Source organism: Heloderma suspectum, chromosome 4 (assembly GCF_057233095.1).
Source record: "Heloderma suspectum isolate Gila_16-S chromosome 4, 16-S_ref, whole genome shotgun sequence".
NCBI lineage: Eukaryota > Metazoa > Chordata > Lepidosauria > Squamata > Helodermatidae > Heloderma > Heloderma suspectum.
This window is the reverse complement of record NC_139461.1, coordinates 121,561,989-121,706,167: the sequence shown is the minus strand read 5'-3', so window position 1 is coordinate 121,706,167 and position 144,179 is coordinate 121,561,989. Positions and strand designations below refer to the sequence as shown.

At 46.8% G+C, this 144,179-nt stretch overlaps 1 long non-coding RNA gene across 1 annotated transcript; it reads right to left on the bottom strand.

Moving 5' to 3' along the window:
* Positions 1-37,192: 37,192 nt before the first annotated feature.
* Positions 37,193-126,511, bottom strand: LOC146347375 (uncharacterized). Its single transcript, XR_014789867.1, has 3 exons — positions 125,872-126,511; positions 87,179-87,258; positions 37,193-38,914 (listed from the first exon to the last, which is right to left on the bottom strand). It is a non-coding gene; the product is annotated as an uncharacterized LOC146347375 (long non-coding RNA).
* Between the last annotated feature and the right edge of the window lie 17,668 nt (positions 126,512-144,179).

Below are 144,179 nucleotides of genomic sequence, written 5' to 3'. Positions count from 1 at the left end.
TACAGCGGCTGCCATTTGTGTCCCCTTTTTTGTCATTTTAGCCTACGTAAATGTAGGGATGTCAGAGAAGTCCGCCACGGATCTTGGGGAGGCCGAATGCCAGCGCATTCGGCCCCCCGAAATCTGTGGCAGAACGGCTTGCCCCCCCGCCCCCCCTGCGGATCGCCCCTGGATGAGACTTACCTGCAGTGGATCATCCAGGTGGCGGCAGCTCTGGTGGCGGCTCTGGCGGCAGTTCGGTGGCGGCAGCTGCGGCGGCTGGTCTTCCGACTGGCTGCTGCCACTGCCATTTCCCGTGTAAAAAAAAAAAAAAAAGACGTGATAGGCTACGTAAAGATTTACGTAGCCTATCACGGCTAGGTTAAAAAAAAACAAAAAACATGATAGGCTACGTATATCTTTACGCAGCCTATCACGTCTGACTTTAAAAAAAAACACGCGCGTACGCAAATGGTGGCAGCTACGGCCACTGCCATTTGCGTTCTTTATTTTTGCCCGTCTTAGTGTACGTAAATATTTACGTAGACTAAGATGGGCCAAAATAAGGGACGCAAATGGCGGCGGCTGTAGCTGCCGCCATTTGTGTACGCGCGTGTTTTTGTTTTTTTTTAAAGTCAGACGTGATAGGCTATGTAAAGATTTACATAGCCTATCATGGCTGACTACAGGGACGCAAATGTTGTGTTGTTTTTTATGTTGTTCTATTTATTTCATTTCTATATCACTCAATAGCCAAAGCTCTCTGGGTGGTTCACAAAAATTAAAACCACAGAGTGCAGCATTAAACAATATAAAATATGAAAGCTTAAAATCACAATATAACAGTACGATCAGAATGAAACCTAGCAGCAATGCAGAGATTTAAAATACAGATTTAAAACACCAAAGCTAAAAGACTAGGAATTTAAAATGCTAAAATACGGGGAGAATAAGAAGGTCTTCACCTGGTGCCTGAAGGAGTACCATGTAGGTGCCAGGCAAACCTCTCTAGGGAGCTCATTCCACAGCTGGGATGCCACAGCAGAAAAGGCCCTCCTGCTGGTTGCCACCCACCTTATTTCCTTTGGCAGGGGCTCCCAGAGAAGGACTCCTGAGGATGATCTTAGGGTCTGGGCAGGCATCTATGGGAGGAGGCGATCCTTTAGATAACCTGGCCCCAAGCCATTTTGGGCTTTGACTGTTAATACCAGCACTTTGAATGGGGCCCGGAAATGGATTGGCAGCCAGTGCAGCTGGAAAAGTACTGGTATAATGTCTACTGCACCTCCCAGAGGGCAAGGGCAGGTAAGTAATTGGAAGCAGTGGCAGGTATTCCTTGCAAATGCCACTTACTTTCCTGTTTTCAGAGGTGAAAGAGCAGCTGGGCGGGAGGGGGAGGAAGAGGTGTTGTTGTTACAGACAGAGCAAGTGGCACTGCCATCCTAGGATGCCCCACCTCACCCATGGGATGCTGTAACTGAGCAGCGACTGGTCACCAGTTGGCTCCAGAGGACCTTCCTGTGGTGTCTGGGCCTCAGCAGCTATCCCACAGTGCTGACCACTGATGCTGGCCTTGTGGTCTGTAAAGAATATGGTAGCAATAATCAGATTTCCTTATCTAAAATATGTTACTTTGTAAACAACAACAACATCATCAACAAAAAACAAAAACATTCCCATGGTTAAAAACTATCAAGGTTAATCATTAATAAATATGACTAAATAATACATTGCACTGATTGCCCTCACCTTCCTATAAATATTCATGTATGCCTTTTGTAAGCACTGCTTGATCTAATGGCCAAGCCATTCACAAATAATTATTATGCTCTAGAGTAAAAACAGCATTCAGCTGGAGCTGTTGACAAATATCTTCATTATAAATCTTCCAAGATCAAACTCCATGCTAATCTGAAAATCATGTTAAAGGGGTCATTTTTATAAAAAATGTTCATCCAAAGAACTTGAGATTTCTTATGTATATGTCAAACTCTTTATCTAGCAAAGTCTCCTAATATTTTTGTTGTTGTTGTTCTGTCGTTCAGTCGTGTCCAACTCTTCATGACCCCATGGACCATAGCACGCCAGGCCTTCCTGTCCTCCGCTCTCTCCCGGAGTGTGCTCAAGTTCATATTCATTGCATCGGTGATGCTATCTAGCCATCTCATCCTCTGCCGTCCCCTTCTCCTTTTGCCTTCAGTCTTACCCAGCTTCAGGGTCTATCTCCTTATATTTTAGATGGGGGCAATAGCCTTTTTTCTTACTAAAATCTTGGAACATTGTTGTATCTAACAGATTTATATCCACAGGCCTACACCAAGAATCTTGTTCATGTTATACATAGCTCCACTGTGCCAAGGTTTCAACTGGCCTCCATCTTCACATGCAAATGTTAGGCAGGTTAAGCTTCACTGTCAGAAACAACACAGGCTGATAGCTTCAGATCAAATGGCTGGAGAGACCAGCTCAAAAGTAGGCAAACCTAACACTAGCTGTTAATATTGTTATGGAAATCTTCTATTGATCTAGCCTATGGAAGCATCCTCTCTCTACTCAGTAGTAACAAATACTTGCATGATATGTTGTAATAATACACAAATACATTTTAGTATCTTGTAGTAAACTCTCCTTGAGTATTACACAAGTATTATACAAGTATGTCTTACTACTACAAGCCTAATATTTTCTAGAGGGGAAAAGAAATGAGATGGGGCAGTCTTTGTCTCTGTCTTTCCATGCCAGGAAACACTGCCCCTATTGTATTTCCGATTGTCATATAAGGCTGAAGGTATAAATAGTATTAAAGGGGGCAGTCTGAAAAGCTAGTATTGCTAACTATTTTAACTGCCTCCTGCTGGTCCTGTGCTCTTACGACTAGCCTGGCATACAGAACCTTAGGGCTCAATCCTATGGCTGCTAGATAGCAGCTAGATGGCCATAGGATTTTGCAGTTTATGGGAACTGACCTCAGAACCAGTGCTCTGAGTCAGTTCCCAGAAAACTGCCTCCCCACCCTTGCTGCCTCATGGGTGGCATGGTTTGTGCCAGGCTCTGTGCTCAGAAGACTAGTGTGGAGAGGGGAAAGGGGGCATTCCTGGGGGCTGGGAGGGAAAAGGACAATGGAAGCATCATTATGACACTTCCTATGTGCCATCCAGCTTCCCCCACCCCCCACTCCACCACATCCCAGCTAGACAGCCAAAATCAGCCATCTAGCTGGTAGTGAAAGACAGTTGGAGCATGGAGGAGAAGATCCCCTCTGTGCTCTGCCCACTCTGCATTAAATAGCCAGTCGCCTCTGAGCTTGGAGGCAGCCAACTATCCTCATAGGATTGTGCCCTGAGTCTTTTCTGGTATGGAGATAACCTGAAAGGAAAGCTTAGCTTTTTCATTTCCACTGGGCTCATGAGAAAGACATATGAGCATGGCCAGTAAAAAAGGCAAGCAAGTAAAGCAAAGATACAACAACCCATTCCCTGATCCTAGCCAGCATTTCTGAGTAGTTCTGAGTCGCTGCAAGCAAACGTACTCCTGGTTTTGTATAGGATTATTGAGGGAGAGTCTGAGACGAGTAATGTAGAACTGAGTGGTGTTAAATTCTCTGTTTACAATCTCAGTGCCTGTTATTTCTAGGAGTTTTGGTGCTTAGACACAACATTAGTCAGAGATAGAAGTGCCATCTCTACAGCAAGGGTAGGCAGAAGGTAGATCTGGATCTACTTTTAGATATCTGAGTGATTCTGAGTTGATCAGCAAGGATTTCTGACTCTCCATTATTTTAAAACAGCAGCAACAAGATGACTTTCCTCTGGCCCTAAATAGTACTGCAGAAATGAGGAGAGCTTGGAGTAAGCATAAATGTATTTTTGTGCAGAAGAACTGTGAGCTCTGTTGTGTTTTGTATCTCCAGACAAATTCCTGGGGTCAGAGTTCTTTAATTCTAAGTATGTCTTTTGCACCAAGCTCTGGTTGATGGATGTTGGGATTCTAGTAAAAACCAAAGTAGATCTCACAAGCCTAAAGTCTGCCCACCTCTGTTTTGGTTTCATTATGGAGGAGAACTGTTAATTGGCATGTGATAAAAGCAGCTGCATAGGGGAAAAGCAGGATTCCACCAGGGATGTACGAAAGTCACTTACCTTGAACAAAATTTTTAAAAATCTAGCCGTGATAGGCTACATAAATCTTTACGTAGCCTATCACTTTTTTTTTTTTTTTACTGGAAATGGCGGCAGCGGCAGCCGGTCAGAAGACCGGCCACCGCAGCCGCAGCCACCGCCACCGAACCGCTGCCAGAGCCGCCACCGCCGCCAGGAGGATTCGCCCAAGGTAAGTCCCGTCCTGGGAGGGCAGGGGAGGGGCAGACCGTTTTGCCACCAATTTCGGGGGGCCGAATGCGCTGGCATTCAGCCTCCCCATGATTCATGGTGAAATTCTCTGACATCCCTAGATTCCACAAAGTCTAGGTTGCAGTGTCTGCCTTTAGGGCTTTTGCCAATTTGAGAGGCCAAGATGACCACAACTCTAAGAAAACAGTCCAGAAGCTTCTCCATCACACTTCTGCACAGAAAAAGTATACTTCCAGATGGTGCATGTAGTATCCTTGTATGGGTCCCCTGTGCAATTACTCACATGATTGCACACCTTTCTGTGGACCATTCACCACAGCAGACATCTGGAGAACAAACGAACCATTTTATTAAACAGGTGAGAAATACAACTAGCCATGAGGCTCACGAACAGGACTGACTGAGGGGAGGAGAAGAACACAGAACATAAGTCTCACCTAGTGAGTTATGGGAGGAGGGGTGGCTACAACTAACCTCCTTTTAACCCCTGCACAGAACATACACCACATCCCCCTTTCTCAGCTAAAAGCATTTCTCTAAAATAAGCCAACATGAATTAATGGATGATTATGGAGTCAGAGGTTACAAGCACTCGACTCTCCGATTGGGTTATGTCTTCATCACCAACCCATTATGAAATCGTGGTCCTTTGCTGGCAGGCGCAGTCTGACCACTTTGAGTCTGTGTGGTCTTTTGCTGAAGTACCTCTTCGGGCTCTGATGGGGGTTCTACCTCCTGACAAGATAGTTCAGGGGGTTCAGCATTCTCCTGAAGACTCTCATGAGCTGTAATCAGTCTGTGGCATAGTTGAAGCATGGGATTTCCTGAGGTGCCTGCGGTTTCTTCAATAAGTGTTTCCTCCATTAGCCCTTACATCATAGGAACAAGCCTCGGCTCTCTTGTGTGTCACTGTTATGGGGACCCGTTCATCTCCTGACTGCATCCAGACCCTCTCTCCTTCTGATAAGGAAGGAAGAGGAGATGCACACATGTTACAGTGCTTTTTCTGGCCTGTTTGACAGGTCTTTAGCTTCTCATGGGCACCATTAGGAATTCATGGTGTGAGAACTGATGCTGTAGCCGGCAGCATGCTCTGCAGCAGCTGGCCCATCAACATTTGTGCTGGTGCAAATTGTGACCCAGTGACTGGCATGTTCCTTAGATGCAGTAATGCAAGGTAGGGATCAGAGGCTTCCAATGCAGATTTTTTGAAGAGGAGCTTGATAGTTTGGACAGTGCAGTCTCCTTGTCCATTGGCTTGTGGATAACATGGGCTGAAGCGGATCAACAAAACACCCCAGTCACCTGCAAACTGTAGCATGGGTGTGCTTGCGAAGGGTACATGATCACGCTCTATCTCCTTGGGTATGCCACAGCATGAAAAAATAGCCTTCTTCTTGTCTATTAGAGATGCAGCCGTCTTGCCCTGAAGATGCTAAACCTCTGGATATTTAGAGAAAGTATCCCCAGAGACGAGATATGAATGTCCACAAAACTCAAACATACCTGCTGCAACTTTAAGCCAAGGCAATTCTGGGATGGCATAAAAAATCACAGCCTCTCTACAATTGCTAGGCTGAAACTGTTGACACAGTTCACAGTCGCCAATCCATTGCTCAGTGTGGGAATTCATGTTGGGCCAATACAGCACCATGAGGGCATGCATCTTGGAACACTGAACCCACTGATGTGTAGCAATTTTAACACCTCCTATCTGACTCCACAAGGAACAATGATCCTGTGACCCACCAGGAGCAAGCCATCTTCAATTCTGATGTGATCTCTCAGTGGCCAATAAAGGTGCAGAGCAGGCTGTAACTGCTTCTTCCAGCATGGCCATCCAGTCTCATGCAAGGCTTTCAGCTTTTGTAGCTCTGGGTCTGCCTGTGTGTATTGCTGTAGGGGCTTAAGCAGGTGAGGATTCAAGGGTGCTGTGTCTGCCAGACTATATACCACTTTGTCTTCAGGTAGAGAGTCTTCTGGCTCAGGCAAAGGGAAGACAACTGCTCTGGATAATGTGTCAGCAACAAGTATGTTGTTACCTTTGGTGTATATAATGTGTAAATCATACTTCTACAACTATATGAGCTTTCCCTATGGGCTTTGAGAAGATGGCCTCCAGTGGCTTGTGGTCTGATTGAACTTTGACAGTATTGATCTTACTAGTATTGATCGGGTGATCTTACTAGAGGCAAAAACAATAGCCCAAAGTCCCTTCTCAATCTGTGCATAGTTCTGTTCAGATCTGGTCAGGGCCCTAGAAATGAAGGCAATTGGCTTGTTCTGCTGTAGTAGACATGCTCCTAAGCCATCGATAGATGGATCAGCCAGAATTTCTAACTGTTGAGTGGCAACTTAATAGTTTAGCACTGGAGCTGAAGTAGTGAATGGAGGCTTGGGTTCATATCCCACTTTGTACACATGTAGTATTCTTGTATGGGTCCTCTGTGCAATTACTCACATGATTGTATACCTCTCTGTTGACCATTCACCACAGCAGATTTCTGGAAAACAGTTGAACATCTTTATTAAGGGTAGGGATGTCAGAGAATTCCGCCACAGATCTTGGTGAGGCCAAATGCCAGTGCATTCGGCCCCCCGAACTCCGTGGCGGAACGGCCTGCCCCCCCGCCCCCCGCGGATCCCCCCTGGGATGAGACTTACCTGGGGTGGATCTTCCGGGCAGTGGTGGCTCTGGCGGCGGCTGCGGCGGCGGCAGCTGTGGCGGCTGGTCTTCCGACCGGCTGCCACCACTGCCATTTGCAGTCTTGTAAAAAAAAACAAAAAACGACGTGATAGGCTACGTAAAGATTTACGTAGCCTGTCATGGCTGGGTTTTAAAAACAACAACAACAACATGATAGGCTACGTAAAGATTTACATAGCCTATCATGGCTGGGTTTTAAAAAAAACCCCAAAAACCGTGTATGCAAATAGTCTTTGTCTATGTAAATATTTACGTAGACTTTGACAGTGAAAATAAAGGGGAACGCAAATAGCATAGCTGGTGCTATTTGCATCCCTTTTTGATTCGCCATTTTAGCCTACGTAAATATTTACGTAGGCTAAAACGGTGAATCAAAAAGGGACGCAAATAGCGCCTGCTACGCTATTTGCATTCCCCTTTATTTTCGCCGTCATAGTCTATGTAAATATTTACGTAGATTAAGACGGCCAAAAATAAGGAACGCAAATGGTGGCGGCCGTAGCCACCGCCATTTGCGTACACGGTTTTTTGTTTGTTTGTTTCCCCAGAGCCCTCCGTGGGGGGGAGGAGGAACGGATCACCTCCCCCCCACTATCAACATAATCTGCTGAAAGGTAAGTGACTTTTGTACATCCCTAATTAAGGGTAACAAATATACATGAGGCTCAAAAGCACAGGACTGACAGAGGGGAGAAGAAAAATATAGAAAATAAGTCCCACCCACTAAGTTATGGGAGAATCTCCTTTTAACCTTTCACAGACCAGGCAGAAAATAACAGTGTATGCAGAAAATATCTTGCATATGCATATCCTTTTGCTCTTTGTAGGAAGAGGGAAAATGGAAGAACCACACTGGGCTGTTTGCAAAAGGTGACTACTTGAGAAAGTTAAATGTGTATTATTTTCTAACTCTTAATATTTTCAAATTGATGCCTTGTCATTATGTCCCAACTAGGGCACTTATGGTGGCTTATAATAAAGTTCAGTTGAAAGGCAGAGAAAACTTAAACTTTATCTCTTGACATTTCGAAGTACTAATGGGAAAAAAAGAAATGGTTGAACAGTCAGATTGTGGTTATGGTAAGTGCAGTTTCAAAGCAACTCAACATGTAATGTAGTTCTGATCCACATTTTGGCCTAGCATGAAATGGTTCAGGTTGTTATATCTAGAAAGGCTGAAGAAATCATAAATTGGTGTGTTCAGTTTTGTAAGGTGTAAAGAAGCTATATGCTGTCTGAATATAGGTTAAGAGTTTAGGAAGTCGTTGTGATACACAGGCAGCTTATAGGATACTTGAGTTAATGGCACAATGCTCATGAAAATATAGCTCAGGTTTTATACACCAATGTGCAAACAGAACATATTTTGCAATTTTAAATGTGGAACTCTGAGAACTTGCTGTCAGGGCATTTTCTTTAAAAACCTAATGCAGACTATGGCTTATTTTTAGTACACTCTGTAGGTGTTCACAGTGCACCAACCTTCTCAGCTTCCCATTTAAGAATTGTTTTCATTGCTATAAATCTCTTTTTTTTTCCTGTCAGACATGTGCTTGAAATTAATTCCACGTCTTATACATTACTACTACTACTAACCATCCTACTATCCTACAACTAGGTACAGTATATTTATTTATTTATTTAAGTGTTTAAAAGGGGCTGAAAGCTAACAATTATGAAAACAGCACAGAAAAGAGGGGAAGAAATGGAAGAAGAGGCTACTATAGTCATAAATGCCAACAGAAAGAAATGGGTTTTAAGATGTCTCTTGAAGCCTGGGAGGAATAAGAACAAAAGAACATAAGAGGAGCCCTGCTGGATCAGACCAAGGGTCCATCCAGTCCAGCAATCCATTCACACAGTGGCCAATCAGCTGTTTTATTTATTATTAAATTTATTAATCGCCCATCTGGCTGGTCACCCAGCCACTCTGTTGACCAGGAACCCACAAGCAGGACATGAGCACAACACCCTCCCACTCATGCTCCCCAGCAACTGGTGTACACAGGCCCACTACCTCTGGTACTAGAGGTACTGGAATCAAATGGACTGAATTTCAGGAGACAAGGCAAGGCATTTCAGATATAGGGAAAATTAAAGGTAACACATGCCCTTTTCCTCCCATGCTACAGTATGGTTCAGGAGTGATTATAAGCTTCATATGCCTATATTGGTTTCTGCTAATAATACACAGGATGAGCAGGAGTAAATGTTAACACTTTTCATAACACATCTAGGGACACATCCTGTGTATCTTAAGATCCTCTTCAGACTCAGCCTATCTCTGGAGAGTTCATTATATCTGATCATTCCACTTAAGTAATCATAAATATTTATACACCAATTGATGTTCTAGATGTTCTCTTTCAGCGGCAAGGCCAAATACATGAGTAGTATAATGTAAAGCGAAAAGATTTGTAATCAGCAATTAAAAAGCCCAGCACAGAATACAGAATGTTAAAATAATAAGAGACTGATTATCAGCATAGGGGGGAGGGCTTCATGATCCATTTGAATAATTTGGTGATCATTGCTCAAGAGATGACCTAGCTTTCTCCCTGACTTGTCAGCACCTGTCAGCTTTCCACAAGGAGGAATACACTGACATAGGGATGTATTCATTGAAATAGTTCCCTCATGCACATTTTGAAGCGGTATAGTTCCACTAGGACTGTACCACATGCACTTTTGCACAGTTCAATAACCTCACAAGGAATCTAACTGCAGTTTTAAGTGAATGAGCTGCTTTACAAATGGACCACTACTCACCTTTGCTTAGGGATGTATGAACCCCCCAATGTCCGATCTGGGGCAGTCCGTTGCAGGGCAATTAGGTCCCCTTGGGGCCCTGCGGATTCCTCTGGAGTCCTGTCGCATCCTCCAGAGTTGGTGAAGCAGCTCTCCAGCTTTCTAAACCATGTGATATGCTGATGGCAGCTGCCATTAGCCTGCTGCTGGAAAATTACAGCTGCAAAGGGCATATTTTATGGCATTTGCCATAAACAGATGCAATTTAGGTCAAAGTCAGTGCTTTACAGCCACAAATGGTATACAATGCATCACTGATGGCTGTGATTTTCCTGCAATAAGCTAATGGCAGCTGCCATTAGCATTCTGTGATTTTTAGAAAGCTGGAGAGCTGCCCAGTGGGAACTCTTCTGGACACAGAGGTGAGTGCAGCTGGTCCGCCGCGGACTCTGGAGGTCTGATTCTTTGGAATACGGCCTCATTTGAGTCTGTGGCAGATTTCTCCAGCATCCCTACCTTTGCTCATACATTCAGTTTCATTAGCACTTCCAAGTAAATGTGCTTAGGATTGCTACCTCAAGAGCTGTTCCATCATTAAGGGCCTTTAATGTAACATGTTATGAAACTGACTGGTGATGGCGATTTTGAAAAATTGAGGAGACCTCAGTTCTAACTAGTTCACCAAAGGTTTGTTCTGTGTGCATGCTTGAGCAAACCACTTTTCTCATTCTCAGCATCCTCCTCTGGAAAGTGGTAATAACTGTCCATTCTCTCACAGGGATGTTGTGTGAATGAGACTAAGGTTGTACAACACTATTCGCTACCACACAGGATGTAGGGATGGCCACCAATCTGGATGTCTTTAAAAGGGGGTTAGACACATTCCTGGAGGAGAAGGCTATCAATGGCTACTAGTCCTAATGCCTCTTTGCCACCTCCAGGATCAGAGGCAGTGAGCCTATGTATACCAGTTGCTGGGGAACATGGGTGAGAGGGTGCTGTTGTGCTCATGCCCTGCTTGTGGGTTCCTGGTCGACAGCTGGTTGGCCAATGTGTGAACAGAATGCTGGACTAGATGGACCCTTGGTCTGATTCAGCATGGCTTTTATGTCCTTGTGTTTGAACATGATTTATGTCTACAAAATTATGCATGGTGTGATGAATGTGGATAGGGTGATATTTTTCTCCCTCTCTCAAAATACTAGAACCCGGGGTCATCCTATGAAACTAATTGGTGGGACATTCAGGACAGTTAAAAGGAAGTACTTCACACAGCACACAGTTAAACGATGGAATTTGCTACCACAAGATGTGGTGATGGCCTCCAATTTGGATGGCTTTAAAAGGGGGTTGGACAAACTTCTGGAGAAGATGGCTATCAATGGCTACTGGTCCTGTGAGGCAGTGAGCCTATGTACACCAGTTGCTGGGGAACATGGGTGGAGGGTGCTGTTGCTCTCATGCCCTACTTGTGGGTTCCTGGTCAACAGCTGGTTGGCCACTGTGTGAACAGAATGCTGGACTAGATGGACCTTGCTCTGATCCAGCATGGCTCTTCTTATGTTCTTATACAAGTAAAAACCAGATATATATGGTAAAATCTAAGCCACCAGTTTTGCTTTAGTATATTAAATCTCATGGGTTTTAAAAGTTGGGTAATAACTTGAAGAACTGTGGTGCTGGAGGAAAATTCTGAGAGTGCCTTGGACTGCAAGAAGATCAAACCAGTCCATACTCCAGGAAATAAAGCCAGACTGCTCACTTGAGGGAAGGTTATTAAAGGCAAAACTGAAGTACTTTGGCCACATAATGAGAAGACAGGATACCCTGGAGAAGATGCTGATGCTAGGGAAAGTGGAAGGCAAAAGGAAGAGGGGCCGACCAAGGGCAAGGTGGATGGATGACATTCTGGAGGTGACAGACTCGACCTTGGGGGAGCTAGGGGTGGCGACGGCCAACAGGAAGCTCTGGCGTGGGCTGGTCCATGAAGTCACGAAGAGTCGGAAGCGACTGAATGAATAAACAACAACAATAACTTGAAGTTCAGTATGAAACACTGCAGTGTTATTTTATTAAATTTATAGTCCCAGCCCATTGCATTCTAAAGGTTTGGGGTTGGTTGCAATACATTTATTGTCTCTACTAACAGAGGTTCACCAGTTGTTGTTGGACTTAGTAGCCAGAAGTCTAAGTTGACTACAATGCTGCAATAATAATTTCTGTACTAACTGGATATTATTATCAAGATTATGTTAATAAAAGAAAAACAATATTTTTCAAGGTAATTCAGCATCTTTCTGTAAGTATATTTCTCATAGACAGTCTAGGGTATTTTACCTGAAAAGGATAAAACTCTTTTATGTCCATGTGTATGCCTTGAAGACTCGTGCTGCAATGAAATGATTTACTACTTTTCCTGATTTTAAAGCTTTAAGGGGTGGTCCATTTTGCAAAACATTCACCTATTCTTTCAAACAGCCTGACTCCTGATGTGTTCTGAATCTATTGTTTACCAGGTTCAGATGGCTGAACCATTCTCCTTGTTTGTTTTGTTGAAACAGGGAAGAAAGCTACCATAGAAAACAATTTATACAAGGAAGGAGCATGGTCCTGATGAGTTACAGCATTTTCAAGAAGGTCCAGTAAATTTTGCTCCTGCATGAAAACTCTGAAGATAACAACAACAACAACAACAACAACACATTTATTTTAGTTAAAACATACAGATGTTTGTATATCTTCTGCAATATGTTTAAAATATATAGTTCTTCTTTTCCACTTTTCTGAAGAGCTTCTCTCAGGCCAAGAAATGCCCCAACCCCGGCGCCAGCTTGTCTGGCAAAAGGAGGGGGTGTTGCGGGCGGGTGGGGTGAGAGGAGGTGGCTCCTGACTATTGGGTGCCCCCCATGGCACCACCAGGCAGGGGAGGGGTTGGCGGAGCCCTTTTAAGCTCTGCGCCCCCTCCCAAACCAGCTATCTTGCTCTCGCGGCTCCCTCCCACACTCCCTTAAGCAGTGGGGGTTTATATTGGTTGCCCTTTTGAGAGCCATGTAGGAATTTTTGGCTCACAGTTCAATTGGCCTTTTACTGTTTGTCTTTTTGCCTACTTCACACTGTTATTGGGGGAGGTTGTGTCCGGTAGGTGAATTAGGTCCAATCTCTCATAGGTCACATTTCAGTTGGCGGCTAGGACGGGCAAAAGCAGAAGGAGATTAGGGATGGTGTGCATGCAGAGGCACCTTATGGTGACAGGTGATGCCTGAGGCCCCCCGAACGGGTTGTGTGGCTTGGTGCAGGGATAAGGGTTGCCTGGGAGACCAACCCTCCTAACTCACCCAGGTGTTTGGCGGCACTGGGAGGGGGTTACAGAGGAAGGTCTACCCCCCCCAGAAGGGGCAGTCCAGAGGGGTGGCGAGATCAATGCCACCCCTCAGGCTGGGTGTGTTTTCACCCAAGAAGTGCCAGCTAGTCGCTGACACAGTCAGGTGTCCTTTGCAGATATTTTCAATAAATGTGGCCCAATTTTCAACCCAAGCCTTGTTTGACCTTGTTTGAATATGAGCCAACAATGTGATGTGGCTGCAAAAAAGGCAAATGCTATTTTGGGCTGCATTCATAGAAGCATCGCTTCCAAATCCCGGGAAGTACTAGTTCCCCTCTACTCAGCACTGGTTAGGCCTCAGCTGGAGTACTGTGTCCAGTTCTGGGCACCACACTTTAAGAAGGATGCAGACAAGCTGGAGAGGGTTCAAAGGAGGGCAACAAAGATGATCAGGGGACTGGAAACAAAGCCCTATGAAGAGAGACTGAAAGAACTGGGCATGTTTAGCCTTGAGAAGAGAAGACTGAGGGGAGATATGATAGCGCTCTTCAAGTACTTGAAAGGTTGTCACAGAGAAGAAGGCCAGGATCTCTTCTTGATCATCCCAGAGTGCAGGACACGGAATAATGGGCTCAAGTTACAGGAAGCCAGATTCCGACTGAACATCAGGAAAAACTTCCTGAGTGTCAGAGCAATACGGCAATGGAACCAATTACCTGGGGAGGTGGTGGGCTCTCCCACACTGGAGGCCTTCAAGACGAGGCTGGACAGCCATTTGTCAGGGATGCTCTGACTTGGATTCCTGCATTGAGCAGGGGGTTGGACTCGATGGCCTTGTAGGCCCCTTCCAACCCTACTATTCTATGATTCTATGATTCTATGACTCTTCTTTGACCCATCTCCGCTCACGAAATGCACGTGTGTGTTTTAAGAAGATACCCTGTAAAAGTAATCCTAGAGAGATATTCAAAAACATAGTTCAAAGGAAGTGTGGCCTTCTTTTTCAATAAATTCAAAATCTGAAATCACATTTTTGGCCTTAGAGTGTCTTTACACGAGGCATTTATTGTGCACTCATGATTGTCCACTCACGGATGTTTGCAGGTCCTCTTCACAATATCACCAACCCTGAATGTGTCTCCCACTGTTTTGGGGCAGGAATCTGCCATTTTATAAAATCCTAAAAATGCTGTAGTAAGTCAAAACCATGCAATAAAACAGCACCATCTGTTGGCAGTATAAGTGAAAGACATGGGAACGAAACTGGCAAAAACAGTTTTTGGAGGGGAGCACGTGTATTGTGCCGGTTGTTAAACCTGTGAAGACTCTGAAATACAATGCCCTGGTAATGCTGCGGGAAGTTTGCTAAATGTGGAGAAGCCCTTAATTTCCTCATACGTTAGTTTGTCCAGTGCAATTTTTTCATTGAATCTGAAGTTGTTCTTGTATATCTCTATTATTGTTATTAGTAGTATAGTAGTAGTACACACTGACGTTTTTGTTCTGTGAAGAGAAGAGAAGGAACACATTTTCATGATACAGAAGGGTTTCAGAATAAGACAGTTTCAAAAACACACATACATAACAAAGAAGGACAAAGTTAACTCACTGAAAAGAGTTCTTAGGTTGATTGATGGGTGTGCGATAGGGATGTCAGAGAATTCCGCCATGGATCTCGGTGAGGCCGAATGCCAGTGCATTTGCCCCCCCCCTAAATCTGTGGTGTAACGAAGCCCCCGCCCCCCAACCCACAAAAGGCATGCGAAATGGAGCACTTCACTGCCGCCGTCCGTGCTGACTTGCGAATGGCGGCCGCCCTGGGCCGCCATTCACTTCTTCATCATAGCCATGATAGGCTACGTAAATACTTATGTAGCATAGCATGGCAAGCCAAAAAACAAACAAACCACCGTACGGAAATGGCAGCGGCTATGGCGGCTGCCATTTGCGTTCCCTTTTTTTTGATGTTTTAGCCTATGTAAATATTTACGTAAGCTATTACGGCAAAAAAACGGGAATGCAAATAGCGTAGTGGGTGCTATTTGCATTCCTTTTTTTCCTGCTGTAATAGCTTACATAAATATTTACGTAGGCTAAACAGGCGGGGGGGAAAAAGGAACACAAATGGCAGCCGATGTAGCTGCCGCAATTTGCGTATGCTTTTTTGTTTTGCTTTGTTTTTTTACCTGCAGGCTGCCCAGTGGCCGGATGTCTGGCTGCGGGTGGCCCCAGCTGGCTGCTCTGTGGAATCTCCGCGGAGCGAAGCAGGCCAGATTAGGATTTCAGGGGGAGGTGCGGAGTGCCTTCCCCCCACCATGAATCACCCTGTCAAAAAGGTAAGTGACTTTTGTACATCCCTAGTGTGCACATTTGACGTGGTTCATGGGTATTTGGAGAAGCTAAGGCAGGTAGGTAGGGTGTATGGGGTATCAAGTAGGGATGTATGAAAGTGACTTACCTGTTTGCGGATTCTGTTTGCAGTGGGGGGGGCGCTCCGTGATGGGGGGTGAGGCGATCCAGTCCTCCCCCCTGGAATCCTACCCAGCCGGCTCTGCTCCATGGCGGCTCCACGGAGCAGCCGGCCAGGGACGTCCGCAGCCGGATTTCCAGCCGTGGACTGGCTGGTGCGGACACAAATGGTGGCTGCCGTAGTGGCCGCCATTTGCGTCCAGCCAGGCAGCCATGATAGACTACATAAGTCTTTATGTAGCCTCTCCCGGCTGGGAAAAAACAAACAAACCAGCATATGCAAATGGCGGCGGCTACGGCGGCCGCCATTTGCGTTCCCTATTTTTCGCTGTTCTAGCCTACGTAAATATTTACGTTGGATAAAACGGCGAAAAAAAAGAACGCAAATAGCGTCCACTACACTAGACACTATTGTAGAACAGCGAAAGATAGGGAACGCAAATGGCGGCTGCTGTAGCCGCCGCCATTTGCGTACGCTGGTTTTGGGGGAGGGGTTAGCAGTGATAGGCTACGTAAATTCTTACATAGCCTATCACAGCTCGAAGGAAAGCAATGGGGGCCGCAGCAGCCCGGCCGCGGCCTGCCTGGAGACCAGCCGCCGCTGGAGCCGCTGCCACTGCCGCCACCAACTCTGCCGCATCCGCCGCATCCACCCCAGGTAAGTTCCATCCCGGGGGATTCCACAGGGGGGCAGGAGGCCATTATGCCATGGATTCCAGGGGGGGCAGATTCTGAAGAATCCAGCCTCATTGGAATCCGTGGCGGAATTCTCTGCCATCCCTAGTTAGGGATGTACGAAAGTTCCACAGCGGATCTCAGGGAGGCCGAATGCCAGCGCATTCGGCCCCCGAAATCGGTGGCGGAACAGCCCACCCCCCCACCCCCCGGGACGAGACTTACCTTGGGCGGATCTTCCTGGCGGCAGTGGCTGTGGCGGCCGGTCTTCCGACTGGCTGCCGCCGCCGCCATTTCCAGGTTAAAAAAACCACAAAAAACAAAAAAACGTGATAGGCTACGTAAAGATTTACTTAGCCTATCATGGTTTAGTTTTAAAAAAAACACCATGATAGGCTACGTAAATCTTTAAGTAGCCTATCATGGCTGACTTAAAAACAAAAAACAAAAAAAAACACGCGTACGCAAATGGCGGCACCCATGGGCGCCGCCATTTGCGTTCCTTATTTTGGCATGTCTTAGTCTACGTAAACATTTACGTAGACTAAGACGGCGAAAATAAGGGGAACGCAAATAGCGTAGACGCTACGCTATTTGCGTTCCCCTTATTTTCGTCGTCTTAGTCTACGTAAATGTTTACGTACACTAAGACGTGCCAAAATAAAGAACACAAATGGTGGCGGCCATGGCTGCCACCATTTGCGTACGCACGTGTTTTTTTTAAATCAGCCATGATAGGCTACGTAAACATTTACGTAGCCTATCATGGCTGACTGCAGGGACGCAAATGGCAGCGGCTACGGCCGCTGCCATTTTTGTCCCTGCTAGCCAGCAGCCAGATGTCCGGCTGCTGGCGGAGCCAGCCGGCGGCTCCGCAGAATTGCTGCGGAGCACAGCCAGCAAGCCAGGATTCCGGGGGGGGAGGTACGGAGCGCCTCCCCCCGGCCAGGATTCCGGGGGGAGGGACGGAACGCCTCCCCCCCATCAACATAATCCGCAGAAATATAAGTCACTTTTGTACATCTCTATTCTGTCTGCAGATGATACGTTGGTATTCCTAATGAAGTCTGAGACTTCAGTTCTAGAACTATTTTAAATTTTTGACGTATACAGTAGGGGTGGCGGAGAATTCCGCTATGGATCTCAGTGAGGCTGAATGCCCTGGCATTTAGCCCCCCAAAACCCATTGCAGAATGGCCTCCCACCCCCCGCCACCATGCAGAATCCTCCTGGGACGAAGCTTACCTGGGGCGGATGCGGGGGCGGATGCGGGGGCGGAGGCGGAGGCGGAGGTGGCGGCTCCAGCAGCGGCGGCTGGTCTCTCAGCTGGCTGCTGTGGTCGCGTACTTCTAGGCTGCCGTGATAGGCTACGTAAGTATTTGCGCCCCTGCTCTTTGCGCCCCGTTTGCACCCCTGCGCTTTGCCGTGATAGGCTACGTAAGTAAATCCTGGATCCAAAAGCTCACAAGCCCAAAAGCAAATTGTCACAGGTAGACTATTTATATATTTATTTATTTATTTATTTATTTATTTATTTATTACGTTCCTGTAACACCCCATAGCTGAAGTTCTCTGGGTGGTTTACAAAAGTCAGAACATTAAAATACAATATACAAAGTTTAAAATCCATTTACATAAAAGCACACAGACAATATACACCAACAACATATGACTAAAAACAACTTTGAACTGTCAGACATAATGAAAGACACATTCAGGACTGATTAAAACTCATCATGTGCTGCCAAATGCCTGGGAAAAGAGATAGGTCTTAACATGGTGCCAAAAATATAATAATATTGTTGCCAGATGGACCCATTGGGGAACTCATTCCACAGTTGGGTGGTCACCAGCAAGAAGGCCCTCTCCCTAGTTGCCACCTTCTAAGCTTCCATTGGAGGAGACACCCAGAGTAAGACTTTAGATGCAGAGCATAGTGGGCAGCCCCCAGCCTCCCTCTTTCATGCTCAGGCCATTGACAACTCAGAGAAGATTTCAAAGGGCCAATCACAGCTCAAATACTGCAGCTTCTCAAACCCTGTAAAGGAGACAGGACATTCCCACATGAACACAGCTAAAATAATTTGGTTCCAGTTAACTCAGTTTGACTCTGGCACTGAAGGCTGGAGCTATCTCAAGATAACACAACTCTCAAGCATAGGTGATTACATCACTATATGCTGTTCCAACTTAGCCAAATGGAGGAGTCACATAGCTAGCGCAGAAAGAGAAAAAGGAGCTCTTTACTTAAAACAATGACATTCTTGACAGAGGCAATCACGGAATCTATTAGAGGTGTATGAACCCCACTCACCATTCCAATTCAGGATGTCTGCGGGGGGGAAAGGCGATCCGTCCCTCCCCTCGGAATTCTCCCTGGCTGGCTCCGCTCTGCAGTGAGTCCACAGAGCCACCGGCCGGGCACATCCACAGCCGGACTTCTGTCCGCTGCCGGTCTGTGGCCGCAAATGGTAGACGCTATTTCTGTCCCTGCTTTAGCCATGATAGGCTACATAAATATTTACGTAGCCTATCACAAAAAGAGTAGTGACTAGGGATGTACAAAACTCACTTACCTTTCCGGGGAATCTTTCACGGTGGGGGGGGAGGTGTTCTGTCCCTCCCCCCAGAATCCTTGAGGGGGGGTAGGCGATCCGGTCCTCCCCCTGGGATCCTCGACAGCCGGCTCCACTCTGCAGCCAGGCCACAGAGCAGCCGGCAAGGGCTGTCAGCAGCCGGATTTCTGGCCGCGGACGGGCTGCTGCAGACACAAATGGCGGCTGCCATAGCAGCCGCCATTTGCATCCAGCCAGGCAGCTGTAATATGCTACATAAGAATTTACATAGCCTATCATGGCTAACCGCCCCCCAAAAAACAGCATACGCAAATGGCGGCTATGGCCGCCGCCATTTGCGTTCCCTATTTTTCGCCGTTTTATCTTACATAAATATTTACATGGGCAATTACGGCAAAAAAACAGGGAACCACAAATAGCGCCCAGTACGCTATTTGCGGTTCCATTTTTTTCGCTGTAATGGCCTACATAAATATTTACATAGGCTAGAACAGCGAAAAATAGAGAACGCAAATGGCAGCCGCCGTAGTCACCTCCATTTGGGTACTCTGTGGTTGTTGTTTTTTTTTAGGGGTTAGCCATGATAGGCTATGTAAATTCTTACGTAGCCTATCACAGCTCGAAGGACAGCAATGGTGGCTGCAGCAGACCGGCCGCGACTGGCCAGGAGACCAGCCACCGCTGCTGCCACCGCAGCCACTGCCGCTGCATCCGCCCCAGGTAAGTTCCATCCCGGGGGATTCCGTGGGGGGTGGGGGTGCAGGAGGCCGTTCCGCCATGGATTCCGGGGGGCTGGATTCTAGGGATGTATGAAACCCCCCTTACCTGGCTCCGCCGGGTTCCGCGGGGGGGAGGTGCTCCATCCCTTCCCCCGGAATCCTGGATGGCCGGCTCCACTCCGCGGGGATTCCGTGGAGCCACCGGCCAGCTCTGCCAGCAGCCGGACATCCGGCCGCTGGGTAGCAGGGACGCAAATGGTGGCGGCCATACCCGCCGCTGTTTGCATCCCTGTATTCAGCCGTGATAGGCTACGTAAAGACTTACATAGCCTATCACATCTGAGTTAAAAAAAATAAACGCATATGCAAATGGTGGCAACTTCAGCTGCCGCCATTTGCATTCCCTATTTTTGGTTGTCTTAGTCTATGTAAATATTTACATAGACTAAGTCGACGAAAATAAGGGGGAACACAAATAGCGTCTGCCGAAGCCGCCGCTGGAGCCACCACTGTCCAGAACATCTGCCCCAGGTAAGTCTCATCCTGGGGGGGATCCGTGGGGGTGGGGGGTGGCAGGCCGTTCTGCCATGGAGTTCGGGGGGCCGAATGCACTGGCATTCGGCCTCACCGAGATCCGTGGCGGAATTCTCTGACATTCCTACTGGATTTCAAAGAATCCAGCCTCACTGGAATCCGTGGTGGAATTCTCTGCCATCCCTAGTAGTGACACAAATGGCATAGCGGATGCCATTTGTGTCCCTGCCTTTTGCCATGATAGACTACGTAAATATTTACGTAGCCTATCACAGCTAAAGCAGGGACACAAATTGCATCCGCTACGCTGGATGCCATTTGTAGGGGTGGACAAAAGTCACTTACCTGTCCTCGAAGATTTCCCGCGGTGGGGGGAGGCGCTTCGCTGCTCTCCCTGCGAAGTTCAGGCCGGGGAGGAGGCGCCTCGCCTCACCCGGCCGTGAACTAAACAGTTAAAAAAAAAACCACGCCCCCGTGATAGGCTACGTGATGATTAACGTAGCCTATCACGGCTAGATCTGCAAAGTCAGTACGTAAATCGCCACGTAGCCTATCACAGGTGACTTAAAAAAAAGTGCGTACGCAAATGGCGGCCCCCATAGGGAGCCGCCATTCGCGTTCCTTATTTGGTCGCTGTATAAATGCAAATAGCGTTGCCCTTATTTTCGCCGTAGTCTACGTAAACATTTACATAGACTACAGCGACTAAATAAGGAACGGGAATGGCGGCTCCCTATGGGGGCCGCCATTATCCGTACGCGATTTTTTTTTTTTTAAAGTCACCCGTGATAGGCTAAGTGACGATTGACGTAGCCTATCACGGCTGACTTTGCAAATCTAGCAGTGATAGGCTACGTTAATCGTCACGTAGCGTATCATGGGGGCGTTGTTTTATTTTTTCTTTTATTGCAATGGCGGCGGCGGCAGCCGGTCGAAAGATCAGCTGCCGCCCCCACCCCTGACGAAGACCCAACGAACCGCCAGCCAGACCTGCCGCCGGGAGGGACATTCGCCAAAGGTAAGTTCCATCCCAGGGGGGGTGCGGGGGGCGGGGGGGTGCAGAGAATTTCTCCCCGAAACTTGTTCGGGGGGCCGAACACGTTGGCGCTCGGCCCCCCGAAGTTTCGGGGAGAAATTCTTCGCCATCCCTAGCCATTTGCGGCCGCAGACCGGGGCAGCGGATGGCAGCGGATGGGCCCGGACCAGTCCGCAGGAGGTAGGGTCCATCTGGGAAGAATTTTGCGGGGTGGTGGAGGGGAGTGGTCCGTTCTGCCACGGACTCCAGGGGACTCATTGGACTCCACAATTACGTGTGTTATGATCACCTTAAACCATTAAAATATCTGGGGGTATATATTAAATCTTCTGGAAAGGAGTTATTTTTAGCCAATTATGTCCCTCTTAATGAATAGCGTTACTCATTATTTTAGAAAGTGGTCAAACAAGTGCATTTCATAGATTAGAAAGTTAGTGATTCTGAAGAACCACATCTTGGTGTGTCTTAGATTTATATTTGAGAATGTGATGATTCCTATGGGGTGGGGTTTTTTGTTTTGTTTTGTATAAGTGGCTCAGAGCACTGATAGCTTTTACATAGAATAATACAAAACCTAGAGTAGAAAGAGTGACCCCACAGAAACCATCCATATCATAAAGGAGGCTTGAATTGTCCCAGTATCATTTTTAAGCATGTTGCAACTCATTTGAAAGTAATTGCCCATTTGTTAAATATGAACAAAACCAGTCTATAACTTGTCATAGAGCAGAATTGCGCTACTGTATCACTGAAATGTTTACCTTGGTACTATGGGGCAAATTATACCGAGAAAAGTTCTCAGTTAAAATCAAATTCAAACATAGCAGCTATTCTACAAGTATGGGATCAGTGACATTATGTGTTACCAGTTGGTTACCCATGAACAGAGTTCATGGATAAAAATCAAATATAACAAAAGGTTTACCTTAACTAACTCCAGTTATTGAAACAATCAAAGTGTTACATCATTTATCTTTACAAAACTTCCTTAAATACATCATTCTTGATGTAAACTCCAGGGCAGCCACTGTAACGTCCTTGTTTTGGTCCATCAACAACTTGAATCTTGACGTTTGCCAGTGAATGCATATGACTAATGGCAATGTAGATCGCTTCAAGATTTGTTTGCGTATGTTACTGGCATTTCATTGTACTTTGGCCTGCACCTGTTTTTATAAGGGTGTACAGAGACTTTTCATTTTGTTAAATTTAACAGCTAGACACTTCTTTTCTGAACAATAACTAGGGATATTGTGGGAATTTGAAAGGGGGGTAGAATCTGCTGGACTTCCCCTGACTTGGCCCCCTGGACCCTGTTCACCGAGCCACCACCACTTAGCAGGCCTGTTTGCTGGGCACTTGTGAGATCTGCTAATGGGCAGTCAGATGGCCCATTAGCAAGCCACCATTTTGCATAAAAATGGCAACTCAGTTTTCTCCATAAAAATAAAGTAGGGATGTATGAAAGTCCCTTACCTTTGACAAAAGTTGATTCACGGTGGGGGGGAGGTGCTCCGTCCCTCCCCCCAAAATTCTGGCCAGGGAGGAGGCATCCCGTCCCGCCTTCCCAAAATTCTGGCTGGGGGGGAGGCGTCCCGTCCCTCCCACCGCGAATCCTGTTCTGCAAGGACTGCAAATGGCGGCACCCATGGTCGCCACCATTTGCGTTCCCCTTATTTTCACTGTAGCCTACGTAAATGTTTACGTAGACTACACGTGCCAAAATAAGGAAAGCAAATGGCAGTGCCATGGCTGCCGTCATTTGCGTACGTGCGGGTTTTTTGTCTTTTTTTTCACTCAGTCTCGATAGGCTACGTAAACATTTACATAGCCTATCATGGTATTTTTTTAAAAAAATCTAGCCGTGATAGGCTACGTAAATGTTTGCGTAGCCTATCACGTTTTTTTGTTTTTTATGGGAAATGGCGGCAGCGGTAGCCGGTCGGAAGACCGGCCGCCGCTGCTGCCGCACCGCCACCACACCGCCGCCAAACCGCCGCTAAACTGCTGCCAAACCTCCACTGGAGCCGCCGCTGCCAGGGACATTCGCACAAGGTAAGTCCCGTCCCAGGGGGGCAGGGGGGCAGACCGTTTCGCCACCGATTTCGGGGGGCCGAATGCGCTGGCATTTGGCCTCCCTGAGATTCGTGGCAAAATTCTCTGACATCCCTAAAATAAAGTTGTATAAATGGTGGTCATAAAGGGACTATTTATACAACATTACAGGTATAAAAACACCGTTTATGCTGGTAATGTGGTATAAATGGCCCCTTTATGGCTGCCATTTACACAACATTACTTTTACACAGAAACCCGAGCCACCAATTTCATGCAAAATGGTGGCTTGCTAAGGGGATGGGCAGTGCTGTGGTGCTTGCTGAACCATCCAAGGGCTTGTGTGGAGAGCACCCTGTGACCAGGATGGAGGTGAGTCTGTCCATCCCTAGCAGTAACTAAACTTTTTCTGGGTTACTTTTAACTGTAGGTGTTTCTCCCTTCATGATTAGTTTACAAGCCCTTTGTTACTGGCATATAATTGTACTTTGGCCTGCATCTCGTAGATCTCATCGAATCATAGGGTTGGAAGGGCCTACAAGACCATCGAGTCCAACCCCCTTCTCAGTGCAGGAATCCTGATTGCAAGCGGAGATGGGTCAAAGAATACTCAGACAGCAACGTTTGGGTTGAAAATTGGGCCACATTTATTGAAAATATCTGCGAAGGGGTACCTAGGATGGGCACCTAACTGTGTCAGCGACTAGCTGGCACTTCTTGAACGAAAACACACCCAGCCTGAGAGGTGGCGGTGATCTCGCGATTAGGGATGTCAGAGAATTTCGCCACGAATCTCGGGAAGGCTGAATGCCAGCGCATTCGGCCCCCTGAAATTGGTAGTGAAACGGTCTGCCCCCCCACCCCCCTGGGATGGGTCTTACCTTGGGCGAATCCTCCTGGCGGTGGTGGCTCTGGTGGCGGTTCGGCAGCGGTTTGGCAGCAGCGGCTGCGGCAGCCAGTCTTCTGACCGGCTGCCACCGCCGCCATTCCCAGTAAAAAAAACCCCAAAAAACAATGTGATAGGCTACGTAAAGATTTACGTAGCCTATCACGGCTAGATTTTTAAAAAATACTGTGATAGTCTACGTAAATGTTTACATAGCCTATCACGGCTGATTTAAAGGAAAAAAAATGCATGTACAGAAATGGCGGCGCCCATTGCATACGCGCGTTTTTTTTCTTTTAAATCAGCCATGATAGGCTACGTAAACATTTACGTAGCCTATCACGGCTGACTGTAGGGACACAAACGGCAGCGGCTACAGCTGCCACCATTTGTGCACCAAGCCGGCCAGGATTCGGGGGGGGGAGGGATGGAGCGCCTCCCCCCTACCAGAATTTTTTGGGGGAGGGACGGAGCGCCTCCCCCCCACCTCGAATCAAATTTCGTTAAAGTTAAGTCACTTTCGTACATATCTACCACCATCCCTCCGGACTGCCCCTTGTGGGGGAGGTAGACCTTCCTCTGTCACCCCCACCTAGTGGTGCCAAACACCTGGGTGAGTGAGGAGGGTTGGTCTCCCAGGCAACCCTTATTCCCCCGCCGAGCCGTACAACCTGTTTGGGGGGGCCTCAGGCATCGCCTGTCACCATAAAGTGCCTCTGCATGCACGCCATGCCTAATCTCTTTCTGCTTTTGCCCGTCTTAGCCACCACAGGAGTCACAGGCTTAGAGCTTGTACAACTCCCCCCACCTGCGCAGAAGAACTTCCCGCAGGCACCTTTGCAGATCAAACGGAAATATGTTATACCCTACAGTAGACAGGTAGACAATGTCCTGCCTGTAACGCTCCCTCCTTGTCCACAGAATTTCCTGATGGGGAGTGAATACATCACCTCATTCACATAGGCCAAGCCAGCTCTCTGTCCACCTCCGACGTGCCCTGCCAATGGCAGCATCATCCGAGTCTTCCAATTGATCCATGGGAGCAGTGAGGATCGCAATATGGCTACTTCCAGCCAGGTATGCCAGACCACCTGCACACTAACCAAGGCCTGTTTGGCAGGTCCTTGCCTGGCTTACATTCAAGTAATTCCCTCCAATGTGCAGCACCTGGACCTGCGGAGGAAGACTGACAAAAACCTTGGTGAAAAAGGGTGAAGAGGAGGAACTCCCACTGCATGCCCTGTCTGCCAACCAATGGATTGAAATGCATTGGGGCAATGGAAGCTGAGATCCGAAGGCCAACAGAGAAGCCCTTCGTGCAGCCAAAACACCATACTGTACCCATGCAAGAGCACCTCCCCTAGGGATGGCAGAGAATTTCTCCCCGAATCTCCGAGAGGCCGAATGCCAAAGCATTTGGCCCCCCGAAATTGTTGGTGAAATTCTCCACCCCCCCACCCCCCCGGGATAGGACTTACCTCCTGCGAATGTCCCTCCCGGCGGCGGGTCCCGGCGGCGTTTTGGTGGCGTTTCAGCGGGGGCAGGGGTGGCGGCCGGTATTCCGACCGGCTGCCGCCACCGCCATTACAAAATAAAGTAAAAAAAACAAATAAACACCCGTGATAGGCTACATAACGATTAATGTAGCCTATCACGGCTAGATTTCCAAAGTCAGCTGTGATAGGCTACGTTAATTGTTACGTAGCCTATCACGGGTGACTTTGAAAAAAAAAAAGCGTGTACGCAAATGGCGGTGCCCATGGGCATCGCCGTTTGCGTTCCTTATTTGGTCCTGGTAATCTACGTAAAGATTTACGTAGACTACCCAGGACCAAATAAGGAACGCAAATGGCGGCGCCCATGGGCACCGCCATTTGCATATGCGCTTTTTTTTTTCAAAGTCACCCGTGATAGGCTACGTAACAAGTAACGTAGCCTTTCACGGCTGACTTTGGAAATCTCTCTTTTTTTTTTCACTTTGTATTTCGCAGCCGGGGAGACGGGGCGCTTCTCCCCGCCCTGAATTTCGGCCGGGAGAGGCGGGGCGCCTCCCCCCCGGCCTGAACTTCGGGGGGAGAACCAAAGCGCCTCCCCCCCACCGCGAAGCAAGCTGCGGGACCAGGTAAGTCCCTGTCGTACATCCCTAAGCACCTGTACCAGAGTACATCAAATCCGACAGTCTGAGGAATAAGAACATTACGGCAAGCGAAGGGAAAATGTATCGGCAGAAGCAGCCAAATTGTGAAGCAAGGCCAGGATACCCCACAGCGCAGTCTTCCCATCATCACAATGCACCTGTGAAATAAACCTCAAGCAGGTGCCATGGAGACCTCTTTAATGCAGAAGGAGAGGGTCCGAATTGAAAAAATTACCTAGGCCTAGCATGCTGGGGCTAATGTCTTGAGTGCCTAGATTGAGATTTCAACAATGGTGGACCGATGGAGTGATGAAACATTGGTCTCTCACAGACCTGCAACATTCCAGGAAAAACTCGTGAGGACCCTGACTGGGCATCACCCATCGACTTGCACTTCACCATGGGGCTACTGCTGTGCCCTTGCCGCACCGAACAGTTATGACCTATGAAAGCATAGGTGGATTACAGTGGGACAGACCTGTACATCGTGGTATCACAAGGCCCTCCCAGACAAGTCAAACTTGGGATCCTGAAACAACCCTGAAATCTCAATCCCTGAAGAAGGCCATTAAGGCTGGCACATGGAACAGGGAAACGTCATACTGGGGAGGGCAAATGGAGGGACATAACCTCAGAACCCAAGAAGGGGAGCCAGAGAGAGAGGGCACCTAGAATCTGCTGGAGTAGGTGGCATCTGTGCCGGAACCCTACACTGCATGCTTGGCCTTAAATCTGACTTGGAGTCAGTAACTCCCCTTGTTGTGGCCAAGAAGACCAAAAACAGCTAGCTAGCCACTTATGGCTCTGGCAAATATCCCCTTGTCCCTTAAAGAGATGCAAACTTGCAGCAAATGAATTATAGGTAAGGGCCATGAATCTTGTGACTGAAGTTCGCCCATAAGGTACAGAACTCCCTGCCTGTTCTGTAGGCATGTACGAAAGTGACGTACATTTGCGCAGATTCTGTTCATGGTGTGGGGGGGAGGTGTTCTGTCCCTCCACCCAGAACCCTCGACTGGGGGGGAGGCAATCCGGTCCTCCCCCCCGGAATCCTTGATGGCCAGCTGTGCTCCGCAGTGGCTCCATGGAGCAGCTGGCCAGGCCCAGGCCAAGGCCGTCCGTGGCAGGATTTCCATCTGCGGACGGCTCTGGGTAAAAAAACCCAAACAAACGCGTACACAAATGGCGGCGGCTATGGCCACCGCCATTTGCGTTCCTTATTTTTGGCCGTCTTAGTCTACATCAATATTTACATAGACTAAGACGAAGAAAAGAAAGGGGAACGCAAATAGCGTAGTGGGCGCTATTTGCATTCCCCTTTCTTTTCTTTGTCTTAGTCTTTGTAAATATTGATGTAGACTAAGACGGCGAAAATAAGGAACGCAAATGGCGGCGGCTGTAGCCGCCGCCATTTGCATACGCGTTTGTTTTTTTAAAAAACACTCAGACGTATTAGTCTACTTACGTAGACTAAGATGGCGAAAATAAGGGGGAACGCAAATAGCGTCCACAATGCTATTTGCGTTCCCCTTATTTTCACCGTCTTAGTCTACATAAATATTTACATAGACTAAGACGGGCCAAAATAAGGAACGCAAATGGCGGCGGCCATAGCCACCATTTGTGTATGTGCGTTTGTTTGTTTTTAAAGTCAGACGTGATAGGCTACGTAAAGATTTACGTAGCCTATCACGGCTGACTACAGGGATGCAAACGGCGGCAGCTATGGCCACTGCCATTTGTGTCCCTGCTAGTCAGCGACCGGATGTCCAGCTGCTGGTGGAGCCAGCCAGCGGCTCTGCGGAATCCCCGAAGAGCGGAGCCGGCCGGCCAGGATTTCGGGGGGAGGGATGAAGTGCCTCCCCCCCCAGCGGAACCTGGCAGAGCCAGGTAAGGCCAATTTTGTACATCCCTATGCAGGGCCCTCAAGGGAGAACTTAGGGAGATGAAAAAAACCTCCTGGAGCTGTGCCCAGAGGATCAGAAATTTGTCCCGGGGGAAGCGAGAACATTGTTTAAGGGTGTCTAACTAGATCCCCTGTGGTGTTAACGTGGCAGACAAGCACCCTGTTAGGGATGTATGAAAGTCACTTACCTTTTCGCAGCTTTGATTCGTGTGGGGGGGGAGGCGCTCCATCCCTCCCCCTGGAATCCACCCCGGTCCAGCTCTGCTCCACGGCAGCTCCGTGGAGCCACTGGCCAGGGCCATCCACAGCCGGAATTCCGGCCGTGGATGGGCCGCCATTTGCGTCCAGCGAAGCTGCCGTGATAGGCTACTTAAGTATTTACATAGCCTATCATGGCAAGCCAAAAAAAAACAAAAAACCACAGCGTATGGAAATGGCGGCGGCTATGGCGGCCACTATTTGCGTTCCCTATTTTTAGCCATTTTAGCTGACGTATATATTTACGTAGGCTATTACGGCAAAAAAAGGGGAATGCAAATAACGTAGTGGGTACTATTTGTGTTCCTTTTTTTCCCCACCGTAATAGCTTATGTCAATATTTACATAGGCTAAAACAGCTAAAAACAGGGAATGCAAATGGCGGCCGCCGTAGCTGCTGCCATTTGCGTATGCTGTTTGTTTGTTTTTTGCTTGCCATGATAGGCTATGTAAATACTTACATAGCCTATCATGGCTACGATGAAGAAGTGAATGGTGGCCGCAGGGTGGCCGCCATTCGCAAGTCAGCGCGGACGGCAGCAGGTAAGTGCTCTGTTTCGCGCAACTTTCGTGGGGTGGGGGGGCAGTGGCTTTGTTCCGCCACAGATTTCAGGGAGCTGAATGCACTGGCATTCAGCCTCACCGAGTTCCGTGGTGGAATTCTCTGACATCCCTACCCCCTGTCATGTGAGGCAAAGGGATACTGAGGTCAAATGGGGAGGGAAACAAAGCTTGCATTAAGTCAGAACATTGACCCTGTCTTTGGACTGTATGCAGGACATGCCCATAAGGGACCAGAGGCTGGGATCCCTGACCCAGACAACTGTCTCATCGAAACAGGTGTTTCACACTGAGGGAAGACGCCCAGGGTCTCATCATGAATGGACTGGCCTTTGGGAAAGAGAGGCCATGAATTAGCCTAAACTCCACAAAGCCTCCATGGGCACCAACTAGGGATGGCGGAGAATTCTGCTACAGCCTTCAGAGTCTGTGGCAGAACGGCCTCCCCCCCCGCCACCCACGGAATCCCCCCAGGACAGACCTACCAGGTTGAGGATGCGGCGGCGGTGGCTCCGGCGGCAGATGAAGCGGCAGCGGCGGTGGCTCCAGCCACTGCCGGGCTGCTGTAACCCCAAATGGCAGCCATCGTAGTGACCTCCGTAGCGGCCATTTGCATCCCTGCTTTAGCCGTGATAGGCTATGTCAATATTTATGTAGCCTATCATGGGCTAGCATAGGGATGCAAAAGGCATTTGCATCTGCAGCAGCCCGGCAGCAGCTGGAGGCCCTGGTGCGGGTTGTCCTGGCTGGCGGCTCTGTGGACTGGCCACAGAGTGGAGTCGGCAGGGCAGGATTCCGGGGGGAGGAACGGATCACCTCCCCCCACCTGCGAACCCCAGTGGAGCCAGGTAAGTTGAGTTTCGTACACCCCTGGTACCAACTCGAGAGGGGAAATCCTTAGATGAGGTGTCAGGGTGTGTAAGGGGGATGGCTATAACCCATCCTGCCAGTACTTCTTTGTAGTTGTTTTTCCTGGAACCGTCGATACGTAGCAAGGACGGATTTTGATTGCAATTTGAGTATGGCTTATGCTGACCCAGGAGAGGGGTCCTGAAACCTAACGTGAAGCTGTGTTCCAAGTAGACATGTTTTCCCAGTCGGGGTAGTGTTTTAATAGCCATAGGGGTAGCACCATCCCCATCGGGCTGGGGCCTGCGTGCAAGGGTGCTGTAGTCCACCACCGGGCTTACTGCCTTGGCTTTCGCAAGGATGACCCTGTCAACCCTGGGTTCTTGGACAAGAGGAACCAGGGTAGTGTTGCTATAAAGTGGGGAGCACTCAGGACAGAAATGGTACAGGTGCCGGAAACATGCGCCCTTGGGGCTGTAAACCTGGCGCAGCAAGCAGTGCAGAACCACTGTATCTGCAACCGGCAGGAGGCCACCGTCGCATCTGATGCTGGGGCCTGTCTGGGAAGGAATGATAACTTGGTTGGATCCAAAGGTGTCCCTCAGGTCCCAGCACACAGAAGGGTAATAGCGGCCATTCCGTGGAAAGTCTTGTCATTAGGGATGTACGAAAGTCACTTACCTTTTCGAAGGATGACATTCATGGTGGGGGGGAGGAACTCCATCCCTCCCCTCAAAATTCTTTCTGGCCAGCTCCACTCCATGGCAGTTCTGCAGAGCCACAGGCCGGGGCCTCCCACAGCCAGACATCCGGCTGCTGGGCAGTCTGCACAGGGATGCAAATAGCGGCTGCTGTAGCCACCACCATTTGCGTCCCTGTATTTTGCCATGATAGGCTATGTAAATATTTATGTAGCCTATCACGGCAAAAAACAAGAACAACAGCGAACGCAAATGCCGCCATTTACGTTCCTTTTTTTTTTTTTTTGGCCGTGATAGGCCACGTAAATATTTACGTAGCCTATTACGGCAATAGAGGTGGGAGCAAATGGCAGCCACTATGCCATTTGTGCCCCTATCTTTTGCCGTAATAGGCTACGTAAATATTTTTCCTTTTTTTTTGCCATGATAGGCTACGTAAATACTTACGCAGCCTATCATGGCTTCTGCAGGGATGCAAATGGTGTCCTGCATTAGCCATGATAGGTTACGTAAGTATTTACGTAGCCTATCACGGCTATAATGAAGAAGCGAATGGCAGCTGTGGAAGCGGCCACAATTCGCAAAGCAGCGCAAACAGCAGCAGGTAGGTGTCCTGTTTCGTGCTCTTTTCGTGCGGGGGGGGGGGCGGCTTTGTTCCGCTATGGATTTCAGGGGGCCGAATGCACTGGCATTCGGCCTCACGGAGATCTGTGGCGGATTTCTCTGACATCCCTACTCGTCATAGGCCTGTCACACTGCTCCCTAGTTGAAAGCCAACAGGAGAAGAAGGAGCCCCGATGGGCAATGCTCCTCTCCACTGATTTGCATAAGGATCTAATATTGGCACCTATGAGGACGACTGAATGGGTGGGGGCGGGGGCATGGGATCCTGAGCTAATCTGGCTGGACCCTGCCAGATGCAAGCGGAAAGGGAGTCAGGCAGCTGGGGCTACCATGGAGATGTGACTGACGGAGCTGCAGGTTGCACGGGTGTCATACAGGGGTGTGGTCATCTCACCCATATCAAGGGCAGCTGCCTGGGTTCTTTGCGAGCAAGGGGGAAGACGTCGCTTGCAGTGCTGCTGACAAAGATGCCCCAAGAGGACGAGGTGGAAGCAGCAATGGCACCCAGGCGCACTGTAATAGAAAGCAACAGAGAATGTTGGGTCTGCTGACGCGTTCGCTTAGGCTGCACCGTGGGGGTCTGTCGAGCCTGGCTGGGGGTGGGGGGTGGCACTTCCAGAGGCACATTCTGCCACTCCCAGCCGTAATAGGATTGAAGCCGGGACTGGGCCCGCATAATTCTCAGGCTCTGAGTCGTGCCTATGTTGTGGCCTTTTGCAGGGGGGCTGTGGGGCTTACCCCTTCCCTTACCACCCCCTATACTTTCTTTGGGGCCATGAAGGATGATGAACACAGGGAGCTACTCAGGCCAAGTCAGACCATTGCTCCATCTATTACAGTATTGCTCCATCTATTACAGTATTGCTCCATCTATTACAGTATTGCTCCATCTATTACAGTACTGCCGACATAGACTGGCAGCAGCAGCCCTCCAGGTTTTGGGGAGGAATTTCCCCAGCCCTAAGTGGAGATGACAGGAATAAAGCCTGGGGCCTTCTGCATGCAAAGCAGATGTCCTACCTCATTGAGCCCTCCCTGGTGGAAGGGATTGGGACCCACAGAGGAGGAGGTGAAAGTCTAAGAGGCCCGCAGGCGTGGAAGGAGATGGCCCAAACCAGCCCATACTGGAGCCGTGTGAGCGTCTTTCCCAGCTGGCTTTAAGACCAGCCATACAAGGAGGGAGGGGGGCCTACCTGTGGTTGCCCTCCCCCCAGGAACCCCAACCCGATAACCATAGGCCCAAAAGAGCTGGCCCAGAGGAGACCAGGTCATTGGGAGGGAGTCAAAAGGGGGCTCAAGCCCCGGGCACGTAGTTCCTATGCCATGGTGGCACCATGCATGCCAGACAGCCAGCAGGCGAACCCGCTGTGGCCAGAGAGCAAGCTGCAGCCACCAGGGAAGGTGCGGGGTGCACAGGCCGCACAGCACACCTCTCGCTGTAGGAAAGGCACGGCGACAGTCAGCCACCTTTGCCAGGAACTGGCCAGAGCTGGCCGCAACTGCGGCGCGAGATAGGGAAGGCACGGCCGCAGAGGAGGTGTGGTGGGCACTGGCCACTGCCAACAGGAGCTAGCCAGAGCTGGTCACCGCTGAAGCCAGCCGCCCCTGCATGGGGGGGAAGGCGCGGCCACGTGAGGCACAGTGAGCACTGGCCACTGCCACCCGGGGCCAGCAGGAGTCGGTTGCCGCTGAAGCCGGCCACCCCCATGAGGTGGGGGAAGGCACGGCCGCCTGAGGTGCAGTGAGTGCCGACCACCACCACCCGGGACCAGCCGGAGCCGGTCGCCACTGAAGCCGGCTGCCTCCTCAGGAAGAGAAGGCACAGGCACAGAAGGCGCAGTGAGTGCTGGCCACTGCCGCCGCCTCTGGCAGGGACTGGCCAGATGCCGACAGAGCGGGCCACCGCCGGTGTGTGGATAAGGCACAGCTGAATGAAAGGCACAGCAAGCGCCAGCCGCAGCCACCGGCAACAACAGGGACCAGCCAAAACTGGTCGCTGCAGCAGCCACGGCGCAAGAGAGCGTGGCGCTGCTGCAGGAGCGAGCGCAGGCTCCCCTGCGGTTTGTTTTGTGCCAGCGGCCAGGAGGACGGGCAAGCCGAAGCCAACCGCCACATCTGATGAGGCCGGCAGCAGAGACATCCTTGTAGAGGAGGGAAGAGGAGCTGCGCAAGTGAGAGAGCATTGTTTGGGAGGGGGGCAGAGCTTAAGGCAACTGTGCCAGCCCCTCCCTAATTGGTGATGCCACTGGGGGTGCCAATGACCCGCACCCATGTCATCTCTCCCCACCCACCTGCAATATCCCCCCCCCTTTCAGCCAGATTAGCTGGCACCAGGGTTAGGGCATTTCCCAGGCAGTCTCCCATCCAAGTACTAACCGGGGCTGACCCTGCTTTGCTTCCAAGATCAGACGAGATCAGACACATTCAGCCCTTTGCTCATGCTATTTATAAAGGTGTATAGAAACCTTCCCCTTCATGGATCACTGCCTTGTTGTGGCAAAGGGTCTTGCGTAACTCAGTGAAGCCATAAGCTATGCCATGCAGGGCCACCCAAGATGGCCAGACAGGCCATGACCTGTCTGCCATGACAGGTCATGGCAGAGAGTTCTGACAAAATGTGGTCCACTGGAGAAGGAAATGGCAACCCACTCCAGTATTCTTGCCAAGAAAACCCCATGGAACGTATCACAAGGCTAAAAGATATGATGCCAGAAGATGAGCCCCTCAGGTCGGAAGGTGTCCAATATGCTACTGGGGAAGAGCAGAGGGTATTTCCAAGTAGCGCCAGAAAGAGTGAAGCGGCTGGGCCAAACCCGAAAGGACACTCAGCTGTGGATGTGTCTGGTGGTGAAAAGAAAATCCAATGCTGTAAAGAACAATATTGTTTAGGAACCTGGAATGTCAGATCAATGAATCAAGGTAAGCCGGAGGTGGTCAAACATGAGATGGCAAGATTGAACATTGACATCTTGGGAATCAGCGAACTAAAATGGACAGGCATGGGCGAATTTAATTCAGGTGACTATCATATCTACTATTGTGGGAAAGAATCCCTTAGAAGAAATGGAGTAGCACTCATAGTCAACAAAAGGGTGGGAAAAGCAGTACTGGGGTACAATCTTAAAAATGATAGAATGATCTCAGTACGAATCCAAGGCAAACCATTCAACATCACAGTAATTCAAGTCTATGCCCCAACCACTGAGGCCGAAGAAGCTGAGGTTGATCGGTTCTATGAAGACCTACAACACCTTCTAGAACTAACACCAAAAAAAGATGTCCTCTTCATCATAGGGGATTGGAATGCTAAAGTCGGAAGTCAAGAAATCACCGGGATAACAGGCAGGCATGGCCTTGGTGTACAAAATGAAGCAGGACAAAAGCTAATAGAGTTTTGCCAAGAGAACATGCTGATCATAGCAAACACTCTTTTCCAACAGCACAAGAGGCGACTCTACACATGGACGTCACCAGATGGTCAATATCGAAATCAGATTGATTATGTCCTTTGCAGCCAAAGATGGAGAAGCTCCATACAGTCAGTAAAAACAAGACCTGGAGCTCACAGGTCTTGCAAAATTTTTGCTTCTTGCAAAATTTCGGCTTAAATTGAAGAACGTCGGGAAAACCACTAAACCGTTCAGGTATGACCTAAATCATATCCCTGATGAATATACAGTGGAGGTGAGGAATAGATTTCAGGGATTAGACCTGATAGACAGAGTGCCTGAGGAACTATGGATGGAGGTCCGTAACATTGTTCAGGAGGCAGCAACGAAATCCATCCCAAAGAAAAAGAAATGCAAGAAAGCCAAGTGGCTGTCTGATGAGGCTTTACAAGTAGCTCACGAAAGAAGGGAAGCGAAAAGCAAGGGAGAAAGGGGAAGATATACCCAACTGAACGCAGAGTTCCAGAGAATAGCAAGGAGAGACAAGAAGGCCTTCTTAAATGAACAATGCAAATAAATCGAGGAAAACAACAGAATGGGAAAGACTAGAGATCTCTTCTAGAAAATTGGAGATCTCAAGGGAACGTTTTGTGCAAAGACGGGCATGATAAAGGACAAAGAAGGCAGGGACCTAACAGAAGCAGATGAGATTAAGAAGAGGTGGCAAGAATACACAGAAGAACTATACAGGAAAGATCTGAATGTCCCTGATAGCCATGATAGTGCGGTCACTGAACTTGAGCCGGACATCCTCGAGAGTGAAGTCAAGTGGGCCTTAGGAAGCATTAGTAACAACAAAGCTAGCGGAGATGACAGTATTCCAGCCGAGCTATTTAAAATCCTAAAAGATGATGCTGTTAAAGTGCTGCATTCAATATGCCAACAAATCTGGAACACTCAACAGTGGCCACAAGACTGGAAAAGGTCAGTTTACATTCCAATTCCAAAGAAGGGCAACGCCAAAGAGTGTTCAAACTACCGCACAATTGCGCTCATTTCCCATGCCAGCAAAGTGATGCTCAAAATCCTACAAGCTAGGCTTCAGCAGTATGCGAACCAAGAACTACCGGAAGTACAAGCTGGGTTTCGAAGAGGCAGAGGAACTAGAGATCAAATCGCCAACATTCGCTGCATCATGGAGAAAGCAAGAGAATTCCAGAAAAACGTCTATTTCTGCTTCATTGACTACGCTAAAGCCTTTGATTGTGTGGATCACAACAAACTGTGGCAAATTCTTAAAGTGATGGGAGTACCAGACCACCTTACCTGTCTCCTGAGAAACCTGTACGAGGGTCAAGAAGCAACAGTAAGAACCAGACATGGGACAACCGAGTGGTTCAAAATTGGGAAAGGAGTACGACAAGGCTGCATATTGTCACCCTGCTTATTTAACTTATATGCAGAGTACATCATGAGAAATGCCGGGTTGGATGAATCAGAGGTCGGAATTAAGATTGCTGGGAGAATTATCAACAACCTCCGATATGCAGACGATACCACCCTAATGGCAGAAAGTGAAGAGGATCTAAAGAGCCTCTTGTTGAGGGTGAAAGAGGAGAGTGCAAAAGCTGGTTTGAAACTCAACATAAAAAAAACTAAGATCATGGCATCTGGCCCCATCACTTCCTGGCATATAGAAGGGGAAAAAATGGAAGCAGTGACAGATTTTACTTTCTTGGGCTCCAAGATCACTGCAGACGGTGACTGTAGCCATGAAATTAAAAGATGCTTGCTCCTTGGGAGGAAAGCTATGGCCAACCTAGACAGCATAGTAAGAAGCAGAGACATCACCTTGCCGACAAAGGTCCGTCTAATCAAAGCTATGGTTTTCGCAGTAGTAATGTATGGCTGTGAGAGCTGGACTATAAGGAAGGCTGAGCGCCGAAGAATTGATGCTTTCGAACTGTGGTGCTGGAGAAGACTCTTACGAGTGCCCTGGACTGCAAGGAGGTCAAATCAGTCCATCCTAAAGGAAATCAACCCTGAGTGCTCATTGGAAGGACAGATAATGAAGCTGAAGCTCCAATATTTTGGCCACCTAATGCGAAGAGAAAACTCCCTGGAAAAGACCCTGATGCTGGGAAAGACTGAAGGCAAAAGGAGAAGGGGACGGCAGAGGATGAGATGGCTAGATAGCATCACGGATGCAATGAATATGAACCTGAGCACACTCCGGGAGAGTGCGCAGGACAGGAAGGCCTGGCGTGCTATGGTCCATGGGGTCACGAAGAGTCAGACACGACTGAACGACTGAACAAATAGAAACCTTTTTTTGTTGTCATTTTGCTCCAATTTGCAATTAATTATGTTTGTTTAATTATACTTGCCATTTTTGATATTAAATTGTTTATATTACATGTTATACGTTATAGAAGATGGTCTAATTGTTTGTTTGTTTTTTTTAAAAAAAGCTTAATGGACAGAATCTCCTGACTTTGAATTATAGTGAAAACTGTTGTTATTTGTGGAATCTGCATGTGAAGAGCTTTTGAATGAAGTGTGTTTCATGAGAATCAGTCAATGGGAAGGCAGTCAAAAAGGGATGATCAACTAACTCCCAACTTTGAATTTTTATATATATATATATATATATGATATGTGTCTTTCAAAACTTAATTACTTCAAATAATTTATCCATAATAGTGCATATTCTAATAAATTTAATTTATTGTAATAGTAATAACTAACCTTTTGAACATAAAACTATTAGCTTAAGCTTTAAGTTATGCACACATTTAGCCTGCTCATTTAGTTGTTATTTATTTTAATTAATTAGTTATATTTATATGCTGTCCTAAAACAAAAGTTCTTAGGATAACCCACACAAGAAAACAGATTAAAAGAGCTTGAAAATAATGAATACAATAATCAAAACTTAAAATATGTTTGAGAAGGGAGGTATCGTTGCCAGGTAACATATAAAAGATAACAGTGTGGGTGCCTGGTAAGCTTCCTTGGGGTAGAAAACCCATAAAAGGGGTAAGGCAACTGAGAAGCCTTTGTTGCTTATAGCCACCCACCTAACTTCACTCAGTGGGGGCCCTCAGATGATATCCTACTCAGGCTGTGTCAGACTCAGCATTAAGATAATGGAAGGGCAAATCCAAAGGCAAAGGTCAAAGACACAGTTTTACCAAGTAAGTAGGTGGTTTCTAGAAGAGAGGTCTGATGCACAGCCAAGATCAAAACATGAGAGAGCAATCAAACAGAAAGAAACATAGTCCAAAAAGAGTCAAACAGGAGTCCAGGGGTCAGTAGCATGGTGGTTCAATTGCAAGGCAGGGTCAAGGAACTGAGTACATGGCCCTGTGAGAGCCGAAGTAAGGTGTTGTTTCCAAAGCTCTCAAGTTCCAGCTGACACCTGATATATCCAGAGCTTTTAGAGCCCCAAGTTCAACAGAGGTTTGTGTAAAAGGTCATCCTCATGAGGCGGGCCCCACTTAGAAGGACTCCAGTTGTTGTGGTTCTTGAGGTGTGTGTGCCGCCTCTACCTTCTGGCACAGGCACGTTATAAGGCTCAGCCTCCTCCTCAGATTCGATGGGGGATGTATTGTCTTCAAGGGCCTCATCCAGGGGTTCCTCAGTGTCCACCAGTACTGGAGGATCCAGTGTAACTTCCCTGGAGCTGCTAGGAGTGCCAGTGTCAGGATGATGCACCAAGTTGTTGGAGCCTGAGTTCTCAGAATCATCATCTGATGAGTCATCCTGGCCTGGGTCAGGCATGACAGCTGGGAACCTGACAGAGGAGGGCCTCCAAATTATCTAAGTGTCTGAGCAGGTACACACGGGGGGGGGGTGTTTATCATTCGTTCAGTTGTTCAGTTTCTGAATACATTTACTCAACTTGTATGTTGCCCTATAGCCAAAGCTGTCAGTGTGATGTACATAAATAAAAAGTAAAACACAATAAAGGCAATGAAAAACTAAGGGCAGCCACAAACACAGTTTAACATATCGAAGACTAAAATTGCTTTTGTTGTTGTTGTTTTTTCTCCCCCTCTTTGTTTGGAGCGGCTACCACAAGGATGCTAGCACTTTATTATGTTCCATATACACCAGAGCAGATTACTTGCTCCCACCCCTGTTGACCATTTCCTTTGCCTCTTGGAGGGTAGTGAAGAGCCTTCTCCTTGTCCACTATTCTTGTTTTAGCAGAGACAGGGAGAGGGTTAGTCTAAGCTCCAGCAGACATCACAGACAGCATCTTATGCTTCCAGACAGAGTTAGTTGACTGAGGTTATCGTGGATAGCCGAGGCTCTTCTGGAAGTGTTGCACTTGGGATATGATTTGTAGGAGCCAGAACAGGAAGGGTTGGGGGAATGTTCACATTTAATACACTGACTTGCAGGTACCAGTTCTCCTCTCCTCACAGGCTGGAAAAGAAGAAATTAAATTAATTTGTACTGGTGTACTATTATTGATAATGTTTTGTTTCTCCTTAGATGTTGAAGAGGTTATCTTCCCCCTGTGTCCGGCATGCCTGGCCATGGGGAGGATTTTGTGGGGGGGGGAGGAGAGGAGACGAGTGGAATGCTATTGGCATTCCCAGGTGGCACCATCAGAGAGGGGAGGGGCTTACTGGCCATTTTAGGCCAAAGGGCCCCTCCCTCCTTCTTCGTTGACGACTGGCTCCCTCCCACCCACCCTGTATGCAGTGTGGGTTTTACTGGTCATCCTTTGTGGGCCAAGTAGGAATTTTTGGCTCATAGTCTGATTGACATTGGCTATGCATCTTTTTGCCTACTTCACACTGTAAGTGGGGTTTGGGAGTTTATTTTGGTTGTTTTGGTTTTATTTAATCACTTAGGCTAATTGGTCACATTTAAATAGGTGGTTATGTGTGGGCACCTTTGGTTGTTTATAGGGTTGGTGAGCATTCGGAGGCACCGTTTCAGGTGACTGGTAAGGCCTGAGGCTTCCAGCCCAGGGTTTTATGGCCCTAGTTGGAAGATAGGGATTACCTTTGAGGCAAACTCTACTCACCTACTCAGAGTTTTGTGGCCTGGGGGCGGGGGGTGACAGGGGAAGACCTCCCATCCCAAAATTGGGGAGTCTTGAGGAGTGGTGATCAAAGATGCCACTCTATGGGCAGCGACTATCTTGTCCAGTATAATGACAGGCTACTCTGGCTTAGAGAAGGTGCCCACTTAGTTTTCCCTTGTAGATCTGAGCAATTTCAATAAAGGTGGCCCAGATTTCATACCAAATACTTGTGTCTTGTCCCTTTTTTTCCCACTTCCTTTCACCCGCAATGAGGGATTGTAGATCACAATACAGGATTCTTTATCTAAGTGTTATTGGGGGGAATAATTCACTGGAATGTTAATGGACTGCCTTGGGCAGGTCTCAATAATGCTATAGAGAAGTGGTCATGTTTGCATTCTACAGGGTACCAAAAGGGGCCAAGAAAGAATTGTACACCTTCACTTCCCATTGCATTATCCTCTATATCATCTTGGGCTCAATTTGTTACAGCCTTTTTCCTAAAGTGAAATGTCAAGGCAAGTGTCAAGATTACTAGTGACTGAGAGAAACATTTGAGAAGTTTCAAGGAAAGGAAAAGCAGTTTTGATTAGACTAGCCACATTTCTTGGGGGAGGACAGCAGTTCCGCACATCCCAGCAATAATTTTCAAAGCTGCGACTGTATACTGGGACCTGTTATGTAATACACAGTTCAAGGAGATACATCAAGTTCAAAATGGCTAGTATAAAAAATGCTTCAGCAACCTCTTCCTTTAAAGTATCTCCCCCAGCAACCCCATTAACAGGTCAAACATACAGAATGTGTCTCTGAGTCTTTATATTTGTTGCTGTGTAACGCATTGTATTTTAACCATCCATCTGTGGATTTATATTCCAACCACATTCCTCCTAAGCAATTCAGTGTTTCCATGTGGAGATGAATGGATTGAACTACCTCATCTAGACAGAGAAAAGTATCATCTTAATAATCTGATATTTTATGTTCTTTCTTTATAATTACTTTTGCTTCAGATTAATGAATTCCATTTACAATAGGAAGAGTAGCAAATATATTTTTTTAAAAAGCATTCAGGACTGGTATAAAATATAGTAAGAGGAGGTTGTATATTTGCCTATTTAAAACACAAACTGAAGACCTGGAATGGCAGCCTTCACAACATTTTTTCTCTTATGAGGTCCATTTTAAAAGAGAGTGAAAAAAATTACATGCATATATACTCATTAAATTATAGATGGCAAAGCCTTTAAAAACACACTTTTTACGTTCACCTTTTAAATTGCTTCCTTTTGTCCCCACTTTATTTTTATGCCTTGTACAGTATGTCCTTGTGGTTCCTGCATCTAAGGTCTAGTCATGAAATATATTGCTGACCCTTAAACAATTGAATAAAATGACTCTGTCAATTATGCCTTTTATAAAAAACTAAGGATGTAACAGATTCTTCTGACAGATTGTCAAGGACACATTTTATTGGACCTGTGTAAACGCTGCATACCCCTTGTATATTATTTGCAGATTTATTGGTTTTAAAACACATTGCATCATCCCACATGGCAAATAGAGTGCAACTTGTTTTACACCAGCAGTGTGAAGGATGGGGAATATGTCATAGCAAAAATGGATGAGGGTATAACTTGTTGTTGTTCAGTCGCTAAGTCATGTCCGACTCTTCGTGACCCCATGGACCATAGCATGCCAGGCCTTCCTGTCCTCAGCTCTCTCCCGAAGCGTGCTCAAGTTCATATTCATTGCATCAGTGATGCTATCTAGCCATCCCATCCTCTGCTGTCCCCTTCTCCTTTTGCCTTCAATCCTTCCCAGCATCAGGGTCTTTTCCAGTGACTTTTCTCTTCACATTTGGTTAGGGATGTACGAAAGTGAATTACTGTTCGTGGATTCTGTTTGTGGGGGGGGGCTCTGTCCCTCCCCCCAGAATCCTTGACGGGGGGGAGGCGATCTGGTCCTCCCCCTGGAATCCTGCCCAGCTGGCTCTGCTTCGCGGCGGGTCCATGGAGCAGCTGGCCATCCACAGCTGGATTTCCGGCCGTGGACTGGCTGGTGTGGATGCAAATGGTGGCTGCCGTAGCAGATGGCACGTTCTTTTTTTATTGGCTTGCCGTGATAGGCTACGTAAAGACTTACATAGCCTATCATGGCAAAGTCAAAGAATGCAAATGGCAGCCACGGCAGCTGGTCGAAAGACCAGCTGCCTCAGCCATCGAAGCCACCGCTGGAGCCACCACCATCTGGAACATCCGCCGCAGGTAAGTCTCATCCCTGGGGGAATCCATGGGGGGCGGGCAGGGGGCAGGTAATTCCACCACAGTTTTCAGGGGGCCACGTGCCAGTGCATTCGGCCTCACTGAAGTCCATGGTGGAATTCTCCATCATCCCTATATTTGGTGGCCAAAATATTTGAGCGTCAGTTTCAGTATCTGTCCTTCCAATGAGCACTCAGGGTTCATTTCCTTTGGGATGGACTAATTTGAGCTCCTTGTAGTCCAGGGGACTCGTAAGAGTCTTCTCCAGCACTACAGTTCGAAAGCATCCATTCTTCAGCGCTCATCCTTCCTTATAGTCCAGCTCTCACATCCATACGTTACTATTGGGAAAACCATAGCTTTGATTATGTGGACCTTTGTTGGCAAGGTGATGTCTCTGCTTCTTACATGCTGTCTAGGTTTGCCATAGCTTTCCTCTCAAGAAGCAAGCATCTTTTAATTTCATGGCTACAGTCACTGTCTGCAGTGATCTTGGAGCCCAAGATAATAAAATCTGTCACTGCTTCCATTTTCTCCCCTTCCATATGCCAGGAAGTGATGGGGCCAGATGCCATGATCTTAGTTTTTTTTTAATGTTGAGTTTCAAACCAGCTTTTGCATTCTCCACTTTCACCCTCAACAAGAGGCTCTTTAGCAAGATCTCTAGTCTTTCCCATTCTATTGTTTTCCTTGATTTCTTTGCATTGTTCATTTAAGAAGGCCTTCTTGTCTCTCCTTGCTATTCTCTGGAACTCTGCATTAAATTGGATACATCTTCCCCTTTCTCCTTTGCTTTTCACTTCCTTCCTTTCCTCAGCTACTTGTAAAGCCTCATCAGACAGCCACTTTGCTTTCTTGCATTTCTTTTTCTTTGCAATGGATTTAGTTGCTGCCTCCTGAACAATGTTATGGACCTCCATCCATAGTTCCTCAGGTACTCTATCAGGTCTAATCCTTTAAATCTATTCCTCACCTCCACTGTATATTCATAAGGGATATGATTGAGGTCATACCTGAATGTTTTAGTGGTTTTCCCTACGTTATTCAATTGAAGCCAAAATTTTGCAAGAAGCAGCTCATGATCTGAGCCACAGTCAGCTCCAGATCTTGTTTTTACTGACTATATAGAGCTTCTTTATCTTTGGCTGCAAAGTACATAATCAATCTGATTTCGATATTGACCATCTGGTGATGTCCATATTAGGGATGGCAGAGAATTCCGCCATGGATCTCGGGGAGGCCAAATGCCAGTGCATTCAGCCCCCCGAAATCTGTGGCAGAATGGCTTGCCACCCCCCGCCACCCCATGGATCCCCCCCGGGATGAGACTTACCTGGGGCAGCTCTTCCGGGCAGTGGCGGCGGCGGCTGCTGCGGCGGCTGGTCTTCCGACCAGCCGCCGCCGCCATTTGCAGTCTTGTCGGGTTTTTTTTTTTTTTTTTACAAGACGTGATAGGCTACGTAAAGACTTACGTAGCCTATCACGTCTGGGTTAAAAAAAGAAAAAAACGCGTACGCAAATAGCGGCGGCTACAGCCGCTGCCATATGTGTTCCCTATTTTTGGTTGTCTTAGTCTACGTAAATATTTATGTAGACTAAGACAGCGAAACTAAGGCGGAATGCAAACAGCGTAGCAGACGCTATTTGCGTTCCCCTTTATTTTCACTGTCTTAGTCTACGTAAATATTTACGTAGACTAAGATGGCAAAAATAAGGGGAAATGCAAATAGAATCCGTTATGCTTTTTGCTTTCCCCAGTAATTTTGCTGTCTTAGTCTACGTAAATATTTACATAGACTAAGACAACCAAAAATAGGGAATGTAAGTGGCTGTGGCTGTAGCCGCCGCCATTTGTGTACGCGTTTTTTTTTAACCCAGACGTGATAGACTACGTAAGTCTTTACCTAGCCTATCACGGCTGAATACAGGGACACAAATAGTGGCGGCTACGGCTGCCGCCATTTGTGTCCCTGCTAGCCAGCGGCTGGATGTCCAGCCGCTGGCGGAGCCGGCCGGCGGCTCCGCAGAATCCCCGCAGAGCAGAGCTGGCCGCCCAGGATTCCATGGGGAGGGACGGAGCGCCTCCCCCCCTAGTGGAACCTGGCAGAGCCAGGTAAGGGGGGTTTCATACATCCCTAGCCACACCAAGGCAGTGATCCATGAAGGGGTGGGTATAACTACAAAGGGGAAAATCAAACATATAGGTAAGAGAAGAGGTAGAGATTTCTGCATGAAGGCTCCAAGCTTATACCTATTTACCTGGGAGTAAGTCCCATGAACTCAGTGGGTCATTCATATGAGTAGCCATGCATAGGGTTGTGCTCTAAATACTGCAAGTAGGAACCTTTAATTCTGTGATTGTGGTAAACTATAGACATTAATTTATTTCCGATTTTCAAAATCTGGGTTGAATTTTTTTTTTTTAAAAATCGAGACTGATAATGGAAAAAGAACAAACTTATGGAGAAGTTGGGGTTTTAGTGATATGAAGATCCAGACTGGGACTTGAATGAGGTCTTTTGAGTTTTTGAGATCAGGACTGAACAAAGTGCATATATAAGCCAGCTTCACATGCAACTGGCAGCCATGCTGTGTACAATGGTAACCCGGGTTATATAATGATCAGGTTACTGTTAGGGATGTCACTGGTGCCCAGCCTGGTCTAGGTGTGAGTTCTTGCCAGCTGACCGCAGCTGGTGGCAATAGCTCATTGGCTAATAACAGGTCCAGGGCCCTATCTACATGAGTCATTTGCCCCAATGCCACTTTAAAGGGAAGATCTTTGTGACAGATGATGCAGTCATCACTTCGCAGCCTAATCATGGTTTTCATGGAGAAATCCTGATTTTCTCAGAGTCTATTTGCTGTGAATTTTTCACTTGCTTCGGGTTCACTCTAGGGGGTTGAGCTGTCTGTCCCTCCCTTGGATTGAAATTGCAGTGTCATTATTGATGCCCCTCCTCCTTCGCAGCTCCGGAGGCATGAAGAAGCGGGCCAGTGGAAGCTGGGCTGATTGGTGGAAGGGAAAGTAGCCTGTGGGGGGGGGGCAGAGGGAGAGCAGAGGGGCAAACATCTCTACTGGGAAGTAACTCATTGCCTCCAGTTCCACGTCACTGCCTCTCTCATTTTAAGTATCGAGCTTGAGAGTGGAGATGTTCAGCTACAAAAGAACACAGCTGAGAAACGCCGGATGCCTGTGGATTCGAAGCTGCACAGTTGAGAAAGGGTGGGTACCAGGGCGGATGATTTTAATAAACAATGTACTCAGAAGCACTTTGTTGAGCCTGTGTTTGTGCAGGGTGGCGGGGGGGGGGAACCTGTTGATTGGGCAATTTGTAGTCTATGTGCTACTCACTCTCTCCTCCTCTCCAGCTCTGCGCTCTCTGCTCTCAGTGCCGGCCCAATCTCTGGAGGCAGCTGCTGCCTGCTTGCCTGCCTGCCTGCCTCAGAAATGTGTATGTGGAGTTTGTTATGAATGTCTACTTGCAAGGAAGTCCTACATGCTAGTCATGCACCCTCCTCCCCAGCTCTGCACTCTCTGCTCTTCCTGGCTTGGGAAGCCCGCTTTAACCCTCTCATCTGCGGCCCCAGTTGTTAATTTGCAGGGCTAATACTGTGCAGCTCCTACCAAGCACAGAATGAAATCAGTGCCATGTAGATATGGCCCTAGGCTAAGAGAGGAGAAAGTAGGCTAGGCCATGGAACTTTACCAGTTCAGTCAAATCCAAGGCAATGTGGCAAAGAGAAGTCCATTTTCCAGTCCAAAGTCCAAAACACAGGGGAACTCAAGCAAGGCTGAGGATCAGGTTCGAGGTGAAGCTGACAAGATCCGGCATGTGAAAATGATGTTCTCCAGCAGCCTTGCCCCTGCCTGCTTCTTCCTTTTAACTGCAGTGTCCTGAAGCAGCTGCTAGCAATCAGTCCTCTGGCCACCTCTCTGTCTTAAAAGGACAGAGGCTCACCTACATTGTTCTTTTACATGTAGCCGCCTTCGCTCTGCTGGGGTCAGTGGAACTTCACCCTCTGAATCCTCTGGGGGGGGGGGCTGCAGCTGGGCATGGAACATCCACAGGAGGTGAGAGGGCTCAGACTCCTTCTGCGCTAGTCCCTTCCCCTGCATCTGGAGCTTGCCATTCCCCTTCATCCTCTGAGGAGTCTGAGGGAAACATGACACCAGGAGTCCATCAGGCTCCCCCCTGCTCCCCCCCCCAAACCTGGTTTGGCAAGCTGCCATCCCCACCCACTGAGCCACATGAGCGGCTGTGACTTACTAGTCCTGTCCGCTTGTGCCCAGCAGCTGCCCGCTGCTCCATGCAAGCTACTATTTTTTATAGAAGATGGGGCTCTAGATTTTCAGATATCCAATGTTGCACACAATGGTGGCCATAAAGGGTAATTTCTGCCCTTTTTATGTATCTAAAGTTGCAGAAATGGCCCTTTATGGTCGCTGTTGCGCCCAACATTAGATATCTGAAAATCTAGAGCCCCCATCTTCTGTAAAAATGGTGGCTCACATGGAGGAATGGGCTCCTGAACTGCTCACCAAGTCCTCCAGGGACTTGTGCAGGCAAGCAGCAGCAGCCTTGAACAGTGCACCCATCCATCCCTAGTTACTGCAAAAATCTTACTTCCTTTTGTGGTGATGTGCTCCAAACGTGCAGGGCCAGTGTACAGGAATGCAGAAATGTCTGAAAATAAATGGGGATTCCGCATTCCTAGCTGAACACAGACAGTGCAGTCTACACAAAGTAATACTGATACAGAAAATATGTACTTGATCTTCATACTTTATGAATACTGATATCCTACGCATGTTGCTTAGCGTTGCACATAGTTGAGCTTACATTCAGTCCAGCATTGAATCCAGTAGCCCATGGGACAGTAACTCTTGCCACGTGTGTTTTGGGGAGGACTTTGAACACTGGTGCAGCTTCAGATGCATAGTAGTAACCTGCGAGATGTTAGGTTCCGAATATTACTGTTTTGGAAAAATGTGATTATTTGACAAATGATAGTCCCATGATGGTAGCCACATCAACAGAATACAAATAAAATAAAGTAAGATCTTCTACAACAGTAGTGCAGAACATTAAGCAGCTGGTAAGCGTAGATCCAGAGATAACTTAAACATTTGTGTTAGACTGTTAGGGTGCAACCCTATGCATGTTTAGACAGAGAAAAGGCCTACAACTCCCAGCATTCCCCAGCTGGCCTTGCTCTTAGTCTGTTATTTGGGAAATAGCTGGAAAGGGAAGGCATGTAGACATGCTTGCATGAATAATGCCATTTTTTTTTAAAGAAGGACTTTCTAAAGGAATATTTTATTTATCAGAGAGAGAAAAAGTATATATAATGGCATGCTGTCAGCTGGGAAGACCTGCAAAGCATTCATATCGGTTACATTTTCATAATATGGCAGTTGGTTGGAATGGCTTCTCCGAGGGGAGGGAGTCCAGTGCTCATTTGATGAGCCCTAAATCAAAGGTGAATTTCCTAGTGCTAAAACATACTCTTTCTTGACCAGTTTGGAAATAAAATGTTCAATAACAATTGTTTTACTGCCTCTTAAAACTTGGTTAGAGATTTTCAGTGTTGAAAGAAGTATTATATATTTAGCCTGTACATAAGCCATTACCAGGTTTCAAATACAAGGAAAGCTAATCCTGCTCTTTTTTTTCCTTTTTGAAGACATGCTGTATTGTTCCACACAAGCTGATAAAGCAGGAGAAAACTACTCCCCAAACATTATTGAAGTAAAGGTTTTCAAGATAGTTCTCAATCACAATTACATTTGGTAAGCATAGACGCAAGGCTTTGATTTTAAGTGATCACAGTGAAGAAATCTGACTTCACATCTCTTAGCTCACCTACTGGATGCTAGAACCTCTCTTACAGAATTAGCAGTATTGTTAGCAATACTAACAATACTGCTATAGCAGTATCAGAAATATCTAAAACTCCTAAAGAGACACACAGGTGGACACTACCTGAATCACAGAAAATATCTTTATTGGGTTTGAACTCCCTTTGCCAAATAGAAATCGTACCTATATCTTTTGACAAGGCACCAACATCTGTATTGATGTTTTCAATACCTTTATGATGGCCTTCATATTTGGAGAACACCTATTAACCTTAAGTAAAATAAGGTCAGAAACCAGAATGTTACAGTCTGGGAACAATTTAAAAATCTTCAAGAAGTCATTTTTTATATCCTGTATCAAATCTACACTTTTAAGCAGACCAACATCATTGCCTGCTGAATGGATGACAATGCAGGGGGGAGAGTCCATTCTTCATTAATGTAAACTCATGCCCCCTCTCTGAATCCATCTTGCAGAAGCATTATCCAGGCCTAGACTGGGGGTATGTCTACACCAGCCTAAAATCCTATATTTAAAATGGGGCTTTTTGCATAAATGCAAGATCACAACAATTCCCTTTTTCATGTCTTTCCTTTCCCTCGACCCCCTTCCCCCTCCTTCTCCGCATTGCTGAGTCTTCCATTATTTTTCATTGATCTTGCTTCTCTTCTTGCCACTTTTACTCTTTTCATGGAGGAAAATGAAGTGGAACATAACGGGGTAATTTGATAGCTCATTATCTGCGATCCCTTTAAAAAATGGAACAAAGGGCATTTAGTGCAGGAGATGCTTTGAATGATCACAGAGTCATGTAAACAGCCTGCAAACTTCCATGAAGGAGCCATCTCAATCACAGTGTAGCAGCCATATCGGGGGTCAGACTAAGTAGCCTCATGCAGTCTCATGCTTCATGTTCTTGCTGAGCTCTTGCTCTCTGAAATATATGTTTGTAAGCTGACGAGACACAGGAATTTCTTATCTTGTCAAACAAAGGCTAAGGTCATAGAATTGTATATCTTGTTCTCTGCTCTTCTCTTCTGTTCTCTGCTTATCATGGCTATCCTATAACCCATTTCTTGTATTATAAACAATGGTGCTAGGAGAAGAAATGTTAAGGACTGCAACCCCACGTGGGAGGGGGAGGAGGAGCCATTTCCTATGTGTCACAATATCTATAAAAGCAATGTGCTGATGTAAATCGGGGCTTCTGGCTCTTTGGAAGTGATTCCAGCCTTAAGCCCGCGCGTTAAATAAAGAAATTCTTTTTCCTTCACTCCGTGGTCTCTCTGACTCTGAGTTCTGCAACAACAGGATAAAAGCTCAGTGTGAAGAAAGTCTGGCAATACATTTCTGTATGCAAAATGTCTCCAGGCTGGTGATGAATGAGTCCCCAATCATCCAAACAGCCTCCATCCTCAATATAAAAGATACTAATCAAATAGGAAATTGTATCTTTTGAAATTCTGTACCTCTTTAACACACACACGGATGGAAACCTAACATTTCTGAGCTCAGCACCACCAAACAGAAGCATCTAAAATAAATAAATAAATAAAAATTGAGCGAATTTGCCTTCAAAGAGAGGTGACTGAGTGAAAGTGTTTGTTTTCACTTGGAGGAGGAGGAGGAGGAGAAATGCAACATGGCTCAGACAGAAATGTTAATAACATGCAGAATGAATTGTTAATATAAAGAATTGTCATTGATGGGAAATAAGGGAGGTTGCTCTCTGAATGAAATGAAGGGCCAAAATAAACTGCCTGCAGGCAAGGCAGCTCAGAAGAAAAGAAGCAGCATCACCCTGCCCATCACCTACTCCAGTCATCATCAAGAACTAGGGATGGACCCAGCCGCTGAGTGCCCCAGGGCTTGGTGAGCAGCCAAGAGCACCGCAGAGTTGTTGTCACCACACGTGCCCCAACCACTCTTGCTATCTCCTCCTTGCGAGGAGGAGATGGCTAGAGGGGTTGAGGCGGGCATGATGCTGAGGACTCCTCCTGCCCCCACTGGCTGTCAAGCAAGCCCTTAACAGCCAGTAGGGGCAGGACAAGGCCTTGGTGCCCCAAGTGCTCACAAGGAGGAGATGGCAAGCGTGCTTGGGGCATGTGAGGTGCCAAAAACTCATCCTGTGCAGGGGGGGGGGGTTCTCATCGAGCTCCCCCACACCCTGGATGGAGTTGAGTCCATCCATTCCTATCAAGAACTCATGGCATGCATGCCCTCAAGTCACTCAGGGCAAAAAGCAAGGCAAGGGCACACATTCATATGCCATGCCATCATATCAATGCCAGGGCAGGGGTATGTGGTTTCTGAATGTTGATTTGGATGGAAGGATGAATCAGTCAAGAAGTTCCCTCAACCATCTGAATGTTATTAATCAGCATAAGATTCCATTGATGCTTCCTTCATTCCATCACAGCAACATGAATATTGCTTGCAACTAGAGTAGAACATGGGCCAGGCTGGCACTGGCACCCACCATCACCACCACACACACACACACACACACACACACACAGAGAGAGAGAGAGAGAGAGTTAAAAACTGTAAGGAAGTGAAGAGAGGGGACTGATGATGATGAATGACAAAATTCCCATTAGTTTGGGAGGTGGCTGCAGGGATCAGGTAAGTTTTGAGACCACACATGATGGTTGTAGGGTTACAAAAATCAAAGTCTTCCCTGGATTATACTGTTTTTTTGAACATCTCCCCCCATGGGGTGCAGTTTCTGGGATGAAAATGGGGGGGAGCTAATCACCTGCACCACCACCCCCATCACCACATGGTGTGGATCTTAAGATGAAAAAATGTGGCCTCCAGCACTTGTCATTTTTAGAAATTTATCATTTTGGTGGAGCCTTCAATTCCTCAAAAAGAGGCAGAAAGAAATCCAAAGCTGATTTGAAATGCTACATCCTCAAAAGACTCCTTTACAATGGATGACTTTGACTCCAAACATGTTACCTTTCTGAACACATTTTCACTCGCTTGTTTTGTACGCTTCTGTTCTGCCCGAGACACAGAGAAAAATGCCATGGAAAATCCCACAAACCTGAACTTATCTGTAAATTCATCAAGCATCCACTGTGTCAATGAAAACCCGTGTTAACTGTGTTAATTGTCTCTCGAAATGCATAGCTAATTGGATATTTTGGATTTTCTTCCAAGCAGTTTGGACTAGTAAGACATTACCACAGTTTTGTAATAAGGAAGAGTGCGCACTCACAATCTCACAAAAATTTGGCCTAGCTCCATATTCATACCTGTCCATGTCATCTTTGTTCTTACTGTGGTCCTCTTCATGTTACCCATGGGCAGTTTGATTTGGATGCTAACCACACTGCCATCAATGTAACTGCCCACCTCATGAGAGCTGACCTGAGTCCCATAATGTGCATTCTGTGTTTTGGGGATATTTATGAATAAACATAGTTAAAATGCTTAGTATGTGGGTGTGAAAGAGAAAGTCAGTTCCAAGATGATTGCTTGCTAAATTAAGCAATATATAGAAGACGGAGGGTCAAAACATATTTAATAAAAAATAAATATTTTATTTAAACATGAAAAAGCAAGTGATAGTTAACATAAAAATAACAAGAGGTATGCTCCTGAATGAGAGTGCTAAAATATTAAAGCAAAATTATTTTAAGATAAAGAATTTAATTTTAAAGACCGTGCAAATGGTCCTGCTGATGTGGGTGGTTGTGCTTTCTTCCAGAAAAGATGCCACATTCCAATATTGTCTTAACCCCCCTCCCTGCTTCCACTCTAGTGTACCCTTCATATAGTTCTTCAGCCAATGCTTTGGTGCCTTAATATTCAGCTAAATTCTACCAAAGGAAAGAAATTTTTCAAATGCTCAGTATTGTCCAGCATGTAAAACAAAAGTCCACATGGAACCAGAAGTTTGACAATAGTTCTACACCACAAAAATCTTGAAGATGGCCCTTAGCACGATAAATGTTTTATTCTGGCTCAAGGCATGCTGTCTGTTGACAAATTGCCCTGGATGTTTTAGGAAACAGTTGGTTTTGCTTTATTTTACTTGCTGGGAAGAATATTGAAAAATTGCTAACCCACGTCTCTTAAAATAATATAGGATTTGTTATTATGAAATGCAAATGCTACATATTTAATAATAAATATTAAGAATATGAAAATGTAAATAAGGAAAAGGTAGTAGTTGTATTAAAAAGAAGATACACAAAGACGCAAACAGGTTCACAGTGAATTCCAGGTAACTGGCATAAAAAAAAAAAAAAATGTTGTCAAAATGACCTGGTGGTGCATGTTTCCATGAGTGATTTACTCAGAACTGGCTGCTTCTGGAGGTCATTAGGGATACATGATGTCATGACCATCCAGTAACCACCCTGGAGTTTATTATGGAAAAATGGTTCTTCTGACACTGGCTATAGTCTGACTTTTCCTCTTTACTTGAGCTGGGTTATAGTCCTGTTGGGGGGGGGGTGTTCTGTCACCCGCACTTCTGTTGGTATCATAGTCCTGCCCATCGGGCATGTAGCCCTGCCCATGGGTGGGTGTCACTGTCCTGCCAGTGACCTCACTGACCCAACCCTTACCCGCCCTGTTTTATGGAAGTTTCACTGCCATTTTGGAGCAGGATGCCAAGGGACCAACTTTTTAAAGAAACTTTGAAAATAAATTCTAGATCATTAGTGTGTATAAGTGTGCAAGCAAGTAGGGATGTATGAAAGTCACTTACCTTTCACAGATTATGTTTTTGGTGGGGAGGGAGGCTTTCCATCCCTCCCCCCGGAATCCTCAATGGGGGGGTGGCACACCGTTCCTCCCCCCCGGAATCCTCCATGGCCGGCTGTGCTCCGCGGCAGCTCTGCGGAGCAGCTTGCCAGGCCCAGCCAGGCCAGAGCCATCCGCAGCTGGATTTCTGGCCACGGAGGGCTCTGGGGGAAAAAAAAAACACATACGCAAATGGCGGTGGCTATGGTGCATTTACATTTACGGTACGCAAATGGCGGTGGCTGATGCTATTTGCGTTCCCCTTATTTTCGCCATCTTAGTCTATGTAAATATTTACATAGACTAAGACGGCCCAAACTAAGGAACGCAAATGGCCATAGCTGCCACCATTTGCGTACGCCTTTCTTTTTTTTTTTTTTACCCAGATGTTTTAGGCTACGTAAAAACTTATGTAGCCTATCACGTCTCTGTAAAAGAAACAAAAAACAAAACTGCAAATGGCAGCGGCGGCAGCCGGTCGGAAGACCAGCTGCTGCCGCCAAAGCCGCCGAAGCCGCTGCCCGGAAGATCCACCCCAGGTAAGTCTCGTCCCGGGAGGGATCCGCGGGGGAGCGGGGGGTGGCAGGCCATTCTGCCAGAGATTTTGGGGGGCCAAATGCACTGGCATTCAGCCTCACCATGATCCGTGGTGGAATTCTCTGCCATCCCTACAAGCAAGTACTCTGACTACAGCCTGAAAATCAAGTTTATCTCATGTGGCTTCCCCAGAACTAGACATGGGGAGGATCTACGGCTAATATTCCTTTGTGTCCTTTTGACCTAGGGATGTACAAAAGTCACTTACCTTTTTGATGGGGTGATTTGCAGTGGCATGCCGTGATAGGCTACGTAAATACTTATGTAGCCTATCATGGCCTCTGCAGGGACTCAAAAGGCATCCCTGCATTAGCCGTGATAGGCTAAGTAGGGATGTACGAAACCCCTACCTGGCTCCGCGCCGGGCAATCTGCGGTGGGGGGAAGATGCTCCATCTCTCCCCCCGGAATCCTCAACAGGGGGGAAGGTGCTCCATCCCTCCCCCCAGAATCCTGCCTGGCCGGCTCCGCTCCATGGCCAAGTCGTGGCCAAGCTGGACATCTGGCTGCTGGGCAGCCCTGCAGGGACGCAAATGGTGGCTGTCATAGCCGCCACCATTTGTGTCCCTGTATTGAGCCATGATAGGCTATGTAAATATTTACGTAGCCTATCACAGCAGGGGGAAAAAAACCCAGCATACGCAAATGGTGGTGGCTACCACCATTTGCATACGCTGGGTTTTTTTCCCCCCTGCCGTGATAGGCTATGTAAGTATTTATGTAGCCTATCACAGCTATTAAGAGGAGGAAGAGAATGGCAGCTTCAACGTGGCTGCCATTTGCAAGTCAGCGCGGACGGCAGCAGGTAAGTGCTCTGTTTTGTGCGCATTTTGTGGGGTGGGGGTGGCAGGGGCTTTGTCCTGTGCACCTTTCATGGGGTGGGGGGAGGCGGGGGCTTCGTTCCATGATGTATTTTGGGGGGCTGAATGCACTGGCATTTGGCCTCACTGAGATCCGTCGCAGAATGCTCTGACATCCCTAAGGCTACGTAAGTATTTATGTAGCCTATGACAGCTATGATGAAGAAGCGAATGGCAGCCGTGGGGTGGCTGCCATTCACAAGACAGTGCATACGGCAGCAGGAAAGTGCTCTGTTTCGCACACCTTTCATGGTGGGGGCAGGGGCTTCGTCCTGGCTTGGATTTCAGTGGGCCAAATGCACTGGCATTCGGCCTCACTGAGATCCATGGTGGAATTCTCTGACATCCCTATTTCGACCCAAGAAACGATGCCCCAAGCATCATAGTCCAGTTTCCGTATTACACACTAAGGCACTATCTCATGATAATATTGTTGCACAGTTCTTCCATCAATATGCATACCCTCTACATCAGTATCTTGCTACCACTCTATCACTCAATTGCACAATAGTAATAACACAAATTTGCGCAATAGCACATTAGTTCAGGGATTTCTGCTAACTCCTGTTGTAGCCAATAAAGCTTGTTCCTGAAAGTGCACTATCACGTGTTTGTGCTATCACATGATAGCACATTTGTTCAGGGTTGCCTGCTAATGCAGAAGCCTGGTATTTAAAGGGAAAGGGGGGAAAGGGGTGTAATTGGGCATAGGTCTGGTAAGTCTACTCAGTCTACTCAGTAAGTCTACATAAATAAATGTAGACTACATCTGGTAAGTCTACATAAGTCTACTCAGATGTAGACTACATCTGGTAAGTCTACATAAGTCTACTCAGAAGTTACTCCCATTGCAGTCAATGAGGCTTGTTCCTGAAAATGAGATTGCCATTAAGGGGAGTAGAGCCTGGAGGGGGGAGACTCTCTTATTGGTTGAGCAGCCCCTGCCAGTCTGATGACATTCACTTCCAATCCCTCCACCCCACCTGGAAGTATGTTTCTGTCAGTGACTTATAATGGTGTGATACAGTCCTTCATGGAGTCCTGCGTGGAGCCATGCCAATTCCATGAAAAATCCAGTATTCCTTTGTTTGCTTCACCCTTCCGTTGTCATGGAAACATGGCCCAGGATGGTATCCAGAAAGAAAGTGCTGAGTTAAAGCTCTGTTACTTTGGCTGCCAGGTTATTTGAGTAATGAACAGGTGTGAGACTGTATTATTCTAGGTCAAAAGTGTACTTAAAAGTTTTCACTTACCAATTAATGAGCAAAAAATATTGTGTAAGGTACACATATCAAAAAGATTGATACACAGATGTCTAAAAACTTATAGACTTACATTTACTTAGCAAATTTTGAGTAATAAGGTATCTTCTCAAAGATATGATTCAGAATTGATTGTATCTAGCCTGAAAGGTGTACACATTTTATGTTCTAATCCTTTTAAGAATGTTTAATAACAGATAATTAAGACTATGAGCCCTAATTTATGGGACAGTAGACAATATTACCTATGAGGTGATTTTCACACAAAAGGTATAAATATGTACTGATTTTAAAATGTGGGAGTTTCTTATTAGAAGCTAGGGATGTTAGACAATTCTGCCACTGATCCCAGGGGGGCCGAATTCCAGTGAATTCGCCCCCCCAGAATCCGTGGTGGAACGGAGCCCCCCGCCCCACCACCCCTCGAAAGCCCCGCAAAATGGAGCCTACCTGGCTGTGGCTCCAGCTCTGGCTCCGGCTCCAGTGGCCGTCAGGCTGCTGTGGCCACAAATGGTGGCCGTCGTAGTGGCCACCATTTGCGTCCCTATGCTGGCCCATGATAGGCTATGGATATATTTACATAGCCTATCACGGGCTAGCATAGGGACGCAAATGGCGTCCCCTACACAGGATGCCATTTGCATCCACAGCAGCCCGGCAGCGGCTGGAGGCCCCGCTGCAGGCTGGCCTGGCTGGCAGCTCTGTGGCCTGGCTGTGGAGCAGAGCCAGCTGGGCAGGATTCTAGGGGGGAGGAACGGATCACCTCCCCCCCATCGAGGATTCCGGGGGGAGGAATTGATCACCTCCCCCCACCTGCAGAACCTGGCGGAGCCAGGTAAGCGGGGTTTCGTACATCCCTATGAAGCTCACCAGGACTGTGTACCTGTCAGCTGAAGAGCCTATTCAGAACTGAATGGGGAACTTGGTATTTAGAATGAGATCTCTTCTTTAAAACAAAAACAAAAAAACCCCTCTGATTCAATTATTGTGCATTGTACATTGTGCATAGCTTATAGTCAATGAATACAATAACCATCAACCATTCAAACAAAAAATAAATAAAAAGAAACTGTATTCCCATTCTTATTTGAGTTACATTAAGAGTAGAATATTCTTCGAGGACCCCTCACTATTAGAACTAAAAGTCTAAGAACAAGAAACATTTAGGAAATTATATTCCCCGTTAAGTATTAAGAATCTTTAGTAAAGCTTTGTGTAACAACAAGGAATGTTTTTAAGATATTTTATGCAAGTTATATTTTGATATGACATTACAAGTTTAGAGATATTTTTAAACATTGATAATGGTATAGAAATCTGTAAATAAATAAATAAATAAATAAATTTCAAATAAGATAAAAATGCACCAAAATATTTTCCCCTTACTAATTCTTGTTAGTACAAAAAAGACAAAAGACAAAAGACAAAAAAAGGACAAAAGACACACACACACACACACACACACACAAAAGACAAAAAATCCACCTAGATCAGTTTTTGGTGTATGCTTTGTTGGAAGTGTATTGATCAGCTATGGGCAGTTAACTGACAGGCAAAGGCTTCCTAAATGAGGAAAAAAATTTAAAAACACTCAGCAAAGGCCAAATCCATAACAAGGTGAGCCAAGAAGTTGATGTTATTCCTCCCTAGATTCCACAGGTGGTGGAAACAAACCTCTTACTCAAGAAAGAAAGAAATTAGTTCTCCTAACTATGCTATCTCGGTTCTTCTTATCATGATTGTTGTCTTCATGTAAACCATGGCTAGTTTGAGTAGGAAGCTAGCCACATGGCCTTCAATTTGGCTTGCTAGCCATATGAAAGCTGGCACCAAGTCATTGTTGCTATGTAAGATAACTTGAGCTAGAATGCAAATTAAATTAACAATTGTCATGTGCATACATGTGCATGTAGGAGAGAAAATGCAATTTTGAAGGTGGCTGCTTCCTAAAATAGACAATATTTAAAACTGTCTAAGGATTATTTAAAAAAAGAAAAGAAAAAGGAAGTGGGAGTTAGTTGAACCACAATAAATGTCTCCAACTTAAATTGTACAATGGAATTGAGAGCTACACCCCCAAGCAAGGATATGCTGCTAGAACATTTATGCACATGAGTTTTAAGACTAGGGTCATAAGTCCAGATGATGGGGCTGCCTGTCTTCTCTGCTATTCAAGAACTCATATTTCTGTTCCATTCAGCTAATCTATCCCCTTTATTTCCCTAGACTACTGTAACTTGAATATGCTCTTTCTCTTTAACTACATATTTTGCTGTAATCATTAGATTCATCAAAGCTTTTCACACAGGAAGGAGTCCCAAAAAATCAATGTCCAGTATGTAAGAAACACTGCAGAAAAGTTTGAAAACAGTTCTAGTACTCCACAAAAGTCATATAAGTGATTTCTGATGCTCATGTAGGGGTGCACTAAAGTCACTTACCTGGTCTCGCAGCTTTTCACAGTGGGGGGGAGGCGCTTTGCTGCTCCCCCCGTGAAGTTCAGCCCAGGGGGGAGGCTTCCCGCTTCTCCCGGCCGAAATTCAGGCCGGGGGGGAGGCTTCCCGCCTCGCCCAGCCAAAATTCAGGCCGGGGAGGAGGCGCCTCGCCTCGCCCGGCCGCGAAATTAAAAGTTAAAAAAAAAACGCCCCTGTGATAGGCTACGTGACGATTAACGTAGCCTATCACGGCTAGATCTGCAAAGTCAGCCGTGATAGACTACGTAAATCGTCACGTAGCCTATCACGGGTGACTTAAAAAAAAAAAAAACACGTACGCAAATGGCGGCCCCCATAGGGAGCCGCCATTCGCGTTCCTTATTTGGTCGCTGTAGTCTACGTAAATCTTTACGTAGACTACGGCGAAAATAAGGGCAACACAAATAGCGTTGCCCTTATTTTCGCCGTAATCTACGTAATCTATAATTTATGTGGGACTGTTCTTGAAGACTGTTCAGAACCTTTGACTAGTGGAAAATATAGCTCCAGCATGTCCATTATCTTCCTATATGTTTTGAAGTGCTGGTTTAGAGGTATACTGCCCTAAATGGCTTGGGCCCTACATACAATCTCTCCTTTCATCACCTTGCAATTTCTAAGGAATGTTCTATTTTGTACTCATATACAGCGATCCAATCACAAAATAACAATTCATATAATATTATATATGAATGGCACCAACATGTAGAGATCACTGCATTTTCCTTTCAAAAACATTAAAAGGTACATAGGTAAGGACTGTGTAAACCTTCCTTCATTTTAAAGAGTGAGAGGTGAAGGCTGCACTTTGATACCTCATTCTTGAGAGTTTGAGTTTCATAATGACCTGAAATGGTACTACCTTCTTTCTAGAATGATTTCCCAAGTCAAGTCCACCAATTGGACCAGTTCAATTTGTTCTAAAGCTGGAAGTTTCAAGCAAATATTTATAACTCCTCAGAAATATCCCCTCCCATATTTGAGATAATCTATGCCAGCCAACTCCTAGCACCTGTCTCTATTTCTGCCAGCCAACCTACCCAGGGCTGGCTTAAGACATTTTTCTGCCCCCCCCATGCATTGGTCCCCACTAGATCCCCACCCAAACAAATATGAACATGGTTATCTTCCTGCATCACCACCCAAATGCACATATCTTTCTCTCTTGATGCCTCACCAATCCTAGCCCCACTGCACCTCCTGTTGTCATGACTCCCTTGGACTCCTCTGAGGATGAAGGGGAATGGCAGGCTCCAGACCCAGGGAAAGGCACCAGTGCAGAAGGAACCTGAGCCCCCTCACCTCCTGTGGATGTTCCTTACCCAGCTGCAGCCTGACCCCAGCAGAGCAAAGGTGGCTGCATGTAAGAAAACAGTGTAGGTGGGTCTCTGTCCCTTTAAGACAGAGGAGCTGTCAGAAGCAAGAAGTTTGATTACATGCAGCTACTTCAGGACCTTGCAGTTAAAAGCTGGGAGCAGAGAGGGGCCAGACTGCTGGAGAAAAACTATTTATTTATTTCATTTCTATACTGCCCGATCGCCGAAGCCCTCTGGGCGCTTCACAAAAATTAAAACTAAAGAGCACACAATAAAACAATACAAAATATATAAAACATTAAAATCACAATAAAAAATACAACCAGAATAAAACCAGAATAAAACCTAGCAGCAATGGAAGGATTTAAAATACAGATTTAAAACAGCAAAGCTAAAAGTCTAAAGAGCTAAAATGCTAAAATGCCTGGGAAAATAAAAAAGTCACTGTCACACACTGGGTCTCGTCAGCCTTACCCTCGCCTCAGCTCCAAACCTGAACCTCCACCTTGCTGATGTTCCCTTGTGTGTTGGACTTCGGACTGGAAAATGGACTTCTCTTTGCCACATCTCCTTGGATTTGAATGAACTGGTAACACTTCCCATTTATTTATTTATTTATTTATTTATTTATTTTCTACACTGCCCAATAACCGAAGCTCTCTGGGTGGTTCACAAAAATTAAAACCAAACGGCACACAATAAAACAATTTAAAATATATAGAACATTAAAACCACAATATAACAATACAACCACAATAAAACCTAACAGCAGTGTAGGGATTTAAAATAAGGGATGGGAGAGAATTTCTCCCCGAAACTTTGGGGAGACAAGCTCAAACGCATTCGGTCCTCCAAAGGTTGTTCGGGGAGAACTTCTCCGTCCCCCCGCCCCCCACCCTCCCCCGGGATGGGACTTACCTTTCACGAATGTCCCTCCCAGCGGCAGTTCCCGGCGGCGGTTCGGCAGGTCTTTGTAAGGGGCGGGGGAGGCAGCCGGTCTTTCGACCGGCTGCTGCCACCACCATTACAAGCAAAGTAAAAAAAAAAAAACGCCCCTGTGATAGGCTACGTAACGATTAATGTAGCCTATCATGGCTCGATTTGCAAAGTCAGCCGTGATAGGCTACGTTAATCATCACGTAGCCTATCACAGGTGACTTAAAAAAAAAAAAAGCACGTACAGCTAATGGCGGCCCCCATAGGGAGCCGCCATTCGCGTTCCTTATTTGGTCCCTGTAGTCTACGTAAAGATTTACGTAGACTACGGCGAAAATAAGGGCAACGCAAATAGCATTCCCTTATTTTCGCCGTAGTCTATGTAAATCTTTATGTAGACTAGACGTGCCAAACTAAGGAATGCAAATGGTGGCGCCCCATGGACGCCACCATTTGCGTACGCGCTTTTTTTTTCTCAAAGTCACCCGTGATAGGCTACGTGACGATTTACGTAGCCTATCACGGCTGACTTTGGAAATCTAGCCATGATAGGCTAGGTAAATCGTTACGTAGCCTATCACAGGTGTGTGTGTGTTTTTTTTTACTTTACTTTTTTATTTTGCAATGGCAGCGGCGGCAGCCAGTCAGAAGACCGGCCGCTGCTGCCCCTGCCGAAACGCCGCCAAAATGCCGCCAGGACCCGCTGTGGGGAGGGACATTCGCAGGAGGTAAGTCCCATCCCGGGGGGGGCGGGGGGCCAGCGGAGAATTTCACCGCCAATTTCGGGGGGCTGAATGCGTTGGCATTCGGTCTCCTGGAGATTTGGGGAGAAATTCTCCGCCATCCCTGAGGGGAACCACTGCAGGGTAGTGTCTCCAACTCCCAACCTATCCAGAAGGATACCATGGTTGATGGTATCAAAAGCTGCTGAGAGGTCAGGAGAATCAACAGGGTCGCACTCCCCCTGTCCCCCCTCTGCCCTGTAGGTATATAGCTCTAGAATGAACACTGCCTAGTAGGGGTGCGCATGGACCCACCCCCACTTCACTTTGGATGCTGCTTCAGACCTTCCAAAGCAGCCTCGCTCTGCTTCGGACAGATTTGGATCCCATCCACTTCACTTCAGATTCGGATCTGAATAGGGATGTTGGAGAATTCTTCCACGGACTCCAGTGAGGCCGGATTCTTTAGAATCCAGCCCCCTGGAGTCCATGGCAGAATGGACTACCCCATCCAACCCCCCAAAATCCCCGGAATGGACCTACCTGGCAGCAGCTCCAGCGGTGGCTCTAGGTTGTCTTCTGGGCTGCTGCAGCTGCAAATGGCGGCCATCGTTGCAGCTGCCATTTGCGTCCCTGCTTTAGGGGAAGCAATAGAAGGAAAAGCAAGGGAAAACACTGAAAGAGAAGGATATGTTGGGGCAACAGGGACCAGGTATGCACAGACAGTAAAGTACACATCCCTTTGTAAATGTTCACAAAGGGATGTATACCTTTGTGAATGTTCCTGCAGACTCATGTCCTTGTTTAGTCAGGTTTTCTACACTTTCTGGAATCTCGAACTAAACTGCCCAACACATAATAGATGCTGAAACAAACTGAACTGTCCTACATGCTAGCTTCGAACTCACATAATGTTTAGCTCATTATCTAATAACAACTGAGAACCATTATATTTAATGAGTTGGAAGACAGACAGTCAATAAAACATTTATGAACATTGTTAGAAGAATACAGTTCAGTTCTTGCTTTCTCTTTTGCTGTGATTAGAAGACTAATCATTACACATGGGATATTAAAGAAAAAAGAATCATTGCTATTGGAATTGCTACCAATGTTTCTCCTAAAATTAGATTTGAAGCACATTTTGAGATTCTTCTTCAGACAAAGTTCACATAAACATTGAGTAAAAACAGAAGGGTTTCACGAACACCATTGTTACTATTAGAATTCTGTCTTACTTAAATGTTTGGCAGAAAATAAGTAGATACCCTTGAGTTTCTTTGCTTAGGAGGACTATTCATGAAATGCTTCAGGATCTAGTTCCAGATTCAGCCCCTGATCTGGAATACACTAAGGATGAGAGAACGAGCAATGTTCAAGTTCAACATCAATGCTCATCTCATCTCGTTCTTGCTCCTTAACACAAGCACTTTTTTTTTTTTTTACAAACAGAAAAACATGCAAATATATTGGAGTGTGTACTGCTGACTCAGCTCCAGATGTCTCTGTATGAGGTAGATTAGCTAGATCCATTTCAACCTGGCTTCAGGACTGGTTATGGGACAGAGGCTGTTTGGGTCACCTTAGCGGATGATCTACACCAGGAACTGGAAAAGTGTGTTCTTGCAGGTCCTGCAGTTTCCAGTGCTATCAACCATGGTCTCCTTCTTTCCCGGTACTTCTTGGGGGAGGGATGATTTCAGAAGGTAGTGCTGGCCTGGGTGGGGATCATGTTCAACACTGATGCTATGGCCTTTGGCCTGTGATGTCCCTGAGTTGTCCATATTGTCTCTTATAGTGTGTGTGTGTGTGTGTGTGTGTGTGTATTTGGGGGTTCAGTGCCACCAGTATGCTGATGACACCCAACTGTATATCTCCTTTCCATCTAAATCCAATGAGGCAGTTTGAGCTGTGAATCAGTGCTCGATGTCAGTAATGGAGTGGATAAGGATAAAGAAATCAAAGCTTAATCCAGACAAGATAGAACTGTTTCTGGTCAGTTAAATCAGAGATCACAGAATAAGGATTCAAGTTGTATTGGATGTGATTACACTCCCTTTGAAGACTCAGATTCACAGCTTGAGTGTACTCCTGGATTTAGCCCTGAACCTAGATACCACGGGTTCGGCAGTAGCCAAGAGTGTGTATGCACAGCTAAGTTAACTGTGTCCTTTCCTGGAAATGTCAAGCCTGGCCACAGTGATACATGCCTTAGTTTGAGATACTGTAATATATTTGGTTTACTGTGATGTACTCTACAGTTTGGAAACTTCAGCTGGTCCAGAATGCTGCAGCCGGATGATTGACCAGGGCCAATTATAGGGAGTATATGACTCTCCGGTTCACTAGCAACAGTCAATTTCCAGGCACAATTCAAAGTGATGTATATTTATTTATTTTATTTACAGCATTTGTTTACCACTCCATATCTAAAACAGATTCTGGAGTTGTGAACATAAGAAGTAAAAAAAAATTAAAAAAGATAAAAACAATTAAAATACCATTATTAAAATTGCTCTTTTAAAAACAGAATGGCAATAAAAACCGTGGCTCGTTAGTTAAGGAATGCTTCCTGGAAAAGAGCTGTTTTCTGGAGTAGCAAAGTGTTGGTGCCTGCCTAACTTCCAGGGGGAAGGGGTTCCAAAGGAAGGGGGCCACCACACTGAAGGCTCTTCTCAGGGGGGAATCCAATTGGGACATAGGTCCATGTGAAGCCACCACTACATGATGACCTCAGTGACCAGGCAGGTTGTAAGGTATCCTCGCTCATCCCCAGTTGTTTAGGGCTTTGTACACTAGTACCAAAACCTTAAACCCAGCCTGGTAGCAAGTAGGAGGCCAGTGCACTTCCCTGAGCAATGGAGTTGCATGCTGGAAAGGGGCAGCTCCCGAGAATCCCGACAGCATCTGAGCTGCTGCATTCTGCACTAGCTCCAGCTTCCAAAATAGCCTCCAGGGCAGCCCCACATAGAGCACATTGCTGTAATCCAGTCTTGAGGTTACTAACACCTGTACCACTGTGGCCAAGCTATCCCTGTCCAGGAGAGCCCGTAGTTGGCAGACCCACCGAAGCTGGTATTTATGACTTATAAAGCCCCATATAACTTGTGACCAGGCTGTTTGAAAGACCACATCCTCCAATGTGACCCTGCCAGGATTTCAAGTCCCTTGGGAGAACCCATTCTCTTTGTCCTACCGCTATCAAAGGTACATTTGGTGGGAATGTAAGAGAGGGCCTTTCTCAGTGGAGCTGCTCCCAGGCTCTGGAATTACCTACCAAGGGAAGAAAGCCCAGCTCCATCTTATGTTCTTCTGCTGGTAGGGAAATATATGTTCGTGCAGATGAGTGTTTAGCTTTTTAAAGTAGGTTTTAAATGGTGGGTGCTGTTCATTAACGGTTATTGTTATATTATTATTATTATTATTATTATATCATTATTATTGTGTTTGATTTGCCTTTATGTTTTAATTATAGTATTTGTATTTGTTGTTGGCCACTCTGAGCACTATTTGTAATGGAAAGGTGGGACATATATTTCATCAATAAAGAATACATTTTAAACTATGAGTATTGGCTAGACAACTAAGAGCTTCTGTTTTATTTAGTGCATCATTAATGTGTTCACAGACTACAAAACTAAAAAGAAACTTGTGTCATTATAACCTTTTTCAGTAACGTTAGCATTACACATTCTGAAAAGTAATTCAAAGTCCCAAGTTTATTCATTATTGTGACAAAGTGGCCTTTAGAGATAATTCACAATCCTATATTGTTGTTATTCAGATAAATCTCTCTACAGTTCACAATTCATTTCAAATTCAATAGCAGTTTCATAGTAACTGCCTTTCCATGGATTTAGTAAAAGTATTAATTCTATATTAATACAGATTCCGAGCATCGTTAATTTCATAAAAATATAATTCAGTATAGGATCCCCTCACCGCACAGCCAATGCATACAGCATATCTATGTTCAGTTCTTTGGCTTTGTCATCCAACTCAAACAGGGTTTGTTTGTTTGTTTGCTTTCTCAGACCTGAACAAGTTGAAGGTCTTTGTATCCACCCTTCCAGCATTGGCATTGTCCTTTATTTTGAATGCTTTTATGTGATCCCAACTTCTACTGTCCTCACAGTCAGGAAAAAAGAAAAGCAGAGATGTTCTATAGTCAGATCTACAGCTGCAAACCACAACCTATTTAAATAAGAAACAATCTCTATAACTGACAAGGCCAGCTCTGATTCAGCTATAAGAAGTGGCTTGCCTTATTGTCTGTGAGAAGTGCAACAGGGAAAACAGCATAGAAAACTCTGGCCTTGCACATGCTTGTTCCCCTGACACATGCCAAAATGGTGTAGGATAGCCTTTCCCAACTGGGTGTCCTCCAGATGGTTTGGGACTACAACTCCCATCATCCCAATACTGGTTGGGGATAATGTAAGTTGTGGTCCAAAACACAACTTACATCTGGAGGGCGCCCGGTTGAGAAAGCTGGTGCAGAGGATAGAGCAGTGGAGAACTAGGGAAAACTTGGCCATGAAGTGTCCTGAATGACACTGGGTCAGTCATTATCTTTTACAATGACCCATCCCCACATAATTGCAGAGAGGATAAAAAGGGCAACCCCCTTTACACAATCCTGAGTTCTTTGGAAGGTTGATAGGACACAATATAATAAATAAAATGGCTTATTTGAATAGGTCTTGAGTTTTATATTCCAGTCATGTTTTATAATAATGTATATACTGTCAGCATGTCATTAAGGAGGAATTACATTCACATATATGCATGAGCTCCATCCCTACTTGGCAACAATTGTCATAGCTGAAGCCAAGGCCATTGGAGTGGGGTTGGGTATCTAACAACCCATAAAAATTTATTATTGAATGAGCAATTCACAAAGTATTTCTGGAAAATGATGTGGCAAAATAGCCTTATATATATTCACTGTTGGTGGGGGTGTACAAAGATCCATAAATGTATTAATAAAATTACAGGCTATTTATTGCGCTCTGATACTATGGAAAGTCTTGTTTCTTCAGTGTTATGGACAAGAAGTACTACTAGGGATGGTGCGGGAGCCCATTTCTATCCGGGAATCCAGCAGAACTGCCCCTGTCCACACCCTGAGCCCTGCTCGCTGAGCCCCTGCCCCTGCTTGAGTCCCCTGCTTGAGTCCATGCTTGGCGAACAGCCTGCACTCACCCTAGCAGCCTCGTCAAGCTCCACAGTCACCATTTTTGAGAAATAAAATGGCGATTGCACAAATATGCATACTTGCCTATGCACGAAAATGTGCATTTTGTGAATGTGCATATTTGGATATGCATAAAAATGTGCATTTTTGCAAAAATGTGCATTTTTGCACAGACACAGATATGCATATTTGCGAAAATGTGCATCTCCGTGCATGCACACATATGTGCATTTTGCTATCGCTATTTTATTTTTAAAAAAATGGCGATTGCGAAGCTTGACAAGGCCACCAGGGTGACTGCAGGCTGTTCACTGGGCGCAGGAGGGGCTCGAGCATGGTCCAGGGACCAGCAAGTGGAGGCCGGGGCTGAGCGGGCATGCAGAGAACCCAGATGGGGGTGAGTTAACTGGAAATACAAAAGATCACTCAGATTCTCTTCTACACTTTACTGATTGTAAGGTACATATTTGCATATATCCAAACAAACCTTTGTTATTTCTTTCATTATTCCCAAATATTCTCATTTCTTTCCTTAGTGCTTATTTGTTAATATATGTTATTCTATAGGTAGCATCCAATGTTAGTCCTACTTTGAGTAGAGAAACTGAAATCAATGAGACCTAAGTTAGTTTCAACTAACTTAAGTCCTATTCATTTCAATGGGTCTACTCTACATAGAACTAACATTGGATACTACCCTAAATCTGCATCCTACATAAGAGGGTTCTGTTGTTTATTTAAAAATGTAACCCCTAAACAAAAACAATCCAAAGTCAATACTTTTTGAGAGAGAGAGGGAGATTGAGAGAGACTGAGAGAGAGAGAGAGAGAGAGAGAGAGAGAGAGGTGGCTGACATTCAGAAAGCTCTGATGGGTCCAAAGGCTTCTGCTCCACAATTCAGTTTGCCATGCACATCCTTTTCCAGGTGATCTGATCACATCATTGTCCTGGATTGGTGTAGGTAGGGATGGCGGAGAATTCCGCCATGGATTTCAGTGAGGCCAAATGCACTGGCATTCGCCCCCCCCGAAAACTGTGGTGGAATGGCCTGACACCCCCCTGCGCTCCCACGGATCCCCCCAGGAAGAAGCTTACCTGGGGCAGATGTTCCGGACGGCGGCGGCTCCAGCAGTGGCTTCGGTGTTGGCAGCAGCTGGTCTTCCGACCGGCCGCCGCTGCCACCATTTGCAGTCTGGTCTGGTTTTTTTACATTGACGTGATAGGCTACGTAAAGACTTACGTAGCCTATCACATCTGGGTAGGTAAAAAAAAAAAAGCATATGCAAATGGCGGCAGCTACGGCCGCCATTTGCCTTCCTTATTTTTCGCCGTCTTAGTCTACGTAAATATTTACGTAGACTAAGACGGCGAAAAATAAGGAACGCAAATGGCGGCGGCCATAGCCACCACCATTTGCGTACACTTTTTTTTTTTTTAACCTGCCCAGATGTGATAGGCTATGTAAATACTTACGTAGCCTATCATGGCTAAATACAGGGATGCAAATGGCGGCGGCTACGACTGCCGCCATTTGCATCCCTGCAGGCTGCCCAGCAGCCAGATGTCCGGCTGTGGGCAGCCGGAGCCAGCCGGTGGCTCCGCGGCTTGGCCGCGGAGCGGAGCCGGCCAGGCAGGATTCCAGGGGGAGGGACGGAGCACCTCCCCCCCAGTGGAAACAGAATGGAATGGAAGGTAAGTGTTCCATCCATCCCTAGGTGTAGGTGGCATCAGTGATTCCTATTTTACTGCAGAAGCCTCAAGAATATTGCTAGATTCCAGTCCTTTCTGGCATAATTCAGCCACGGTGGTTGGGCCAAAAGAAAGCTCAAACAGCAGAGGGAAGAAGTAGTCAACAAACATTGTGATATAAACAAACATATTCATTCTTCTGCAACATCATCAGTTATTACTGATTGTTCTGTTGAGGAGGACCACCACATAAGTACAAGCAACTGTGGAAGCAGTAGTACTGGTAACAACAGTACAAATGGAGAGAGAGAGATTGCCATTTCTCCAGCAGTTGAAGAGTATTTCCAACAGCTATTTGAGTCCATTAGTCTTTGTAATTCTAAAGTGGAACTTGACATATCTGGGGCTGCAGGTAATACCAGCTTTGATACTTTTAACGATACAGCTTTGTGGCCAAATATTATACACGAGGAAGTTAGAATTATGTAAGGAAAGCCCCCCCAGCATCCACACACACAGAAGTTGCAACAGCGTATACGCTGCCTCACTTTGACAGTACAACTCACAAAAGAGATGCTTGTCAAACAAACCAGCTCTTGGAGAGAGAAACAACACCACCAGAATGGTGACACATTAAAAAGGTCATGATCGCTCGACTCAGAATCAACTGGTAATGCATATTGTTTTTCTTGCAAGCTTATTTTTTTTATCATTTCCTAAGCAAATTAGAAATTCTTCATTCACAACTTCAGGCTTCTGTGACTGGAAGTATGGGGAGGACAAGGTCTCTGGTCATGAGAAAGTGCAACAGCAGTGGAATGCAGTTAGTTGTTGGCTACTGAGACAGCATAATAATGTACACCTGGTAGATAAGCAACTGAAAAAGCAGTTAAAGGCTGAACCTTTGAGCCAGTGTGGTGTACTGGTGAAAGTGTTGAACTAGGAGCCAGGAGATCCGGGTTCTAGTCCCCACTCAGCCATGGAAGCTCACTGGGTGACTTTGGGCCAGTCACAGTCTCTCAGCCCAATCTACTTCACAGGGTTGTTGTTGTGAGGATAAAATGGAGAGGAGGAGGATAACGTAAGCTGCCTTGGGTTCCTTGCAAGAGGAAAAAAGGTGGGATATACATGCAATAAATAAACAAACAAACAAATAAATAAATAAACAATCAAACTTGAGTGTTAGGAATATTGCAACGTCATCTGCAAGTTACAGGAAGGGGGGGCAGTGTGGCAATTAGGTAGTTAATGCATGGGAATTTGGGGCATAGCTAGCCTTAGGATCTCTATAACCTACAGTGTGGTTTACTGCTTCTCTCCTCTCCTTCCCTTTCTCTCTCTCTGACCTTCCACCATTGCTGGGAGCACACGTGTTTGCTCTCTCTCCTGCCAGTGTTACAGAACATGAAGAAGTGGACTGAACAACCTTTGTCTGAAACTGTATACTGTACTTGCATTTTTATGCAAGAAACTGTGAGTAAACCATTTTACCTTTTTTTAACTAAAGAAGAGTGTGGTCTCCTTTTATTCTAAGAGAAGTCTTGTGTGCCTGTGGGACTGGTAAATATTCATTCTGTTCTGCCTTTTGTTTTTTCTCTGCTCACGGCCTTTTTAACAGGAGGCAGCAATACCACATAATTCCTGTCACTGACTAGTGCCATAATACACTGAAAAGAGCAGCAGCAGTAGTAAAATTCTTGTGTGAAAGAAGACTAGCATTTTGTGGTGACAATGACATTTTGGGGACATGCAATCATACGTGTTTTTTAGAAGTTCACATTAGAATTAGACTTTTTGTTGTCCCAATAAGTAGGTTGTTAATTGAGAGTTATAAATGAACATTTTAAACAGAGGACAATTCCTCTTTTTTTTCCTTTTCTTACACATCCACAATGTGCCTTGTTTCATCACAGAGATATTTCATGGGGAGAGTGGGCATGGTTTAAACTTAATATAGACACACCATAGGGAAGATGGACTGGATCTTCATCTGCAAATGGCGTCCTGCACTTTACCGTGGTAGGCTACGTAAATCTTTACGTAGCCTATCACGTTAAAGAGCAAGGACGCAAATGGCGTAGTGGACGTCATCTGTGTCCACAGTCCAGCAATTAGGGATGTTGGAGAATTCCGCCACGGACTCCAGAATTCTGCCACGGACTCCCCCCCCCGCCACCCCCAGAGTCCATGGCGGGACAGAGGAATCCCCACCACCACCCCGTGGAATCCCCACAGGACAGAGGCTACCTGGTGGCCACAGAGGCTCCGGCAGCAACGGCTCCAGGTCGTCTTCCAGCCGTTGCTGGGCTGTGGCTGCAAATGAATTGTCTAGAAATTCCTTTTCTGGATGTTATGATTTATACTAATAATGGTAAGATTGATGTAAAAGGGTTTGTCAAAACCCATTAATAAAAATTCTACTTTATATTTTTTCTAGCAATCTTCCCAGGCATTTGAAAACCAGCCTTCCCTATGGTCAATTTTTACATTTAAAAAGTAACAGTACATTTGACCATATGTACAACACACACAGGTATCTTTCTACCAAGGAACGCATAGACAAAGTTTTTCTGAGATATGTCATTGCATTGTCCAGATCTAGAGCAAACAGGATTAGCAAACAGTCTCTGTTTTAGCCCCATGCTAGATCAGGGACCAACAGATGGTTTTGGTCTGTAGAATGTAACCATTTTTTTCTCAGAGAATCAAACACATCATCTACAATCACTGACATTTGGTCCACGATGTGTTGTTGTTGTTCAGTCGTTCAGTCGTGTCCGACTCTTCGTGACCCCATGGACCATAGCACGCTAGGCCTTCCTGTCCTGCGCTCTCTCCCGGAGCGTGCTCAAGTTCATATTCATTGCATCCGTGATGCTATCTAGCCATCTCATCCTCTGCCGTCCCCTTCTCCTTTTGCCTTCAGTCTTTCCCAGCATCAGGGTCTTTTCCAGAGAGTTTTCTCTTCGAATTAGGTGGCCAAAATATTGGAGCTTCAGCTTCATTATCTGTCCTTCCAATGAGCACTCAGGGTTGATTTCCTTTAGGATGGACTGATTTGACCTCCTTGCAGTCCAGGGCACTCGTAAGAGTCTTCTCCAGCACCACAGTTCGAAAGCATCAATTCTTCGGCGCTCAGCCTTCCTTATAGTCCAGCTCTCACAGCCATACATTACTACTGGGAAAACCATAGCTTTGATTAGACGGACCTTTGTCGGCAAGGTGATGTCTCTGCTTCTTACTATGCTGTCTAGGTTGGCCATAGCTTTCCTCCCCAGGAGCAAGCGTCTTTTAATTTCATGGCTACAGTCACCGTCTGCGGTGATCTTGGAGCCCAAGAAAGTAAAATCTGTCACTGCTTCCATTTCTTCCCCTTCTATATGCCAGGAAGTGATGGGGCCAGATGCCATGATCTTAGTTTTTTTAATGTTGAGTTTCAAACCAGCTTTTGCACTCTCCTCTTTCACCCTCAACAAGAGGCTCTTTAGATCCTCTTCGCTTTCTGCCATTAGGGTGGTATCGTCTGCATATCGGAGGTTGTTGATAATTCTCCGAGCAATCTTAATTCCAACCTCTGATTCATCCAACCCGGCATTTCTCATGATGTACTCTGCATATAAGTTAAATAAGCAGGGTGACAATATGTAGCCTTGTCGTACTCCTTTCCCAATTTTGAACCAATCGGTTGTTCCATCTCTGGTTCTTACTGTTGCTTCTTGACCCTCGTACAGGTTTCTCAGGAGACAGGTAAGGTGGTCTGGTACTCCCATCACTTTCAGAATTTGCCACAGTTTGTTGTGATCCACACAATCAAAGGCTTTAGCGTAGTCAATGAAGCAGAAATAGACGTTTTTCTGGAATTCTCTTGCTTTCTCCATGATGCAGCGAATGTTGGCGATTTGATCTCTAGTTCCTCTGCCTCTTCGAAACCCAGCTTGTACTTCCGGTAGTTCTCGGTTCGCATACTGCTGAAGCCTAGCTTGTAGGATTTTGAGCATCACCTTGCTGGCATGTGAAATGAGCGCAATTGTGCGGTAGTCTGAACACTCTTTGGCGTTGCCCTTCTTTGGAATTGGAATGTAAACTGACCTTTTCCAGTCTTGTGGCCACTGTTGAGTGTTCCAGATTTGTTGACATATTGAATGCAGCACTTTAACAGCATCATCTTTTAGGATTTTAAACAGCTCGGCTGGAATACTGTCATCTCCGCTAGCTTTGTTGTTACTAATGCTTCCTAAGGCCCACTTGACTTCATTCTCTAGGATGTCTGGCTCAAGTTCAGTGAGCGCACTATCATGGCTATTGGGGACATTAAGATCTTTCCTGTATAGTTCTTCTGTGTATTCTTGCCACCTCTTCTTAATCTCATCTGCTTCTGTTAGGTCCCTGCCTTCTTTGTCCTTTATCATGCCCGTCTTTGCACAAAACGTTCCCTTGAGATCTCCAATTTTCTTGAAGAGATCTCTAGTCTTTCCCATTCTGTTGTTTTCCTCGATTTATTTGCATTGTTCATTTAAGAAGGCCTTCTTGTCTCTCCTTGCTATTCTCTGGAACTCTGCGTTCAGTTGGGTATATCTTCCCCTTTCTCCCTTGCTTTTCGCTTCCCTTCTTTCCTCAGCTACTTGTAAAGCCTCCTCAGACAGCCACTTTGCTTTCTTGCATTTCTTTTTCTTTGGGATGGATTTCGTTGCTGCCTCCTGAACAATGTTATGGATCTCCGTCCATAGTTCCTCAGGCACTCTGTCTATCAGGTCTAATCCCTGAAATCTATTCCTCACCTCCACTGTATATTCATCAGGGATATGATTTAGGTCATACCTGAACGGTTTAGTGGTTTTCCCGACGTTCTTCAATTTAAGCCGAAATTTTGCAAGAAGCAGCTCATGATCTGAGCCACAGTCAGCTCCAGGTCTTGTTTTTACTGACTGTATGGAGCTTCTCCATCTTTGGCTGCAAAGGACATAATCAATCTGATTTCGAAATTGACCATCTGGTGACGTCCATGTGTAGAGTCGCCTCTTGTGCTGTTGGAAAAGAGTGTTTGCTATGATCAGCATGTTCTCTTGGCAAAACTCTATTAGCTTTTGTCCTGCTTCATTTTGTACACCAAGGCCATGCCTGCCTGTTATCCCGGTGATTTCTTGACTTCCTACTTTAGCATTCCAATCCCCTATGATGAAGAGGACATCTTTTTTTGGTGTTAGTTCTAGAAGGTGTTGTAGGTCTTCATAGAACCGATCAACCTCAGCTTCTTCGGCCTCAGTGGTTGGGGCATAGACTTGAATTACTGTGATGTTGAATGGTTTGCCTTGGATTCGTACTGAGATCATTCTATCATTTTTAAGATTGTACCCCAGTACTGCTTTTCCCACCCTTTTGTTGACTATGAGAGCTACTCCATTTCTTCTAAGGGATTCTTGCCCACAATAGTAGATATGATGGTCACCTGAATTAAATTCGCCCATGCCTGTCCATTTTAGTTCGCTGATTCCCAAGATGTCAATGTTCAATCTTGCCATCTCATGTTTGACCACCTCCAGCTTACCTTGATTCATTGATCTGACATTCCAGGTTCCTAAACAATATTGTTCTTTACAGCATCGGATTTTCTTTTCACCACCAGACACATCCACAGCTGAGTGTCCTTTCGGGTTTGGCCCAGCCGCTTCACTCTTTCTGGCGCTACTTGGAAATACCCTCTGCTCTTCCCCAGTAGCATATTGGACACCTTCCGACCTGAGGGGCTCATCTTCCGGCGTCCACGATGTACTGGGCTGCAATTGCTTTCCACTTGTGGGATTTGGCAGGACCTTTAATTTTTGTGACAGACTGGCTAATACAGATGTGCCACACAGCATTTCCTGTGCCCATAATGCTATTGGCCATTACAAGTGTGGACACTGTATGTGCTGGATGCATTCAGAATAATTGAATTTTCTAATGCTGACATAAAAAGATTAGCAATGCTAGGGGCAGCCAGGCTGCTCACAGCCACTCCCTTGATCTGTAGGGGGAAAAAAGAGAATTGAATCTAAAATAGTTCTTTTCTAAGATGATATCAAGTAAATCCAAAAGAAAATGGGTGGGTGGATTATCTATAGGACAGGAATTCAGAACATCTTATACAGTACATCCGGCACACTCATGCAGGATTGAGGTGTATAATAAATTTACATCCATGATAATCAATCATATGGTACATCAATTATATTAGGATTCCCCAATGCAGAACCCTTAGCATGCAAGACTCTCCTGCTCCTTCACCTTTGCAATTTTAAAAAAAACTTTTTTCAGGGCAGCTGGGCCAAGTCTCTGGCCAAGTCAGCACTGGCCAAGTCTCTACACCCCCATCTTAATTTCCCCAGACTGTCTCTGAGCCCATGTGGGATCTCATGGAGGCCAAGAGGCACTCTGGAGAAATCAAGATGGAAGATAGCTTGTGACAGATTTGTCCTTGCCTAGGGATTTTATGAGATGGGATTTTTTAATTTAGCTTGATCCAGGCCCAGCCAACCTATCTTGTTGCCCGAGGCAGGAAGCTGCCACCACCTTCCCTCTCCGCTGTGGAGAGCTCACCAGAAATCATGCAAAAGCTCACCTGTAGTCTCATGAGACTTCAGCCAACCTCTTGTGAGACTTCAGCCAGGTCTCGCAAGACTTCAGGCAAGCAGGGCTGAGCAGCTGCTCTGGAGAGCCCCACTGACTGCTTTCTAGCTGCGGGAAATGCTACAGCAGGAGAGTGGCTGGCAGTGCTGTCAAGAACACCCACTGGAGGCAGTGGCAGGGGATGGCATAATTTGCCACCCTCCCTTCTCCACCATCTGAATAATTTGCCTCAGTCTGCCTAATGAGAAGGCCAGCCCTGGCTTGATTACAGATCAGGGGTTAACATATCCCTTTCCAATGCCCCAAGAACAAAGTCCCACCAAGGAAATTACAGTTTCACTGACTCCTGGTACTGGCAACAGAAATTCTTTTATATGGGACACTGAAATCAGGTGAGTCTTTTTTTTTTTTTTTACATTTTACTTCAATATTTTAAGCAATCTTTACATGATAACAAAAAATGATGTTAAGAGCATAGAAAACATTAAAAATACAAACTGGTTGTAGTAAGCAAAACACATTTCAAAAAGTTTTTTTAGTATCTTCTTTCAGGAGCATGCCTTTCTTAAAAAAAGGAAAAAAAATTAAAATATCTTACCATAGGACATTTCTTAGCTGCAGCGAAAAGAGTAGAGAAGTCAAGATGAGAGCAGGTGTCTTCATCCTGAAGTGTCTTAGCTTTGCCTCTCATATTTATATCATTTCTTATGAGCTCCTTATGTGATGCTTTACAAAGAACAAAACTCAAGATCAGCACTCTTCAACAAATACCTCCCTCCTCCGCAAAAATTCTCAGCTACAATTCGAGTGTAATATATTTCTTTCATATCCCTGTCAGCGCTGCTGAACAACAACTTTTTTTTTTTAAGTTTCCAGAAGAGGATACTTGGTTTAAGGTTGCATCTGTGTTCTCTTCTGCAGCTACCATTGTCTTGGGCTGGCCTATCCCGGAAGTATTTTTTGGTTCTAGTCACTTCCCAAAATATTTCATTCATTTTCACTCATTTATGTTATGAATACCTAACCATTCATCCTTCCTTTGAACTTATTATCTGAACCATATGTTATCTCCCCACCCCTGAGGTTATGTCAGAAATGTTTCACCCTTGTTTTTCATATGTCACCAAAGTTAACAATAACAGGCTCAGAGGTCAGTGAAGAGTTACAGCAAGACAGCATGAATGCATTTTGCTAGAATCAAACTGATTTAAACTTAATATGAGAATATCTATATTTCACTAGGGGTGTACAAAATCCCCTTTACCTGGCTCTGCTGGATTCCGCTGGGGGGGAAGTTGCTCCGTCCCTCCCCCCGGAATCCTCGCTGGGGGGGGGAAGGCACTCTGCGCCTCCTCCCGGAACCCTGGCCGGCTGGCTTCGCTCTGCAGAGATTCCGCGGAGCTGCCGGGCGGCTCCGCCGGCAGCCAGACATCCGTATTGCGTCCCTGTATTCAGCTGTGATAGGCTACGTAAAGACTTACGTAGCCTATCACATCTGGGTTAAAAAAAAAAAAATGCGTACGCAAATGGTGGCGGCTACGGCCGCTGCCATTTGCGTTCCTTATTTTTGGTCGTCTTAGTCTACATAAATATTTACGTAGACTAAGACAGCCAAAAATAAGGAACGCAAATGGTGGCGGCCGTAGCCGCCGCCATTTGCGTACGCGTTTGTTTTTTTTAAAACCCAGACGTGATAGGCTACAGAAGTCTTTATGTAGCCTATCATGAATGGGGGGGGGGAAACAGACTGCAAATGGCGGCGGTGGTGGCAGCCGGTTGGAAGACCAGCCACCACCGCTGTCTCCACCGAAGCCACCGCTGGAGCCGCTGCCGTCTGGAACATCCGCCCCAGGTAAGTCTCATCCCGGGGGGGATCCGCAGGGGGGTGGCAGGCCGTTCTGCCATGGAGTTTGGGGGGGGGCAATGCTAGGGATGTCAGAGAATTTCACCACGAATCTTGGGGAGGCCGAATGCCAGCGCATTCGGCCCCCCAAAATTGGTGGTGAAACAGTCTGCACCCCCGCTCTCCCCGGGACGGGACTTACCTTAGGCGAATCCTCCTGGCGGCCAGAATTTCAGGGGGGAGGGATGGAGTGCCTCCCCCCCTGGCCAGAATTTTTTGGGGGAGGGACGGAGCGCCTCTCCCCATGGCCAGAATTTGGGGGGGGGACGGAGCTCCTCCCCCCCACCGCGAATCAAATTTCGTTAAAGGTAAGTGACTTTCGTACATCCCTAGCGAATGCACTGGCATTCAGCCTCACCGAGATCCATGGCAGAATTCTCTGACATCCCTATATTTCATATGCTCCTTTATGAGAATTGTAGCTTATGAGACAGGTTGAGACCATATATATATATATATATACACACACACACACACACACACATGTGTGTGTGTGTGTTTGTATGTGTATGTGTATATATGATGAATGTTTGCAAGTCAGCCTGTTACGCAGGTTGGTGCAAGAGTCCTGCAAGATACTTAGTGTGCCAAGACATATGGGGCAAATATTTGACATAGGATGAAGCTGTGGGCAGTGCTGCTTTTGCAGCAAACCTAGCTGCCCTGAGGGCAGGGGAAAGGTTTGGGTGGAAAGGAACCTCTTGCTTCCTGCCATCACCTGGTAAGCTACATGATAGTGGCAGGGGGAGCTAAGTCACTATGGGGATGGGTCTCAGTTCTTAACTCCCGAGCTGATAAGGGTTGCAAGCCTGTCCAAGGCTGAGTGAGGGAAAAGGAGACTGAAGTGGTGGTAGGACAGCTCCAGGCACTGTTGAATGAAATGGATTATCTAGATCCATTTCAACTGGGCTCCAGGCCTGGTTTTGGAACGGAAACTGCCTTGGTCACCCTGTGGGATGACCTCTGCCGGGAGAGGGACAGGGGGAGTGAGATCCTGTTGATTCTCCTGGACCCCTCAGTGGCTTTTGATACCATCGACCATGGTATCCTTCTTGATAGGTTGTCTGGGTTGGGAGTTGGAGGCACTGCACTGCAGTGGTCCCACTCCTACTTCGATGGCTGACCTCCACCATTTGCATCCCTGCTGTTTGCCGTGATAGGCTACATAAATACTTACATAGCCTATCACAGCAGCCCGGCTGTGGCCGGAACTCCGGCTGCGGACGGCCCTGGCCGGTGGCTCTGCGGAGCTGCCACATAGCAGAGCCGGCCAGGGAGGATTCCGGCGGGAGGGATGGAACCCCCCCCCAGCAAATCACACCTGTGAAAAGGTAAGTGACTTTCGTACATCCCTAAATTTCATGCACTTCTGTGGACACAGCGAAAAGTTATAGCTCTTTGGTTTGAGAGTTTTTGTTGAAAAAATCTAATTCTAACTCCTCCTAGCACAACATCTACTGAGATAAACTGTCTGAAATTTGGCAAGTGGAATTCCCCTCCATGAGGGAAGACAGGCCCAAAATGTCATATATTTATCGTACAAACAGGAAAAGTTATTGCCATATTACTATTTTCCAATGCAAGTCAGTGGGAAAATGTCATATCAGAATGAGATGGAAATCTGAATCTCACTTCAGATCTAGAGGTGTATGAAATCCCACTTACCTGGCTCTGCTAGGGTCCATGGGGGGGGAGATGATCTGGTCCTCCCCCCGGAATCCTGCCTGGCTGGCTCTGCTCCATGGTCAGTCCACGGAGCCACTGGCCAGGCTGATCCGCAGTGAGGCCTCCATCTGCTGCCGGGCTGCTGTGGCCGCAAATGGCGTCATGCGTAGGGGACGCCATTTGCGTCCCTACACTAGGCCGTGATAGGCTACACAAATATTTACATAGCCTATCAAGGCTAAAGCAGGGACGCAAATGGCAGCTGCAATGATGGCCGCCATTTGCAGCTGCAGCAGCCCAGAAGACAACCTAGAGCCACCGCTGGAGCTGCTGCCAGGTAGGTCCATTCCGGGGATTTTGGGGGGTTGGATGGGGTAGTCCATTCTGCCATGGACTCCAGGGGGCTGGATTCTAAAGAATCCGGCCTCACTGGAGTCCGTGGAAGAATTCTCCAACATCCCTATTCAGATCCGAATCTGAAGTGAAGTGGATGGGATCCAAATCTGTCCGAAGCAGAGCGAGGCTGCTTTGGAAGGTCTGAAGCAGCATCCAAAGTGAAGTGGGGGTGGGTCCATGCGCACCCCTACTAGGCAGTGTTCATTCTAGAGCTATATACCTACAGGGCAGAGGGGGGACAGGGGGAGTGCGACCCTGTTGATTCTCCTGACCTCTCAGCAGCTTTTGATACCATCAACCATGGTATCCTTCTGGATAGGTTGGGAGTTGGAGACACTACCCTGCAGTGGTTCCCCTCAGGGATGGCGGAGAATTTCTCCCCAAATCTCCAGGAGACCGAATGCCAACGCATTCAGCCCCCCGAAATTGGCGGTGAAATTCTCCGCTGGCCCCCCGCCCCCCCCGGGATGGGACTTACCTCCTGCGAATGTCCCTCCCCACAGCGGGTCCTGGCGGCATTTTGGCGGCGTTTCGGCAGGGGCAGCAGCGGCCGGTCTTCTGACTGGCTGCCGCCGCTGCCATTGCAAAATAAAAAAGTAAAGTAAAAAAAAACACACACACACCTGTGATAGGCTACGTAACGATTTACCTAGCCTATCATGGCTAGATTTCCAAAGTCAGAGATTTCCAAAAAAACTCTCAAACCAAAGAGCTATAACTTTTCGCTGTGTCCACAGAAGTGCATGAAATTTAGGGATGTACGAAAGTCACTTACCTTTTCACAGGTGTGATTTGCTGGGGGGGGGTTCCATCCCTCCCGCCGGAATCCTCCCTGGCCGGCTCTGCTATGTGGCAGCTCCGCAGAGCCACCGGCCAGGGCCGTCCGCAGCCGGAGTTCCGGCCACAGCCGGGCTGCTGTGATAGGCTATGTAAGTATTTATGTAGCCTATCACGGCAAACAGCAGGGATGCAAATGGTGGAGGTCAGCCATCGAAGTAGGAGTGGGACCACTGCAGTGCAGTGCCTCCAACTCCCAACCCAGACAACCTATCAAGAAGGATACCATGGTCGATGGTATCAAAAGCCACTGAGGGGTCCAGGAGAATCAACAGGATCTCACTCCCCCTGTCCCTCTCCCGGCAGAGGTCATCCCACAGGGTGACCAAGGCAGTTTCCGTTCCAAAACCAGGCCTGGAGCCCAGTTGAAATGGATCTAGATAATCCATTTCATTCAACAGTGCCTGGAGCTGTCCTACCACCACTTCAGTCTCCTTTTCCCTCACTCAGCCTTGGACAGGCTTGCAACCCTTATCAGCTCGGGAGTTAAGAACTGAGACCCATCCCCATAGTGACTTAGCTCCCCCTGCCACTATCATGTAGCTTACCAGGTGATGGCAGGAAGCAAGAGGTTCCTTTCCACCCAAACCTTTCCCCTGCCCTCAGGGCAGCTAGGTTTGCTGCAAAAGCAGCACTGCCCACAGCTTCATCCTATGTCAAATATTTGCCCCATATGTCTTGGCACACTAAGTATCTTGCAGGACTCTTGCACCAACCTGCGTAACAGGCTGACTTGCAAACATTCATCATATATACACATACACATACAAACACACACACACACATGTGTGTGTGTGTGTGTGTGTATATATATATATATATATATGGTCTCAACCTGTCTCATAAGCTACAATTCTCATAAAGGAGCATATGAAATATAGGGATGTCAGAGAATTCTGCCATGGATCTCGGTGAGGCTGAATGCCAGTGCATTCGCTAGGGATGTACGAAAGTCACTTACCTTTAACGAAATTTGATTCGCGGTGGGGGGGAGGAGCTCCGTCCCCCCCCCAAATTCTGGCCATGGGGAGAGGCGCTCCGTCCCTCCCCCAAAAAATTCTGGCCAGGGGGGGAGGCACTCCATCCCTCCCCCCTGAAATTCTGGCCGCCAGGAGGATTCGACTAAGGTAAGTCCCGTCCCGGGGAGAGCGGGGGTGCAGACTGTTTCACCACCAATTTTGGGGGGCCGAATGCGCTGGCATTCGGCCTCCCCAAGATTCGTGGTGAAATTCTCTGACATCCCTAGCATTGCCCCCCCCCAAACTCCATGGCAGAACGGCCTGCCACCCCCCTGCGGATCCCCCCCGGGATGAGACTTACCTGGGGCGGATGTTCCAGACGGCAGCGGCTCCAGCGGTGGCTTCGGTGGAGACAGCGGTGGTGGCTGGTCTTCCAACCGGCTGCCACCACCGCCGCCATTTGCAGTCTGTTTCCCCCCCCCCATTCATGATAGGCTACATAAAGACTTCTGTAGCCTATCACGTCTGGGTTTTAAAAAAAACAAACGCGTACGCAAATGGCGGCGGCTACGGCCGCCACCATTTGCGTTCCTTATTTTTGGCTGTCTTAGTCTACGTAAATATTTATGTAGACTAAGACGACCAAAAATAAGGAACGCAAATGGCAGCGGCCGTAGCCGCCACCATTTGCGTACGCATTTTTTTTTTTTTAACCCAGATGTGATAGGCTACGTAAGTCTTTACGTAGCCTATCACAGCTGAATACAGGGACGCAATACGGATGTCTGGCTGCCGGCGGAGCCGCCCGGCAGCTCCGCGGAATCTCTGCAGAGCGAAGCCAGCCGGCCAGGGTTCCGGGAGGAGGCGCAGAGTGCCTTCCCCCCCCCAGCGAGGATTCCGGGGGGAGGGACGGAGCAACTTCCCCCCCAGCGGAATCCAGCAGAGCCAGGTAAAGGGGATTTTGTACACCCCTAGTGAAATATAGATATTCTCATATTAAGTTTAAATCAGTTTGATTCTAGCAAAATGCATTCATGCTGTCTTGCTGTAACTCTTCACTGACCTCTGAGCCTGTTATTGTTAACTTTGGTGACATATGAAAAACAAGGGTGAAACATTTCTGACATAACCTCAGGGGTGGGGAGATAACATATGGTTCAGATAATAAGTTCAAAGGAAGGATGAATGGTTAGGTATTCATAACATAAATGAGTGAAAATGAATGAAATATTTTGGGAAGTGACTAGAACCAAAAAATACTTCCGGGATAGGCCAGCCCAAGACAATGGTAGCTGCAGAAGAGAACACAGATGCAACCTTAAACCAAGTATCCTCTTCTGGAAACTTAAAAAAAAAAAGTTGTTGTTCAGCAGCGCTGACAGGGATATGAAAGAAATATATTACACTCGAATTGTAGCTGAGAATTTTTGCGGAGGAGGGAGGTATTTGTTGAAGAGTGCTGATCTTGAGTTTTGTTCTTTGTAAAGCATCACATAAGGAGCTCATAAGAAATGATATAAATATGAGAGGCAAAGCTAAGACACTTCAGGATGAAGACACCTGCTCTCATCTTGACTTCTCTACTCTTTTCGCTGCAGCTAAGAAATGTCCTATGGTAAGATATTTTAATTTTTTTTCCTTTTTTTAAGAAAGGCATGCTCCTGAAAGAAGATACTAAAAAAACTTTTTGAAATGTGTTTTGCTTACTACAACCAGTTTGTATTTTTAATGTTTTCTATGCTCTTAACATCATTTTTTGTTATCATGTAAAGATTGCTTAAAATATTGAAGTAAAATGTAAAAAAAAAAAAAAAGACTCACCTGATTTCAGTGTCCCATATAAAAGAATTTCTGTTGCCAGTACCAGGAGTCAGTGAAACTGTAATTTCCTTGGTGGGACTTTGTTCTTGGGGCATTGGAAAGGGATATGTTAACCCCTGATCTGTAATCAAGCCAGGGCTGGCCTTCTCATTAGGCAGACTGAGGCAAATTATTCAGATGGTGGAGAAGGGAGGGTGGCAAATTATGCCATCCCCTGCCACTGCCTCCAGTGGGTGTTCTTGACAGCACTGCCAGCCACTCTCCTGCTGTAGCATTTCCCGCAGCTAGAAAGCAGTCAGTGGGGCTCTCCAGAGCAGCTGCTCAGCCCTGCTTGCCTGAAGTCTTGCGAGACCTGGCTGAAGTCTCACAAGAGGTTGGCTGAAGTCTCATGAGACTACAGGTGAGCTTTTGCATGATTTCTGGTGAGCTCTCCACAGCGGAGAGGGAAGGTGGTGGCAGCTTCCTGCCTCGGGCAACAAGATAGGTTGGCTGGGCCTGGATCAAGCTAAATTAAAAAATCCCATCTCATAAAATCCCTAGGCAAGGACAAATCTGTCACAAGCTATCTTCCATCTTGATTTCTCCAGAGTGCCTCTTGGCCTCCATGAGATCCCACATGGGCTCAGAGACAGTCTGGGGAAATTAAGATGGGGGTGTAGAGACTTGGCCAGTGCTGACTTGGCCAGAGACTTGGCCCAGCTGCCCTGAAAAAAGTTTTTTTTAAAATTGCAAAGGTGAAGGAGCAGGAGAGTCTTGCATGCTAAGGGTTCTGCATTGGGGAATCCTAATATAATTGATGTACCATATGATTGATTATCATGGATGTAAATTTATTATACACCTCAATCCTGCATGAGTGTGCCGGATGTACTGTATAAGATGTTCTGAATTCCTGTCCTATAGATAATCCACCCACCCATTTTCTTTTGGATTTACTTGATATCATCTTAGAAAAGAACTATTTTAGATTCAATTCTCTTTTTTCCCCCTACAGATCAAGGGAGTGGCTGTGAGCAGCCTGGCTGCCCCTAGCATTGCTAATCTTTTTATGTCAGCATTAGAAAATTCAATTATTCTGAATGCATCCAGCACATACAGTGTCCACACTTGTAATGGCCAATAGCATTATGGGCACAGGAAATGCTGTGTGGCACATCTGTATTAGCCAGTCTGTCACAAAAATTAAAGGTCCTGCCAAATCCCACAAGTGGAAAGCAATTGCAGCCCAGTACATCGTGGACGCCGGAAGATGAGCCCCTCAGGTCGGAAGGTGTCCAATATGCTACTGGGGAAGAGCAGAGGGTATTTCCAAGTAGCGCCAGAAAGAGTGAAGCGGCTGGGCCAAACCCGAAAGGACACTCAGCTGTGGATGTGTCTGGTGGTGAAAAGAAAATCCGATGCTGTAAAGAACAATATTGTTTAGGAACCTGGAATGTCAGATCAATGAATCAAGGTAAGCTGGAGGTGGTCAAACATGAGATGGCAAGATTGAACATTGACATCTTGGGAATCAGCGAACTAAAATGGACAGGCATGGGCGAATTTAATTCAGGTGACCATCATATCTACTATTGTGGGCAAGAATCCCTTAGAAGAAATGGAGTAGCTCTCATAGTCAACAAAAGGGTGGGAAAAGCAGTACTGGGGTACAATCTTAAAAATGATAGAATGATCTCAGTACGAATCCAAGGCAAACCATTCAACATCACAGTAATTCAAGTCTATGCCCCAACCACTGAGGCCGAAGAAGCTGAGGTTGATCGGTTCTATGAAGACCTACAACACCTTCTAGAACTAACACCAAAAAAAGATGTCCTCTTCATCATAGGGGATTGGAATGCTAAAGTAGGAAGTCAAGAAATCACCGGGATAACAGGCAGGCATGGCCTTGGTGTACAAAATGAAGCAGGACAAAAGCTAATAGAGTTTTGCCAAGAGAACATGCTGATCATAGCAAACACTCTTTTCCAACAGCACAAGAGGCGACTCTACACATGGACGTCACCAGATGGTCAATTTCGAAATCAGATTGATTATGTCCTTTGCAGCCAAAGATGGAGAAGCTCCATACAGTCAGTAAAAACAAGACCTGGAGCTGACTGTGGCTCAGATCATGAGCTGCTTCTTGCAAAATTTCGGCTTAAATTGAAGAACGTCGGGAAAACCACTAAACCATTCAGGTATGACCTAAATCATATCCCTGATGAATATACAGTGGAGGTGAGGAATAGATTTCAGGGATTAGACCTGATAGACAGAGTGCCTGAGGAACTATGGACGGAGATCCATAACATTGTTCAGGAGGCAGCAACGAAATCCATCCCAAAGAAAAAGAAATGCAAGAAAGCAAAGTGGCTGTCTGAGGAGGCTTTACAAGTAGCTGAGGAAAGAAGGGAAGCGAAAAGCAAGGGAGAAAGGGGAAGATATACCCAACTGAACGCAGAGTTCCAGAGAATAGCAAGGAGAGACAAGAAGGCCTTCTTAAATGAACAATGCAAATAAATCGAGGAAAACAACAGAATGGGAAAGACTAGAGATCTCTTCAAGAAAATTGGAGATCTCAAGGGAACGTTTTGTGCAAAGACGGGCATGATAAAGGACAAAGAAGGCAGGGACCTAACAGAAGCAGATGAGATTAAGAAGAGGTGGCAAGAATACACAGAAGAACTATACAGGAAAGATCTTAATGTCCCCAATAGCCATGATAGTGCGCTCACTGAACTTGAGCCAGACATCCTAGAGAATGAAGTCAAGTGAGCCTTAGGAAGCATTAGTAACAACAAAGCTAGCGGAGATGACAGTATTCCAGCCGAGCTGTTTAAAATCCTAAAAGATGATGCTGTTAAAGTGCTGCATTCAATATGTCAACAAATCTGGAACACTCAACAGTGGCCACAAGACTGGAAAAGGTCAGTTTACATTCCAATTCCAAAGAAGGGCAACGCCAAAGAGTGTTCAGACTACCGCACAATTGCGCTCATTTCACATGCCAGCAAGGTGATGCTCAAAATCCTACAAGCTAGGCTTCAGCAGTATGCGAACCGAGAACTACCGGAAGTACAAGCTGGGTTTCGAAGAGGCAGAGGAACTAGAGATCAAATCGCCAACATTCGCTGCATCATGGAGAAAGCAAGAGAATTCCAGAAAAACGTCTATTTCTGCTTCATTGACTACGCTAAAGCCTTTGATTGTGTGGATCACAACAAACTGTGGCAAATTCTGAAAGTGATGGGAGTACCAGACCACCTTACCTGTCTCCTGAGAAACCTGTACGAGGGTCAAGAAGCAACAGTAAGAACCAGAGATGGAACAACCGATTGGTTCAAAATTGGGAAAGGAGTACGACAAGGCTACATATTGTCACCCTGCTTATTTAACTTATATGCAGAGTACATCATGAGAAATGCCGGGTTGGATGAATCAGAGGTTGGAATTAAGATTGCTCGGAGAATTATCAACAACCTCCGATATGCAGACGATACCACCCTAATGGCAGAAAGCGAAGAGGATCTAAAGAGCCTCTTGTTGAGGGTGAAAGAGGAGAGTGCAAAAGCTGGTTTGAAACTCAACATTAAAAAAACTAAGATCATGGCATCTGGCCCCATCACTTCCTGGCATATAGAAGGGGAAGAAATGGAAGCAGTGACAGATTTTACTTTCTTGGGCTCCAAGATCACCGCAGACGGTGACTGTAGCCATGAAATTAAAAGACGCTTGCTCCTGGGGAGGAAAGCTATGGCCAACCTAGACAGCATAGTAAGAAGCAGAGACATCACCTTGCCGACAAAGGTCCGTCTAATCAAAGCTATGGTTTTCCCAGTAGTAATGTATGGCTGTGAGAGCTGGACTATAAGGAAGGCTGAGCGCCGAAGAATTGATGCTTTCGAACTGTGGTGCTGGAGAAGACTCTTACGAGTGCCCTGGACTGCAAGGAGGTCAAATCAGTCCATCCTAAAGGAAATCAACCCTGAGTGCTCATTGGAAGGACAGATAATGAAGCTGAAGCTCCAATATTTTGGCCACCTAATTCGAAGAGAAAACTCTCTGGAAAAGACCCTGATGCTGGGAAAGACTGAAGGCAAAAGGAGAAGGGGACGGCAGAGGATGAGATGGCTAGATAGCATCACGGATGCAATGAATATGAACTTGAGCACGCTCCGGGAGAGAGCGCAGGACAGGAAGGCCTAGCGTGCTATGGTCCATGGGGTCACGAAGAGTCGGACACGACTGAACGACTGAACAACAACAACACATCGTGGACCAAATGTCAGTGATTGTAGATGATGTGTTTGATTCTCTGAGAAAAAAATGGTTACATTCTACAGACCAAAACCATCTGTTGGTCCCTGATCTAGCATGGGGCTAAAACAGAGACTGTTTGCTAATCCTGTTTGCTCTAGATCTGGACAATGCAATGACATATCTCAGAAAAACTTTGTCTATGCGTTCCTTGGTAGAAAGATACCTGTGTGTGTTGTACATATGGTCAAATGTACTGTTACTTTTTAAATGTAAAAATTGACCATAGGGAAGGCTGGTTTTCAAATGCCTGGGAAGATTGCTAGAAAAAATATAAAGTAGAATTTTTATTAATGGGTTTTGACAAACCCTTTTACATCAATCTTACCATTATTAGTATAAATCATAACATCCAGAAAAGGAATTTCTAGACAATTCATTTGCAGCCACAGCCCAGCAACGGCTGGAAGACGACCTGGAGCCGTTGCTGCCGGAGCCTCTGTGGCCACCAGGTAGCCTCTGTCCTGTGGGGATTCCACGGGGTGGTGGTGGGGATTCCTCTGTCCCGCCATGGACTCTGGGGGTGGCGGGGGGGGGAGTCCGTGGCAGAATTCTGGAGTCCGTGGCGGAATTCTCCAACATCCCTAATTGCTGGACTGTGGACACAGATGACGTCCACTACGCCATTTGCGTCCTTGCTCTTTAACGTGATAGGCTACGTAAAGATTTACGTAGCCTACCACGGTAAAGTGCAGGACGCCATTTGCAGATGAAGATCCAGTCCATCTTCCCTATGGTGTGTCTATATTAAGTTTAAACCATGCCCACTCTCCCCATGAAATATCTCTGTGATGAAACAAGGCACATTGTGGATGTGTAAGAAAAGGAAAAAAAAGAGGAATTGTCCTCTGTTTAAAATGTTCATTTATAACTCTCAATTAACAACCTACTTATTGGGACAACAAAAAGTCTAATTCTAATGTGAACTTCTAAAAAACACGTATGATTGCATGTCCCCAAAATGTCATTGTCACCACAAAATGCTAGTCTTCTTTCACACAAGAATTTTACTACTGCTGCTGCTCTTTTCAGTGTATTATGGCACTAGTCAGTGACAGGAATTATGTGGTATTGCTGCCTCCTGTTAAAAAGGCCGTGAGCAGAGAAAAAACAAAAGGCAGAACAGAATGAATATTTACCAGTCCCACAGGCACACAAGACTTCTCTTAGAATAAAAGGAGACCACACTCTTCTTTAGTTAAAAAAAGGTAAAATGGTTTACTCACAGTTTCTTGCATAAAAATGCAAGTACAGTATATAGTTTCAGACAAAGGTTGTTCAGTCCACTTCTTCATGTTCTGTAACACTGGCAGGAGAGAGAGCAAACACGTGTGCTCCCAGCAATGGTGGAAGGTCAGAGAGAGAGAAAGGGAAGGAGAGGAGAGAAGCAGTAAACCACACTGTAGGTTATAGAGATCCTAAGGCTAGCTATGCCCCAAATTCCCATGCATTAACTACCTAATTGCCACACTGCCCCCCCTTCCTGTAACTTGCAGATGACGTTGCAATATTCCTAACACTCAAGTTTGATTGTTTATTTATTTATTTGTTTGTTTGTTTATTTATTGCATGTATATCCCACCTTTTTTCCTCTTGCAAGGAACCCAAGGCAGCTTACGTTATCCTCCTCCTCTCCATTTTATCCTCACAACAACAACCCTGTGAAGTAGATTGGGCTGAGAGACTGTGACTGGCCCAAAGTCACCCAGTGAGCTTCCATGGCTGAGTGGGGACTAGAACCCGGATCTCCTGGCTCCTAGTTCAACACTTTCACCAGTACACCACACTGGCTCAAAGGTTCAGCCTTTAACTGCTTTTTCAGTTGCTTATCTACCAGGTGTACATTATTATGCTGTCTCAGTAGCCAACAACTAACTGCATTCCACTGCTGTTGCACTTTCTCATGACCAGAGACCTTGTCCTCCCCATACTTCCAGTCACAGAAGCCTGAAGTTGTGAATGAAGAATTTCTAATTTGCTTAGGAAATGATAAAAAAAATAAGCTTGCAAGAAAAACAATATGCATTACCAGTTGATTCTGAGTCGAGCGATCATGACCTTTTTAATGTGTCACCATTCTGGTGGTGTTGTTTCTCTCTCCAAGAGCTGGTTTGTTTGACAAGCATCTCTTTTGTGAGTTGTACTGTCAAAGTGAGGCAGCGTATACGCTGTTGCAACTTCTGTGTGTGTGGATGCTGGGGGGGCTTTCCTTACATAATTCTAACTTCCTCGTGTATAATATTTGGCCACAAAGCTGTATCGTTAAAAGTATCAAAGCTGGTATTACCTGCAGCCCCAGATATGTCAAGTTCCACTTTAGAATTACAAAGACTAATGGACTCAAATAGCTGTTGGAAATACTCTTCAACTGCTGGAGAAATGGCAATCTCTCTCTCTCCATTTGTACTGTTGTTACCAGTACTACTGCTTCCACAGTTGCTTGTACTTATGTGGTGGTCCTCCTCAACAGAACAATCAGTAATAACTGATGATGTTGCAGAAGAATGAATATGTTTGTTTATATCACAATGTTTGTTGACTACTTCTTCCCTCTGCTGTTTGAGCTTTCTTTTGGCCCAACCACCGTGGCTGAATTATGCCAGAAAGGACTGGAATCTAGCAATATTCTTGAGGCTTCTGCAGTAAAATAGGAATCACTGATGCCACCTACACCTAGGGATGGATGGAACACTTACCTTCCATTCCATTCTGTTTCCACTGGGGGGGAGGTGCTCCGTCCCTCCCCCTGGAATCCTGCCTGGCCGGCTCCGCTCCGCGGCCAAGCCGCGGAGCCACCGGCTGGCTCCGGCCGCCCACAGCCGGACATCTGGCTGCTGGGCAGCCTGCAGGGATGCAAATGGCGGCAGTCGTAGCCGCCGCCATTTGCATCCCTGTATTTAGCCATGATAGGCTACGTAAGTATTTACATAGCCTATCACATCTGGGCAGGTTAAAAAAAAAAAAAGTGTACGCAAATGGTGGTGGCTATGGCCGCCGCCATTTGCGTTCCTTATTTTTCGCCGTCTTAGTCTACGTAAATATTTACGTAGACTAAGACGGCGAAAAATAAGGAAGGCAAATGGCGGCCGTAGCTGCCGCCATTTGCATATGCTTTTTTTTTTTTACCTACCCAGATGTGATAGGCTACGTAAGTCTTTACGTAGCCTATCACGTCAATGTAAAAAAACCAGACCAGACTGCAAATGGTGGCAGCGGCGGCCGGTCGGAAGACCAGCTGCTGCCAACACCGAAGCCACTGCTGGAGCCGCCGCCGTCCGGAACATCTGCCCCAGGTAAGCTTCTTCCTGGGGGGATCCGTGGGAGCGCAGGGGGGTGTCAGGCCATTCCACCACAGTTTTCGGGGGGGGCGAATGCCAGTGCATTTGGCCTCACTGAAATCCATGGCGGAATTCTCCGCCATCCCTACCTACACCAATCCAGGACAATGATGTGATCAGATCACCTGGAAAAGGATGTGCATGGCAAACTGAATTGTGGAGCAGAAGCCTTTGGACCCATCAGAGCTTTCTGAATGTCAGCCACCTCTCTCTCTCTCTCTCTCTCTCTCTCTCTCTCAGTCTCTCTCAATCTCCCTCTCTCTCTCAAAAAGTATTGACTTTGGATTGTTTTTGTTTAGGGGTTACATTTTTAAATAAACAACAGAACCCTCTTATGTAGGATGCAGATTTAGGGTAGTATCCAATGTTAGTTCTATGTAGAGTAGACCCATTGAAATGAATAGGACTTAAGTTAGTTGAAACTAACTTAGGTCTCATTGATTTCAGTTTCTCTACTCAAAGTAGGACTAACATTGGATGCTACCTATAGAATAACATATATTAACAAATAAGCACTAAGGAAAGAAATGAGAATATTTGGGAATAATGAAAGAAATAACAAAGGTTTGTTTGGATATATGCAAATATGTACCTTACAATCAGTAAAGTGTAGAAGAGAATCTGAGTGATCTTTTGTATTTCCAGTTAACTCACCCCCATCTGGGTTCTCTGCATGCCCGCTCAGCCCCGGCCTCCACTTGCTGGTCCCTGGACCATGCTCGAGCCCCTCCTGCGCCCAGTGAACAGCCTGCAGTCACCCTGGTGGCCTTGTCAAGCTTCGCAATCGCCATTTTTTTAAAAATAAAATAGCGATAGCAAAATGCACATATGTGTGCATGCACGGAGATGCACATTTTCGCAAATATGCATATCTGTGTCTGTGCAAAAATGCACATTTTTGCAAAAATGCACATTTTTATGCATATCCAAATATGCACATTCACAAAATGCACATTTTCGTGCATAGGCAAGTATGCATATTTGTGCAATCGCCATTTTATTTCTCAAAAATGGTGACTGTGGAGCTTGACGAGGCTGCTAGGGTGAGTGCAGGCTGTTCGCCAAGCATGGACTCAAGCAGGGGACTCAAGCAGGGGCAGGGGCTCAGCGAGCAGGGCTCAGGGTGTGGACAGGGGCAGTTCTGCTGGATTCCCGGATAGAAATGGGCTCCCGCACCATCCCTAGTAGTACTTCTTGTCCATAACACTGAAGAAACAAGACTTTCCATAGTATCAGAGCGCAATAAATAGCCTGTAATTTTATTAATACATTTATGGATCTTTGTACACCCCCACCAACAGTGAATATATATAAGGCTATTTTGCCACATCATTTTCCAGAAATACTTTGTGAATTGCTCATTCAATAATAAATTTTTATGGGTTGTTAGATACCCAACCCCACTCCAATGGCCTTGGCTTCAGCTATGACAATTGTTGCCAAGTAGGGATGGAGCTCATGCATATATGTGAATGTAATTCCTCCTTAATGACATGCTGACAGTATATACATTATTATAAAACATGACTGGAATATAAAACTCAAGACCTATTCAAATAAGCCATTTTATTTATTATATTGTGTCCTATCAACCTTCCAAAGAACTCAGGATTGTGTAAAGGGGGTTGCCCTTTTTATCCTCTCTGCAATTATGTGGGGATGGGTCATTGTAAAAGATAATGACTGACCCAGTGTCATTCAGGACACTTCATGGCCAAGTTTTCCCTAGTTCTCCACTGCTCTATCCTCTGCACCAGCTTTCTCAACCGGGCGCCCTCCAGATGTAAGTTGTGTTTTGGACCACAACTTACATTATCCCCAACCAGTATTGGGATGATGGGAGTTGTAGTCCCAAACCATCTGGAGGACACCCAGTTGGGAAAGGCTATCCTACACCATTTTGGCATGTGTCAGGGGAACAAGCATGTGCAAGGCCAGAGTTTTCTATGCTGTTTTCCCTGTTGCACTTCTCACAGACAATAAGGCAAGCCACTTCTTATAGCTGAATCAGAGCTGGCCTTGTCAGTTATAGAGATTGTTTCTTATTTAAATAGGTTGTGGTTTGCAGCTGTAGATCTGACTATAGAACATCTCTGCTTTTCTTTTTTCCTGACTGTGAGGACAGTAGAAGTTGGGATCACATAAAAGCATTCAAAATAAAGGACAATGCCAATGCTGGAAGGGTGGATACAAAGACCTTCAACTTGTTCAGGTCTGAGAAAGCAAACAAACAAACAAACCCTGTTTGAGTTGGATGACAAAGCCAAAGAACTGAACATAGATATGCTGTATGCATTGGCTGTGCGGTGAGGGGATCCTATACTGAATTATATTTTTATGAAATTAACGATGCTCGGAATCTGTATTAATATAGAATTAATACTTTTACTAAATCCATGGAAAGGCAGTTACTATGAAACTGCTATTGAATTTGAAATGAATTGTGAACTGTAGAGAGATTTATCTGAATAACAACAATATAGGATTGTGAATTATCTCTAAAGGCCACTTTGTCACAATAATGAATAAACTTGGGACTTTGAATTACTTTTCAGAATGTGTAATGCTAACGTTACTGAAAAAGGTTATAATGACACAAGTTTCTTTTTAGTTTTGTAGTCTGTGAACACATTAATGATGCACTAAATAAAACAGAAGCTCTTAGTTGTCTAGCCAATACTCATAGTTTAAAATGTATTCTTTATTGATGAAATATATGTCCCACCTTTCCATTACAAATAGTGCTCAGAGTGGCCAACAACAAATACAAATACTATAATTAAAACATAAAGGCAAATCAAACACAATAATAATGATATAATAATAATAATAATAATAATAATAATATAACAATAACCGTTAATGAACAGCACCCACCATTTAAAACCTACTTTAAAAAGCTAAACACTCATCTGCACGAACATATATTTCCCTACCAGCAGAAGAACATAAGATGGAGCTGGGCTTTCTTCCCTTGGTAGGTAATTCCAGAGCCTGGGAGCAGCTCCACTGAGAAAGGCCCTCTCTTACATTCCCACCAAATGTACCTTTGATAGCGGTAGGACAAAGAGAATGGGTTCTCCCAAGGGACTTGAAATCCTGGCAGGGTCACATTGGAGGATGTGGTCTTTCAAACAGCCTGGTCACAAGTTATATGGGGCTTTATAAGTCATAAATACCAGCTTCGGTGGGTCTGCCAACTACGGGCTCTCCTGGACAGGGATAGCTTGGCCACAGTGGTACAGGTGTTAGTAACCTCAAGACTGGATTACAGCAATGTGCTCTATGTGGGGCTGCCCTGGAGGCTATTTTGGAAGCTGGAGCTAGTGCAGAATGCAGCAGCTCAGATGCTGTCGGGATTCTCGGGAGCTGCCCCTTTCCAGCATGCAACTCCATTGCTCAGGGAAGTGCACTGGCCTCCTACTTGCTACCAGGCTGGGTTTAAGGTTTTGGTACTAGTGTACAAAGCCCTAAACAACTGGGGATGAGCGAGGATACCTTACAACCTGCCTGGTCACTGAGGTCATCATGTAGTGGTGGCTTCACATGGACCTATGTCCCAATTGGATTCCCCCCTGAGAAGAGCCTTCAGTGTGGTGGCCCCCTTCCTTTGGAACCCCTTCCCCCTGGAAGTTAGGCAGGCACCAACACTTTGCTACTCCAGAAAACAGCTCTTTTCCAGGAAGCATTCCTTAACTAACGAGCCACGGTTTTTATTGCCATTCTGTTTTTAAAAGAGCAATTTTAATAATGGTATTTTAATTGTTTTTATCTTTTTTAATTTTTTTTTACTTCTTATGTTCACAACTCCAGAATCTGTTTTAGATATGGAGTGGTAAACAAATGCTGTAAATAAAATAAATAAATATACATCACTTTGAATTGTGCCTGGAAATTGACTGTTGCTAGTGAACCGGAGAGTCATATACTCCCTATAATTGGCCCTGGTCAATCATCCGGCTGCAGCATTCTGGACCAGCTGAAGTTTCCAAACTGTAGAGTACATCACAGTAAACCAAATATATTACAGTATCTCAAACTAAGGCATGTATCACTGTGGCCAGGCTTGACATTTCCAGGAAAGGACACAGTTAACTTAGCTGTGCATACACACTCTTGGCTACTGCCGAACCCGTGGTATCTAGGTTCAGGGCTAAATCCAGGAGTACACTCAAGCTGTGAATCTGAGTCTTCAAAGGGAGTGTAATCACATCCAATACAACTTGAATCCTTATTCTGTGATCTCTGATTTAACTGACCAGAAACAGTTCTATCTTGTCTGGATTAAGCTTTGATTTCTTTATCCTTATCCACTCCATTACTGACATCGAGCACTGATTCACAGCTCAAACTGCCTCATTGGATTTAGATGGAAAGGAGATATACAGTTGGGTGTCATCAGCATACTGGTGGCACTGAACCCCCAAATACACACACACACACACACACACACACACACACTATAAGAGACAATATGGACAACTCAGGGACATCACAGGCCAAAGGCCATAGCATCAGTGTTGAACATGATCCCCACCCAGGCCAGCACTACCTTCTGAAATCATCCCTCCCCCAAGAAGTACCGGGAAAGAAGGAGACCATGGTTGATAGCACTGGAAACTGCAGGACCTGCAAGAACACACTTTTCCAGTTCCTGGTGTAGATCATCCGCTAAGGTGACCCAAACAGCCTCTGTCCCATAACCAGTCCTGAAGCCAGGTTGAAATGGATCTAGCTAATCTACCTCATACAGAGACATCTGGAGCTGAGTCAGCAGTACACACTCCAATATATTTGCATGTTTTTCTGTTTGTAAAAAAAAAAAAAAAGTGCTTGTGTTAAGGAGCAAGAACGAGATGAGATGAGCATTGATGTTGAACTTGAACATTGCTCGTTCTCTCATCCTTAGTGTATTCCAGATCAGGGGCTGAATCTGGAACTAGATCCTGAAGCATTTCATGAATAGTCCTCCTAAGCAAAGAAACTCAAGGGTATCTACTTATTTTCTGCCAAACATTTAAGTAAGACAGAATTCTAATAGTAACAATGGTGTTCGTGAAACCCTTCTGTTTTTACTCAATGTTTATGTGAACTTTGTCTGAAGAAGAATCTCAAAATGTGCTTCAAATCTAATTTTAGGAGAAACATTGGTAGCAATTCCAATAGCAATGATTCTTTTTTCTTTAATATCCCATGTGTAACGATTAGTCTTCTAATCACAGCAAAAGAGAAAGCAAGAACTGAACTGTATTCTTCTAACAATGTTCATAAATGTTTTATTGACTGTCTGTCTTCCAACTCATTAAATATAATGGTTCTCAGTTGTTATTAGATAATGAGCTAAACATTATGTGAGTTCGAAGCTAGCATGTAGGACAGTTCAGTTTGTTTCAGCATCTATTATGTGTTGGGCAGTTTAGTTCGAGATTCCAGAAAGTGTAGAAAACCTGACTAAACAAGGACATGAGTCTGCAGGAACATTCACAAAGGTATACATCCCTTTGTGAACATTTACAAAGGGATGTGTACTTTACTGTCTGTGCATACCTGGTCCCTGTTGCCCCAACATATCCTTCTCTTTCAGTGTTTTCCCTTGCTTTTCCTTCTATTGCTTCCCCGCGTTTACTGCCTTACCAAACCAAGCAAGAGCTTCCTATAATTGTTCCCCGGTTAAATCAAGGTCCTGCATTCACTCAGAGCTTTCTAAGCATCTCTTACATGGCAGGAATAAGTCTACATCTCTCTAGATCCTTCATGAGATGTTAGAGACCCTCCTTATCATTAGGAAGGTGATACCCTATTATATAATAAATAAATAACATTATATAAAAAATTAAAAGGTATGCACTTTTCTTACATATACATGAACTTGGTGATCTAATCCATCCTGTCTTTGGAGAGCATGGTCTGTCCGTCATAATGGAGGAGTCCTGCAGCCCTCTGTACTGTCCTGAAAGAAAGAGCTACCTATCCTCCTCCTACAGACAGACAATTCTTCCCCAAAGGTTACAGGGCAATACAGCAAAGAAAGGGTGCAGGGTGCATCTGATACACAGTCCCTCTACAGTCCAGGCTGCTCTTGATTGGTAGACTGGTGGTCAAGGCTGGTCCATTTCACTCTGTCACAGAATGGAGCTCCTTCTGCTCTGACCTGAAAGCAAGCAATAGCTATCAAAATAACACCCCTAGTCCCATGCAGGGAGGTCATGTACCCACATTTAGGCTGCAGTCCTGTACCTCCTTTCTCTGCAAACTGGACTGTTTTTTTATCTGTAGTGTGGTGGTCTGCATTGTTCTGTCTCTGGTGGTCAAGGTTGGTCTGTCACAAGGAAGGAGCTCTTCCTGGTCTGTTTTCAAAATAAGCAATAACTGTCAAAGTTATTGACCACATCTAGGCTGTGGTCTTGTCCTAAATACCATAGTTAATGCCACAGTTGTATATCCACTCTCTTCACTGTCTAGGCAGTCTGGACTCTGCCTCTCATGTGGCTCTGCCTCTTGGGTCTCTGCCTCTGGAGAGCCAGATCTTCTTTCTCAAGGAAGGAGCCTTCCTTCCTCTTTCCCACAAGTGCAGAGCCCCTTTCAACAGCAGAAACAAAATGGTGCCCATGAGCGAAATGGTCATATGAAACTCAAACAGTTCCATCGTGACAATTAAAACAATTCTGTAGAAAAACATTGTACTTCATACTTCTGCCATATAAACTAAAATGTTTATTTACCAATTTTGGGGAAAGCATCTGTGTATGCCTCCTGCTTTGTTTGTTGTCAAAGCACCAGTCAAAGACAGCATCCTCAGATACAGATTCCAGTACACCCTTTTCAGCTGAAATGACTGCAAGGTTGTGTCATCTAGTTGGTCTGATTATGCTTCTGAGCCAGGTGTGTAGATGTCCAAAAACACTGAATGACTGTTCACAGTTACAACAACTCCTTGAAATAGTTAGGGCAACTTGCATTATGGGTCTTATGGTTGGGAACATGTCAGGGTCTAAAAGCTGGTATATATTGTCCATACTGAGATTACTGAGATCTGCATGTTTATGGGCTATATACCTTCTCACAACTTCTACTTCTTCAGGCTTTAGTTCCACTTTGTAATGTGTAGCAAGTGCGGTGAGGTCCTCTGCAGAGAGAATGATTTGGTAGTGAGGATTGAATGCCTGAATTCCCAACGTTAGTTCTTGAATATTAGAGAACTGCTAGTTAAGTTCAGAGATCATCCTGTCTAGGCAAGGATATAATAATTTTGTCCTGAGATTATCTGGTGTGATGACATCCTTGTGTGGGCCAGTTGAAGTATCAACCTGAAATCATACATGTGTTTTTGCTTTTCTGTGGCACTGCTGTTTCATGCATGTCAATGCCATTGCTGGCGCATAATGCCAACACCTTTTCATATATCACTTTTGATTGTTCAAGAGTTCTCCTATTTTTTTATAGTGCTGCATACAGCTGCTTTGCCAAGCCAATGATTTATTATTTTTATTTTGGGAGTAACTTGTGGAAGCCCTCTGTTGTGCTAAGGAGAGAATGGAACATAAACAGGCAGTATACTGTGGGCAATTTGTGCAGCTTTGCTGAAAGGCCAGTGGCTGTTGGAGAATTAATTTCTGAAAGGCATTGTACAACAGCGGTGAAGGTTGTTACCAGTCAAAGAATGTACCTAGCAAGACCAGTGTGTATCAGAAAGCTGTACCAGTTCACCTTTTTATCTTGAGCTCAGCTTGGACCTCAATGAATCTTTTGTGATTTAACCAAAGATAAGGAAGGTGTACATGTTTTCCAGTGCATTAAAAAAAAAAAAAATAGCTTCCTTAATAGACTTAAATGTGTGACAGATAGGCATGGCAGAGAATTCCGCCACGATCTTGGTGAGGCCGAATGCCAACGCATTTGGCCTCCCAAAATCTGTGGCGGAACGAAGCCCCCCCCCACGAAATGGGCCCGGAATGGAGCCTACATTTGTCGGCCTTTCCGGTGCTTCTCAAATGGCGGCCGCGTCTGCAGCCGCCATTCGCATCTTTCAAATGGCCGTGATAGGCTACGTAAATACTTACGCAGCCTATCACAGCTAACGCAGGGATGCCATTTGCATCCCTGCAGAGGCTGTGATAGGCTACATAAATATTTATGTAGCCTATCATGGCAAAAAAAGGGAACGCAAATGGCGGCGGCTATAGCGGCTGCCATTTGCATTCCCTTTTTCACCGTGATAGGCTACATAAATATTTACATAGCCTATCACAGCTAAAAAAGGGTATGCAAATGGCGGCTGCCATAGCCGTCGTTATTTGCGTTCCCTATTTTTTTGCCATGATAGGCTATGTAAATATTTACATAGCCTATCACGGGCCAGCATAGGGAGTAGGGATGGATGAAAGTCACTTACCTGTCCTCGAAGCTTTTCGCAGTGGGTGGGAGGCGCTTCGTTGCTCCCCCCCATGAAGTTCAGGCCGGGGGGGGAGGCTTCCCGTCTCGCCTGGCCAAAATTCAGGCAGGGGGAGAGGCTTCCCGCCTCGCCCGGCTGAAATTCAGGCCGGGGAGGAGGCGCCTCGCCTCGCCCGGCCGCGAACTAAAAAGTTTTTTTAAAAAGAAAAAAAACGCCGCCGTGATAGGCTACGTGACGATTAATGTAGCCTATCATGGCTAGATCTGCAAAGTCAGCCGTGATAGGCTACATTAATCGTCACGTAGCCTATCATGGGTGACTTAAAAAAAAAGAAAAAAGCATGTACGCAAATGGCGGCCCCCATAGGGAGCCGCCATTCGCGTTCCTTATTTGGTTGCTGTAGTCTACGTAAAGATTTACGTAGACTACAGTGACCAAATAAGGAACGGGAATGGCGGCTCCCTATGGGGGCCGCCATTATCCGTACGCGCTTTTAAAATTTTTTTTAAGTCACCCGTGATAGGCTACGTGACGATTTACGTAGCCTATCACGGCTGACTTTGCAAATCTAGCTGTGATAGGCTACGTTAATCGTCACGTAGCCTATCATGGGGGCGTGTTTTTTTTTCTTTTATTGGAATGGCGGTGACGGCAGCCGGTCAAAAGACCGGCTGCCGCTCCCACCCCGGACAAACACCCGCCGAACCGCCAGCCGGACCCGCCACCGGGAGGGACATTTGCCAAAGGTAAGTCCCGTCCCGGGAGGGTGCGGGGTGTGGGGGTGTGTGGACAATTTCTCCCCAAAACTTGTTCGGGGGGCCGAACACATTGGCGCTTGGCCCCCCGAAGTTTCGGGGAGAAATTCTCCGCCAACCCTAATAGGGAGGCAAATGACATCCCCTACACAGAATGCCATTTGCATCCGCAGCAGCCCGGCAGCGGCTGGATGCCCGCTGCAGGTTGGCCCGGCCTGGCCATGGAGCGGAGCTGGGCAGGATTCCAGGGGGGGAGGAACGGATCACCTCCCCCCACCTGCGGAACCCGGCGGAGCCAGGTAAGTGGGGTTTCGTACACCCCTAGTGACAGAGCACCAGATTGCATTCGCGGGCGTAACAATGGGCATAAATAGCTTATGGGTGATATTTCTGAAATCTAACTTGAACACCACCACTTATGCAACTCTGAACAGCAACAGCTACACTTTTATAAGTGTGCTATACATTGAAGATTGTCTATCTTGTTGACACACTGGCCTTATTCAGACATACATTGGGGAAAGGTGGTCAGTCTAACCATGGTGCATGGTGGTTACCGCTAACCACTGTGAGTGCTGACACATGTGCAGGTAACCATGTTCTGCAACATGGTTGGACTAACCATTGCGAGCAGAGATGAGTCAAAGAAGAGTCAGACAACAAGGCTTGGGTTGAAAATTGGGCCACATTTATTGAACATATCTGCGTATACAAGAGGGCCACCGACTTGGCTATGAGGTTGGCCCAAATGTGCATGGCTAGGTAAATAGGGAAGATCTCCAGAAAGGCAAGGTCCTGACAAATTCTGGCAGTGGCCCAACTCTCAGGCCACTGCACGGGGCACCACCAAACCTGCCGTATGTGTCCAAGACTCAGTGTACCATTGGCGCCTGAGTGAACCTGTGGGTTGGCTTGGATGAGCAGCTTACACCACTAGGAGGGGACGCCAGTAAAATCCCACAACATTGAAGCCAGAACCCCAGATCAATACGCATAGCAGAAGTGACCCTGGTCCTATGGTGCAGCAGCTGCAGCCCCTGCATTGCCCAACAGAGCCGGTGCAGAAAGGCACGGCCAGGGGTCACTACCCTGCATGAGAAATTGAAAAATGCCCTACAACGTCTTGCAAAGGCCCCCAAGGGAGACCTTAGGGAGATGTAAAACCTCCTGGAGCTGTGCCTGAAGGACCGGAAATATGTCCTGAGGGAGGCGAGAACATTGCTTAAGGGTGTCTAACTCGATTCCCTGAAATGTTAACGTGGCAGATGGGCCCACTGTCTTGTGAGCAAAAGTGACACTGAAGTCAAAAGGAAAGGGAACGAATGCTTCCATTAAGTCAGAACAGTGCCTCAGGCTCCAGGGCCCTACACAGCACATGCCCATCAGGGGCCAGGCACTGGGCTCCTGGACCGAGACAACTGTCTCATCGGAAGAGGTATTTCGCACTAAGCGCAGACTCCCAGGGATCTCGTCAAGAATGGACTGGCGTTTGGGGAAGATAGGCTATGAAAGGGGGGGCTATAACCCATCCTGCCAGTACTTCCTTGTCTATTTTTCCCGAACCCGTCAATGCATGGTAAGGAAAGAGTTTGATTGCGAGCTAAGTATGGCCTATGTCGACCCAAGAAAGGGGTCCTAAAACCTATCATGAAGTGATGTTCCAAGTAGAATGTGTTTCCACTGTCGGGGTAGTGTTTTAAAAGCCAGAAGAGCGGCTCCATCCTAACAGGATGGGGACCATTTGAGGGAGCTGTAGCCCACTACAAGGCTTCTCACTGCCTTGGCCTACCCGAAGGGGGACCCCGCCACTCCCGGGCTCTTGGAGAAGAGGCGCATGGGTGCTGTCCGCTGCAAGAGGAGCACTCATGACGAAACAGCAAGGATTCCGGGAGCATGAGCTCTTGGGGCTGTACTCCCAGCACACCAAATGGTGCTGAACCACTGGACCTGCAATAGGTAGAGGCCAGTGTTGGGTCCATTGCCAAAACCTGGCAGGGAAGGAGGCATAACTTGTAGCCCAAAGGTCCCAGTCTCTCAGGTCCCAGCGCATAGAAGGGTAATAGCGGCCCTTCTGTGGAAAACCTCATCATAAGCCAGCCATGCTGCTCCTAAGGTGAAAGCAATAGGAAAAAACTAGCCCAGATGGGCATTGCCCCCCTCTCCGGATAGCAAAAGGAGACAATATTGCCACCTACGTGGGAGTCTGAGTGTGGGTGCAGGGGCAAGGGATACAGAGCTAATCCGGCAGGACCCCGCCAGACACTAGTGGAAGGGGAGTTGAGCAGCTGGGGCTACTGTGGAAATGTCACTAACGGAGCTGCAGGTGTCCCGTGCATCATATCTGGGGCAGACGCGACCAGGTCCCTTGTGAGCAAGGGGGGATGTCGCTTGCGGTGCTGCTGACAGAGATGCCCCAGGAGGGTGGACTGCCTCCAGCGGTGGTGTGCCACCCAGGTGAGCCTGCGAAGATAAGGTGTAGGCCTCAATGGCATCCAGCTGCACTGGATCTGGGGCAGCAGCACCCAGGTCCCCGGCCATCAAGGCAGATGATGTTACTTGTGTGGCTGGTGGCAGAGCTGCCTCAGGAGGATGGACTGCCTCCGGTGGTGGCATGCTGCCCAGGTGAGCCTGCGTAGACAAGGTGGAGGCCGAAATGGCATCCAGACATGCTGGACACTGGGCGGCCGTGCTTGGATCCCTTGCTAGTGTGGCGGGGGGTGTCGACTGCGTCACCAGTAGGGATGTACAAAAGTCACTTACCTTGCCCGAAATTTGATTTGCGGTGGGGGGGAGGCACTCTGTCCCTCCCCCCCAAAATTCTGGCCAGGGGGGAGGCGCCCTGTCCCTCCCCCCTGAAATTCTGGCCGGGGGGGGAGGCGCCGCGTCCCTCCCACCGTGAATCCCTGCTGGCCGGGAACGCAAATGGCGGCGGCCATAGCCACCGCCGTTTGCTTCCCTGCAATCAGCCGTGATAGGCTACATAAATGTTTACATAGCTTATCACGGCTGAGTTAAAAAAAAAAAGGAGTAAAAAAACACACACAAAAAACGCACGGACGCAAATGGCAGCACCCATGGGCACCGCCATTTGTGTTCCTTATTTTGGCACGTCTAGTCTATGTAAACATTTATGTAGACTTCGGCGAAAATAAGGGGAACGCAAATAGTGTTGCCCTTATTTTCGCCGTAGTCTACGTAAATGTTTACGTAGACTACACGTGCCAAAATAAGCAACTCATTTGCATACGCGCTTTTTTTTTTTTAAGTCAGCTGTGATAGGCTACGTAAACATTTACGTAGCCTATCATGGCTGACTGCAGGGACGCAAACGGCGGCAGCTATGGCGGCCGCCGCCATTTGCGTCCTGGCAGGAGATGTGGTTTCACAGCTGGAGGGACGGGGTGCCTCCCCCTGCCCAGAATTTCAGAGGGAGGGACGGAGCACCTCCCCCCCCACTGCGAAGCAAATGTCGGGATCAGGCAAGGGACTTTCATCCATCCCTACTTCATCCTCAGACTCAGAGTCGAGCCAAAGCTTTGGCCTCTTCATGGGAGGTCGTGGGGCTTTACCCTTTCCTTTTCCACCCCCTTTCTTAGGAGGCATGGCATATGGCGAAGGACTACTTTGAGAAAAGAGACTGGTCTAAAGTCACCCAGTGAGGCCTATGGCCAAATGTGGACCAGGACCTGGGGTCCGGGTGCAACACTCTAACCACTATACTGCACAGCCCCTTACAGTGGAGCTGAAGGCCAGGAGGCCGGCCGAAGGTAGGGCCTGAGAGACCCGCAAGCCCGGAGAGGGCGCTGGCGGCAAGAGCCCTCCCCCAAACCCTCCAAACCTGTGGGCCTGTTGGCCTGGAAAGAAGAGCCCAGGTGGGGGGGACGCTGGGACAGGGGAGTCCCTTGGAGGGTGGTGAAGCACCGCCACTGCTGCGGACAGACTGGCCTGGGGACCGCGTCCTCGGCAGCATGAGGCTTGGCAGAGGGACTTGATGAGGAGGGGGAGCGCCGCTGGCAACCAGGCTATGCTGCGCGGCCACCGGCAGAGACCAGCTGGACTGCTCCCAGTGCCCGCCGCGGTGCGGGAGGAGGAAGGCAGAGGGGGCGTTATTTGCATTCCCGTTATTTTCGCCATAGTCTACGTAAATGTAGTAAACGTAGTCTCCCGTAGGAACCTGCAGTCCTTTCTGCTGTAGGCCATTTTGGTGCTCAGCGGCTACTCCTTCTTTGGCTACTCTTGCCACAAAACTCAATGGTAGTGGTCATTTAACCATGGAGGCTGTTCAGACATGATGCTAAGCCATGGTAGAGCCCATTAACCATCTTGCAGCAAGTGGTTAATGAACGTGGTTAGTCTGTAGTTAATAAACCACCATGGTTGGGACAGGCACCTGCTCAGACATCATGCTAAGCCAACATGGTTAGCTCAAAACTTCTAACCATCATGGCTTAATGTGATGGCTGAACAGGGCCAGTGTCAATGTTATATTGCTTCAGTGACTGAATCCGCATTAAAATATTTTAATTCACTGAATCCCAGAAACTTTCCCACTGAATCTTTCAGAGAAGAGTTCCCTGGAGCAACATACTGGCCACCAAGGTATAGCTCCTCCTTATGTTTATCCCTTGCTTCATCAGCCATTACTGCATACATTCCTGCTTTCTTTGATTTATTCACTATAGTGCATTTACTTCTTCTAAACAGGACTGCACACCTTCATTCTGAGACAAATGGGAAGTTCAGGTAGTATTGGCTGGTGCTTGTAGCCTTAGAGAAATGGGTCAAACTTTGCTAGCAAATTTAAGCACTCAGTAAAATTTCCTCTATTTCGACTTCCTTCACTTTCATTGTGGCCTTTAAACGGTATTCCTTCTTTGCCAAGAAATTGTGTGAGATCAATGATGCAGAAGATATTACCGCCTTTCTCTGATCTGATGATCATTTACCACATGCAACTGTTCTACTGCATCACCATGCACCTGACTGTCATTCAAGGCTGCCCAAGCAGTTGTGCCTCACTCATGAACTGCTGTTCTTTCATGCTCTCTAAAGACATCTAGAGCTCTCTTCTAGTTTCTGAAGCCAGTATTAATCAGTGCATCACTTTTACATCCAACATGTTTTGGCCCAAAGTTCTTGCAAGCAAAACAAAATGCAGCATTGAACAGAATATTCCAACCACCTGTTTTTTAGGGACGTCAGAGGAATCAGATCGACGGGTGGAGCGTGATGAGCCTTCATCACTCCCCCCCCCAACTCCTTTCCATCTTCTACCAGCTGGCCTGCTCAGTGCACAAAAAGCTGGGCCAGCTGCTGAAATTTCCATAAATCATTATTTTTCTTAGGTTTCCCAATCCCTCCAGTGCACACGATCAGGCAGTCTGATACCAGACACCCAAATCAATGAGATTTCTATATTGCAGGGAATCCCATTCCCATGGCAAAAGCTTAATGGTTACACTCTTCAGAAATCATATAGCTGATGGTCAGTAGCTATAGGCTCTATGTAATTCCAGAACAGTCCAAAGCTAAACACTACTACCGTGACTGAGATCCTTATAATGTAGTTTCTCTGTTGCCATCTCCATGGTTCTGAACATAAGGGAAGGGGTCTAGATTCCTGGGTACCTAACTCAGACAATCCTTTCATGGGGCTCCAACCCTGGACATGGAAAGGGAATGATTCCTGGAATGAACCCATCAGGCAATCAAGGGATAACTTCCTGAAAGACCTAAACAACCCACACCCATAGAGAGTCCAACTTTGAATCTTTTATTGATGATAACTCCAAGCTAGATGGTCAAGGCTCATCAAGATCAAGGGAAAGGCATACCCCCACACACAAGGAGTTCCAGGCCACCGCTTTCACATTGGCAACTCCACACTGCATGAGTTCTGGGAGAGGGAAGTCCAAAAGTCGTAGATCAAACCCAGCCTGCCGAACACTGAGCTGACTGCAAACACAGACACACAATCCACAACAAGTCTATGAAAAGCCTCGCAGTACTTTTCATGGCAAGTCCTTAACAATCCAAAGTTCCAGTCCATGTGCAGAGTGCCTCCAAAAGCCCAGATGATGATGGATCCAAACAGAGGAGGCTTCGGGCAATGAAGATGAGATGTTCCTAGAAAAGGCTATTTGCCTTTGCATCAGCTTAAGAGAGAAGACATGACTGTTAGGCACCCCCTCTGGATCCCTTGATAGACAAGGGCCTTTAGCCTTTCAGCAAGGTCCCTGTCTGAAGAGGGAGGCACTGCTCAGCCCTCCAGCAGTGATGCTTCAACCTGGGCAACCCTTCTGCAAACACCACCCCTCCTCTGTCAGGTTCTCACAGACAGCTTCCAGCCTCCCTGCCTGCCAAGGCCAGACCAGCAGGTGGACAGGGAGTTGGGTGACAGAGAACAGTGTTCTGAGAACACTGACAGAGATAAGCTCACTCAGACTCTGACATTCCAGACACTGAATAGGCCCAAGCCTTTTCGGACTACTTCTAATCAAATCCTGGCTATAACCTACAAGGACCTCAGCAGTACCGAAGCTGGGTCTTGACAATTCTTTGCATAAAAGAACATTTGAACAAATTGTGGCCTCAAATGTGCAAATTTGCATAATTTGCACAAATTTCCGCTGCAAATTATGCACATTTGCAGAATATCTGCAAACTGTGGCCGTAATTTGTGCAAATCATGCAAATTTGCACAATTTACAGCTGAAATGTGTGCAAACCATGCAAGTTTGCCCCCTTTTGGCTGTAATTGGCACAAATTATGGCTGAGACAAAAAAAGACAACCCTGCATCAAATGTCTTTGGAACTTGGGGAAACTCTGCAGCATGGCTTGGTTCACAAAACTAAGCTGTGAAAGCCCAGTGAGACCCCAAAAGGTAGGATTTCCCAGCAACAGACTCCCCTTGTTGTTCAGTCGTGTCCGACTCTTCGTGACCCCATGGACCATAGCATGCCAGGCCTTCCTGTCCTGCGCACTCTCCCGGAGTGTGCTCAGGTTCATATTCATTGCATCGGTGATGCTATCTAGCCATCTCATCCTCTGCCGTCGCCTTCTCCTTTTGCCTTCAGTCTTTCCCAGCATCACAGTCTTTTCCAGAGAGTTTTCTCTTCGCATTAGGTGGCCAAAATATTGGAGCTTCAGCTTCAGTATCTGTCCTTCCAATGAGCACTCAGGGTTGATTTCCTTGAGGATGGACTGATTTGACCTCCTTGCAGTCCAGGGGACTCGTAAGAGTCTTCTCTAGCACCACAGTTCGAAAGCATCAATTCTTCGGCGCTCAGCCTTCCTTATAGTCCAGCTCTCACAACAATACATTACTACTGGAAAAACCATAGCTTTGATTAGACGGACCTTTGTCGGCAAGGTGATGTCTCTGCTTCTTACTATGCTGTCTAGGTTTGCCATAGCTTTCCTCCCAAGGAGCAAGCGGCTTTTAATTTCATGGCTACAGTCACCGTCTGCGGTGATCTTGGAGCCCAAGAAAGTAAAATCTGTCACTGCTTCCATTTCTTCCCCTTCTATATGCCAGGAAGTGATGGGGCCAGATGCCATGATCTTCGTTTTTTTAATGTTGAGTTTCAAACCAGCTTTTGCACTCTCCTCTTTCACCCTCAACAAGAGGCTTTTTAGATCCTCTTCACTTTTTGCCATTAGGGTGGTATTGTCTGCATATCGGAGGTTGTTGATAATTCTCCCAGCAATCTTAATTCCGACCTCTGATTCATCCAACCCGGCATTTCTCATGATGTACTCTGCATATAATTTAAATAAGCAGGGTGACAATATGTAGCCTTGTCGTACTCCTTTCCCAATTTTGAACCACTCGGTTGTTCCATGTCCGGTTCTTACTGTTGCTTCTTGACCCTCGTACAGGTTTCTCAGGAGACAGGTAAGGTGGTCTGGTACTCCCATCACTTTCAGAATTTGCCACAGTTTGTTGTGATCCACACAATCAAAGGCTTTAGCGTAGTCAATGAAGCAGAAATAGACATTTTTCTGGAATTCTCTTGCTTTCTCCATGATGCAGCGAATGTTGGTGATTTGATCTCTAGTTCCTCTGCCTCTTTGAAACCCAGCTTGTACTTCCGGTAGTTCTCGGTTCGCATACTGCTGAAGCCTAGCTTGTAGGATTTTGAGCATCACCTTGCTGGCATGTGAAATGAGTGCAATTGTGCGGTAGTTTGAATACTCTTGGCGTTGCCCTTCTTTGGAAATGGAATGTAATCTGACCTTTTCCAGTCTTGCGGCCATTGCTGAGTGTTCCAAATTTGTTGGCATATTGAATGCAGCACTTTAACAGCATCATCTTTTAGGATTTTAAATAGCTCAGCTGGAAGACTGTCATCTCCGCTAGCTTTGTTGTTACTAATGCTTCCTAAGTCCCACTTGACTTCACTCTCGAGGATGTCCGGCTCAAGTTCAGTGACCGCACTATCATGGCTATCAAGGACATTACTATCATGGCTATCAAGGACATTAAGATCTTTCCTGTATTGTTCTTCTGTGTATTCTTTCCACCTCTTCTTAATCTCATCTGCTTCTGTGAGGTCCCTGCCTTCTTTGTCCTTTATCATGCCCGTCTTTGCACAAAACGTTCCCTTGAGATCTCCAATTTTCTAGAAGAGATCTCTAGTCTTTCCCATTCTGTTGTTTTCCTCAATTTCCTTGCATTGTTCATTTAAGAAGGCCTTCTTGTCTCTCCTTGCTATTCTCTGGAACTCTGCATTCAGTTGGATATATCTTCCCCTTTCTCCCATGCTTTTTGCTTCCCTTCTTTCCTCAGCTACTTGTAAAGCCTCATCAGACAGCCACTTGGCTTTCTTGCATTTCTTTTTCTTTGGGATGGATTTCGTTGCTGCCTCCTGAACAATGTTACGGACCTCCGTCCATAGTTCCTCAGGCACTCTGTCTTTCAGGTCTAATCCCTGAAATCTATTCCTCACCTCCACTGTATATTCATCAGGGATATGATTTAGGTCATACCTGAACGGTTTAGTGGTTTTCCCGACGTTCTTCAATTTAAGACGAAATTTTGCAAGAAGCAGCTCATGATCTGAGCCACAGTCAGCTCCAGGTCTTGTTTTTACTGACTGTATAGAGCTTCTCCATCTTTGGCTGCAAAGGACATAATCAATCTGATTTCGATATTGACCATCTGGTGATGTCCATGTGTAGAGTCGTCTCTTTTGCTGTTGGAAAAGAGTGTTTGCTATGATCAGCGTGTTCTCTTGGCAAAACTCTATTAGCTTTTGTCCTGCTTCATTTTGTACACCAAGGCCATGCCTGCCTGTTATCCTGGTGATTTCTTGACTTCCTACTTTAGCATTCCAGTCCCTTATGATGAATCTTTTTTTTGTGCTAGTTCTAGAAGGTGTTGTAGGTCTTCATAGAACTGATCAACCTCAGCTTCTTCGGCATCAGAGGTTGGGGCATAGACTTGAATTACTGTGATGTTGAATGATTTGCCTTGGATTCGTACTGAGATCATTCTATCATTTTTAAGATTGTACCCCAGTACTGCTTTTCCCACCCTTTTGTTGACTATGAGTGCTACTCCATTTCTTCTAAGGGATTCTTGCCCACAATAGTAGATATGATGGTCACCTGAATTAAATTCGCCCATTCCTGTCCATTTTAGTTCGCTGATTCCCAAGATGTCAATGTTCAATCCTGCCATCTCATGTTTGACCACCTCCAGCTTACCTTGATTCATTGATCTAACATTCCAGGTTCCTAAACAATATTGTTCTTTACAGCATCGGATTTTCTTTTCACCACCAGACACATCCACAGCTGAGTGTCCTTTCGGCTTTGGCCCAGCCGCTTCACTCTTTCTGGTGCTACTTGGAAATACCCTCTGCTCTTCCCCAGTAGTATATTGGACACCTTCCGACCTGAGGGGCTCATCTTCCGGCGTCATATCTTGTAGCATTGTGATACGTTCCATGGGATTTTCTTGGCAAGAATACTGGAGTGGGTTGCCATTTCCTTCTCCAGTGGACCACATTTTGTCAGAACTGTCTGCCATGACCTGTCCGTCTTGGGTGGCCCTGCACGGCATAGCTTATGGCTTCACTGAGTTACGCAAGCCCCTTCGCCACAACAAGGCAGTGATCCATGAAGGGGACAGACTCCCCTAGTGCTTTTCAAACCACTGATATTAATATGAGCATGGGGTGGGGGGTGTCCAAATTGCACATGGGACACTGTGCTAATGTCGGCTGCACTAGGCCGTTGTCTGTGTCTCCCAAATCTAAAATGTGCATTGAAGCTCTGCAGGAATCCATTAGCCTGATACTTGAAGTTGCCTCTGCTGCCTCTGTTTCCCTACCGGAGCCTTCCTCTGACAGGTCACCTTGACGCAGCCGCTCTTCATTCCCTGTGATGTTGTGATGCAGCTCAACTGCTGATCAAAACATTTCTAATATCCATTTCCTACCAGGAAGGAAAAAGTATTATTTTGAAAAGTAAAACAGAAGTGCTGATGGGCACACATTGCCAGTTACAGGCGAGCACCCGAGGGACTGTGGTTTACGTTGGCCCTATAATATAGTCCAGTTATAATATTTTCAGGTCGGAGGTGAAGATGAGGTTTATTTGGATTTCAAGCCAAAAATCTAGGGGTGGACGAAAGTCACTTACCTGTCCTCGAAGCTTGTTCGCGGTGGGGGGGAGGTGCTTCGCTGATCCCCCCACGAAGTTCAGGCCAGGGGGGAGGCTTTCCGCCTTGCCCGGCCGAAATTCAGGCCAGGGAGGAGGCTCCTCGCCTTGCCCGGCCGCGAACTCAAATTTAAAAAAAAAAAAAAAAAAAAACGCCCCCGTGATAGGCTACGTGATGATTAACGTAGCCTATCACGGCTAGATCTGCAAAGTCAGCCATGATAGGCTACGTGAATCATCACGTAGCCTATCACGGGTGACTTAAAAAAAAAAAACGTGTACACAAATGGCGGCCCCCATAGGGAGCCACCATTCGCGTTCCTTATTTGGTCGCTGTAGTCTATGTAAAGATTTACGTAGACTACGGCAAAAATAAGGGCAACGCAAATAGCCAAAGGTAAGTCCCGTCCTGGGGGTGTGTGCGGGGGGCAGGGGTGTGTGGAGAATTTCTCCCCGAAACTTGTTTGGGGGGCCGAACATGTTGGCGCTCGGCCCTCCGAAGTTTCGGGGAGAAATTCTCCGCCATCCCTACAAAAATCCTCCATGCAAAACCCCAACAGGCTGCATCAAATGAGGCCGATTGCAGCCTGCCATTCCAGCTACCCAGGGGCTTCACACTACTAGTTCCCATTTTAAATTATGGATGGGCCACTTGTGGCCCTCCAGAAGTTTTGGCTTACAACTCCCATTGGCATTTGTCCTTGGCTATGCCGGCAGGCACACTGGAAATAATTTTTAAGATTCCATTAGACACCATTGGAAAGAGAAAAGCGACCAACTTTTGTGTTCCGTTCTCTGATTTACTCTGCACTTTTTCAAAGGGAGAAGGAGTAAAAATCCCATTGTTTCCAAGTATAGGGGCTTACCAGTAAATAGGTAAGATGTACCCTCCAGTTGAATCCGCCTCTGAGAAGGAAAAGTCTTTGTCCTGTCCTCCGCACCGTAGGTTCACCAAATGTGCTGACCAGGACAACACAAACCAAATTGAACCCCAAAGAGCTGTTTGGCACCTTCGACATTTAGAGATATATTGCAAGCTGAAAATGTCATGCTGGCGAGGGTGAGTGTGAGAATGTATTGTAGACTAGATAGCCCATGCCCTGAGGCTGGAAACTTACACACTTACTAGGGAGTAACCTCCATTAAACACACTGGGATTTACTCCTGGGTAAATCCTCAGTTGCTGACAACACCGGAGGACAGCCCATAAGCTGAGCCCAGAACTTACTTCCCTGTGCCTGAGCCCTAGGCAAGTAGACAGAGGTAGAGAGTAGCTACCACTGTCATGCACTTTTCCCCCCACCCTGATCACCAGCCAGTCCAACAGGACCAGATAGAAAGCCCAGAACTGGGGGCCTCAGCTTTGCTGATCCTGGCCTGAGACAAGGTGAGGAAACTGCCGCCAGAGGTAGCTCCTCGTTATATTTCAAAGTAATACTTGGTTGTTTTTAGCTTCTGAGATTCTAAAACACCTTAAAAAAAACACAACAGTTTTTGGGCACTAAATTCCTGCATTTCTAAAATCTACACCAAATGTCCAGCAACCTCCTCATCATAGGACTCTTAAAGTACCAAAATAGATAGTTGGATACTTTCATTAGGACCAGCCAAAATCCCTAATAAAGATATTGCCCAATTGTGGGTTTCCCTCCCACCTCAAGAGCAATAACACCAGCTACTGGGGCCCCAGGAGGACATGGCCTCCCTCCGGCTCCCCACCCCCATCTAAGTTCCCAGCACACAAGCACAACACAACAACAAGCAACAGTGGCATGCAAGGCACAACCTAGTCTAACTCTGTGCCATCAGGTAAGCCACCTCTCTAAAAATACTTGTCAACATCAACCAGAGGACCAGCACTGACCTACCCTTGATGCTGTAATCAGTCCAGGAACTGTTGCATCGCCCCATGCTTTGTGACATTTAAAATGTGTTTCTGATCTAGCAGCAGCCATTGATTGGCCCCATGGCAGCCAATCATGGATCTCCAATGAATACCCTCACCACCAATCACAAACACCCAATGAGGAGCAGAATAGATGGTCATGGATGGCTGCTCCCTTGCTTCGCCTCCCCTCTCCCACCCTCCACCCAAAAGAAACACACACACACACACAATCTGAAGAAAAGATAGCATGGAACACCTTATCACTGATCTGTGTGTGCATCCCACCCCAGAGATCCGGGGCACCAAAGCAAAGATCTGGGGCTTGGGCCATAGTGCTCCCCTCCTCTGCTTACCATTAAGGATATGTGGACAACTGACATTGCTGCTGGGGCTGTACCTGGTTGGATACAGCAGAGCAGAATTATCAGTCCATCCATGAACAATATTCATTATTGTATTTATCAGGCATCACCTGCTCTTCCTCTGAGGATCTCAGAGCCCCTTGCATAGGTGGGCTTCCCTCCCCCAGATGGCTTACAGGGACAGACATGCTTAGCTTCAGCAGTAGACTGGATCATGTTTTCCCTTAGACATTATTGAATGTGGACAAGAACTTTTGTCCTAAACTGTGGTGCCTTTTTATAGTCTTATTTTCCCCTCTTTGTTCTTGTTTCTGGTTGCAATGATTAAAATAAAAACATAGATTAATAAAGGGAGGGGGAAAGTGATGTAAGTTCTCTGGATGTTCAGTCCATACATTTCTAGAAAAACTACAGTAATCCAGATTAAAGGTCCATGATCTTTCACATGCTTGTTGGATTATTAAAAAAAAAAGTTTCGTAATTTCATGCTGAGCACAATGGCACAAGCTAAAATTGCCCCAGTCTATATTTTCACTGTAGTTTGAATGGATATAATTGTGCTACCCAACCAACATTTGGGGACTCAGGAAAGTGAACAGAATGTACAAACAAGTCCAAATGGCTTGTTTTCAAATGTTATGATTCAGTAGCATATAAAAAGCAAAAGGAACCATTTTGGTGCATAAGGCGGGGGGTGGGGTATAAAATCCACAGCTGGGTAATTTCTTTATTTGGTTGAACCAAGATGTCACAAATAGTGTCCAAGCTTTAGAGTTCTCCAGAACTCTAAATCACACAGAATGCTACAAAAAGAAAGGTGGGGTGGGGGGAGAAGAGGAAAAAACAAAAACAAGTACAACATTTAAGCTAGATATTGTAGCTCTAAGTCTCAAGATGGAGACTGAAGAATGACTGAGTTAATCTGTGCACATTTCTTCAGGTATTAGGTGCCATCTGCTGCCTCCATCTTGAGACTGGGTCTAAATGGAGACCTTATGGGTAAAATATCTAGTCTACTTTTTATGTTATTTTTGTCTGTATAATATTGGGACTTAAATTCCAGAATATGAACCTCTAGAACAACAGAGGTAAAGAACCTGTTCTCCAGATGTTGTTCTACTCCATTTCCCATCAGCCCTACCCAGAATAGCCAATGTGGAGGGCTGATGACATTTGGAGCCCAACATCATCTAGAAGGCCTGCTCTAGAATATGTAGAGCAACAGTTTGGCTTGGCATCATGTTTCAGCTTTTGGGCAATATAATGGTGTACTGCAGTCCTCCAAACCATGATATTCAGTGAATCTCGTAATACTGAATTGAGCATGAGAGTGGCAAGATGATGTCTGGAGAATCCTAGCAATCTCAAGCATTGCTTGTTTGCCCATCTGTAAGCAAAACAGCTATGGCAGCAATCCTGAAAGTAGGTTATAGTTGCAGCCTGTAGGCTTCCCAGTAGCCTTTGTTCATCTGCCTGCAGCCAGATCTTGCTTCTCCACTCTGGGCGTAAGGCACTGGCCATCGCAGCAATGATTTCTGGAGGGGAGGGGGTAGCAAAAGTTGTGACTTTAGCCCATGGTTTTGACTGAGCTGATCTTTCCCTTGGCCATCATCTTTCTGGTAGGGAGGGTTTGAAATTCCCATCAACCTTTGCCCCTCTTAATAGGGTGGCTAATTCTACTTGGCACATAACCATAAAAACATAAACTAAACTGCCAATTTACTGACTTGTGGTTTCAAGCCATATCCTTAATTGGTGATCCTGACCCTCTGAGGGATGCTATTTGTACCAGCTTTTACTAATCCACTCCCCCCATGCATACCCCTCTAATTTGTCAGAAATAAGTATTTCAGAAAGGAAGGAGTTGGAGTCAGGCATAGGAAGAGGAAGAGGTGTTAGAGAGTAGGGTACTGGCAGGTCTTCGGGGGAAGGTTAGGAGGGCAAGATTTCCCTCCTTCAAACAGTCCCCAGGGAAATCACTGCTGACCCAAAGCTGTCATCCTAATGAGGTCATGTACTGTATCCTTGTGAACAATGTTGGCTCCAGAATTTGGGGGAGTCTTTGGCGAGTTGCTCTCAGCAGGCATCCCTGAATGGGCCAGCATCCTTGCCACTTGCCCATTTGCTTGCCCTCTATTTCTGGGTGCAACCCAAACCATAACTCAGAAAGGGAAGGCAGGGCAAATAGAGGCTGCTTCTCTGTCTCCTTGCTCATGCCCTTGGAGAAGACAGGTGAGCAAGGAGCAACAGCAAGAAGGAAGAGCAGGGCCAGGGTTCTCTGAAGATCAGCAGCAGGTCCCCTGCTCTGGTGTGGGCCTTTGCAAGTGACCATCATCCCCTGACACTGGCCCTGCTTCACACACACACACACACACACACACACACACTGTACGGATGAACATTTGTAGAAGGTAAGGAACATAGAAAGTGGCCTTATATCATTAGACAGACCATTAGCTGTCTGTATAAACAATAGCTCAGCATTGTTTACAGTCTAGGGATGGCGGAGAATTTCTCCCCGAAACTTCGGGGGGCCGAGCGCCAACGTGTTCGGCCCCCCGAACAAGTTTCGGGGAGAAATCCTCCGCCCCCCCGCCCCCCCCCCCGGGACGGGACTTACCTTCCCTGAATGTCCCTCCTGGCGGCGGGTCCGGCTGGCGGTTCATCCGGTGTTCGAGCGGGGCGGGAGCGGCAGCCAGTCTTTCGACCGGCTGCCGCCCCCGCCATTGCAATGAAAGAAAAAAAAAAAAACGTCCCCTGATAGGCTACGTGACGATTCACGTAGCCTATCACGGCAAGATTTGCAAAGTCAGCCGTGATAGGCTACGTGAATCGTCACGTAGCCTATCACGGGTGACTTTAAAAAAAAGAAAAGAAAAGTGTGTACGGATAATGGCGGCCCCCATAGGGAACCGCCATTCCCCTTCCTTATTTGGTCGCTGTAGTCTACGTCAATGTTTACATAGACTACGGCGAAAATAAGGGCAACGCTATTTTCGTTGCCCTTATTTTCGCCGTAGTCTACGTAAACATTGACGTAGACTACAGCAACTAAATAAGGAACGCGAATGGCGGCTCCCTATGGGGGCTGCCATTCGCGTACGCGCTTTTTTTTTTTTAAGTCACCCGTGATAGGCTACGTGACGATTCACGTAGCCTATCACGGCTGACTTTCCAGATCTAGCCGTGATAGGCTACGTGAATCGTCACGTAGCCTATCAGGGGACTTTTTTTTTTTTACTTTCGTGTTCGCGGCCGGGCGAGGCGGGAAGCCTCCTCCCCGGCCTGAATTTCGGCCGGGCGAGGCGGGAAGCCTCCCCCCCCCGGCCTGAATTTCGGCCGGGCGAGGCGGGAAGCCTCCCCCCCTGGCCTGAACTTCGCGGGGGGAGCAGCGAAGCGCTCCCTCCCACCGCGAAAAAGCTGCGAGAAAAGGTAAGTGACTTTCGTTCACCCCTAGTTTACACTAGTGCTGTGCTGAAAATTTATCCCACATTTTTCTCGACCATTCTCATTCCATTTGAGAGAAGAGAAATTGCTTCTGAAAAGAAATTCAGTGATGAAGATATTTCAAAGAAATTCCCATGGGTTGGGTTTGGGTGTCTTGGGCTTATTTTACTTAGGAGGTGGCCGAGGAGTGAGCATAAGTGTCCTGTTTTTCATTGTACAATCACCTCTCTGACTGGAGCCTCCTCAGCTTCCCACACTTCAATTAAAGCCCAGTGAAAGGCAACATGAGGTAATTCCTCCCCTAGGGCTTTTTCAGATCAGGATGTGCAGGCAGCCTCACCTCATCCACCTCATCCCTGGACACAGCACTTCCCCCACCTGCATTGCAGTGGATGCAAACTGGGGGCCAGCCTGCCAAGACAGTTCATGCTCTTGCAGCATGAAAAACTGCAAAACCCTTACCAAAAAAGAAAGAAGCTGTGCTAACAAGCCCTGCCAGTGGGGAGCCCAACCTGGGAGGAACTGTTGAGAATTTCTCCTCCCCCTGGAGAAATGTGGTGAAACTGTCTCCGACATTCCTCTGCCCACAAGTAAGGTGGAAAATGTCAACAGACCATTTGAACCCAGCTCTAGTTTACAGTGAATGGCAGCAGATCTCCTGGGCTTCAGAAAGGAGTCTTTCCCAGTTCTATTTGGAGATGCCATGCCAGGAATTGAACCCGGGACTTTCTGGATTCAAAGCACTGTGCTACAGCTGTTCTTCAAAGATTAAAGTTGGAAAACAATGTTAAGGAGAGGGAAGTTTATGGGATGAGGATGAAAAAAAAAGCGTACGCAGATCATTCAGAACCTTTAAAAAAACTGATTTACCAATTTGTATTAAAACTTTTTAAAAAATACTTTTCAGCAGGGGCAGCTATACATTCAGCTGAGAACCATCAGGTGATGCACAAGCATATGGGGATCTGATGTTGGAAATGAAAATGCCCTCACCCGGAGCCAGCTTGTCTGGCTAAAAGGGGGGGGCATTGCGGGCAGGTGGGGTGACATGACGCAGGGGCCTTTGATTGGTGCACCCCAGTGGCACCACCATGCTAGGAGGGGCAGGCTGAGTTGCCTCAAACTCAGCCCCCTTCTCAAACTCAGCTCTCTGGCTCAACGCAGCTAGAGAGAACTACAGCTCTCAACGCAGCTAGAGAGAACTACAGAAACAATGAAGGACACTGGCCTGCTGGAGACCGGTGTCGTCGCGCACGCTGAGGGCCCCAGCTCTTGAGGCTGCAGTGCGCCCGCCCCCTCCTTTCTCCTCGGTTCACGACGAGGGACTTTGGCCTGCTGGAGAACGGCTTTCGTTCCAGCCGCCTGGACTCAGCGTGCTTCTGCGCGCCAAAATCTTCGCTTGGTGATACTGTTTGCCTCCCTCCCTCCTTCGCCGGCTACTTTCCTCTCGCCCGCCCATCCGTTCGGTCTCCTCGTGTACTTCCTCTCCTGCCCACTCGCCCGCCCGCCCGCACACTTGCTCAACACGCCCGCCCGCCCGCCCGCTCGCTCGCCCGCCCTGCCCGCACGCCCGCCCGCTTGCCTGACCGGCCCGCCGGCCGCCGGGCCAGCTCACGGCCCACCTGCCGGCCAGCCTGTCTACCCAGCCACTGGCCTTGCCGGCCTTGCTGGCCTCTTCCTCCTCGTCTTGCCGGCCTCCCTGAGGTGTTGCTCCCAGCGGGGGGCGTCGGTGGGCGGGTGAGCGCGGCGCTGGTGTTTGCCGGCGGCAGTGCTCCCAGCGGTGGTCTGACTGCCCCCCCCCACTGGTCAGCCAAGCCTGCCTGTTGGAGGGGCGCCTGGCTGCTGAGCCGAGTTGGGGTGTGTATATCATAGCCCAATTGGCCGCCTCCCATGGGCTTGGGACGTCTCCCCCCCTCCCAAAATAAATAAATAAATAAATAAATAAATAAATAAAAGGAAGAGCTGCGGCTCAGTGGTAGAGCACATGCTTGGCATGCGGAACGCCCCAGGTTTAATCCCAGCGTCTCCAGGTAGGGCTACGAAAGAATCTTGCCTGAAACTTTGGAGATTGCTGCTGCCAGTCAGTGTCAACAATTCTGTGCTAGATGGACCCAGGGTCTGACTCAGTATAAGGCAGCTTCCTATGTTTGTATGAAAAGAAAGCTTTAATTAGATAAATAATATTATTATTATTAATAATAATAATAATATTAATTAAATTACGATTATTAAATATTTAATTAATAAAATTGCGTAACAGCGGCGACTGCCTGTCTGGCGCCTCCCATGACAAGGTGCCCTCGGCTGTGGGCGCCCACGCTCAAACGCAGCTCCATCACCTTTGGCCCCTGGCTGCGCCTCTTGAAAATCTGATTTTCTATCTAAACTGTAGTGCAGCGCTCCCATCTTCATCCCCAGGCCTCTCTGTCTCGGTCTGGAACTCATACCCGCAGATCTTAAGACTGTGGGGTGGCTGCCTATTGTCTGGGGTACCCAGCGGCTTTATTAACTCTTTGATGGTGTCAAGGGCTCCTTAGAGGGCTCTCTCAGTCTAACCCAGTAGCCTAGTCCAGACACAGACAAAGGGATTCTTTTCAAAGCTTTATTCTTCCTTTGCAACTTAACAACTCTACAGGTATCAACTAGATCTGAGCAGCAGCATCCCTATGCCCTAATTTGGAACAGTTGGTACCCATTTGAAAAGCAATTACTGGCAGACCCCTGAATATAAGGACTAGGGAGATTCCCTCCCCTTTTCCCTCGGATCCTCGGGGCGCAGCCGTTGAGTGCGCGCCTTCACTAAGTCTGCTATCTGTGCTTGGTCACTCCCTGGACTGCTAACTAAAACTAGGAATGTGGGCGGGGGGAGGAAACTCCGTCAGCTGTTGGTCCTGGGAAAGAGGAGCGCGCTTCTCTCCCAGGAGCGACTGCTCTTCCTCAGCATTAGAACTACTCTGGGATTCTATGGGCTCAGTGTCCACCCTGACAGATAGCTTGCTTAATTCACCTCCTGCATCATGCCTCCTAAGAAGGGCCAGGGTGGTAAGAAAGGGAAGGGGAGGGCCCCGCCCCCCCTCCCCAAAAGTCTGCTGCCAAGGCCCGATTCTGACTCTGATGTTGATGCAGACCCAGTACTGGCATCAATTTTTTCTCGTTTGGAAGCTGCTGAGCTTTCCTCGGGGATCCCTCCTCCTCCCCTGGCCAGGCACAAAAATCCTCGGTGGCCCAGCACAAGCGAACATGACAGCAGACCCAACGCTCGTTGCTCCTTTCTATTTCAGATCGCCTGGATGCTATTGAGGCATCCACCTCCTCTTCATCGGCTCTTCCAGAAGGCTCACTGCCTTCAGCGGAGCTCCTTCCTTCTGCTGCCTCATCTTCCCTGGGCGCACAAGCAACAACCTCATTTTTTTCCAGCTGGGGATCAGAGTGTGCCCATGATTGGTACAGCTCGTCTCTGGGTTCAGGGCACCCGGACGCCATTGAGGCCTCCATCTCGCCTTTGCAGGTTCACCATGGCAGCACCCCACCACTGTAGGCAGTCCACCTTCCTGCGGCATCTCCGTCAGCAGTGATCCAAGCAACATCCTCCTCCTTGGGGTTTCGCCCAGGCGACACAGCACACCTGAAGGCGGTCCGCCCTCATGAGGCATCTTCATCAGGAGCAATGCAAGTGGTATCACCTCGGCTGCCCTGGATATGGGTGAGATGACTGCACCTCACCCCAGTTGTTCAGACGGGTGACCCTTAGGGCTGTGGGGTTGCTGCCTTAGCTTACCTACCTGGGGGCGGCTGTCCCTCCCAATGTCATCTCCCTATATGACGCTCGGGCCGCCTGCAGCTCCGTCAGTCACACCCCAGTAACCCCAGCCGCTTAATGCATCATCTTACAGGGTTTTTTCCTGGATTAAGTAGGATCCCTCGCCTGCCCCCGCCCGTTTTGGACATCAATGTAAGGGGCATATCAGATCCCTACGCTAATCTGGCGAGTTGTATTGTCACCAGGGCTACTCCTTCTCGTAATGTCTTTCGCCCGAGGAGGTGTGCGAATGGCTTGTTTAGGCCTCTCGCAGGAGGGCCGCCATTGCCCTTCTCTGCGTAAGGACCTGTTTGACAGGACCTTTCACTCCAATTTTGACTCCTTCCCAGCTGGGGTCGGCAACAGATCTGGCAGTGGCCACATTCACCAGGTGGTCTCCCGCACCGGCCCTCGGCCTATGGCAGGTCCGCTGCTTCAGCACTGCTATCTGTGCTGGGAGTAAAGCCCCAGTGGGCACATGCTCCCAGGACACGTGCAGTTTTCATCGTGAATGCTCCCTTGTAGCAGTCAGCACTCATGCACCTCTTGTCCAATGCTCGGGGAGGGGAAAGTCCCCTTGGAAAAGCCAAGGCAGTAGGAAGCTCCGGATGGCCAATGCCTAGTAAGGTTGGCGCCGATACTCCGGCTTTAAGATACTACCCAACTGGGGGAATGCGTCTTAACTTGGAACATGGTTTATGCTGGGTTCTAGGGCCCCCTAGCATTTTTTCTTTAGGTCAACATAGACCATCCCTACCTCGTAAGCAACATTTCTCCTCGCTAGGCATTGACAGGTTCAGGAGAGGTTAACAATGCAGTACTGGCAGAAGGGTTTTAGCCCCCCCCTTTTTTCCACACCCCGTTAGCTATTCTAGGGATCTCCCTTCTCGAAATGGTGCCCAGGAAATCCTCTAGGGAGTTTATCCTGATTCGTAACCTCTATTTCCTGAGGGCCAGTCAATTATCACGAGATCCCTGATCATCTCTGCTCAGTGTGTCACACCTCTTCGATGAGGCAGCTGTCTTTGTCTGGGATCCCGGCCATGGGTCCCTGATGGGCATGTGCTACATGGAGTCCAAACATGGTGATCAATGTTCTGACCTAACGCAAGTATTGCTTCCCCTTTCTGTTACTTCGGTGCCCCTTAGCTCACAAAGGCTGAGGGCCTGTCTCCCACAGCAACATTCGGTGAAGCCAATCCGATACCCTTAGGTGTTATTCTCACCTTCCTCAGGACAATTTTCAGGTCCGTTAGGCACAGCTCCAAGTCGTTATACATCAGGCATGGCTTCAACTTAGTAGGGCTTTAATGGCACCTCCTTCTGGAAGCGTGAGCCTCTCCTCAAAGCCGGACTGCGGACTCACATGGTTCCGCCCCTACCCCAAGGGGTTTCAGATTCTTAGGGCAGGTCCAATCGTGCAGTGGGTAAAGGCCTGTAGAGTGGAGGCTGCCACCCCCACCAAGCACATTGAGGGATAACCTTATAGCCAAGTCAGTAACCCCCCCCTTCACTATGACAACATGACCACGTTATGCATTCTCCGTCCTCCCGAAATTGGAGGGTCATGTCATGTGTCAGTGTGTTCGCGCTCCAGAGTCAGTATTACAACATCTGGTTCTGGGTCCACCATGTGCCGGGTTAGGCAAACCCAATTTTCGATGCGTTGTCATGAAATTAGGTCAACATCTTCTGGGCCTTAGCCCCATGGGTGCTCCATTCCCAGATCCCATCCTTGCAGTACTATGGGAGATCGGGATACTGAAGCCAGGCATGCCAGCCTGCATTCCATGGCTCTCTGTACAGGAGCCGCCTGCGACAGAGCAGGGTGTGCGTGCCGCGCATTATGCAAAACCTCAGCAATAGGATTCATGGCCCTTATCTATAGATCATGGGCCACAATTGCATGCCTCCTTAAGGAACAACAGACTATTGGGACCATAAGTCGCAAGCTGGCCATTTAGCCTTCCAGCCCACAAAGGTGGGTTTCACTGACTCCATGTCAGAATTTGGGTTTCGGCGTGCAAGATAGTGTTGGGCACAGATGTTTGCCTGCATTAGTAAATTAACCACCCTCTCTCTCTGGATACCCCTTTCGGGCTCCGGGGGGTCATGGCCCTCCATTTGAGCTTTCCAATAAGACGTTTCCCTGTTCCACGTAGCAGCCCTAACGGAATGCAGGGTTGGTCTGGGCTCACAAGGCTGACTTGTCCCGGAGGGCCTTGATTTGCTGCAAGGTACAGGTCTGGCCCAAGGTAATCCATTTACATATTTGGTGATCAAATTGATCGGCATGGCAAGGGCACGGCAGTGGCCCATGGCCAAATGTAGGGATGGTGGAGAATTTCTCCCCGAAACTTCGGGGGGCCGAGCGCCAACGTGTTCGGCCCCCCGAACAAGTTTCGGGGAGAAATCCTCCGCCCCCCCACCCCCCGCCCCCCCCGGGACGGGACTTACCTTCCCTGAATGTCCCTCCCGGCGGCGGGTCCGGCTGGCGGTTCGTCCGGTGTTCGAGCGGGGCGGGAGTGGCAGCCGGTCTTTCAACCGGCTGCCGCCCCCGCCATTGCAATGAAAGAAAAAAAAAAAAACATGTCCCCTGATAGGCTACGTGATGATTCACGTAGCCTATCACGGCAAGATTTGCAAAGTCAGCCATGATAGGCTACGTGAATCGTCACGTAGCCTATCACGGGTGACTTTAAAAAAAAAAAAAAAGCGCGTACGCGAATGGCGGCCCCCATAAGGAGCCGCCATTCGCGTTCCTTATTTAGTTGCTGTAGTCTACGTCAATGTTTACGTAGACTACGGCGAAAATAAGGGCAACGCGTTGTCCTTATTTTCGCCGTAGTCTACGTAAACATTGACGTAGACTACAGCAACTAAATAAGGAACGCGAATGGCGGCTCCCTATGGGGGCCGCCATTCGCGTACGCGCTTTTTTTTTTTTTTAAAGTCACCCGTGATAGGCTACGTGACGATTCACGTAGCCTATCACGGCTGACTTTCCAGATCTAGCCGTGATAGGCTACGTGAATCGTCACGTAGCCTATCAGGGGACGTGTTTTTTTTTTTTTTTTTACGTTTGAGTTCGCGGCTGGGCGAGGCGGGAAGCCTCCTCCCCGGCCTGAATTTCGGCTGGGCGAGGCGGGAAGCCTCCCCCCCCGGCCTGAATTTCGGCCGGGCGAGGCGGGAAGCCTCCCCCCCCGGCCTGAACTTCGCAGGGGGAGCAGCGAAGCGCTCCCTCCCACCGCGAAAAAGCTTTGGCGAAAGGTAAGGGACTTTCATCCACCCCTAGCCAAATGCAAGTCAATGGATTATGCTCTGGCTGCACCTTATGGGTTTTTATGGCATGCCACGGGTCTGAGGAGGGTTCTCCTTTTTTTATCACTTCAACGGTTTGCTGTTGACTTAAGGGCAATTGTGTAGTTTCCCTTAATGTGCTTCTTCCTGAGACCAGCAGACTCATTGTACGCCGGTACGGGTGCTCTTACATGGGCACGTTTTGATGTCTGGAGCTGCATGAAGAGCTTGTATGTCTTCTTCAGAATTCAGCTTCTGTCACCCTGTCACATTAAGATCCAGTGGCTCCATAGACGTGGCATACGGTGGGAGTCCCCTCCTCACTCTGTCCCACCAAGTTTGTCAGTCTTCCTCCGCAGGTCCAGGTGCTGCGCATTGGAGGGAATGACTTCGGCTGTAAGCCAGGTGAGGACCTGATGGAACAGGCCTTGGTTGAGATGCAGGTGGTCTGGCATACCTGGCCAGAAGTAGCCTATTGCAGCCCTCACTGCTCCCATGGATCAATGGGAAGGAATGGAATGACGTTGCCAGTGGCAGGGCACATTGGAAAGTGCACAGAGAAATGGCTTATTGCCAGGTGAATGAGGTGATGGATGCACCACCCGCCAGGGAATTCTGTGAACATGGAGGGAGCGTTACAGGTAGGACGGTGTCCGCCTGTCTCATTTAGTGAATAACATATGTCTGTCTGATCTGCCAAGGGGCCTGCAGGAAGTTCTTCTGCGCAGGTGGGGGAAGTTTCACAAGCTCTAGGCTTGTGACTCCTGTGGCAGCTAGGATGGGCAAAACAGGGAAGTAGGGATGGTGTGCATGCAAAGGTACCTTATGGTGACAGGTGACGCCTGAGGGCCCCCCGAACGGGTTGTGCAGCTCGGCGGGGGGATAAGGGTTGCCTGGGAGACCAACCCTACTCACTCACCCAGGTGTTTCGCGGCACCGGGTTGGGGGTGACACCGGAAGGTCTACCTCCCCCAGAAGGGGCAGTCCAGAGGGATGGCGAGATCACCGCCACCCCTCAGGCTGGGTATGTTTTTGCCCAAGAAGTGCCAGCTAGCCGCTGACACAGTTAGATGCCCGTCCTAGTTACCCCTTTGCAGGTATTTCAATAAATGTGGCCCAATTTTCAACCCAAGCTTGTTGTCTGCGTCTTCTTAACCCATCTCCGCTCGCAGTTGGGAATCCTTAAGGAAAGGCATTTTCACAAATGAGTTTCTTGTTGTTGTTTTTTGTTGCTATTCTTCATATATTTACTTCCCCTCTGGCATCATCCATGAGAATACAGAAATATACTAATCATGGACTGAAAACATGCAATTTCTGACAAAACAGGTTGGACTTACAAAAGATGAGCATGACTAGAGATGGAGGGGGATGATTGCCCCCCCCCCATTGCAATTCTGAATGGATAGTTCTTTCTGAGCTTTTTTCCAAGAGGTGTCTGAAATTTCAGAAAGAGCTGGTCCCTTCCAAATTCTTCACTCTCAGCTCTCCATTGTCCTAGACTTCTCTTCAATTAGGGTGCAATCCTATCGAGGTAGATGACAACCTCTGAACTCAGAGGCTGATGCCCATCCAATACAGGGCAGACAGAGCTCCTCTGTGCTCCACCCACCCTGCATTTGTGGCTAGCTAGACATATATTTTTGCACATCTAGCCACAGCTTCAGGGAGAGGGAGGCAAGGGGCCTAGATACCTGATAGGAAGCTGTCTAAAGTGGCTTGTGTGATATCCTCCTCTCCCTGCTCCCAGGACTTCTCCCGTTCCCCCATCTCCACACTCCATTTACAAGCACAGAGAGACAACAACGGCATGGAAAGGACAGCTATGGGAGGGGCAGGGTAAGGGGTGAGGAGTGCTGTTTCTGGAAGCTGAGGTCGGACGATCTCGGTTTCCAGAAACTGAAAAATCCTATGGCTGTCTAGACAGTGTCTAGTGGCCATAGGTTTGCTCTCCCCATTTTCTTCTTCACTGCAGATAGGTGAGTTTGGGGGAAAGGGTGGGGATTTATGATCACAAAAACAGTATTCAAAGTGATTTGAGTTCAGCTCATAAAAAGCTTATTATTTCCAAACTGGGATAGGGAATCACCCTCTCCCAATTATGGCAACATTATTCACTAAAACTGATATTTATAACAGACTGTAGCATGTGCCTCATGTCTCACTGAATCTTCCAGAGTTTTATCAAGCCAATAATTTATAACCCACTGTGTTTGAGCTTGCCATATTAGGTTGCTATATTAGGTACACACAGTGTTGAAAGTTGGTAAAATATACATGCTATGAAATCATTGATTGAGCATACGCAGCTGCTAAGAAAAAATGGCAAAATATCCTGCAAATGGAAGAGCTTTGTGCAAATTCTCCAAACTGGAGCTTAGGAGTAAGATTCTTGATATTTTGTTTTGTTTTGTCAGGTTGCAAATGAATTTTCTTACAGATTTGCCTGGACTCGAGATGTTAGTCTTCATATCAGGGAAGTTGTGATCTCCCTGGGTTCCTCTCCTGCTTTATTCTCCTCTGAAGATCAAGATGCAGTGGTTGATATTTGATCTTCTGAGCTCTTGATAGAATTCAACTGCTCATCACATGTGCTGTTCTGCACCCTGTGATCCATAATGTTACAAACATAGGAAGTTGCCTTATAATGAGTCAGATCATTGGTCCATCTAGCCCAGAATTATTGGCACTGATTGGCAGTTTCAGGCTGGTGTTTTTCCAGACCCACCTGGAGATGCTGAGGATAACCTTGGGACCTTCTGAATGCAAACCATATGCTCTGCCACTGAGCTACAGCTCTCCCCTGCCCCATGTTCAACATCTGTGAAGGCTATGAAGGCAGCATTGTCTTAGTATAAAGCAAAGTGGTGGATGGGCTTTGTTGTGCACATGCAGATATATATAATGTGTATTGTGGTGTGCGAGGCTTTTTAGGTTCAAACTGGATGTGACACTAAATGGACAATTAGGAATCAAGTCACTTTTTAAAAAAAGCATGAGGGTATGGGACAACTTTTATTTGGACCATAGCAGGGGAGGAAAGGATTAAATGACTCATCACCATGTTCTGCTGTCCCAACTAATATTGGACTCTTTCAAAAACAGTTTGTGATATGGTATTGAGGTTTGCTGTTCAAAGGAAAAAGTCAGTCATCTCACTGGGCATGCCCAGAATTGCTCTTTAGAAAGATACATGCTGCAGTTAGATAAGGGCAAGCCCTCTGGAAAAACCTGGATAACTTCCCTAAGCAAATTGATGTGCTCAGAAAGTTGTTACAACCAGGGCTGGATTATCCATTAGGCACAATATGCACTGTGCCTAGGGTTCATGAAACTCCCTAGGTCCTATGAAAAAGTGTGGGGTCTACAAAACTATTAAATTCAATTAATGCAAATAATTGTTTATTTAGCAGTTTACTCCAGCAGGTATAAGTGTCTTAAGTAAATGTAAATTAAACATAACCTTTGCATCTTTTTTTTTTTATCAAAATCACAGATTACATCTTCATATTCCATTTTTTTGCAAAAGCTCATTCTCAATTGAGAGTCATGCAATTGAAGGTAGCAGTTTCTGTCCCATGGAAAAGGCTTTGAAAAAGAGTGTTCCCCTTCACTTGTTCCAAAAATGGCAAGCTATATTCGAAAAGCAATGTTGATATATGGAAACCTGTCACCAACGTGTCTGTTATTTGTGCAATGACAGTTTCTGCCACACATTTTCTCTCTGTCTGCCTACATACGTGAGGACAATAGACATTCGTCTGTGAATGCATGTTCAAGATCTGATCGATAGGTGTCTGCTAATACTAGTGCTGCTGTACCAAACCCTGTCCTGGACAGTCCACTTTCCTGCAAAAGGGGCAGTTGTTTTTTGGATCCCTTTGCAGAGATAGAATTTCAGAGAGAGAGAGAGAGAGAGAGAGAGAGAGAGAGAGAGAGATCTTAGTGTGCAATGCTTAAGGGCTTACCTGATTGTAAGGCGGTGGCTGAAGTGTATGTGTGTGTGCTCCTCCTTTTTCAACTGCAGTTGCATTCTCCTGTGATTTGCAGCCTCCGAGGCTGCTTGCATTTTCTGAAAAGCCCACTAGAAGACTTAGCCAGGACCTCCTCCCTTGGGGCTTTCCAGTACTGCTGCCTACTGCATCCTTGAAAGCTGAGTGAGGATGAGGAAGTGGTGGTTGTGGCTGTGTCCTTTTAACAATAACAAAAAAAAATATGCCTCGCTTATTTATGTAAATTGACAACAGTGGGATTTGTGGGAGCAGTTAGCCCCACACACTTTTGCCTTTAGCTTGACCTACACTTTACCCCACCCACCACTGGAATCTGGACTTGGGAACTGCTCCAATTCAGTAGATATTGAAGTCCGAACTGCCTTTCCCTTCTCCCAACTGCTACGGCTGCCACTCAGACTTCCTTTGCTGTACTGGAAAAGACTGCATAGGTCCCAGGGGACATCTTCCACCCCCAGGAAGTAGCTTCAAGGGGCAATTCATAGGAGAGCAGGTCTCTTCATCTGGACTAAAGGTGTTGTAGTAAAAAATGTAACCTAAAAGCCATTGTATGTGCCTTAAGCAGCACGTAGTACTGTAAGAGCTGCAGATGCCTGGAATGAGTGAGCAGTAACCCTAAGATAAGGTAGCTAGGCAAACTGCTGGCAACCAATCAAAGTGACACACTGGCTAAGGAATGCAAGCTGAGGTGATAAAACTGTAGTGTGGGAGTTGCCCAGGGTCAAATCTGCTTTTGAGCATGAGCTTCTTTGTCAAACTGTTTGCAAACAGTAAAATCCAGTTGGACTAGCCTCCAGGGGGCGACACTAGCAATTTGTGCAACAGTGTCAGTGATGGATCCCTTTGGTGGCTGGCTGGGAGTGGCTGGCATTTCTCCTACTCCAAGTTGCAACCTACTTGAAAATTTGGTGTAAGATGTATGAAGGGAGCTGCAGTACATGAAAGCTTTTCCCCTAAACAACCCTTTAAGATACTACATGATTCATTGTTGTGTTTTCTACAATATCCTAACATGTAACTCAGTGGTAGAGCACATACTTTGTATACATAAGGTTCGAGGTTCAGTCCCTGTCATCTCCAAGTAGGGCTAGAAAAACTCCTGCCTAAAACCCCAGAAAGCCCCTGTCAGTCAGTGCTGACATTACTTCTTAGTGGACCAGTGACTGGTCTGTCTCAGTATAAGGCAGTTTCATATGTTCCTATGGCTAAAAAGGTAAAGGTAAAGGTGTCCCCAACCAGTCATGTCCGACTCTAGGGTGCGGTGCTCAACCCCGTTTCTAAGCCGAAGAGCCAGCGCTGTCCAAAGACACTTCCGTGGTCATGTGGCCTGCATGACTGAACACCAAGGTGCACAGAACGCTGTTACCTTTCCCGCCAAAGCGGTACCTATTTATCTACTTGCAATTTCTTGCTTTCAAACTGCTAGGTTGGCAGGAGCTGGGACTGAAGACAGGAGCTCACTCCGTCAGGCAGCACTCGGATCTCGAACTGCTGACCTACCGACCTTCCAGTCTGTAGTTCAGCGTCTTAACCACTAAGCCACCCCCCCCCCACTAAGCCACTGCAGCCCCTACCTTGTAAGAATTCTCAGATTTTGGTCTTCTTCTCACAGAACGTTTATCCTGCTAAGGAGATTGGTTACTCACAGAAGTTTGAGGGTCCTTTAGATGATGTCGTCAACCTCCAGGGCATCTCTTACACAAATGACCTTTATTCCATTTTTTAAAAGATCAGAAATAATGAACTATCAAATTACAGTGTTTGAGTTCGGCTTGTGTTCCTTCATGAAAAAGAAAAGCTCACAATAAGAGTAGCTACACCACAGCACCATCTACTGGCTGTATAATGAAACATATCAAAGGCTTAGATAAAGCGGGGGGGGGAGGAGTGGGGAAAGAATCATGTGAAAAGAAATTCTGTCATGATCCCGCATTTAAAACAGAAGCAGAAAGCCCTGTTTAAAATGTGGGATTTTAGGCTGGTGCAGAGATTCTCTTTGTTCTCACAGCACAATAAGAAGGGTGAATAGTAAGCACAATTTCCATTAAAATTAAAATTTGCCATCTCAAAAAAAGTTCCTGCATTGAATGTATAATCCACATTTTGCATTTCAATGTTTGTAACTCAGTGTCTCTTTTCTTTCTCAAAATTCTTCTAAGCTTCAGAAATCCTGAGAATAGTAACAATGCTCCATCTAGTGGAAGTAAAATTGTATGAATACCATAAAGTCATTACTTTCGATCGATCTAGGCAACCCTCCCAAGTCACAGGAAGGATTTATGAATGCACGTTTTGCAGATTCTCACTAATTAGAAAAGCAATGAAACTGGTCTTCCATTCCCATAGGAGAGTTCTCAGCGAGTTTATCAAAAACCTTTAGTTCTGTAGGAAATCCCTTTTCCCTCCAAGAATGCCAGCATGAAATTTAAACCTAAGAACCATACAGGAAATTGCCCCACCACATCAGGGTTCCATTTGTCCTTCATTGTTACTACAAAGGAAAGAGTGCTGGAGTTCTATCTTGGAGACTTAGGCTCAAATTCCAACATGCTATGGATTCATTAGCTGGTTCTTGCCTGGTCATTACCAGTCAGCATCAAATTCATGTAAAATCTCCATGTAAAATAGAAATAAAAGCAACCTACTTCATCCAATTGTAAGCATGGATAAGACCATTGTTGTCAAGTACTTAAATCTGTGATACATTGTTGTTGTTCAGTCATTAAGTCATGTCTGACTCTTCGTGACCCCATGGACCATAGCACGCCAGGCCTTCCTGTCCTCCGCTCTCTCCTGGAGCGTGCTCAAGTTCATATTCATTGCATCGGTGATGCTATCTAGCCATCTTATCCTCTGCCGTCCCCTTCTCCTTTTGCCTTCAATCTTTTCCAGCATCAGGGTCTTTTCCAGGGAGTTTTCTCTTCGCATTAGGTGGCCAAAATATTTGAGCTTCAGCTTCAATATCTGTCCTTCCAATGAGCACTCAGGGTTGATTTCCTTTAGGATGGACTGATTTGACCTCCTTGCAGTCCAGGGGACTCGTACGAGTCTTCTCCAGCACCACAGTTCGAAGGCATCAATTCTTCAGCGCTCAGCCTTCCTTATAGTCCAGCTCTCACAGCCATACATTACTACTGGGAAAACCATAGCTTTGATTATAGGAACCTTTGTCGGCAAGGTGATGTCTCTGCTTCTTACTATGCTGTCTAGGTTTGCCATAGCTTTCCTCCCAAGGAGCAAGCGTCTTTTAATTTCATGGCTACAGTCACCATCTGCGGTGATTTTGGAGCCCAAGAAAATAAAATCTGTCACTGCTTCCATTTCTTCCCCTTCTATATGCCAGGAAGTGATGGGGCCAGATGCCATGATCTTAGTTTTTTTAATCTGTGATACATAACTAGCTGTAAAATGAAATGAAATGAAATAAAATAAAAACGTGCACTTTCCTGTATATTAAACAGGACAAACAAGGATTGATTAATGGTATTCTTGTTTCATTGATGGAACTACACTGTTAATTATTCTCCTGAGGAAAATAACACCAGACAGAGTACTATTTATTTTGAAAGTGTCTCCCAATGGGACTGATTTAGGCACTTCACAGGAATTATTTATCTCTCACCCAGGGGCATTGCTAGGTTCTTAAAAGATCAGGCACAGGCTTGTAACACAAATTTGCATGTGTGTGTGTGTGTATGTCTAAGTGCATGTCTAAAATGTGTTTGTGTGTGTGTGGTTTATGTGTGTGCATGCAGTGTGCTTGCATGTGTGTATAGATTACATACATACACAAGAAGTGTGCACTGACCCCCCACCCCACTTCAACTCAGACCCTGATTCAGCATTTTGGAAAAAATCCTGCTTCTTCTCTGGCCAGTTTGAAGACGGGCCACTAAAGCTCAGCACCAAACCTGAGTCAATGTTTGGAAAAATTGGTTATGCTTCCTGCTGACTACCATCAGAAATTAGAAAAAAAACTAACTTTGTTTCTCTTGGTCAGAACTGGATGATAATTTCAGACATAGTAGCCCCCTAGAAGGGGATTGCACCTGCCCAATGTTAGAAAAATAGGTGCAGTGTTTATATGTTGATTTTCTTTTAAAGGGAACTTCCAATAACATTTTAATTCCTTGGAAGAATTGGATAAACATTTCAGAATTCATTGCCCCATCAGAGGAGATCATGTCTGCCAAATTTCAGAATGGTAGCCCCAAGGGTTTTTGTGCAAAGGTGGCCTTGACATTTTGAGGTCTCCAAAAGAGGACATAATTATCTCCCTATGTTCCTTGTGGACCATTGTTCTGAAAATTACAGACAGCCTACAGTTGTCCCTAAGTAAGAAACCAACAAAGTTTCAGAAGGATAGGTGCAGCAGTTCATGTCAAGGAGGGGTTCTCCAATTTGAGGGAGGGAGAGATTTGCTTTCCCTTTCATTCACCCCTTCCCCAATAGTTTTTGGGTAAATTTATATGAAAATGCACAAGTCATTAGAGGTGTCCCCCAGGAAAGAAAACTGCAAAGTTTCTGAAGGATGTACATGCATTCTAATTTAGAATTACTAGAATGTATTTACATTTCACCAGTGTCAGCAGCAAAGGAACATGGGTGAGAAGGTGCATTGCACTCATGTCCTGCTTGTGGCTTTCCTATTGGCATCTGGTTGGCCACTGTGTGAACAGAATGCTGGACTAGATAGACCTTGGTTTGATGCAGCACAGCTCTTACGTTCTTAAATAGAGATTGCCTCTGAGCATGTGCAGAATATTTTTCTTTCACCACTGAGCACTTACATTCTCCCCCTACCAATTCTATTCCCCTCCAAGCAACCATCCCTCCTCATCCTATCATCTTCCAGCAACTCTTCATAAAAACAGATGTGTCATTTTGTGCAACTCCTCTCTACCTCCTCCTTGTTATGCACAAGCTGTCATTGTATCTTCCTCCTCATAACTTCATTTGTGCCAAGACTTCACCAGGATTCAGCAAATGAGTCTGTTTTCAAAACTAGGCTAAGTTATGGAGAAACTCTGAGCATGTACTAAGTGCCTTTCCCTCATCACTGAAGCTAGAGTTCATGAAAAACAAAAACAAACAAAAAAACACAAAAACACCCCAAACCCACAAATGACAAAACATGCATAGGAGTGAGCTGAAAGGGTAGTCAATTCATTAGATGGAATTGGGTAGGCACTGTAGTAAGCTTGTAGTTAGGGATGTTAGAGAATTCCACCACAGATTGCAGGGGGGCTGAATTCCAGTGAATTCAGCCCCCTGGAATCTGTGGCGGAATGGATTCCCCCGCCCCAACACCCTGCAAAAGCCCCGCGAAACGGAGCCTACCTGGCTGCAGCTCCGGCTCCAGCTCCGGCTCTGGCGGTGGCGGCTCCAGCAGCTGCCAGGCTGCTGTGGCCGCAAAAGGCAGCTGTCATAGTGGCCACCATTTGCGTCCCTACGCTGGCCCATGATAGCCTATGTATATATTTACGTAGCCTATCACAGCTAAAGCAGGGATGCAAATGGTGCCATTTGCGTTCCTGCTTTAGCCGTGATAGGCTATGTAAATATTTATATAGCCTATCATGGGCCAGCGTAGGGACACAAATGGCATCCCCTACGCAGGACACCATTTGCGTCCGCAGCAGCCCAGCAGAGGCTGGAGGCCCTGCTGTGGGTAGGGGTGCATGAAAGTCCCTTACCTGTCCTCGAAGCATTTCGTGGTGGGGGGAGGTGCTTCGCTGCTCCCCCCGCGAAGTTCAGGCCGGGAGGGGGAGGCTTCCCGCCTCGCCCGGCCAAAATTCAGGCCGGGGGAGAGGCTTCCCGCCTCACCCGGCCGAAATTCAGGCCGGGGAGGAGGCGCCTCGCCTCGCCCGGCCGCGAACTAAAAAGTTTTTTTAAAAAAAACGCCCCCGTGATAGGCTACGTGACGATTAATGTAGCCTATCACGGCTAGATCTGCAAAGTCAGCCGAGATAGGCTACGTAAATCGTCATGTAGCCTATCACGGGTGACTTTAAAAAAAAAAAAGCACGTACGCAAATGGTGGCCCCCATAGGGAGCCGCCATTCGCGTTCCTTATTTGGTCGCTGTAGTCTACGTAAATCTTTACGTAGACTACGGCGAAAATAAGGGCAACGCTATTTGCGTTGCCCTTATTTTCGCCGTAGTCTATGTAAACATTTACGTAGACTATAGCGACCAAATAAGGAACGGGAATGGCGGCTCCCTATGGGGGCCGCCATTATCTGTACGCACTTTTTTTTTTTTAAAGTCACCCGTGATAGGCTATGTGACGATTTACGTAGCCTATCACAGCTGACTTTGCAGATCTAGCCGTGATAGGCTATGTTAATTTTCACATAGCCTATCACGGGGGCGTTTTTTCTTTTCTTTTATTGGAATGGCGGCAGCGGCAGCCGGTCGAAAGACCGGCTGCTGCTCCCGCCCCGGACGAAGACCCGCCGAACCACCGGCCGGACCCGCCACCGGGAGGGACATTCTCTAAAGGTAAGTCCCGTCCCGGGCGGGGTGCGGGGGGTGGGGGGGTGAGGAGAATTTCTCTCCGAAACTTGTTCGGGGGGCCAAACACGTTGGCTCTCGGCCCCCCGAAGTTTCGGGGAGAAATTCTCCGCCAACCCTAGCTGTGGGTTGGCCTGGCTAGCAGCTCCATGGCCTGGCCGGCACCTTGGAGCGGAGCTGGCCGGGTAGGATTCCGAGGAGGAGGAACGGATCGCCTCCCCCCCCATCGAGGATTCCAGGGGGAGGAATGGATCACCTCCCCCCACCTGCGGATCCCAGCAGAGCCAGGTAAGCGGAGTTTCATACACCCCTACTTGCAGTACCAGTTGCTCACAACTCAAGACTTATTTCTGAGCAGACATCAAGGTGCAAACCTCCCTGCAAAGGTAACTTTTGCTGGAATCTAGGGGTGAACGAAAGTCACTTACCTTTTCTCGCAGCTTTTTCGCGGTGGGGGGGAGCGCTTCGCTGCTCCCCCGCGAAGTTCAGGCCAGGGGGGGAGGCTTCCCGCCTCGCCCAGCCGAAATTCAGGCCGGGGAGGAGGCTTCCCGCCTCGCCCGGCCGCGAACACGAAAGTAAAAAAAAAACAAAAAAAACGTCCCCTGATAGGCCATGTGACGATTCACGTAGCCTATCACGGCTAGATCTGCAAAGTCAGCCGTGATAGGCTACGTGAATCGTCATGTAGCCTATCACGGGTGACTTTAAAAAAAAAAAAAAAGCGCGTACGCGTCTACGTCAATGTTTACGTAGACTACGGCGAAAATAAGGGCAACGCAAATAGCGTTGCCCTCATTTTCGCCGTAGTCTACATAAAGATTGACGTAGACTACAGCGACCAAATAAGGAATGGGAATGGCGGCTCCCTATGGGGGCCGCCATTCGCGTACGCGCTTTTTTTTTTTTTTTAAAGTCACCCGTGATAGGCTACGTGACGATTCATGTAGCCTATCACGGCTGACTTTGCAAATCTAGCCGTGATAGGCTATGTGAATCGTCACGTAGCCTATCAGGGGACAGGTTTTTTTTTTTTCCTTTGATTGCAATGGCGAGGGCGGCAGCTGGTCGAAAGACTGGCTGCCGCTCCCGCCCCGCTCGAACACCGGATGAACCGCCAGCCGGACCCGCCGCCGGGAGGGACATTCAGGGAAGGTAAGTCCCGTCCCGGGGGGGGGGCGGGGGGCAGGGGGGCGGAGGATTTCTCCCCGAAACTTGTTCGGGGGGCCGAACACGTTGGTGCTCGGCCCCCCGAAGTTTCGGGGAGAAATTCTCCGCCATCCCTACTGGAATCCTATGCACACTTTCCTGAGGGTAAGCCTCATTAAACATAATGGGGCTTCTGAGTAGGCATACAGTCAGGGCCAGAAATATTGGAACAAGGATAACTGTTTTGGCAGTTGGCCTCTGTATACCACCACATCGAAGTTGACAGGAAACACACCCAGATGGGAGCGAAGTCAGGACTTTCAGCTGTAATTCAAGGGATTTGACAAAAGTGGCGCACTAACCATTCAGGAAGTACAGCCAGTGGCATACATACACACACCTGGCTCATAAGTAATGGAACAAACCAACATAATTTCAAACTTAAGAAATGCCTTTAATACCTGGAGGAAAATCCTTAGCCGTCAATGATTGCCTGAAGTCTGGCACCCATGGACATGACCCAATGCTGAGTTCCCTCCCTCGAGATGCTTTGCCAGGCCATTATTGCAGCTGCCTTCAGCTGCTGCTTGTTTGTGGGTCTTTCTGCCTTCAGTCTTGCCTTCAGTAAGTGAAAAGCATGCTCTGTTGGGTTGAGATCAGGTGACTGACTTGGCCATTGAAGAACATCCCACTTCTTTGCCTGGAGAAACTCTTAGGTAGCTCTTGGTGTATGTTTTGGGTCATTATCCAATCTGCAATATGAAGTGGTGTCCTATCTGTTTGGCAGCATTCGGCTGAATCTGAGCAGAAAGTATAGCCCTATATACACTTCAGAATTCATCCTGCTGCTTTGATCAGCAGTCAGGTCATCAATAAACACCAGTGACCCGGTTCCATTGGCAGCCATACATAGGGATGTACAAAAGTTCTGCCATGGATCTCGGGGAAGCCGAATGCCAGCACATTTGGCCCCCCGAAATCGGTGGTGAAACGGTCCCCTGCCCCCCGCCCCCCCCCGGGATGGGACTTACCTTAGGCGGATCTTCCTGGTGGCGGCGGCTCTGGCGGCAGCTCCAGCGGCGGTTCACCAGAGGTGGCTGCGGCAGCCGGTCTTCCGACCGGCTGCCACCACCGCCATTTCCAGGTAAAACAAAAAAACAAACAAAAAAAGTGATAGGCTACGTAAAGATTTACATAGCCTATCACAGCTAGATTTAAAAAAAAACACCGTGATAGGCTACGTAAATGTTTACGTAGCCTATCACGGCTGATTTAAAACAACAACAACACACACCTATACGCAAATGGTGGCGTCCATGGGCGCCACCATTTGCGTTCCTTTTTTTGGCACGTCTTAGTCTACGTAAACATTTACGTAGACTAAGACGGCAAAAATAAGGGGAACGCAAGTAGCATAGACGCTACGCTATTTGCGTTCCCCTTATTTTCGCCGTCTTAGTCTATGTAAATGTTTACATAGACTAAGACATGCCAAAATAAGGAACGCAAATGGCGGCGCCCATGTGCACCGCCATTTGTGTACGCACTTTTTTTTTTTTTAAATCAGCCGTGATAGGCTACGTAAACATTTATGCAGCATATCACGGCTGACTGCAGGGACGCAAACGGCGGCGGCTATGGCTGCCGCCATTTGCGTCCCTGCTAGCCAGCGGCCAGATGTCTGGCTGCTGGCAGAGCCGACCAGTGGGTCCGCAGAATCCCTGCGGAGCGGAGCCGGCCGGCCAGGATACTGGGGGGGAGGAACGGAGCGCCTCCCCCCCCGGCCAGGATTCCGGGGGGAGGGATGGAACGCCTCCCCCCCAGCATCAGCATAATCCACAGAAAGGTAAGTACCTTTCATACATCCCTAGCCATACATGCCCATGCCATAACACTGCCTCCACCATGTTTGACAGATGATGTGGCATGCTTTGGATCATGAGCTGTTCCTTTCCTTCACCATACTTTTCTCTTCCCCTCGTTCTGGTACAAGTCAATCTTTGTTTCATCAGTCCAAAGAATCCTATTCCCGAACTAGGCAGGCTTTTTTAGGTGTTTGCTGGCAAAGGCTAATCTGGCCTGTCTGTTCTTGAGCACTACCAGTGGTTTGCACCTTGTTGTGAAGCCTCTGAATTTACATTCACAAAGCTGTCTCTTGACTGTAGATGTTAACAATGACATGCCCACCTCCTCAAGACCGTTCTTGACCTGGCTAGATGTTGTGAAAGGCTTCCTCTTCACCATGAGCAGAATTCTGCTGTCATCCACTGTAGTTGTCTTCCGTGGTCTGCCAGGCCTTTTGCTGTTGCTGAGCTTGCCAGTTAATTCTTTCTTTTTCAGGATGTTCCAGACTGTTGTTTTGGCCACTCCCACTGCTTTTGCTATCTCTCTGATGGGTTTATTTTGTTTCTTCAGCCTAATGATGGCCTCCTTCACTCACATGGACACCTCTTTGGCCTTCATGTTGGGAGTTCCAGGGAACAGCTACCAAATGGAAATGTAACACTCAGAACCACCTCCAGGTCTTTTATCTGCTTGATTGGTCATGGGGTACCCAGGAAACAGGCCACACCTGGCCATGCAGCCATTCGTTCCATTACTTATGAGCCACCAATGATGACTGTGTGTGTCCATAGGTTGTATAAATGAGCAGCGTTTATTTCCCCTCCACTTAAAAAAACAAACCCCAAACTCATATTTTTTATTAAAGCTTTCTGTTCATAGGAACATAGGAAGCTGCCTTATACTGAGCCAGACCCTGGGTCCATCTCACCCAGAATTGTTGACACTGACTAGGGATGGCAGAGAATTTTGCCATGGATTTTAGTGAGGCTGAAAGCACTGGCATTCGGCCCCCTGAAATCTGTGGCAGAATGGCCTCCCACCCCCTGCCTCCCACAGATTCCGCCCAGGACAAAGCTTACCTGGGGCAGATGTTCCCACGGCAGCAGTGGCTGGTCTTTTGACCAGCTGCTGCGGCCGCCATTTGCATCTGCTGTTTACCATGATAGGCTAAGTAAATATTTACGTAGCCTATCACGGCAAGCAAAAAAAACCCCAAAACAGCGTACGCAAATGGCGGCAGCTACGGTGGCCGCCATTTGCGTTCCCTATTTTTCGCCGCTTTGTCCTACGTAAATATTTACGTAGGCTATTACGGCAAAAAAAAGGGGTGAAACAAATAGCGTAGTGGGCGCTATTTGCGTTCCTTTTTTTTCACCCTAATAGCTTACGTAAATATTTACGTAGGCTAAAACAGCGGGGGGGGGGAAAGGAATGCAAATGGTGCCCACTACGCTATTTGCATTCCCCTTTTTTTCGCCGTAATAGCCTACGTAAATATTTACATAGGATAAGGTGGCAAAAAATAGGGAACACAAATGGCGGCCACCGTAGCCACCGCCATTTACGTACGCTGTTTGTTTTGTTTTTTGCCTGCTGTGATAGGCTACGTAAATACTTACATAGCCTATCATGGCAGCCTGGCTGGACACAAACGGCGGCCACTATGGTGGCCATCATTTTCATCCACACCAGCCAGTCCGCGGCCAGAACTCCAGCTGCAGATGGCCCTGGCTGGCTGCTCTACGGAGCCGCCGTGGAGCAGAGCCGGCCGGGTAGGATTCCAGGGCGGAGGACGGGATCGCCTCCCCCCACCCCTTCGAGGATTCCGGGGGGAGGGACGGAGAGTCTCCCCCCCCACCGCGAATCAATCCACAAAAAGGTAAGTGACTTACTTTCATACATCCCTAACCCTTACTGGCAGCAGCGGCTCTCCAGAGTTTCAGGCAGGATTCTTTACTAGCCCTCCCTGGAGATGCTGGGGATTGAACCTGGGGATTGAGTCAAGGACTCCAGGGGGAGGGACGGAACGCCTCCCCCCCCCACCATAAACAGAATCCGCAAAAAGGTAAGTGACTTTCGTACATCCCTATAATATCAACAACCTCAGATACGCAGACGATACCACCCTAATGGCAGAAAGCAAAGAGGATCTAAAGAGCCTCTTGTTGAGGGTGACAGTGGAGAGTGCAAAAGCTGGTTTGAAGCTCAACATTAAAAGAACTAAGAAAATGGCATCTGGCCCCATCACTTCCTGGCATATAGAAGGGGAAGAAATGGAAGCAGTGACAGATTTTATTTTCTTGGGCTCCAAGATCACCGCAGATGGTGACTGTTGCCATGAAATTAAAAGACGCTTGCTCCTTGGGAGGAAAGCTCTGGCAAACCTAGACAGCATAGTAAGAAGCAGAGACATCATCTTGCCGACAAAGATTTGTATAATCAAAGCTATGGTTTTCCCAGTAGCAACGTATGGCTGTGAGAGCTGGACTATAAGGAAGGCTGAGCACCGAAGAATTGATGCGTTCGAACTGTGGTGCTGGAGAAGACTCTTACAAGTCCCCTGGACTGCAAGGAGGTCAAATCAGTCAATCCTAAAGGAAATCAATCCTGAGTGTTCTTTGGAAGGACAGATGCTGATAGGGATGGCAGAGAATTCCGACACGGATCACAGTGAGGCCGAATGCCAGTGCATTCGGCCCCCCGAATTCTGTGGCGGAACGGCCTGCCCCCCCCGCCCCCCCCGTGGATCCCCCTTGGGACGAGACTCACCTGGGATGGATCTTCTGGTTGGTGGCGGTACTGGCGATGGCTTCGGCGGCGGCAGCTGTGGCGGCCGGTCTTCTGACCGTCTGCCGCCGTCGCCATTTCCACTCTTGTAAAAAAAGAAAAAAAGAAAAAGAAAGAAAGACGTGATAGGCTACGTAAAGACTTACGTAGCCTATCATGACTAGGTTTTTAAAAAAACACGACATGATAGGCTACGTAAAACTTTACGTAGCCTATCATGGCTGAGTGGGTTAAAAAAAAAACGTGTACGCAAATGGTGGCGGCTACGGCCTCTGCCATTTGCTTTCCTTATTTTTGCCCTCTTAATCTACGTAAATATTTATGTAGATTATGATGGTGAAAATCAAGGGGAATGCAAATAGAGTAGTGGGCGCTATTTGCGTCCCTTTTTAATTCCCCATTTGATTCCATGGGGAATCAAAAAGGGACGCAAATAGCACCCACTTATGCTATTTGCGTTCCCCTTGATTTTTGCCGTCATAGTCTACGTAAATATTTATGTAGATTTAGAGGGCAAAAATAAGGAACACAAATGGCGGCGGCCGTAGCCGCCATTTGTGTACGCAGTTTTTTTGTGTTTTTTTTTTACCCAGAGCCCTCCGTGGCCAGAAATCCGGCTGTGGACAGCTCTGGCCTGGCTGGGCCTGGCCGGCTGCTCCACAGAGCTGCCGCAGAGCACAGCTGGCCTCGGGGAATTCCGGGGGGGAGGTACGGAGGGCCTCCCCCCTGGTGAGGATTCTGGGGGAAAGGGACGGAACACCCCAGCCCATCAACATAATCTGAGAACAGATAAGTGACTTTCGTACATCCCTAGATACTGAAGCTGAAGCTCAAATATTTTGTCCACCTAATGCGAAGAGAAAACTCCCTGGAAAAGACCCTGATGCTGTGAAAGACTGAAGGCAAAAGGAGAAGGGGATGGCAGAGGATGAGATGGCTAGATAGCATCACCGATGCAATGAATATGAATTTGATCACACTAGGGATGGCAGAGAATTCCGCCACGGATCTCGGGGAGGCCGAATGCCAGTGCATTCGGCCCCCCAAAATTTGTAGCAGAACGGCCTCCCACCCCCCTGCCCCCCCACGGATCCCCCTGGGACAAGACTTACCTGGGGCGGATCTTCCTGGCAGTGGCGGCTACGGCGGTGGCTGTGGCAGCGGCAGCTGGTCTTCTTACCAGCTGCCGCTGCCACCATTTGCAGGTTTTTTTCTGGGGGGGTTTACACCCACGTTATAGGCAATGTAAGTTTTTACATAGCCTAAAATGTCTGGGTAAAAAAAAAAAGGGGGTACGCAAATGGCAGCGGCTATGGCCGCCGCCATTTGCGTTCCTTATTTTGGGCCATCTTAGTCTATGTAAATATTTACGTAGACTTAGGGATGTCAGAGAATTTCTCCACGAATCTCAGGGAGACCGAATGCCAGCGCATTCGGCCCCCCGAAATTGGTGGAGAAACAGTCTGCCCCCCCCGCCCCCCTGGGACGGGACTTAACTTGGTCGAATGTCCCTGGTGTTGGCGGCTTCGGCGGCGGTTTGGCGGTGGTGCGGCGGTGGCGGCGGCCAGTCTTCCGACCAGCTGCCGCCGCCGCCATTTCTAAGTAAAACAAAAACAAGCAAACGTGATAGGCTATGTAAAGATTTATGTAGCCTATCACAGCTAGATTTTTAAAAAACACCGTGATAGGCTACATAAATGTTTACGTAGCCTATCACGGCTGACTTCGGGGGAAAAAAAGTGCGTACGCAAATGGCGGCGCCCATGGGCGCCGCCATTTGTGTTCCTTATTTTGGCACATGTAGTCTACGTAAACATTTACGTAGACTACGGCGAAAATAAGGGCAATGCTATTTGCGTTGCCCTTATTTTTGCCGTAGTTTACGTAGACTACACATGCCAAAATAAGGAATGCAAATGGTGGCTCCCATGGGCGCCGCCATTTGCGTACGCACTTTTTTTTTTTAAAGTCAGCCGTGATAGGCTACGTAAACATTTATCACGGCTGACTGCAGGGACGCAAATGGCGGCAGCTACGGCCGCTGCCATTTGCGTCCCAGCAGACGATGAGGTTTCGTGGCTGGAGGGATGGGGCGCCTCCCCCCCGGCCAGAATTTTGGCAGGGAGGGATGGGGCGCCTCCCCCCCAGCCAGAATTTCGGCAGGGAGGGATGGGGCACCTCCCCCCTGGCCAGAATTTCAGGGGGAGGGTCAGAGCGCCTCCCCCCCCACCGCGAAGCAAGCTTCGGGATCAGGTAAGTGACTTTTGTCCATCCCTATGTAGATTAAGATGGCAAAAATAAGGGGAACGCAAATAGCGTCCATTACGCTATTTGTGTTCCCCTTATTTTCCTCATCTTAGTCTATGTAAATATTTACTTAGATTAAGATGTCAAAAATAAGGAATGCAAATGGCGGCGGCCATAGCCACCGCCATTTGTATATGCGGTTTTGTTTTGTTTTTTCCCCAGAGCCCTCCGCAGCCGGAAATACAACTGCGGACGGCTCTGGCCTGGCTGGGCCTGGCCGGCTCCTCTGCGAAGCCACCGCAGAGTACAGCCAGCCAAGAAGGTTTCCGGGGGGGGGGGGAGGAACGGAGCACCTCCCCCCCATCCAGGATTCTGGGGGGAGGGAAAGAAGCACTTCCCCCCCCATCCAGGATTACGGGGGGAGGGACGGAATGCCTCCCCCCCACCATCAGCATAATCTGCGAACATGTAAGTGATTTTCGTACATCCCTAGAGAACACTCTGGGAGAAAGCGGAGGACATCATGGCCTGGTGTGGTATGGTCCATGGGATCATGAAGAGTCGGTCACAACTTAATGACTGAGAACAATGTGGTAGTACAAAAAAAAAATATAGCTCTTTGCTTTGACAGATTTTCTTGAAAATAGCAAATGTTACTTCCAAATTGAAAGGAAAGTAAAATATTTGGGAATCCTTTTGACAAATATGAATTGTATGCTTTTTCAAAATAACTATGTTAAAGTGTGGAATGAAATTAAACAAGAACTATTAGAATGGGAAAAATTACAACCATCACTTTTGGAAAGAAGTATTGCAATGATCTAAATGAATGCATTACCTAGAATGTTATTTTTGTTTCAAATGATACCCATTGTTACATCGGAGTTACCTTTTAAGCAGGGATGGCTGTGAATTTCTCCACGAATCTTTGGGAGGTCGAGTGCTGATGCATTCGGCCCCCCAAGATTGGTGGAGAAATTCTCCGCCGGCCCCCCACCCCCCCGGGATGGGACTTACCTTTGGTGAATGTCCCTCTCGGCGGTGGGTCCCGGCGGCCGTTCGGCGGCATTTCGGCAGGGGCGGGGGCGGCGGCCGGTCTCCCGACCTAGCTGCCGCCGCCGCCATTACAAAAAAAAAAGTACAGTAAAAAAAACAACACACACCTGTGATAGGCTACGTGATGATTAACGTAGCCTATCACGGCTAGATTTCCAAAGTCGGTCGTGATAGGCTACATAAATCGTCACGTAGCCCATCACGGGTGACTTTGAAAAAAAAAAAGCATGTACGCAAATGGCGGCGCACCATTGGCGCCGCCATTTGTGTTCCTTATTTGGACAGGGGTAGTCTACGTAAAGATTTATGTAGACTACGGCAAAAATAAGGGAACGCTATTTGCGTTGCCCTTATTTTCGCAGTAGTCTACGTAAATCTTTATGTAGACTACCCCGTCCAAATAAGGAACGCCAATGGCGGTGCCCATGGGGCCCCGCCATTTGCGTACGCACTTTTTTTTTTCAAAGTCACCCGTGTTAGGCTACATGATGATTTACGTAGCCTATCACGGCTGAGTTTGGAAATCTAGCCATGATAGGCTACGTAAATCATCACGTAGACTATCATGGGTGTTTTGTTTTTTAATTGTACTTTTTTTTTGCGGCTGGGGAGACGGGGCACTCCTCCCCAGCCTGAATTTCGCTGGCGAGGGATGGGGCGCCTCCCCTCCGGCCTGAATTTCGGCCGGGCGAGGCGTGGCACCTCCCCCCCTCACCTGAACTTCGGGGGGAGAACCGAAGCACCTCCCTCCCACCGCGAAGCAAGCTGTGGGACAAGGTAAGTCCCTTTTGTCCATCCCTACTTTTAAGCAGTGGCAGAGAGATATACCAAACTTTATATGGCATGCAAAAAACCAAGAGTTAAAAGAAAATTTTTACAAAATGCAAAGGAAAGAGGTGACTTGTGATTACCAGATTTTAAAACCTATTTTTCTGCCTGCTCCTTGATGTGGATGAAGGAATGGGTGATGTTGAAAAATAGAAGACTTTTAGAACTAGAAGGACATGAATTGAGATATGGGTGGCATGGTTATTTGTGGTATGATAAAACAGAAGTGAATGTAGATTTTAATAATCACTATATAAGAAGGGCTGTATTAAGAATTTGGAATAAATATAAATTAAGGTTCTATCAGAAAATACCACGTTGGATATCTTCACAAGAAGCAATGCATAGTATGCATAAATGGATAAGATATAATGATTCAATGGAACTGTCACAAGAGGAATATAAGTTAAAATCAAGGGAAAGCTTATTGGAAGAAGGTCAAGTATGTCAGTGGTTTTCATATTTGCAAATTAAAGAAAGGTTTAAAATAGATGAGAAAAATGGTGGATTTGAACAAACAGAATCTGAGTTTGAAACAGCACTGTGTACAAATGATGAACATGTTATTGCTAAACTGTATAAATTACTGTTAAGGTATGTATGAGATAGAGGATAAGTAAGTAAAAGATTGTATGATAAAATGGGCACAAAATGTTGGTCACAATATATCAATGAAAGAGTGGGAAAGTATGTGGGGGAAAGATTTAAGATTTACTTTATGTACAAGTCTTAAAGAGAATTTTTATAAGATGATGTATAGATGGTATATGTGTCACCATTTAAACTGTCTAAAATGTATAAAGGTGTTTCTGGAAAATGTTGGAAATGTGAAGATCAAGAGGGAACGTTTTATCATTTATGGTGGAGTTGTAAAAAAGCGAAAACATTTTGGAAATGAATACAGTCTTTAGCTCAAAGAATATTAAAGACTACTATAGAACTAAAGCCAGAAACTTTTTTTATTGGGACTAACAGATAAACATGTAAAAGAGAAGGGGGGAACCCTCTTTTTCTACATGGCAACGGCTGCAAGGTTATTGTATGCACAACAGTTGAAGAATGAAACAATACCAACTGTGAGCGGGTGGATCATGAAAATGATGGAACTGGCAGAGATGGCAAAACTTACTATTATAATTAAAGAAGGATCAACAACTAAATTTATGTTAGATTGGAAACCTTTTATAGAACATGTACAAGAAATAGAGAAAAATGATATCTATGTATGTAGATTTTGAACTTTGAGATGGTTCTCTTTTTGTTGTTGTTAAAATTAGGAGAGAAATGAGATAATGTCTGTGAACTCAATGTATGATATACAACTAAGATAAGAACTGGAGAATAATAATAAGCATTTGTTGTGTAAGGGGAGCCAAAGGTAGATATCTTACAATCTTAAGAGATATTTTAGTGTATGTGTATTGTGTGTTTATGTTGTTGTTGTGTTGTGTTTTTCTTATTTTAAAAAATAAAATAAAAATCATTACACCAAAAAAAGAAGCAAATTTTACCCGTGACTAGCACAAAAGTCACTGAACCTAACTGCCTGGAATTTGGCTTTTTCAATAAGCTCCATGGGGGCTACCAAGCCTCCAAATTTCATGTATTTATCCTGCAAACTTAAAAAGTTATGGCCATTTTTATTTTTGAATGCAAGTCAATGGGAAAATGTAAAAAAAAAATGGCAATTAGGACAACTCAAAAGATCTGGGGCACAGCTCAAAATATCTGTGGTCCATGCCCAGCTGCCCTCCATAACGATGCCCCTGTTCCCACCCCACCCCCGCCCTCTTTGCGGAAGAGTCAGCATGCATTCTGCTAAGGGAAGTATTATCTCA